The following is a 122,365-nucleotide window of genomic DNA, read 5'->3' on the forward strand; positions in this document are numbered from 1 at the left end:
AGTTTTATAAAAATTTAAAAATATGTTCCCTTCTACGACAACAATAGCAACGAAATGAAATGGTAGCATACATAAGAAAAAGGTTTGAACTTTAATCATCAAGATAAACAACATTTGAGATCGTATCAGTATTCTCTCCATTTCCATCAACGATTAGTATTTTCAAACCTTGTTTAGAAATGACTCTTTAATAATAAGAAGAAAAAAACCTCAAATGTAGAAAGGCTTAACAGTTAACACCGCTTCACTAAAAAAAATTAGGGGTACTGTACCCAAAAAAAAAATTAGGGGCACGGAGGGTGAGTGGGGGTACGGAAAGATTTTAAAATATAGGGGGATTCATCCTATATTTTAGTTTTTTCGATCCTTTTATTTATATATTCTATATATAAAGAGAATGTAAATTTTTTCACTTCCATTTATACTTTTAAATAAATTTGACTATAAAAATATGTTACTTTGTTGGTGTCATTTAAAAAGCTAAGAATTTATATTATATTTGTTAAATTTTATTGTTGTTATTTTTTTTTTTTGAAAGAAAAGATAGTATAGTCTTTTACAATATGAAAGTGCAAAATATATTTTATCCATACCTATAATTTTAATCAAACTCAAAATACTTTTAATCAAATTTTTATAAAAACTATTATTCGTAGTTTATACGCATTATCAAAATAAAAAGAGCATAACGCTAGTTATAATAATGTTCGTATTGATATAGATTTTGTGATTATCACATAATGTGATTGTTTCCATGTAGTTAGTTTAAATAATTTTTGTTTATATCAATAAATTATATTTTTTATGAACTAATTATTCAATTTAATTTAATAATACAACGTACACATCCATTGTATATTACATTCTTTTTTTTCTTTTCGTAAATCAAGAATCATCCGTGCACAATTGCGCGGATTAATCGTTCGAGCATTGTAGGATTCAAATGGATGATAAACTCTTTCTCTAAGAGTTTTAACATTGTTGCATGTTGTTATACCCTAATTTTGGACCTAAAAATACTTGATCAATTCTTCTTTTCTTGCATTATAAGTCATTTGATATGTCTCTGATCAATTGCATCCTTCTCTGCATTTTATTTCAATGTTATTTGCAAAATTCATGTAAAAGGGTATTTTAGTCATTTCTTGCATTCAACTCATCTTAATCCTTGAAAATTGTTTGAGTCTTTTAAATTGATTTGCATAAGTCCTTGTTTCAATCCCATGTCAAAATTCATTTCAAAAATATCAGTCGAGTCATTTTTTAGTCAGTTTAGCCTCTAGGGGGCATTTTAGTCATTTCCCATGTCAAAATCTCTTTCAATCTTTAAAAATTTGTTTGAGTCCTTTCAAATAGTGTGAATAAGTCTTCATTTCAATTCTATGTCAAAATCCATTTTTAAATTGCATTTGAAGTCATTTTGAGTCAGTTTTGCCCCTAGGGGCATTTTAGTCTTTTCATGTGTCAAAGCCATGTTTAAATTCTAAAAATTGTCTCTGAGTCTTTTAATCTTGCTTGTATGAAGCTCTTGCTTTGATTCCTTGTAAAAATCGTTAAAATTGCATTTGAGTCGTTTCGAGTCGTTTTAAGCCTACAGGGGCGTTTTGGTCATTTCACATAAAAACTCTTGTCTGCTTCGTTGTTTTTAATCGTCTCGCTTTACGTTAATTTTCAATTTACCTTTCTCAATTCAATTTTAGTTTTAATTTCCATGTTAGTCCGCGTACTTTTGTTATTAACATTTTAATCCTTTTTAGTTTGTTAGAGTCCAAGTGCCACGTGTCCAAATGCTATTGGTCCTTAAGAGTTTGTTACAAGTCTAGTGCCACATGTCTCTATCCTATTGGTCCAAGGTCAATGACTTAGCCTATATAAGTCAAACCATGGTCAATTTTTGAAACTAATCATTTTTCACAAAAACTCCACAAAAATCACAAAATTCATAATTTATTTTCTCTCAATTTTCCCTCTCTTCTAACAACCTTCCACCACCCTAACAAACTTTTTCCACCACCTCTAACCACCCTAACTACTTCCTCCACCACAACAAACTCTAACCACCACTCTAACCACCATCAAACTTCATCTTCAACCTCCATCACCACCACAAATCCTCCATAACCCAAACCTTCATCACTTTCAAGACAATTCGCATTCTCCCATCACCGAAACGAAACCTACACAAACTCATTACAATTGCAATTCTCATCTTCTTCCATTGCTGAGTTCATAACAACACAAACCTTCAAATCGATACAAAATTCGTCCAAATTCATTCCAACGCCGCCGCAATCATCATCCTCGAACGGTGATTCGTTTCAAGCCATAAACCACAACGCAACAAGCAGCAACAAACTGGAATCAAACTCGAAGCTATGAAGAACGAAATCGATCCAGGAAAAGAATTGGAACCGCAAACAGATTCGAGAAGAGGAACGAAGAGTCTGAATCGAAACGGCATTCGAATCTGAAGAAGCACTCAACATCAGCGGTCGAACCCTGCATCCATAGAACTGAATCGAATTCCTCTTGTGCCAATGCGAACAAGTCTGAATCCAGCATCAACGACAAATTCAATTTCCAGAAGGATTAAGAACAGAGGGGAAACGGAATCAGCAAAAGCTTCAAGAGAGCGAAGCATCGCGAGAAAGAAGATGAAGAAGAGAAGCATCACATTCGCAAGGGTTCCTTCCAATTCCATTACCGTTACCTTATTCTTATTAGCTCTCTTTCTTGTTCAAATTTCGCTTCCGGTTTCAGCTGAATCAATAGATCACTTCAACTCTCAGATCGACCAAATCAACCTCAAAATCGCTCACTTAGAATCGGTTCTTGAACAAACCAATCAAAAGCTAACTGAAAGGGATTTGTATCTAGAAGAGTGTGAAAAACGGGTGGATCACATGTCTGAGAAAATTCTTCATTTGCACTCTACTCCCTCTTCAATCAAGGATGATTCATTGCATGCTGAGACACGCATTAAAGCTCTGGAGGAAGAGGTACAACTTCTTTGGGCTTAAGCCTCTTTCTTGACAGATTTTGTTTTTACATGTTTTTTTGTTATTCACACGCTGATTATTGCTTTTCACCCCCTGTTGTGCTTGAAACTTTATGGAAAAAATCCAAAATAATTCGTACATGCTTCTTGTTAATTTTGTGGTGACTTTGTAACGTTTTTGTATATAAAATTGATAAAAAGGTGATAAGATGATTTTCTTGCCCATTTATGATGCTTAGTGTTAAAAACTATGGAAAATTGCATGATTTTGCCCCCAATTCTTGATACATGTTATTGATTGGTGATACGTGAACTTTTGTTGAGTTTGCATCCGTATTTGATGTGCCTTTACTGAATGTCGAGGTGTTGTGGTTAGTCGTTTGTTTTACAAGTCATAAAAAATGTTTGTTTGTGGAGATAAAGTGTTAAGGGTGTCTAGGACATATCGTAATCTTCAAGTTTGAGTACGAACTTATAATTCTCACATCGTGGCTGCAATGAAACCTATTTGAAAATTGCTATAATGTGAAAATTATAAGGCATGTGCACCTTGAAGTATTGTGGTTAATCTCTAGCACATTTTGCCACTTTATCTTTATTAACTTTGCTTTTTTTGTTTGGTATTTTCTTGTCTATTCTTTTCTATATGACATCTTGTTCTACTAACCATCCTTCTTCATGTTTCATAAGCATTTCATTTTACATCCTATACTACTAACTCTTTTGTTTCTTGTTCCATGTATCCCATAAGCTCATCTCATTTCATATTCTAGTTTAACTTTCTTGCAATTTATATTTCATACCAAATTTAGAATGTAAAGACTTAGGAATTTTGTAATATTTTACTTTCATGTCATTTTTTTTTCTTGGCAAAGAGGCCATAGAATGTATCTAGGGTATGATGTAAAGGACAATGGACTCTAATAATGTACACCGACACAAGCACCGACACATGCACACACATCACTATATAGCTAGAATATGCATGTTTAGATGTATGTTTAGGATTGTATGTTTAGATGAATGTTTAGGCTTTATACTTTGAAAAATCATTTTCCAAAAAAATGTGAACAACATCATTCAAACTCTTTTTCATAATAAACCTTGGGATCAAAATCCCATTGTAATTTTCCCTTTATTTTCTTAATCAAATTTCAATGAACTCTAATCATGTTTAGACCACATTTTGCAAATGACTAATTCAACCTCACAATTTTCCAATCTCATGCCCTTGAGGCCTCTTTCTATTCTTCAAACTCCATTTTCAAACTTAAAATCAACCAACAAAAACAAAAACCCTTTTGGAAGAGAACTACGGTGGATTTGATCCCTTAATCGGGTACGTAGGCAAGGAACAAAATTCCTTCAATTCAACTAAAATAAAAATTCAAAAACATTCTTCTCCCTCCAATTCTTCACTTAGAACATCCTTAGGTTAATAAACATTTTCAAAATAGCATTTAAAAGTAAAGCGCGCGCGTAGAAATTAAAGACGGTTCCTATAGGATACTATAGTCGTTATGGGTGCCTAACACCTTCCCGTAGCGAAAACAACTCCCGGACCTCGATTCTCAAGGGTTTTGCTTACTTTTTCCCTTCCCAAGAAAAAATAAGATATCACCGGTTAAAAAGGTTCAAACGTAATCAATGTTTGACACCCGAAAACCAAGATAAAACACATGTCCAAGATTGAATCAAACTCAGGACTTTGGTTAGAGAATCACGCAATCTCATCTAAACGCTCTTGTATTACATTCTTATATTTTAAAATTTTTAAAATTTATTTTAAACATAAATATTTAAGCTAATTAAATTTATTTACATAATAATTAAATATCATTTGAACTCTGCTAAGCCACCTGACGGTTGACAAAAATCACCGTACTTTTCCTTTTAAAAAAATCACCATACTCGTTTTACAAATATGAAATTGAACCGTCATAATATTCCTAAAGGCTTAAAAGCCCTACAGAAAAGCTCTAAGACCTCCAGAAAGGCTCTAAAGACCTCTAGAAGGGTTCGGGCGCCCTCCAGAAGGGCTCCCGAGCCTCTGGCGCGCTCGCCTTAAGGCACCGCCCTTCTAAGCTTCTAGAAACCTCTAGAAACCGCCTAAAATACCCAAATACCCTTGTTGCTTGGAAACCAAGCAACCAAAACCCAAGCCCATAGCAGGCTATAAATACTACTCTTGAGAGCATTCTCAAGGCATCAAATCATCAGTCTAAACCCTAGTATACGATTCTTAACCCTAGAATCCCTTACCGTACTTTTGCAAGTACAGAAATACATTAAATTATTCTATAACTATAATTTCGAGGATCAATATAATCATCTGTTTGATTAAAAACTGATTTGTTTTGGTCAATTTTACAGCAACAATGAATGTTTCCTAAGATGTCATGAGTGCAATGAAAATGGACTTGTCAAATGCACCATTTGCTGCTAGAAATTGATTGATCATACTAAAAGGTCCAACTTTTTCCACTCCTGATCAACTCTGAACTTTACATTTGAAAAAGACGTAAATTTTTATGTCATTTAGAAGTACTCCTTCCATCCTAAAATGTAAAGAAAAATAGGTCAATATGTTGATGTATCTGATACAAATTTTGAACTAAATACATTAACTTTTATATATTGACCAATTTTTTCTTATATTTTGGGACGGAGGGAGTATACTTTCAAACAAAAAAATATAATTTTTCCTCGTATGAAAGTACTCTTCCCAAATCATGTAAAATATCACTAAAATCTAGGATGTGTTTGATTTTGATATCTTGTTGTAATATACTATATTTAATTTTCCTTAGACATGGTTCTTATGTTAACATGATATAGTGCCTTATCTATCTGATATTGCCCTTTAAATGGACATTGTATGAAACCCGTTTATAGATATAAAACATGCTGATGTTGTGTAGGGACTAATTAATTAAAAATTAGTACTTGGTTATTATTGGTTTGTAAAGCGATTCTCCTTTGGTCGATAGTTCTGCATTGATTGAATGGAAAACATTGAATCCAAACATCTTATTTCGTCTTTAAATATATAAAAATAACAACGAGTACACCCTCCGGTCACTATTATAAGCAAAAATATATTTTTTAGGTTCATTCAATAAATGATGTATATGGTCCATTAAATAGATTACATACATCATTTATTGAATGAATCTAAAAAATAAAATTTTGCTTATAATAGTAACCGGAGGGTGTACATAGTTCCTAAAGTATATAAAAAAATTCAAGTTAGTCTTTATTGTTATGTATTGACAAAATACTAGGGACTGATGAAATAAATTTTAATATACATTAGTATATTAAAATAATTTAAGTAATACATAAAAGAGATAGCGATATTTAAAAGATTAAATTGATAATATGGTAAAGAGTTTCAAACAAACTACTACAAAGACCAACATTATTCAAAAAAAAAAAAAATCCTACTACAAAGACCAACATAATGCCCCGTAGTAAATCAGCTTATTGTATAATTCACTGCATTTATAATTGCATCATATGACCAATTTCCAGGGCCGGCCTCGAGGGAGCGCAAACAGCTCTACCGAGCCGAGCCTCCAAAATTTGGGGGCCAATTATTATTTTTTTTTAAATATAATACATGTAATTATTTAATATATATCAATGGCGTGATAAATAAATCAGTGAAACTGAAGAGGCCTAGCGGTAGCAGCGCGAGCTTGTAGCATCAAAGTCATTGGTTCGACTCCTTGAACATAGGTTTTTTTTTTCCTGGTTCGACTCCTTGAACATAGGTTTTTTTTTTTTAAAATTGGTACTTTTTTTCCTTTTGGTACTTTTTTTTCCTTTTTTACTCTTTAATTAAACCAGGAAGGATCCGTTTTTCTATAATTATTTTTTCTTTTTTAATTAATTATTCCTTTTTGGTCTGGACATAATTTATTGTGGATTTGAGGCTCCTAAATCTTCTCTCCAATTCAACCAAATTCTCCTTAACATATTGGATTATATATTTAAAAATAAAAGCACAATATCATTGTTTTCTTCTTATTTTTGTTAGAGCACTTCTTATAATTTTTGTCTCATACTTATTGTGTAAAATTATAAAGCACTAACAACAAATATTATAATTTTTCATTTGAAAGAAAAAACATTATAATTATTCTCTAAAAAAAAATTATAAATCTTTTATTTTTTTCTTTTGTACAAATTAAGGAAAATAACACCCTAGAAAATTGATAATGATTGATAATGATATTCGTTTGAAGTTGTATTTTTATATTATTGATTAGAATATCAATTTTTTTGTGTTAGTTACAATAATGACTTTTTTTATATTTACGGATCTTATTTTCAATTTAAATTGATAATTGCTCTTTCAAAAAAAAAATTAATGTTTTTATTTTATTAGGGGCCTATTTTTATATGAGAGCCGAGCCTCCAATTACTCAGGGACGGCCCTGCCAATTTCTACGAACTCACAACTATTATTAGTTCATCAAATTAGAGTAAGATTTTACCTATTTGCGTCTCTAAAGTTTTATCCTATTTTAACTTTTCTTAGTACTGATTTATAGTCTTCTTCTTTTTTTTGTTTTTTTGTTGAGAGGGATTTATAGTTTTCTTATTTGTGCAAAATAAGAAAGTGAGATAGTCGCCTTCAAAATAAAAAAAATAAAAAAGTGAGATGGTTATTAAACGATTTTAAATCTATGCCAAAAAAATCAATGTTTACAAAAACGGTAGTAATTTTTAATATGCCATATAATAAATGTTAATAAACAAAGATCATCAAATATTGCAATAACTCCCTAAAAAACATCAAATAGTGCAATAATAATAACTAGACTCTTGACCCGTGTTACCGCACGGGTCCTACCGACAAGAAGTTAAACGAATAAGTCGCAGCAATGTAAATACATATAGTTAATAGAAGTTTTATAAAAATTTAATAATATGTTCCCTTCTACGACAACAATAGCAACAAAATGAAATGGTAGCATACATAAGAAAAAGGTTTGAACTTTAATTATCAAGATAAACAACATTTGAGGTCGTATCAGTATTCTCTCCATCTCCATCTCCATCATCTCTTTATTTTCAAACAAAAACGAAAATTTCTTGAAAAAAAAAAATAAAATTGGTTTTTGTTTGGCGTAAATCTAAACAATTTTTTTTACAGGGGGTAAATAAAAAAAATTACAGGGGGAAAACCATAAATGACCTATATTACAGGGGGTAAAGACCTATTAACCATTTTTTTAATTACAAAAAAAATTGTTTTTTATTACAAAAATAAAAAAATATTTATTTTTTTAATTACATAAAAAAAATATTAAAAAACAAAAATAATTAAAGCATTACACACTTGGCGTCCAACTCAGCGTTGACTGGGTCTAAATTGTCGTGGGGGACTAAAATTGCAACATAAAGTAAACATAGAGGGCCTGAAAAAAGTTGTGTTTTTAAGGGGCCAAAACAATTATTAAGCCCATTAAAAAACAATAATGATAGCAACATTCATTTTAACACACTTTTTTTAATATTCATTATCTTATTGATTGAAATACATGTAAATCCAACGATTTCGAAAATGAATTTCACATAAAGTGATTGGACATACATGTATATCATTTAATAAAAGAAAAGTGTTAAAATGAGTATCGCTGAAATTATTCTTAATAAAAATCCAATTTTTACAATGGATGATTTGAAAAATGTTTTGAAAATACTCCTTTTGCCACTAATCATTGGTCCTTTAATGTTTAGTCGTGTGTGTGTGTGTATATATATATATATATATATATATATATATATATATATATATATATATATATATATATATATATATATATAGGTTTTGCTAGAAGCCACCCATGAAGATGTCTTTTAGCAACCCACACCTCAAGGTGTGATTTTCACTTTTTAGTTAGAATTTTGCTAAAAAACACTTTCATAAAAATTAGTTGGTGTCTTTTAACAAATGCTCATAAAATAACTTGTTAAAAGACACCTTCATAAGAGGTGTCTTCTAGCAAAACCCGTGTGTGTGTATGCGCGCCCGCGTGTGTGTGTTTTGCTAACTTAAATCAACAAAAAACATGAAGGTCCAAGTTAGTAAAATTGCACCTTTTCATTTGGAAAAAAAAACTAATATCCACTAGTGTAAACCAATTTAAAGCAAAGGGATAGTTTAATAAATATTCATCAAACTATTTGTTATAAAATAAAAGTCTAAGTTAGCAAATTGGTGCAAGTTAGCAAATGTGTCTTAATGAAAATTACTAAAGTAACCCTCAAGTTATTTGTAATAAAATAAAAGTTGGTCTAATAAGTTAGCAAATTGGTGCAAGTTAACAAATACTCCCTCCGGTCCTATTTACAAGAGACAATTTACATTTTAGATACATTAAATAATTTATGTATTTGGTTTAGGTTCTTGACTAGATACATATATTATTCAATGTATCTAAAAAGTCAACTTTCTCTTGTAAATAGGACCGGAGGGAGTATGTTTTAATGAAAAATTACTAAAGTAACTTTCATGCTATTAGTTTTAAATAATAAAGATGAAGGATATTTTTGGTTCAACATTAGTCCTTTAATATTTAGGCTCATATATATATATATATATAAAGTCACCCAACGAGTTATTTTATCTTTAATTCATTTTTTTTTTGAAAAAGCGAAACTAGCCCACCTAAATTGACACTAAAGAGAATTGAATCTGAGACCTCAAGGAGGAACACATTCCCAGATCTCAAGCCAATACCACTAGGCCAACCCAAGTGGGTTTATCTTTAATTCATTTAATGCATGTTTATTATTTATGAAGGATACAAAAGGGAAAAATCATTAATTGTATCTTTGTTTGGTAAGAAAATGCTAAGTTTAAAGACAAGAATAAAATATTAAAGATAGATGCAAGAAATATATATATATATATATATATATATATATATATATATATATATATATCTTTCAGCTTTTTTGGGCTGACTTTTTCTTTCCAAAAATATCCTCAATTTTCAATACAAATAACACATGTAACAAATAGATAAGAATACATTTAAATATTAAAAAAATGTATCAAACATGATATTAATATATATATATATATATATATATATATATATATATATATATATATATATATATATATATGTTGCGGATTCGATGAGAAAACTCACACCAATAACAACTTGATGTGTGGAGCAAGGGATAATAAAGCAACCAAAATCAAAGTGTATGGAACAATTATAATCACAAGCCAAAAGTAGAAAACAACAGCGAGAGAAAAGGAAGAGAGAACACAAAGAATTTGTTGACCCAGTTCGGTCCAAATTGACCTAGTCTGGGGGAGAGAGCAGCCCTCCGTTCCACTATATGATGAGTAACGTTACAAAGAGATTTCAATGGGTTACAAGAATAAGTCTCCCGCCTAATTCTACCCAAAACCCAGCCTCTTCCCGTAACCAAGAGACTCAATCCTAATAGTGTTTCCCAAGGTGAATCAACCATCAAAACCTAGTGTTTGTTCCAAAGAGACAAACTCTACACAAACCCTAGTTTTGTTGTTGCCTTTCTAAACCCTTGTTTCAGCCCCCTCTATCTCAAAGTTTACACTGATACAATGCCTATATTTATAGTAAAAGAAACTCCCATAAAATTGTACCAAATCTGGCCCAAAAAATATGTTTCTGAAAAATAACAGCACGCAAAATCGGGCCCCGATTTTTACCATTCGGGCGCCGATTTTTCCAGTACCAAACTGCTCCCAAAGACAGCCAAAATCGGGCCCCGATTTTTGCCATTCGGGCCCCGATTTGTACTTTCAGCAAACATCAATTTTTGGCCTCCAAACTCCAATTTTGAGTCACTTTCACAACAATATATATATATATATATATATATATATATATATATATATTTATACCTACTTTTTCATTTATCTCAATTATACCCTTAAACTAGATGATTGTTGTTGGTGTCGTTAAAAAAAATTAAATTATATTTTTTTGTTATATTGTTAGTGTCATTGAAATAGATAATACTGGTTAGTTTGGTTTGTTATAACTTGAAAGCATAAACATTTAAATTTTTAGTTTTAATCAAAATCAAATGTTCATAAAAAAACATAGTTCATGATTTTCAAACGTTAGCGTAATAACAAGAGCGGAAAAGACAAGCACGTGAGTGCCCGTCTTTTTGCTAGTACTATATATAAAGAAAACAACCCCTTTCAGCAATTTTGGGCTTGCTTTTTTCTTCCAAAAATACCCTTAATTTTCAATACATATAATCCATGTAACAAAAAGATAAGAGTAAATTTAAATATTAAAAAATGTCACAAACACGATATGAACATATACATGTCTGATTTTTTTTATTTATCGTTTAAAAAGTTTAAGAAACTAGATAAGTATATTTATACTTACTTTTTATTATCCCAATTATACCCTTAAACAACTTTTTCTATAATAAAGATTATTGTTGGTGTCACAAAAAAAATTAGATTATATTTTTTTGTTATATTGTTGGTGTTATTGAAATAGATAATCATGTTTAATTTGGTTTGTCATAACTAGAAAGCAACAAACATTTATATTTTTATTTTTAGTCCTTACAAAATAAAATCGCACATTTTAGTTTCTGTATAATTTTCCATCAGTGTTTTTAGTCATTATAAAAAAAATTATGTCAATATTTTTGGTCTCTAAAATGCTAAAGCAAAATGTCATAGGAGCTGAAAGTGTGATTTTATTTAGCAGGGACTAAAGACAAAATTTTGAATATTTATCGGGACCATTTAATTAATTAACTAAACTTAAAATATTTAAAATAAAATAATTATTAATAATTACAAAAAAAGTGATTGACAATTAAGCGCAACTTTGCTGGTAAGATGTTTCACCTACACCCAAAAGGACAATTGGGTGAGTAAGGAACGGGCGAAATGGAGAAATCAATCTCTTTTTAAAAATACAAAAATATTAATATTAATTTAAATGTTTTAACATATTAAATATAATTTTTTCCTTTAAAAAAATATTAAATATAATTTTATTGAAAGGATAGTTTTGTCATTTACATATAATATATATAGATATCATTCATGTATTTATATAAAATAGAATTATTTAGTTACTTAAGATTTAAAAAAAATTATATTGTTTATTTTGTAATCACGTTGACTTTTTTAAGAATAATATGAAATTATTTAATTACTTATATAATTTTTTTAATTTATACAATTTTACAATATTACAAAATAATATGAAGAAATCTAATCATTTCAGAAGGCTAATTTTATCACTTAAATATAATATATATTATACTATTATGAGGTGCGTACCAAAATATGAATGATATGATAAATTTTTTTTAGAAAGAATGCATGATATGATAAAATAATTTCATCACATTTAGTATCATGTGCGTATCAGTCACATAATAGGGTAATTGTTTATCATGCGTGTATTCTATTATAGTATTGTTTTGTTTTATCACATGTCATGTGTATATCAACTCATGTGCATCAAATCGCCCCTAAAAGAATCAAAGATTAGGATTGGAGGCCAAAGTCAACAAATATAATGCATAATTTTTTTTACATTTAATATGATACATTATTAAAGTTAAAAGAAAATATATTTTATTCCACTCTTACTAAATATTTTATTTAACAATTTTAATGTTGAGTTAATATTTAATATAATAATAAAGAAAGTTATATTAAAATATGTCAAAATATTTGAAAAACTAATATTACTCTATTTTTATGTTTTTTTTATTATATATAAGTTGACCAAAGAAATTAATAATAGTTTACTTTTAATTTTTTATTCAATTTTTTTAATGTTTAATACAAAGCAAGCACAATTTGTATTAAATGCTCATAGAATGATCGAATCATTCCATTTAGAGACCATTAATTTCTTTTTTATAATATTTTTTCCTCAATTTATTTCATTTATTGTGGTTACAAATCCTATTTATATATACATGTCTTATTTTATGTTGAGAATATTGTGATATAGTGAGAGGGAGAAAGAAAGAAAAGAAAAAAAAAAGAGAAGAGAAAATACTCTCTTAAGAGAAGTCATGACTAGAATCAGAAAAAAGAAGATCACATCCAAATTGATTGAGAATAAAACTCGAAGAAAGGCGTGCTATAAGAGAAGATTGAAAGGGTTGTTCACCAAAATGGAGCATGTGACAATCTTATGTGGTATTGAGGCATGTGCGGTTGTGTTTGGGCCAGGTGATACAAAACCATCAATATGGCCATCTCCTGCAGTGGCTGAAGACCTAATAACCAAGTTTGAGTCAATGTCATTGGATGTGCAATCGAAAAATAAGACTGACCAATTGACTTTTTTGGAGGATAAGGGCAAAAAACTTGAAGCAAGCCTTAAAAAGATCAACAAAGAAAATGAAGAGACTTTAATGGGAGCTTATATGCATCAAATTGAAAACGAAGGTAAGTCTTTAGATGATTTTGCTCATGATGTTCTGAATCGCTTGATTGCTTTTACTCTTGAAAAAATTAAGATCACTAGAAAGATGTCTAGGCATTTAGAAAAGGGGATCTTGCCTCTTAATAATCCTCCTCCACCGTTGGCACCAATATCTTTTACTTTACACAACGGTGATGGGGTGCATAATGGGGTTAACATGTATGGACATTTTTTGAACCAACAACCCTTGTCAGATTTGGGCGAGAAAGTTGATCAAATGAGCAGTGGTTTCAATAACAACCTTGGAAGTAGCATGGGGATACCTCCACTTGCATATCTTAGTGGTGGTGGTTGTGATAACTTGGCTAATCAAGCTAATTTTGGTGGTTTTGATAATAGAATGGGGATACCATCACCTGAATATTCTAGTGGTGGTTTTGATACAGCGTTTTTTCAAGACAATTTGGAAAATTTTGATAGTATCATGGAGATACCATCACATGAAAATCATAGTGGTAGTGTTCATGATATGTTTCTTCCTCGAGGAAATCTGGGGCATTTTATTAACAATATGGGTAGCAACATTGGGATACAATCACATGAAAATCCTAGTGGTGGTGTAGGTGTGTTGCCTCCTCAAGGATATTTTGGAGGTCAAAGCAACTTTCAAGGTTTTGATGACATTACAGGTAGCAACACAGGGATACTACCACATGCAAATCTGAATGGGAATGTTGATTCGTTGCCTCCTCAAGAAAATTTTGAAGGTCAAGTAAACTTTGGATGTTTTGATGACAACACAGGTAGCGGCATGTGGATACCACATTCAAATTCGAGTGGTGGTGATACATTGCTTCCTCAAGAAAATTTTGGAGGCCAATTTAACTTTGAAGATTTTGATATCAACACAGGTAGCAACATGTTGATACCACCACATACAAATCTTGGTGTTGGTGATGTTGATGTGTTGTCTCATCAAGGAAATTTTGGAGTTGATAACAACACAGGTAGCAACATGTTGATACCACCTCATACAAATCCTGGTGTTGGTGATGTTGATGTGTTGTCTCATCAAGGAAATTTTGAAGTTCAAGACAACTTTAGAGGTTTTGATGATAATATATGTAGCAACATGTGGAAACCTCCACATGAAAATCCAAGCAATGGTGGTGTTGATATGATGACTTTTCATCAAAACAACTTTGGTGGCAATATTAATGGAGATGGGATGTGGAGTTTCAATGCAAACTTTGTTGACAATAATTACGGGAGCAACTTCAACCCTGGATTTCCTTCTGAATAAAATTTTATTGTCAATAGTATTAGGATTGAGGTTGTAGTGCCTTGTCATTTACTAGAAATCTTCCCATAGTTAGATATTTATGAATTATCTAAAGTATTGTTAACTTGATGTGGTTAAACAATTTTCATGAATTGCTTATTGTTTTTAAGAGTTAATTATCTCTTGTTTGTTAAAAATTTGTGATATATTTCATCTTTTTTTTTTCTCACAACGACTACATATTTCAACAATATATACAACTCATTTTTAGAAAAGGGACCATCTCTGATGCATGCATCAGTTTGATAAAAACAAATATTGATATAAAGATTATTTTTGTTTTGATATTTTGTTCTTTACCAAAGTAAAAATCCTTTAAGTAGGGACAAAAATATTTCAAACCGATAGATAAAAACATATGACCCAACCAACATCATACTTTATTTTAAATAGACAAAGTCAAGACTTTTTTTAAAGTTTATTTACCTAAAAAGACTAAATTGTAAGCCATCAAAAAATTGTTTAGAACTACATATCTACACACTTGAGTAAATATAAATTTATTTTTTATTAATTTTAAATTTTATTTTGTATTGATCGTTAAACAATATACTTTCTAAAAGCTCTATAATTTAAACATTTTGATATACATCAATAACTGATGTACTTAGATGTAATATTATAAATTATATTAAAAAAGTTTGTGAATTCGGCAACTCAAAATCACATCAATAAATTTAGATGTGTGGAGCAAGCATCAATGGCAACCAATAACTAATATGACCACAAGTAACAACAACAAATCTAGATCTAATCTAACAACTAATTGCAAAACACAAACCACAATCGAACCAAAGAACAAACAAGATAAAAAGAGTAGAGTATAGAGAACAACTCACCAAGAATTTGTTCATCTAGTTTGGCCCAACAATGACCAGCATATGGAGGAGAAAGATCTCTCCACTTCACTATCAATGAGTTATTTACAAATAGAGATACAAAAGAGTTACAATAAATTAGTTTCAACAAGCTCTCCAAGAACAAACATAATTTCTATCCTTTTCTTGAATCTCTTCCGGTGGCCAAGAGACTCAATGATGTATCCAGAACTCAGTGATTTCACTACCCTAGATACATCACTTTTTTAATGAATCTAAAAAAGTAAAAATTGCTTATAAATGTAACCAGAAGGAGTAGGTTAGATTTAAATATTGTAAAGTCCAACATATTCCCACTTTTTTTTTTGAGTGATCCAACATATTCCCACATGTAAGTGTATTATTTTTATCGTTAATGTTTCTTATGTAATTTTTTTTCTCGGTTATATTATATTGCTATAATCTTAGAGTGCAATGGATCCACACTACCGAGATATAAAACATGCTTTACACACATACCATATCACCACACAATATTTTGTCATGTCCTAATACAAAAGAAAAATTAAATAAATTTTTCATCTATGATAGGATATGATAGGTTATTGATCATTTCAACGTAACACATGAAGGAACCGTTATTGCACCATGGCAGAGAGAAAATTCCGTAGAATCCACACACAATGTGGAGGATAGATGCATATATAATATAAGTGTGATGGGGTGGGGATGAAGATGAGCAAATCATGCGAGGAAGAAGACAAACAAATTGTTAGTGATATTAAACAGTTATTTTATTATTTTAAATTAACTTAAATTGATTTAAAATGACATGGCGGAAACATGGTTTTTTATTTAATGATAGTGGGAAAATAATTTACATTGTTAGGCTGTGTTTGGTAACAAAAAAAAGCTAGCTTATAGCTTGTTGGACTAGCTTATAAGCTTGTTGGATCAAAATGTGTCGTGTTTGGTAACAAGCTTTTCTCGTGAGCTTATAGCTGTTTTTGAAAAGCTATTTCAAGTAGCTTTTTAGCTTATAGCTTATAGCTTCTTATAATTTCTTCCAATTTTGACCTTGTTTATTTCATTTTATTTTTTTAAAATAAAAAAAAACCACCCACACGTTCCACGTTTTATAACTTACGGCATCCCACCTCACAACTAGTTATATATTGGTAGTGTTTTATTGTTCACTATTTTTTAATGAGCTTGCATTCAATTCATATAATATTTAATTTTAAATAAAGCATGTAATAAATAAATAAATAGTGAATTAGTTAAATAAAATTCGTTAAAAAATGAAAATTCGTCGAATAAAAAATGTCAATTGAATTCATAAAACACATTTATCATTGTGAAGATGAAAATAATTTCAAATAAAATTAAATAAATAAAAACAAATACATTAAGTAAAAAAAATTACATATATATTTTATAAAAAAATAAATAAACAAACATATCCTTTTATGTCATTTTATATCTATCAGCTACTTCGACAACTACCTTTACCAAACACTTGAATTTTAATAAGCTAGTTTTTTCAGCTATAAGTTATCAGTTATCAGCCATCAGCTATAAGCTAGCTTTTCAGCTATCAGCTAGCTTATAGCTTATTTTTACCAAACACACCCTTAGTGTATATTCTTTATCATATTGGTGTTATCTCTGCATTCATGTTTTAAGAAAAGAGAGACATTGTTTTTTACTTTTTGACAAAAGAGAAGGTCGTGGTTGAGTAATTCATTTATCTAGGACAGAATAAGAGACAAATTCTACACTTTTAAGTCTCTAAATTTTCCTCACTAATATAACATCTTCACGTGATGCCTTTTTATTTTTATGAAACAAAATGTGTAACTGTTACTCCTTGTGGAATGGAAACAGGAGAAACACTTGTGTGGACCAGGACCAAGAATTTTGGTTTGGTCACACACAAAGAGAGAAGAGAGAAGAGAGAGAAGAGAGAAGAGAAGAGAGAGAAGACAAATTCTTGTGTGTGTGACCAAACCAAAATTCTTGGTCCTGGTCCACAGAAGATTTTCTCATGGAAACAGTACTACAAAGTTTTTGAATAGTCCCCAAAAGTCGCGTTTCCAAAAATATAACTAAATTTTTTTAATGTCACGTCAATGTTCATACATCAAGAAAAGAAGCCTAAGGAGGCATTGAAGTAGTTTTAACACCACAGTGCAACAAAATCAGTCCTAAAAAGATAATAATAATCTAGCATGAACATTAATGTTAAATAATAGTACTCTCGAGCATGACTTTCTGCTAATTTCATCCAACTTTCAATCTTCTTCTTTTTCCTCTTCATCCTCATCTTCCTTTTCCTCCTCCTCCTCTTCATCTTCTTCATCGTCTTCTTCTTCCGTTTCACTATCACAATCAAGAAACACATATTTTCCATTCTCGGCACACAAAAGTTCTCCACTCATGCAAAGCTTCTTAAGATGAATATGAAGAATAGATGCGTGATCAAATGGTAAATCATTATCATACTCCCTTCTAATGAACTCAGAGATATCTTCCTCAGTCGAGCCACTTTTCTCATTCAACTCCTTCACTGCTCTCATTATCATCTACATACAAGCCAAAAATTAAAATAATAAAAACTTGTTAGATTTTATTAATAGATTCAAATCAATTTACATAAACAAAAGAAAATAAAGAAAGAGTTAGTTTCTAACCGAGTCATAAGGAGGGTGAGTTGGGGATTTGAAAATTCTTCGAAGACAATGGTTAACGAGAGAGGAGAGGAGTGGACAATGGATCGTGTAGCAGGGTTCTAATGCTGCAATACGTAACAAGAGAGACTTCATCCTTTGATCTTGCATCATTGTGTGCCTCTTTGTGTTTTTTGATTACTCTACCGTGCAAATATTTTGTATCCACTCCCCTGTTTCTACACTATTTATAGGTGTTGAATTTTTTGTTGGATTGGGATTGATTGAAGTGGAAAGTTGTGCAATCTTTTCTTAATTTTTTTTTTGTTACAATCTTTTCTTAAATTTTGTTTGTTATATCCTCCAATTAATTTCGTTTAAAATTTAATCAGATCCAATTCAATACTTCAATTTAGGGCCTGTTTGTTTTTTTTAGGGAATTTAGGACATGTTTGTTATCTTTCATTCAATTTTTTTAAAATAATTTTGTTTCGTTGGAAATCGTTTGTATCCACTCCTCTGTTTCTACACTATTTATAGGTCTTGAGTTGACGTGGTTGCTGGATTGGATCTATTTAATTGGAAAATTATGCAATCTATTATAAGATCTTGTTCTTTTATATCTTCCAATCAATTTCGTTTAAATAAAATTTAATTAAATCCAATTCAAATATTTCAATTCACGGCAAGTTTGTTTTTTTTAGGGAATTTAGAGCATTTTTTTTTAACAAATCAAAATGGAATATTCAAAGGTGTTTCCCCTTGCACAAGGTGCGCAAAAAAGAAACCCAAAAACAGTGTTTACATAATTACAAAGTCACCAAACCCGAAGGTTCAACAAAGAAACAAAACGAAATTACAAAAACACACCCATACAGGATAGCGGGTGTCTCCACCAATCATGGTAGGAATAAGCAAAGGCCACCTGTTTAGACTTCAGCCATAAGAATGAATTCAGCTTGACTTTCTCAACGAGCATTGAAGGATCGGATATCGTATTTTGGAAGACATGATTATTCCTCTCCTTCCATATCACCCAAACAGTTGCAAACCAAATTACAGTTAAAAATAAATGTGTAGTTCTTGGCATTCCTGCCATCTTGGTAAATTGAATAAAATGATGTCGAAGCTCACATGACACTAGATGGCACTGAATAAATGCCTAACCAATTTCGCACATTAGACCACAATTGACTGTAAGTACTGCAATGCAAAAAAAGGTGTGAAGCTGATTCAATGATATCACAACCAGCCGCACACGCACCATCCGTTGGAAGAAGAATACCCCGCCTCACCAGATTGTCTTTAGTCGGAAGCCGGTTTCGAAAGAGCCGCCAAACTAACAAAGACACCTTGGAAGGAATATCTTTAAACCAAATATTATCAACCCAAAATTTGTCTGAAGTAGCGCCTATGGAGGTAATATAGTGATAGGCTGCTTTCATTGAATACCCATGCACGGGATCTAACATCCACCGCCAGTAGTCCTGGACATTTGTTATCTTTCAATCTTTTTTTTAAATGACTTAGTTTGTTTGGATAGAAACTATATAATAGAGATTTTTTTATTTTTTGGTTTTAGATGAAGTGGTAATCCATTGAAATTAAACTCACACACAACTGTGAGGTCCCAGGTTCGAACCCGGGTCACGACGTCCGGCCTTGTAATTTCGGCATTTGTCAGTTGAGTTAGGACTTCTAGACATAGAGATTTTATTTTTTTACAAAATTATTTTCACATTTTGACACTTATTTACTCTTTCATCTAAAAAATATACTTTTATAAGAAACTACTCTAACAACCAGTTTGTTATGGATTGCACTTAGGTGACATAGTTTTTTGTGACATTGATGATATTAATATATTTTATATAAGAGAGAATGATGGATGAATGATTAAAATAAATTATTTAGATGAGATAAATGATTGATTTAGAGAGAGATGAGAACAATATCATCAATCTCACTAAAAGCTAATGACACCCCAAGTGCAATCCATTTGGATTAGTTCTTTTTAAGAGGGAAAAAAAACAATTTTTAAATAAAAAAAACTACCTAAGAGTAATGCATGTGTTTGTTACTCCCGTTCCTTTTTAAGTGTTGTTTGAGTGTGGATTTAGTGTTCCTGTTTAACTGTTGTTTTGGTATTTTAAGGATACGCTTTGTCAATCATATCATTTGTCAATTACTCTTATCTTTTAAAATAAAACTAATTAATGTTTTTTTTACAAGAATAAAACTAATTAATGTTATATATTTGAAAAACTAATTTTTTTAAAACAAAGTTTGTTTGTTTGTTTTTTTAAACAAAGTTTGTTTCTTGTTATCTTAAAATTGACAATTCTTTGTTATGAAAGAGACAGATTGTGCAACAAAAAAAAAGGAATTTGGTGGAGAAAAATGTAGTAACTAACAATTGCTTGTTACGAGAGAGAAAAATAACATATTAAATTAATTGGAAAGAGAGTGTGTGCAAAATAAATATAAATATATTTGTGGATTAAAGTAAGGGTATAATAGTAAGTAAAGATGTAAAAATACACTTCGTTAATTTGGTGTTAATATTCCAAAACGGCGCTTAAAAAGAAATGGAGAGAGTACAACTTTTTAAAAGAAATATCATATTCTAAAAAAAAGATTAGAGCTTCAAATAAGAAGTTGTTAAGTGAAGCTTATAAAAAAAAAGTAGATTTTACATTCCTTTTTCAATGATTATTTTGGTTTTAACCATCCAATTATGAGACAAAGAAACCATGATAATACATAGTTCAACCAAAAAGTACGTAAAATCTGACCAAGATCATTTAATAAGGCCTTCAAAAAAATACATAGGTCATACTGAATCAAAATACTTAAAAGTTGTTATAAATATTATTTATACAAAAACAAAACGATATTCATTCAAGTTAATATCATACAACGGTAAAATAATATGATAAAATTAAAGTGACTAGAATACTCATGCCTCGAGATCTGCAACGTTGATGGTCAAATCATTGATTGAATAGCCGATCTTTCAATAGGAACCAAATGAACACTGCAACAAGACAGCAAAACAACACAACGCTGCACAAGACGACGAGCAACACAACACCGCACTCAGACAACGAAATCACGAAGAAAAAACCTAGATCTATGTGAAAATCACTTATTTAGATTAACATAATAATAGAGAGAGAACCAAAATAACGGGACAACCAAAATATATAAAAGAATGTAGGTCTTGACACAAAAACCAAAATAATAGAGAGATAAAATAAAAACATAATGTGAGTATAAAATAGCTAGTTGTTATAAAAGTTGTCGCAAAATGATTGTTCAAATATCATTTATCAACCATCAATGATGTATATAAACCATAATTCATCCCTTAAAAAAATAAACATCATGCAAATTTTCGGTGAACCTCTCCATTTCTCCCCGCTAATCCCCATAATAAATTCTCTCCAATTATCAAAAGTAGCTTCCCCTCTATCTTAAGTTTTTTCACTTAGTTAGTCCGCCTTAGAGCATCTACGATGCTGAAACAAAATTTATCTTCTTCAAGCATTTTGGTGGATCCATCATTGCCACATGGGGATTCAAGAACAACCAGGGTAGTACTTGGGTGACATGGAATTGGTGACATTGGTCAATCACAATATCACAATCCTTATGAGTGAGAGAGAGAGAGAGAGAGTCACTTGTGCCATTGTGGTTGGCTAATGTCACCAATGTCACCAATTTTATGTCACTCAAGTGCTATCCGAAGTTTTACTTCAATGCAAAAATACAATGTTTGTTCTTAATTTATTCTAAATGGGTCCCTCACATCAGAGTTCTCCAGTTTCTTCTTTTCCTTCTCCAACCCCACTTCACCTCTCTCCTGTTTTCTTCTTTGTCTGATAAGTTAATACAGAAAAGAGTGTTTTCCAATGTTCTCCGAGGAGAACCGTTCTCCAACATGGCATCCATGTCATTCCACTCCAATGGGATAGAACATAAAAACAAGTTCTTATGGCCTCAAGAACATAGCATAGAACATCATTGGAGTTGCTCTTGGAACGCGAGTAAAATCCAAACAATTTTTTTTTAAGGAATCCAAACAAAATTTGATGATTTGGATTGAATTTCAGATTGAATTTTAAAAGTTGACCTAATATAATTCATGTCGAACATACACAGACTGTACTTAATAAACACAAATCACAATTTTTGACCAAAAAAAGAAAAGAAAAGTAGTAATAGAACAACACAGTCTTTTTCACATACACTATTTTATTAGCTGAAATTTATATGGATGTCACTTATTTTGTGAGAGCTACATGATTTGACAAAAGTGCAATGCTAACACACTCCTAAAAAACTATTTGAATAAAGATAAATTTAAGTTTTGAAGAGAATAGAAAAAAAAGAAAAAGAAACGAGAATCAAAAGAGAGCCAAATCCATCATCTACTCTAGATACTAGCTAGTATATTCTTGTGACTTTGTGAACCATAGAAAATCAGAATCTCAAAATCAGAATAGATGCATGCGTAAAAAAGTTATAAGGCATTCACGAGTAGTAGAAACTTTATGTCATATGCCAAAAGTTTGCAGTACTTTGCATTCACTTGAAAAGGAAATTACAGAATCATTTACATGATGAACCCTTCCCAAGAATGATTAATATTATAAGGCAAAACAAAGTCTACAACTTCAGCTCACTATCAACACTTAAAAAGAGCTTCTATGTAGACTTAACTACCATAATATTAACTGCTTAAAATTGTAAAACTAACTACTTATCTACACTTTCTTTAATCTAAGTTAAATTCTAAACTACCATTATCATGTAGAAATCTCATTTATTGCAAGAGCTAGTGTGTCTGCTGCAGCCATGGTTGCTTCCACCGCAGGAGTTGTTGTTGATAAACAAGGCTGTAACAATTGAGTGTAATGAAACTCAATTTGTAGTCTTTGATGAGGTGAAAATGTGCTATTATTTTTCATTATATCAGCCTGCAACTCTCTGATGGGAATTGCGGCCAAGAAGCTTTTGATGTACTCTTTGCATGCTTCCTTCCCTCTGCAGACAACCTCCTCTTCTTGCTCTTCAATAGAATCACCTTCCTTACCGATAACTTCTTTAGGCGGCTTTTTATTGCGCTCTAATAGTTGCGCAACAGTTTTCCAGCCACCAGTTGCTTTTTTATCATTTGATGATTGAGGAACACTTTTTGTTTTGTGAATTACTGTGTTGCTGTCAAATTTTAGGATATATGCTTGATTGCATCCTTCATGAAGCCTCTCTCCCAATGTGTCAATGATGTAGTAACAGTCAGATTCAACTTTGAGAATGAAAAAATGGTCATTCCAACTAACAATGAAAACATGAGGTCCACCATTGGTGAGACACTCATGTTCAAAACCACTGATCTCGTCCCAAATGTTGTCGAAAGACATTGAGCCGCGAAGAAACTCAAATCTTTCCTCGTCCATTCCTTCTGGATGAAAGAAACCAATGAAGGATTTGCCAGGAACAACAGAGAGCGGACGTATTTTTGCTTCAAGGACTGTTTCTAGATCAAAATGCCCATCAGGGAACCGATTTCTACAGGTCTCATTGTCGCGTAGGTTTCTCCATTCTGAGGAGCCTTCTCGAATTAGACTGTCGAACTGGGACTTTAGGGGCATGAAATCATGATAGTTCTGGAACCAATCAGCAATTACGGCAACAAGAGCAGTACATGCACTCTCACCCGCCGCGCGTTCACTGCGTTGATCAATTGAGGCAAAGAAGACTTGTGTCTCAAGCTTCATGTGACCATCGCGGCTAGTGATCTCTTTCTGCTCCCAACTCCCAACAACAAACATATCATCTCCGAATTCAGAGATTGGCGTATCCCCAGTCTTGTGAAACTAGTGAACAATATAAAATAAACTAATTAATAACAGTGAGCAACATAAGTTTATTTTACTAACATAATTACTTTCAATAAAAGAGATTATAGACTACAGTTCTATTTCTATTAGTTTACAATCACAACTAGTCTAAAACTGTTATTATAAAAGTAAAGCTACTGCAAAAGAGTATCAAGCAAGAAATAGTTCTTACCTTTGAAGAGATGGATTCATCAGATTCAGAGCTAAGCTGTCGGCGATCAAAATCTATGTCGTCCCCACCGTCTTCAGCATAGGCCTTTTTTAACAATGGCTCTCCCCTAAACTTCCTCTTCCTCCATGGAAGTATGCTGCGCTTTGCACTTTGTGATAAATAAGGCTCAGAAGAAGACGTGGTAGATTCATCCATATGCGAACGCCCAGCATCAGGCATGCAATAGTTGTGGTAAACCCAAATGTCTTTGTCATCACAATTCATTCTCGTGTTGGAATAATAAGAATGTGATCCTCCAGCATTTGCAGAGGCCAAAGTTCCATAATGGAATGAATTCCCAACACTTGAATCCTCATTCCCCCGGTCTGAATCTTCTAAATCGTCGAGTGAGTCAAAATCTAGAGAGTAGTTATGAGTATTATCTCCACTCCTAGAATACTTGCTACCACTACTTCCTTCTTCTCCACGGCCCGCCTTTTCTGATTTCCTAGAAGATACAAATTCTGTGAAAAACCTTACTTTCCTAAGGCCGGCTTTTATTGCAGAAAGATCACCTTTCTCTGTCATTGTAATTTCTTCTGATTGAGCCGATGGTGATGACACAGGAACTATTGATCTATGAACTGTTGCTCTCTCCACCAAGCTAATTGATATCTGCATTTAATTGAATTGAGATATATTGTGAAAACAATAGCAAAGACAAAAAATTCAAGCCATAATGTTGATAGTTTATTATTATTATGACAATAAATTACAAGAGAGGATTAACTGAATGGACTTACACAGAGTAAAGGAGATTGCTGTGCAGAATCTCCAGGATTTGTGAGTGGAATGTTCAAACCAAAACTGGTCTGATCAATTGAATTTGCAAATTCAGCAATATTCAACAAAGCTGTTCCAACAACAGTACCCTTTTTTCTTGGGCTTCCATTGAATCCCTACAATTACATTTAAAAAAACGATCACAAATTCTGTTTAGAACAAAAAAAAAAAGAATTAGAATGAAGTATGAACACACAATACACACTTGCAATACAAATGAACAAATACCTCAAACTAACCGATTAAATAACAATAAATAAAAAATTATATTAGAAAAATCATAATGGTCTCATAAAAAAATCACAACAGCCAAATAAGTCAACTACTACCGCATAAAACTGAAAGGGAAAGTTCCAATATTTTATTTAAAAAATCCTACTTCGTTTTTTTTGTCAAAAAATACAATAAGTCAAAAGCTACGTTATCTGTAACATTAAAACAGTCACAAAAACCAATCTCCACCTCTTCAATTAATGACCTTAACTTCATTGTTGAAGAGAAAGTTGATTAGGTGTGACACAACAAATTTCCAGGACCAAATATTAGGAAACATAAAAACAAAAACAGATCAAATAAAAGGACGGTGACAACCCAACACACAGAATCATCCAAATTTTCATCCATCCTACAAACCCAACAAAAGAAAAACAATAAAAAAAAAAAACAAGAATTTCAGAAATTAATCCAACAGTGATTCCCTAAAATCAACAAAAAAAGATTAAGAACTTTTACGATGACCCAATTAAAAAAAAAAATGAATCTTTATATTAATTATATTATTAAATTGTGAAAAGAAAAAGAAAGAAAAGATGGAAAAAGTAAGAGAAAGAGACACATACATGAAAAAGATTGAAAGCGATTTCCCACGGATGAAACGAGACATTGTCTTTGTTGTAACCATTGAGATTACAAAGATGATGAAATTCTTCATCAAAATTTACGACGAAACCAGCAGAAACGTGGTCGTATTCCATGACAGCCTCTCTTGTGAAATTTCTTGCGACGGAGCCTCGTCGCAAGGAAGAAAGTGTTGACTTAGGACCTTTCCATTTAATCTGAAGCGCTAATTTTGAAGAAGATTGACGTATAGGATTGCATCCAATGAGTTTCTTTACATTAAGCCTGACGTGATACTTTTTGGTGACGAGTGGCGGCCATGGACGCCACCTCATCATCTTCACCACCATTATTATTATTCTTTCCTTTTCTTTTGTTGATAGTATGTATAACAGTGTCACGCACGCTCTAAGAATAACAAAGAAAGAGTGTGAGATGAATAGAATAGAATGATATGAAAAGAAGAAAAGAATATAAGGGTTGTTGGTTATGTTATCTGAATTTGAGAAGATAAGGGAGAGGAAAACGGAGAAAGAAGTTATATAAGAGAGATTGTTTCGGAGAGAAAGAAAAGAAAAAATATGCACCGCTGGTATAGAATGAATATGCCGTTGTTATTTCTGGTTATTATTTATACTATAGTTTTGTAGTATAAAGAAAGAGAGAGGGACAAAACATAAACATAAACATAAACATAGGACAGACGGTTGAGTTTGAGTTGGCTTAGGTTGATGGACTTGCCTCCCTTCTTATAACAAGTTAATAAGTTTAACTCTAGTTAGAATCCGCGTACGTGTTTTGGTTTTGGATTACTTCGTGAACATGGTTTGGTTTGGTTGAATTAAAGTTAGGGAGGAGGACTCAAAGCGTTGCATCTAGATGTTGAGAGTCCGATTAATTAATTAAGATTAGATGATTTATATTGTAAAATAGTAAAACTTTAAGAAAATACAAACCATTAATTCTAATATATTGTAAAATAAAATTTTTAGATTTAGATTAATTGTATGCAATCAAAAGAGATTTGACCATCCGATCAAAATTAAATGATCCAAAATTAAACGGTTTAAATAATAAGAATGAATCTAGTTTAAATGTGAATTGTTTGATCTTGATCGAATGATCAAATACAATTTGATTAATTCTAAAAGTGCATGTAGTTTTGACTAATCTGAATTTTTTAGTGCATGCAACCTTGATCCAGGTTATTTTTACCTGCTAGCGTGTGATACACTACCAAATTGGGGGAGTACTGGAGTAGTACTACCTTTATTTTTCTTTGTTTCTTAGATTTTTTTATTTCTTTACTTTTGTTTTTTTGACCGATATGAACATATGATGCTAGGGGTGGCACTTTGGTGACATAATGTCACCGTGACATTAAATCTGGGTCACACAAATGTTTGTGTTGTGTGGCTCAGATATGTTGTATGGGTGACATTAAATCTGGACTACATAAAGGTAACGAATTTATTATTTTCCGTATTATATGCAAAGGATGACATCGGTTTTTGTTATTTTCTTCCATACTATCCGTTCTATCGATTCACAAGAGGATTCAAAAAGAGAAATGCATTTAATTATGCCATTTTTATAGGAAACCTTATCCTGCATTTTTACTTGGAATATTTTGTTTAGTCAAAAATTAAAGTTCCATGTAATAGAAAAAATAAAGTTCCATTATCTTAATTATCTTAAACTACATTTGCATCTTGTAACCAAAAAAAAAAAAAAAAACTACATTTGCATCTTGCATTCATAGTTAATGGAAAGCATCTTTCCGGTTGAAAATGGAAAATATCATCTTCTCTAATCTCTATTGGTAAAACTTGCAAGTACCTTTGGTTTTTTTAGGAAGAAAATGTCTTTGATTTGAATTACTATATATAGTAGTGTTTTTATATTATAGCAAGGAACATAATAGTCCATAATGACTTACATCAAGAGTTTGGCTTAGTAGTCAAAAAGAAAAGACAGATCTTAACATATAATAGAATCTCTTACTTGCATATATGGAATAAATGGAGTAAATGTAAACAGGGTATTAAGGTATTTACATTTACTTCCTTAAAAAAAACGGTATTTACATTTACTTGCATATAATAGAATTTCTTAGACTCTTTGGAAGATTATAATTTCTTACACTCTTTCCATAATAATTACTAGATCTACCTCTACACTATCCGAATATACATAATTAGTAGTTGGTATTTTGATAATTATGTCCCCGTTACATCTTAATGGTTTGGTTATGAGGATATTTTTAATTGTGGTGATATTTTATGTCAAATTTATGGTTTGAATTTGGATTACTGCATTTTTTCTTCATCGTGTGTCTATTTGAGTATGTGTTAGCCATTGGTAAATAACAAAATACAAAAGAGATTGTTAATTATATGTCGATTACAACATGATTCAACTCAGGGTTTCCTTGACGAGTACTCCTCTCACTCATATACGTGTATGTTGATGTTTTTCAACCTTTCAGTTATGTTCATGTTTGAATTGATTATGGAAAGAGTCTAAGAAATTATATAATAGCTTATCTCGAGTAATACTATAACAATTATGGCTTGAGGCATGCACACATGAGAATCAATGTATGTCTCGATGTTCAAAATAATGCCGAGAAGTTAAAGGGAATGGATCACGATGCAAGCAAGCTTTATCTATGGATTATTAGGCCACCCTTATTAGGTTTCTGAGTAGCTATTTATGATTGAAGAGATTACAAGTGAGCACAGATGGAGTGTCTTGAGAGCTGAACATTAGCGATATGGTGGGGAAACCACTAACAAATGGCTAAGGTAGGTTATCGATACTAAGAGAGCTTTATCTATGGACCCAAAATCAATTTATGTCTCGATGTTCAAAACCCTCGAAGAAGGGTTATAATGCCGAGAAGTTAAAGGGAATGGATCACGATGCAAGCTTTATCTATGGACTATTAGGCCACCCTTATTAGGTTTCTGAGTAGCTATTTATGATTGAAGAGATTACAAGTGAGCACGGATGGAGTGTCTTGAAAGCTGAACATTAGCGATATGGTGGGGAAACCACTAACAAATGGCTAAGGTAGGTTATCAATACTAAGAGAGCTTTCAGGTTGGATAATGGTAATCTATCATTCATTAATAAGTAATAAAAAAAAATCAAATAGCACTGACATTCATATTGTGATGTCAAAACTTGAAGTGGAGCCAAATGAGAAAACTTTTTGATTTCATGTTTGTCGTGTATTGCGTGAAACATCACACGCTGGTTTAAATTCAGGTGAAACTCCATGTTGTTTTAGATCACCAACGTTGATTTTGGGTCAACACTGATGACGACACCATTAATTTTGTGCCAATCATTGAATGGCTTTCCAACTTCGCATCAATAATGATGTGAGGCAAGCATAATAACATTCAAGTTGTGATTTTAAGCGACATGACCAACATGAGTGTAAATTAAGATATGACCGAAAAGGGGGACAAGGAATAAGAGGGGATATTGGCGGTTAGTTCAATATCTATGTTGGACAAGATAAGTCAAGATCGTCAGTTTATGAATGTGTACAAGATGAGATTGTGACTACAAATGTTCATCCGATAAGCCAACAAGCATAATAAATATAACCAACTACATAATACTTTCTCTTTTTTTTATATGAAAAATTGCATAATAGTTTTGTGAAATTTGACAAATCTAACTCTAAAATAACTTAAATGTCAAATAAACTATATGTTAACTAACAACAAACAATAAATATTTATCTACTATGAAGGTGACATGTTGATCACTATCTAATCAACTTTGTTATCCACTTCGAGTGATGTCATCTCTTCATCTAAACATGTGAGATAACAATCACATGTTGTACACATGTATCTAGACTATTAAATACATGTATCAACAAGCAACATAATAACATATATCATCAAACAATGATCATATTATCAATAATCATCAATATCATGCAGGGAAGTCACTTATGCAACTTAATTTTCAACTATTGTAAGACATGAATCTAACTGCCTTTACGTTGATACAGATTGAAGCGATACCTCCTACCTAGCAAACAAAAGTGTATAGTCACGGTGATCTAATATTCAATGAGAATGTCCCAATGATGCCCTATATTCTTAGGGTATGTGTATAGTTAGGGTGATATAGTATTCAATGTGAATGTTCGAACGATGCCCGTATTCTTAAGACATTCCTAGTGACGATGCCCCAGGGTCTCCTTGACTGTCGTGCTACAATTCATATCCGACAGAACCTTGATAAATGGCAAAATTACGTTGTGTTTACCTATATATTAGACACTTATTATTTTATTTTGCAAGAAATCTTATGAAAAAATCCTTCTCATGTAAATATTAGAAAGTTATGTCAATTCTAAATTTTTAAGTGTCGTTACCTTTTCAAACGTTTTTTGTGGGGTTTTTAACGAAATCAAGAAAAGTGAGAAAAAGTTTAAATCATGTGCAATTGTCGGAAAGAAATGCAATGACAAGCATTGTGAATAAGATCGCATCTGACCATTCAGGGACGGATCTAGGAATACATTTCAAGTGTGACTAAGTAAGTAGCAACTGAAATAATGTTCGATTTTTAATATTTTATACTTTAGCGATTGAATTTTCGGTCACTATTTCTATCGCTAAAAGAATTTGAGACCGATTTTTACCTTAGCGACTGAATTTTGTCACTATTCCTGTCGCTAAAGTTATTAGCGATCGATTTTCATTCCTTGCGACTGAAAATTCAGTCGCTAATTTTATTTTTTATTTCTTTAAAAAAAATCTTATGTAGCTATAGTCACACATGGACATGATGTAGATCCACCCCTGCGACCATTGGTATTTATTTTTCGCCATATCATTAAGAAGTAAGAAGATATCTTCCACACTTTTATTCATCAAGGCACCTCCAACGGTTGTGTCTACCATCACCTTAGTTTTGTAAATAAGCCCAACATAAAAAGTTTCAATAATATACTATTTTTAAATCCATGTGGTAGGCATAACCTAGACATGTCTTTGAAACAATTACAAGTATCATATAATGACTTACCCTCTCTTTGGGAAAAACTAATTATTACTCGTGTCAAATACATAAATTTAGACATGGGGAAATACTTTGAGAGGAAGGCTTGTTTCAATTCCTCTCTAAGTCTTTATCGATCATGCACACATAAAATGCAGCCAATCTCTAACTCTAACACTTAGCGAGAAAGGGACGAGCCTGAGACTTATGACATCATTTGAAACTCCTTTTATTTTAAAAAGGTCACAATCATTAAGAAAATCATATAGATGGTGGTACAAATCATCCTTTGGCAAACCAGAAAATTGATGTTCTTATATAAAGACAAAAATTCAATGGAAAATTGATGTTCTTATATAAAACAAAAATTCCGAGTTTATTTCAAAATCGTTAGCTTCCACTTTCAGACGCACAATATTATAATGTGTTTTTTTTTTTTTGCAATGGGAATAACATAGCATAGCATTCTTCAAAATCGTTATCTTTAAAAAAATAGCAATCTTCGTTCCCTATTTTTAGACATGTGAGATTTTCTCGATAGGTTTGCAACATTTTATAAACTTAAAGGGCTAAAATTTGATATTTTCTGTTGGGAGGTCAAAATCGCAACTTTTGCAAAACACATTACCTTACTTAGTTGAAATGAATTCGAACTGGCTGCAATTTAATACAACAATGGAATATCTATTTGTTTAAGATAATGACGAAGTTACACCATATGATTTAAAAGGCCAATTAGACCAACCAAATGGTCTTCGCAACTACCCAGACATGAAAAAGATGGCAGTGTTGAATATCATCATCCGTCAATCGACACAATTGAACACGTTCTACCCATACTTTCGATCCATTGTATTTTCCTATAGATACAACTCACATGATACTAACTGATACTAACACTACAAGAAATCAGCCTTTTAGAGACCGAATATTCAGTCGCTACATCAGCAAAATCGGTCTCTGGTTGACTTAGTGACTGTAATAGCGACCAAAAATAAGAGTGGCTAAAACGCTGGTCGCTGATCCTTTGTGACTGGTCTAGCGACTGATATTTCGCGACTGATTTTGTGACCACTCATAGAGACTCATTTTGTCACTGAATTCTGAGTGGAATTAGAGACTGATATAGAGACGTTCTTGGCGACCGATCCAGAGACGGAATCTAGACACGGATTTAGACACTCTTTCCTTGGCTGAAATCAACTAATTTAGTGACTTATTTGTGACTGGGATTGACACTTAATTAGCCACCGAATTTAGAGATCGAATTTGTGACTAAAATTATTTTATCGTATTATTAATTCTGGTTGCTATTTCGGTCTCTATCTGGATTTTTTTTTTTAATTGTTTGTTAAACACTATACTGGTCACTGTTTTGTGACTGAAAGAATTACAATATTTTTTTTAATACTGTAATTTTTTAACTCACATTTTTATCAAATTCCATACAAAAGATCAAAATGATTTAATGTAACCTGATGAAAGAAATAACATTAACCATTCAATGCTACATACATAAACTAGCCAAAATATATTACTAATGAACTAAGGAGATTTGTAAATTCACAAAAGCCTATGCACTAGGTAGTCTTAACAAAATACATAATACTAACCAAAAGAAAGTTGCAAGTGGTAGGCTTAACAAAATACTAATCCAAAAAGATTTGTGAATTAACAAAACACATCAAATTATCTATTCAGGAACATTTTGTGCTTCCAACTCTAACTCGTCATCAACCCCATCATCATCAACCTCATTATCATTAGCTTGTTCGTCCTCATTGGCTTGGTCCATAGAATGGTGGGTGGGATGGAAGTTCATGGTTTCCATCATTTGTTTTATCAATTGAAACTGGTGTTCAACATCCTCATTTGTTTTTGCCAATTCTTTCCGAAGTTGGTCTCTTTCATTTCTCATTTCTTCAAGCTCATGCCTTTGCACCTACTCAGTTGAAGAAGAACCAGAGCCACGATAATGCGGACATCCTGCTAGTACAGAAGATTCCATTCCAAGACCATATATGTGTCCTTTCTTTACTCCTGCAACATCAGTCCACACCTCTAGCTCATTTGGTGGAGGCATTCCTTGCGAAGATGCTTCTTGTGTCAAAGCATCCCACTTGCGTGTAAATTCTCCCTGTTAACCAAAAGATAAGATCAATTGATATGTCAAACTAACTAGAAACATAATAAAACCAACATAATAAACACTACAGAAACTAAGGTTGAGAGTTTACACCCACATGTTTAGATCTTTTATCAACACACGTCTTATCTTTTTTATGCTGGTGTGTGCATCGAAACAATGCCACATTAGAAGGTGGGATGCCGCTGCTTTTTGTCTACGGAAAAAATAATAGACATTAAAAGCATTAGCACTGCACTATGCAAAAACGAAATCATCTATTCCGTGAAAATAAACGATAACAGTCAAATACAACAACAATGGACATCAGCTACTGCATTAAAAAAGGACATTAAAACCAACAACAGATCCCCTCACACCATAACAGACCCCTCACACCATAACAATCAAATACAATAGCAAAGGACATTAAAAAAGGACATTAAAAACAGTAATAGACCCCTCATAACATAAGAGTCATACACACACTCGTCACAACATAACAGTCATAATTAAACCCCTCACAATATTACGGTCAGATAAAACAATAAACGAGATCGCTACTCCATGAGAAAAGACCATAATGCAGTTATTGAAGTGTTACAATATAATATTCATGTTGGAATAAAGTAAAAGAAAGGTTACTACCATATTATCTTTATGTTGAGAAGCGGTGATAGAGCCGCAAGTCTGAAGGGACCCTCTCAACCCTCCACAATCGGATGCTCGATTGGTTTTGGCTTGTATCCTCTTTTTTATATATCCTTGACTTGCCAAATGTTTACATAAGTTAGGCCAAATATCCTCATTAATCCAACTCGGCCTATTCATTACCGTGCGAGCCTTGTTTAAATTATTTTTCATAACTGCTGCACCTCTCATTTCAAAGTTCTTTCTTGCCCATCTATCATCGGGTAGACAAATTGAAAACTTTTTCTGTACGAAAAAACATAAACAAAAATGAGTAGGGAGAAAATAGGTGTATGTGAGGTTTAAGCGGATAAAATCTGAACGGAAAAGGAATAAAACATACCTTAAATTCTCCAAACCACATGTCTCTTGTCGCACTAGGTACCTTGTTATAACTTTTTTTAAGAAAAAAATCATTTTTTTATTAAAAATAATTACTTTTAAAAGTATTGCATGCGTTTCCCTAAAAAAAAGAGTATTGCATGCGTTTGTTACAAATTTTAAAAAAATCAGAATCTAAAAATAATTTGAAAACAAGTTCAAACGAGAAGCTGTTAAGAGTAGTTTTTCAAAAAATAAATTTTAGTAAAGGATAGAGAGAAAATAAAATGTTAAAAAATTGGTCCTCGCAAGTTTAACTCAGTTGATAAAAATAATATATGCAAAGGTCTGAGGTTCAAACCCCGACCACAAAAAAAAAACGTTAAAAAGTTGAACTAGATTTGTAACAAAAAAAAAAATCCCTTTTATATAACTTTAACAAAAAAATGATTTTCACTGGGATAAACAAACACACAATCGATTGTGATTTTTATAAAAAATAATCTTTAAATTTGTTATAAAACTAAGTAAATAGAAACAATAATAGAGAGAAGGAGAAGAAGATAGAATAGAGAGAAATATTATTATTCTCTGGTGTAGTTGAGAATGTTACAAATGAGCTCTATTTATAGGGAAATAGAATAGCTTATGGACTAAGCCCAATGATCTAGTAGTATAGCTCATTAACCCATTTGCTATTTGGACATCCACTATTAATATTTATAACAATCCCCCTTGGATGTCCATCGAGGATATGCCTCATTAAAACCTTACTAAAATAAAACTCAGTGGGAAAAAATTATAGTGAAGGAAAAAGAGTACAATATCCTTTTTAGTGCGAACTGCCTCGTTAAAAACCTTACCAGGAAAACCCAATGGGACAAAACCTTGGTGAAGGAAAAAAAGAGTGCAGAACACATTTATTTCTCCCCCTCATGAAGACAAATATACGGAGAAGACCAATTTTTAATACAAGTTTCTCAAAAACTTTACTTGGGAGTGACTTTGTAAAATCATATGCAAGATTATGACACGAACAAACTTGTTGAATGCATATCACCATTCTTCTGAAGATCATGGGTGAAAAAGAATTTGGGAGAAATATGTTTTGTTTGGTCTCCTTTAATGTATCCTTCTTTCAACTGAGCAATACATGATGTATTATCTTCATAAATGATTGTTGCATTTATTCTTCCAGAAGATAAACCACAATTATTTTGTATATGTTGAATCAATGACCTTAATCAAACACATTCTCTACTTGCCTCCTGAAATGCTAAAAGTTCTGCATGATTTGATGATGTTGCTGTTATGGTCTACTTTACAGATCTCCGTGAAATGGTTGTATCTCCACTTCTAAACAAGTAATTTGTTTATGATCTACCATGATGAGGATCTGACAAATAACATGCATCTGCATAACCAATTAATTCTAATTTGAGTACTTTGGGATAAAACAATCCCATATCCATTGTACCTCGAAGGTAACGAAGTACATGCTTGACCCCGTTCCAATGTCTTCATGTGGGTGAAGAACTATATCTTGAACATAGATTGACAAAAATGATATATCAGGACGTGTATTATCAGCAAGATACATCAATGCTCCTATTGCACTGAGATATGGTACTCCAGGACCAAGTAGTTCTTCACCTTCTTCTCGAGGTCTGAAAGGATCATCTCCACATCCAAGGATCTAACAACCTTGGAGTAGACAATGGATGAGATTTGTCCATGTAGAAACGCTTTAAAACTTTTGCTATGTAAGCTTCTTGATGCACAAGAATCCCACCTTTTACGTGCTCAATTTGTAATCCAAGACAAAACTTTGTCTTTCCTAAGTCTTTCATCTCGAACTCTTTCTTTAAGCAATCTATGGCTTATGGAAGCTCTTCAGGAGTTTCGATAATGTTTATGTCATCAACATAGACAGCAATTATAGCAAATTCTTTTACAGATCTTTTCATAACAGTACATGGACAAATGAAGTCATTTTTATATCCTTCCCTTAGCAAATATTCACTGAGGCGATTGTACCACATGCGTCCTGATTGTTTTAGTCCATATAGAGACTTATTTAATTTTATGGAGTAGTCTTCCTGAGTTCCTGAACTATTTGCTTCAGGCAAATTAAATCCTTCAGGGAGTTTCATGTAAATGTCACTATCAAGTGAGCCATACAAGTAGGCTGTAACAACATCCAACATGTGCAAATTGAGCCCTTCATGAGCTATAAGGCTAATTAGGTATCTAAAAGTAGTTGCATCAACTTACATCAGCTACAGGTGAGTATGTCTCATCAAAATCAATTTCGAGTCTTTGGGAAAACCCTTGAGCAACAAGCCTTGCTTTGTATCTTGCAACTTCACCATTCTCATTGCGTTTTCGCACAAACACCCATTTGTATCCAACTGGCTTCAGGCCTTTAGGTGTTCGGACAACAGGTCCAATACCTTTCTCTTATTAAAAGAGTTTAATTCTGCTTCAATTGCATCTTTCCATTTTGGCCAATTTTCGCTTTGTCTACATTCTTTAATAAACCTTGGTTCTTGATCCTCGTTATCATTTATCACATTCAGCGCTATGTTGTTTGCAAAAATATCATAAACGTTGATTTCATGTCGGTTCCATTGGATTTCAATAGTGACATAATTTATTGAGATCTCTTTATTTTCGGGAATTTCAGGTACCTGATCAGTTTCTTCTGGAACTAAAATATCAATTATGTCAGAACACTCTTTTAGAGTTTCTATATCCTCGTTTGAGTTATCTTTCCTTTAAGCTCCTTTTCTTATTCGAGGTTTTTTTTTTCTATATATTTTGAACTGATTGGTCTACCATGCTTCAGGCACAGTTGAGACTCATTTGCAATATTAGAATATCCTACAGGGATATCTATTTCGTTTGAAGCATTAGCAGCTGATATTCAATTTGTTTAACTTTGCAAATGAGTTATATCTTGAGGATCATGATGAGACAATAATATTTCCTTTCAAATAATTATTTGAACTTCAAGTTCACATTTTTTAACTGCTTATCATCTCCCCCTAATATTGGGAAAACTAATCCATCAATCGATAATCAACCTACTGGGTTGTAAACAAGTTGACTTAATAAAACTTATGATAGATGGAGATTCATATCAAAAATGTTTTCCCAATATTCTTTCAAGATTTATCCTAGTGTATTATATTGGAGCAATTGTGATATACACAACCCATCCAAAAATTTACTAAGATGAGAAATATTATTATTCTCTGGTGTAGTTGAGAATGTTACAAATGAACTCTATTTATAGGGAAATAGAATAGTTTATGGACTAAGCCCAATAATCTAGTAGTATAGCCCATTAACCCATTTGCTATTTGACATCCACTATTAATATTTATAACAAAATTATTAATATCAAAATCCTTTTTTTTTAATCTATAACAAACTTGCCTAAAAAAAACAAACTTGCCTAAAAAAACACAACTAACTCAATTAATAAATGACGAAAAAAAAGTCAAGAGGGAGCTTTTTAAAACGTAGTATATTTTGACCCAAATGGAATCGTTATGACCCGATTGACGGAGAAGCTCCGTTTGTCGTTCTACATACCGACCCGTTTTCTCTCTCTTCTTTCTCTCTCCTCTACTCTCAATCTCTGCAAGTCCATTGCTCGTTTTCTACACTCCCAAACCCTACTACCTTTCTTCTCTATGGACAATTATCTCTTCTCCGATAACGATTTCTTCTCCGATGACCTAGATTCATCCTCTTACTCCCTCCGTCTTAACCGTCGCTTACCCGACTCCGATCACCTCAATTTCGCACTCGATAGGGTTTACCTTCTCCCCTACAGGTACCTTTTAATCCTCATTCTCCGCTTCTAGGTTTTGTTTTTTATTTTTCCGATTTTTTAGGTTTTTTTTTGTGTGTGTGGTTTTCTTCAAAAAAACGTGGCGTGATTATGTTTTATTCAATTTTTGTTGTGTGTATTAAGTAATTGAAATTTTTTTTTGGCGTAATTAGGTTTTATTCAATTGAATTGAATGAATTTTTTGTTTGTTTGGTTTGTGAAGGTGGTGGATTGATGCAGAAGGTGAAGGTGATGATCGTGTGGAAGGTGTTTTGTATACAGTTTCTTCGAATGATGATTCTGAGTCTGAAATTTTGCTTCATCTGAAGAAGGAAGAGGATTCTGAGAAGATTAAGAGTTTGGAGGCAGGGTTTTCGGGGCGGCATTATGCTTTGGTTCCTGAAGGTGTTTGGTTACGTGCTCTCAAACGGTTAGTGACTATTTGTTTTTGTACCATTGTATTGAAATGGAACATATTTTGGGTGTGTGTGTGTGTGTGTGTGTGTGTGTGTATAGAAAATTGACATAGTAATAACAGGCATGCGCGCAGTATGCTGCCACTAGTCTTTTGGTAAAACCAATCCTATTAAAAACCATATTCATAGACCTAGGAGACACAACATTTACTATGTATGACCCTTTGAACCATCTGTAGAAGATCCACAACCTTTGCTGCTGGGAAGCGAAACATGTCAAACATAAATGGCATAAAAGCATGTTTATTGCTAGAACATGCTTTCTCATGGTTGGCCACTTTACTTGAAGTGGCTTTGTGGGCAATCTGTCCCATAGTTCAAGCCCCGATCCTCAATCCCACAAGTGGGGAAACCCCGTCAGGTTGACATATGCATGCTTCCCTTACCGTACACCAGAACATCTGCCGACCTAAATGTCGACCTGCCCTCCTGTGGGTCAGTCTAATAGTTTACAGGCGCCTCTTTCTTCACATATACTCCCGCGCCGTCCAAATATATGAGAAAGGACATCCTCAACAAATTCATACCTGTATTTGAGGCTTAGAAGCTCCCTACACTAAACTGCGTGCTCCCCCAAAGGTATCCAGACACGCCTTACGGCCAACAGGGCAAACCTGAAATAATGGAATCATGAGGCGATACTTGAGGATAGTACAATACTCTATTGGTGACATATGTTGACCTAAATCATCAATAGGGATAGCTAGAAGAAAATCCCTGAGCATGTGCTGCTTGCAAACACCTAAAAACCGCTTTTTGTTAGGTGTTCATGTCAAGCTTTACTTCCATGTCCCGAACACTTTCACTAAAAAGGGGCACTCGCCAAAACATGTTGGGATTTAGGGGCGGCAATGTCCTTGCTAGTAAAATTGCTCAAGTCAAAAGCTGGAATTGTACCACGAAGACGATCCAAAGCACTGTCAAAATCAGAGTTCATACCACATATATCGCCGTCTCTCAATATATGATATTGTAACACCCAAGGTTGGGCTTTGTAAGAGGCAACCTTTACTGCCGAGTACAAACCCAACCCAACCCCCCAGCCTATATTGAAATGAAGTAGAAATTTGAGGTATTCTTAGGAGTTTATGATGGATTGAGTTGTAAATTTTTTATTATGTTAATCTTTTTCATGTGTTGCAAGTATAGTTTTTATTTATTTTTTCTTTTTATTATGTTAATCTTTTTCATGTGTTGCACGTATAGTTTTTTTTTTTTTTTTTTTTTTTTTCGGGGAGCAATTGGAATTATGCTTTAGAACCAATGGAGTATTCTAAACGATTGTTTATCGATGTAGTAATAAGGAAGTCCATTGCATTGCATGTTGAGGTACCAGCCTCTGTGTGAATAGGGTGCCTTCTTTAAGCATTGTATTATGAATGAAATTTAATCAGACAATATCTGTATCATAACTATGATAATTACTTATTTACGATTCCATATTAAGTTGTTCTAGTTTTACATTGTTGCGCGTAGAAGGACGATCGCGTGTAGAATTAAATTTGAGATAATCATTTGAATTCCTTTATAAGCAAAATGTTGTTTTAGGAGATAGAAAAAGTCATGCCCTGTTGGTTAAGAGCAGGCTACTTGGTTATCGTGCCTTTATTTAACACCATTTTGTTTCGTGAATGATCAAAGAAGAGCTAGATTATAGCATTGACCTTGTCAGGTTCGAACTGCACCAGTTTGTCTTTTAACCGTTGTATTGTCAACGAATGCTGTGATCCTATTGCAATTGTGGCACTGGGAAACAGTCTTCCATCAACAAGGTCCAAATATGTCCCTAGGTTGTTTCTCAACCATTATGCTTTCACTAGGGATCCTCCAAACAACACCAGTGTATCCAACACTTCTAATAGGAGCCTCAATGATACTTTAGGAGTCGAACCATTTACCAGATAGTGCATGACCTTTTGTTCCACTTTTTTTTATATATATTTTTTATTTATTTATAGACTTGAGACAGTTTTTTTTACAAATTTGCTACCTATTGCTTTTCCTCTTTCACATTATTTCAGTGGTTACTGTTTTGATTCAGTTTACCGCATTTTTGTTACTAATAAGATTTATGTTTTTATTTCAAAACTGAAATGATCATAGCTATTTCTAATATTTGATATCAGATCCGTACATTATGTTTGTTTACTAGTTTTTTCATTTTGATTTTTTTTTTTTTTTTTTATAGTTTTAGACCATTGCTGATATTTAATGTGCTTGAAAATAAGTTTAGGTTATTGAAGAAAAAACAAGGTCAATTCCTCTTCTGAGTTTTATCGTATGAATTATCATGTAAAAACATAAATCTTCACTTTCAAAACTCAAATCTGGCACAAATTATGGGGCCTAACTCATCCTTACAAAACCGGCTTGTAAGGTGAGTAGTGCCTATCCTATCTATCCGATGTGGGACTAAATCCACCGAGTGTTGGCTGTTAACACACCCCCTTACGCTTCAGCCCAGCCCAATGGGCCTGAAGCGTGGACGATGCAGGAAGCCAACCTCAAGAATCATATCTATCCGATGTGGGACTAAATCCACCGAATGTTGGCTGTTAACACACCTCCTCACGCTTCAGCCCGGCCCAATGGGACGGAAGCGTGGACGATGCAGGAAGCCAACGATAGATCTCGATAGGCTCTGATACCATGTCACAAATTATGGGGCTTAACTCGTCCTTACAAAACTGGCTTGTAAGGTGTGGTGTGACTCCTCTTTATAAACTCTTCTCAAGAATCCTATCTATCCGACGTGGGACTAAATCCACTGAGTGTTGGCTGCTAACGAAATCATTAGGTTTTTTTTTATTGGCTACGGCTTAACTGGTGAAAGTAGTTTAAGTCTTCAAAATTTTATCGCATGAATTATTATGTAAGCGCAAATTTTATTCTGATTATATTTAGATATAAGAATAATATTAAAGATGTGATAAGTTGAATACATGTACATATTTTTTATTGATTCAAATCCAGCACATTTGAGTACCAAAACCCAACAGATTTAAAGGGTGCTGGTGTTGTCACCTTATAGAAATTTAGCATTACACAGATCTTATGCAGGATTCTGTTTAATTTGATGTTAGAAAATACATGATGGTTTTACAAGCCCATATAATTCATAGGAGTGAAAAAGTGATTCATCTTACTCTTCTTGTAGGTATAATGATTTTAATAATGCAGCGAAAGATTTTGGGAGACTCTTCTATGCAGAGGATTGTTTGCCAGATTTGTTCCCTTTGCAACTTAGGATATTTGTTTCATGGGAAACCAGTTCACTGGTAGCAAAGATAAGCGAAAAGGTCCATTTAGTGATTTATTTGTTTTCTTTTCTGGATAGTGTTTGGCTAGGGTTAATAATTTTTCTTTAAAAATGCTAGTAACCTACTTTCTGTTTTATTTAAAATATTAAAGCAGCTTTATCTTATGGTAATCAATACTAAATGGCATGATTACAGGAAAATGTGCCTGATTTCTACAAGAAAGCTTCTGACATTTTCAATTCTGCATATGACTCAGTGAGTTGACTAACTATTAAATGATCATAAATTGTCCATGTTCCATTGGCTATGTATGATTCTATGTTATGGATGATTGCAGTTGTATATTTGGGACTTCTCTGGGCAGACTACCCAGCTTTTACTAAATGACAAAGCTAGGGTGCCAAATGATTCTTCCGGTCAACCTGGAAAAGAGGTAGTTTCCGTTTCAACTTTCTCTTCTTTGTTTTCTTTTAATATAACTTTATTAAAGATGTTTCAAGTTTATGGTGCTCCACATGGAACATGGCTTGACAAGTGACAGTGGAATATTGAAATTAATCCATAAACCTTATAAGTTTAAATTTTAGAAATACGCTTTTAAGATCTATTCTTAGTTCTGAATTGAATGCTTGAAATCAGTTGTTTGGTCTTTTAATAACTTTTTGGGTGCTCCATCTCCACATCTATGCAGGTTCTTCTGGAGTTACAAGTTCATGGACTTGCAGATTCAATGAAGGGTAGTCAGAGCAATGGGATGATTACAGATAGGTCTGAGATGGAATGTACTTCTAACGGAGACCCTGTTACGATGAATGGAAGCACCGGCGATGTTATCCCCTATGTAACAGCAAACAACTATTTTCAAGGCAGTAGCTATAGAGCAGTTCGATCTTTAGGCTTGACAGGATTACATAATCTTGGTAATACCTGTTTTATGAATAGTGCCATTCAGTGTTTGGCTCACACCCCAAAACTTGTTGATTTTTTCCTTGGAGATTATCGTAGAGAGATAAATTATGAAAATCCCTTGGGAATGAATGTATGTGAACTTTTTCTTTTCTTTTCTTTTCTTTTCTTTTCATGTTATGTTGTCATTTCGAAGTTTTTTTTTTTTTAATATAATTAATTTCTTCTCTCACTCTCAAATTTATTTTTTCAGGGAGAACTTGCTTTATCTTTTGGAGATTTACTTAGACAGCTGTGGGTTCCTGGAGCATCACCTTTGGCACCAAAAATGTTCAAGATGAAACTGGCTAACTTTGCTCCTCAGTTCAGTGGTTATATGCAGCACGATTCTCAAGTAAATACCTTAAACTTGCCCACTTCTTTTGATTTTTCAAAACATATAACAATTGCTATTTCCTTTTCCATCTCTTTTCATAGATGAATTTTCCGTTATTGTGACATGAGATGAAATAGTCTTACAAAATCTTGAAGTTTTTGTTTTGCAGGAACTGCTTGCTTTTTTGTTGGATGGACTACATGAAGACCTTAATCGTGTAAAACGCAAGCCATATCATGAAGTTAAGGATGCAGATGGTCGTCCAGATGGAGAAGTGGCAGAAGAGTATTGGCGAAATCACCTTGCTCGCAATGACTCAATAGTAGTTGATTCGTTCCAAGTAAGGCATGCACGGCCTTTTTTTTATTATATAAGAATTCCGTACTCTGGGTTTTTAGCATATCATTTAGTGATGCACAGAAGATTTTGATGGAAATAATCAAATAGACATTCGGAAAAGAGATTTTTCTTCTTCTTTCTGTTATGCTAAATTACAATTAAAGAAAGTAATTTTTTTTTTTTTCATTCCGTTGTGTAGGGTCAGTTCCGGTCAACATTGATTTGCCCTTTTTGCAAGAAGGTTTCTATCACCTTTGACCCTTTTATGTACCTATCTCTGCCATTGCCTTCTACAACGACACGGACAATGACTGTAACTGTCATCAGCACTGATGGGGTCACATTGCCTTCTGCAATTACCGTAACAGTGCCAAAAAGTGGAACACTTAAGGATCTAATTGGGGCCTTAGCTGCTTCTTGTTCTCTGAGAGATGATGAAACCCTCTTGGTGGCTGAGGTATTTTGCCGCAGTTATGCTTTTTGTAGGATCATATTGCAAGTTATCCCTTATTAAGTGAATCATTATGTGAAATCTGATAACATCAATTCATTAGGCTAATGCAAACACTTTTCATGTGCTTAAGTCTGATTTTATGGAGTTATATACAGATTTACAAGAATAGGATTTTTCGGGGATTGGATGACAAACTTTTCATGTCCCCATCTGACTCATTAGCTGATATCAGAGATCAAGACAAACTTGTCGCTTACCGAGTGCAGAAGTATACTGAAGATAGCCCCGTGGTTGTTTTCATGCATGAACATGTGGTGGAAATGTAAGCTTTTCTCTGCCTTAATTATACTTCTAACGACCATAGTAATTTCAGTTTGTTCCTACAATACCTTTCTCAACATGTTTGTCGCTCATAATTATTGCATACCCCTTGACCTGAAGTACACACTCTCACTGCAGAAATTATGTTGGGATAACATCTTTTTTTTTTGCCACATGGTAGACCTCTATTGTTGGGAACACATACTCCTAGAGTATCTAGTGATATTACATCTTTCACTACCTCAACATCTAAACCGAAGTGCTTGTTTGGTAGTTGGGAGGGGAAAGGAGGGTCCGGCCGGGGGGAAAGAGTAAAGGAAAGGGTCGAAAAAGAAAGGATAGCACCTACCTTGCATGGGGTTTATTTGGGGGAACTAAAAAAAGAATCGGGGGAGGACTTTAAAATATTCTTTTTAATAATACTTGAAACAAAGAAAGTATTAGTCATAATCCTTCTCATATCCCCTCCAAAAACACTCTCCCAAACAAGGTAAGAGATTCTTCTGCTTTCCCCTACCCCGAAAGTCCTCCCTTCCCATTCTAACTTCCAAACAAAGCCTAAAGAAACGTTAGATTCTACTTATTCGTGTGGAATTTCACAAAATTTTGCTATTAATCTTTATTGCAGTGTAAGAGGGAAAATGAGAGGAAATGATATTATAATGTTTGTGATTGATTGAATGCTTAAAATGGTAAAAACAAAAATAGTATTTTAATGTGACGTGGCTATAGTGATGTGCTTGATTGACACATAGGATTAGTGGTTTAAAAATGGTGGAAAGCTTGTATATTATTAAGATTAAGATTAAGATTAAGATTTGGTAAATGAGCCTATTTTTGGAGTTCATCTGTTTGGTTGTTTCTTTATTTGCTGATCTTTATGTTCTTTGTTGGTGCACTAAATTTATTGTGTCATGTATTACAGTTACAAGGGGAGGTTTGAAGGTAGCATCTTCGGTTTTCCACTTGTAGCAAGGCTGTCCGGTATTTTTTGCAGAGATGATCTTCGTAGGGAGTTTCTAAATTTAATGAATCCATTTCTGATGCAAAACTCTGAAGAAACAATAGATGAATATGACAAGGATGAGGATGTTGATGGTGATGATACTAAAAAACTAAATGAAGTTGATGAATTAGGCGAAACCAATAACTTTGAAGCAATAGAAAGTGATGCAGTGTCGAATAGCGGTGCAGAGGATGACATACATTTGTGGACCGACTTCGAATTCTATTTATTACTTCCTGGGAGAGGTGAGACTTGTAAGATAACATCGAAAGAACCATTACCTGCCGCAATGTTGTCCGGAAATCTGGAGGTAGCTGTCGTATGGTCAGATAAGATGCTTAAAAAGTATGACACGAACCTGCGTGATTCATTGCCTCAGGTTTTCAGGCCCCAATTATTCACCAAGAGAACACAAGAATCAATATCTATTTACAAGTGCCTTGAAGCCTTCTTGAGAGAGGAACCTCTTGGGCCAGAAGACATGTGGTTAGTAGATATATAATGATATCAAGTCTTTTTTTATCTATGAATGTTTTCATGCTCTGAGAATATTGTATCTTATTATATAATTTTTCATCATGTTTTATATTTCGTGAACATCCTAGTGGAAAAGGCTCTGATTGTTGTTGCTTTATATGTTGATTAAGAGTACTGTCTCTTATGGTCTAAAAAGTCGGACATATATTAGTCTTTCTGATATTTGATATTGCAATTTGATGTTCATAAGGTACTGTCCTACCTGCAAAAAACATCAGCAAGCAACTAAAAAGTTGGACCTTTGGAGATTGCCTGAAATTCTTGTTGTTCATTTGAAGAGGTTCTCATACAACCGATTTTTCAAGAATAAGCTGGAAACTTTCGTTGACTTCCCAACTAATGATCTGGATTTGTCAACCTATGTCGCTCACCAGACTTGTTCATCTCCAAACTGTTATATGTTATATGCAATTATTTGTCACTACGGCGGGTTAGGAGGAGGTCACTATACAGCGTTTGTCCGTGTAAGTAACTCAACTTAATTATACAAATAGAAATAATTTTATGTCTTCATTTTTTGCTCAGGCACTTTATTGTGTACCTAAAAAGTATTTCATTATCTTATTTTATATATTTAGATATTAGGCTTAATTACTATTTTGGTCCCTTAAGTTATTTGTTGGTTACATTTTGGTCCCATAAGTTATTAACGTTACAATTTGGTCTCTTAAGTTATTTGTTGGTTACATTTTGGTCCCATAAGTTATTAACGTTACAATTTGGTCCCTTAACTTAATTTTTGGTTTCGTTTTGGTCCCTTAACTTATTTTTTGGTTTCGTTTTTGTACCTTAACTCTAATAACATAATGGACCAGAGTGGTTGACGGAGGAAGAGCTAAGGTACCAAAACGAAATCAAAAAATAAGTTAAGGAACCAAATTGTAACGTTAATAACTTATGGGACCAAGATGTAACCAACAAATAACTTAAGGGACCAAATTGTAACGTTAATAACTTATGGGACTAAAATGTAACCAACAAATAACTTAAGGGACCAAATCATTAATTAAGCCTAGATATTAATTTCTTTGGAGGAAGTAAGAGTTTAGGCAAACTGACCACCTGAGATACAGAGACATGTCTTCCTGTTTTTCCTTAGAAGATTGTTTCAGTGGCTGTTAGAGATGGACTTAGTACACAATGGATTTCCATATAATTTTATAATTACAATTTAGTTCTTATTATAATATATTGATGATTGTTAGTTACTCACGATAGTACAAAGCTTTTGTTTGACTTCCTTGATCACCCAGATGTATTTTTTAAAGAAAATCTGAAAAACATTGTCTTTTGCACTACTTGGTTCACTATTTTGTTTCGGTGATTAATTATTCTATGCATAATTTCACTCTAGTTATGCTTATCCAACTGTATTTATTTCCTTGCAGTATGGCCATGATAAATGGTATGAGTTTGATGATAGCAGGGTTGCCCCTGCTGATGAGGAGACAATAAAGACTCCTGCTGCTTATGTTCTTTTCTACAAGAAAGTTTAGATGAAGACAAAAACCTTAGGTTCAGTTGTGTAATTAGTCAAGCCAACATGTAAAGCTTGAGGTTTTTAGACAGTTTGCCGATACAGTTGCGCTTGACTTCCTCAAATAGTTGTTTAAGCGCATCCAGTTTGATTTTATCGGGATTAGTGAAGACAAAATAGAAGGATTTAATATTGTACAGCTTTTAGAAGCTAAGGGTAAGAGGGTAGATCTTACATTTTTTGAAGTCAGAGGACGGATATATACGCCTGTTGGGCAACTTGTATATATACAACCTGAAATTAACCAAATTTTTGGATCATATGGAATGGGTTTTTTCAAGCTATGGTTATATATGGAAAATTGCACATTTATTTTCTCATTTTTTTTCTCATCTTTCTTGCTCTGTGAAGCCAATTTTTTGCAGTGCTTTAAGTTGTGCTCGTATCCGACTCTTTCATATCTGTGCTATGCATTTTTTCCAATCGGTTAGGAATGTGTAAACCTTTTACCTTTCATTTTTGCAACAAAATGTAATTGTTTGCATTAATTCCAATCGTTATTGCAGATCTCAAGATTGTAAAGCAATTGATAATCGTGGCACTCGATCGAGCAAACAGATATACTATTTTTCATGGAGGGTTTTACGATGGCTGGGAATAGATATATGTTATAAAACTAGAAGTAGAAGTAATAATCAAAGCCTAAGCCAACTAAGAAACATCTTTTTACCAAAGGCTAGTTGACTGGCATCATGATTCTGTGCTGTTCATCAAACTGTACATAATCCTTTTACTAGAAATATATGGTTCAATGAATAGAGAACATATGCTATGAGAATCACATTTTTATATGAGAATAGTGAGAATGAATAAGAGCCATGAGATTAAAAAATATTGGTTGAGATTAAAACATTCCTAAATGAGTCTTTTGTCATTAACATCATGATATAATTGTGATTTTTATTGTATCAATAATATTCTTTTTTTAAAAAGGGTGTCATTATTGTTCATTTATTTCGGTCATCATCTCTCTCCATGGTCTTCATCTTCTCCATTGAAAAATTCCTAATTTCAAGATATCAATACTTCATTGGTTTCCTTTAGAATTCGGTTCTTATCACACCATAGAGATACACATTCATCCCTTTCTTTGATTTCAATTTTTTTTCCTTCTAAATTGTTGTCTTTTGTAACCATTTTTTTATTCTATTTTGTCGCGATCCAGTTTGATCCATGAGGAAGAAGCTTCATATTAATGTTCTATGAAGTTTGATTAACGAGGATTCAGAATTCTATGTTCGAAGAACCATTAATGAGGATTCAGAATTATTTTTAATCCAATAGTGAGGATTTTATGGTCAATTAGGAAAACTGTACTTTGATGAGTATAAATCAAAAAACTCAATTGTTCTCCACATGCAATTTACGATCTCCATCCATTGAAACAACAATAAAAAAAATTAGTATTCATGTTTTTCGATTTGTTTCCGATTGTTCAAATGGCAAAAGGAACATGGTGGATGAGAGAAGAAGAAGATGAAATGTTCACAATTGATTTTTTGGTTGGTTAAATGTTCACAATTGATTGGTAAGACACATGGTGGGGAGAAGAAGATGAAAAAGGAAATGAGTTCATGAGAATTGATGTAATAAGGTGAGGTATATATGTGACTTTTTAATCTCAACCATTTATTTTGGATCTAATGGTTGATAATCATTCTCATCATTCTCATATAAGATAGTCATTCTCATAGTATACATCCTCTCAATGAATATTGATTTATTTTGTAGTTTGTTTTTGTGATATTTATGAGTCTACATAATTTTATCAATAGACAATTTTAGAAAATGAAAAATGCTTAATTAATTACATTTTTTGCCCCTCAAGTTTCATAATTGTGATTTTTCTTCCCCAAGTTTAAAACGGGGGATTTTGACCCATTCATTTTACCCTCTTTTATGGTGGTGGCCGATGTTTGAATCCCGAACCTTGCATATATTATGCATTGTTCCTACCAACTAAGTTAAGCTCACGAGGACGTCCATTTTACCCTCTATTGCACTTACTAGGCCACATGCACATTTTAATTAATTTTGAGAAAAATAAAATTGTTGTTCAAACTAATTATGATGTGGCGTCTTTTGATTAATTTTGAGAAAAATAAAATTGTTGTTCAAACTAATTATGATGTGGCGTCTTCATGTTCACCAACTTGGAAACTAACATTTTTTTTAACAAAAAAAGAAAAGGAAAATTACACTAACGCAATCCCATAGTTTTTTCCCTTAAAAAACTAAGCCATAAACAAAACAAAAAAATTAACAAACTTCACCAATTTTTTTAAGTGAATTAGATTTTGGAGGCTCACCAAGGTTAGAGCCAGCTTAGGGAAAGATAGCCAAATAAATCACCAAAGATTTAAGCACATAATTTTATTTTATTGATTGTTTTAGGCCTTTGGATTAAAAATCATTATTTCCCTTGTTTTCACCAATTTTTGCTTAAAGTCATTCTATCCGATGACATTGAAATTTATCATTGCATTATGCGCAAATGTACTTTTTATTGTTAGATCAATAAGTATCATTGCATGTAATTTAAGGGACGGAACCAGAAATTTGGTTTAAGGAGGACCGAGTTTAAGAGTATAATTTAGTAAAGAAAAAACAAATTTTTATATGTAAAATATATTCAAAAAATTTAAGAAATCATATGATATATCAAAGTTAATATGTATCCAAAATATTAAAAAAAAATATCAAACATATAAGAAAGATAAGTTCCTTGATTAATTTTATTTAACTAAAATTGCTTTACTATTTATTGTAAATTAAAAAAAAAAAAAGTGAACAACAAATACATAAAAAGCGTGAGATGACACATAAACATATGTCCCCTCAAAAAAGTGAATGTCCGCTAAAAGAAATTGATAATTTGATATCAAACGTGGGCAACGTGGGTAGTTTTGTTTATTAAAAAATAATAAAATTAAATTAACAAGGATAAAATTGGAAGAAAGTATAAAAAGCTATAAACTATAAGCTCAAAAGCTACTTGAAATAGCTTTTCCAAAAATGCTATAAGCTAATGAGATTTTTTTTACCAAACACGTCTTATTCTATCAAAACAAGCTTATAAGCTAGTCCAAGAACCTATAAGCTAGCTTATCTGTGTTACCAAACACAACCTAAATAATTTTTTTGAATAGTGTAGAAAGAAAACATAAAACAATAAAATGCAAAGGTAAGAGGATGCATTTAAGATAAAATTACGAGCACTGAATCATTGATATGATAGTGCATAAATAACACTGCATGCAATTAAGCTTAGAAACTTGAGTGTTCAATGCTAAATAATTTGAGTCTAAAAAAAAGTTCATTATATAATATCATACAAGTTCATAGAAAATAATATAGTGACAAAAAAATATAATAGCATATTAATATGAAAAAAAATAAAAAAAATCTTGGGGGGGGGACCGTGGCCTCCGTTGGTCCCCTTCTAGCTTTTAATTTGATCCAATGATAAACTTTACTGAATCATTTGTAAAAATTAATTTTTACATGATGTAAGACTTACACCCTCCGGTCACTATTATAAGCAAAAAACAACATTTTAGATTCATTCATTTAATGATGTATTTGGTCTTTAGACCACATACATCATTAAATGAATGAATCCAAAATGTTGTTTTTTGCTTATAATAGTGACCGGAGGGTGTATCTTTGTAGAGTAGTGTTATATAGCACAACAATTTTGTCACGCCGTTGACCCCAATACCTTTAGCATTTGTATATTCACGCCTCATGTTGTTTAACAAATCACAAGTAAAATATAGATTTTTGACACAGGTAAAATAAAATATAAAAATTAACTTTTTTCTTCATTTTGTCTTTGTTACGGATTACTACAAAATATTCTGCACCCACCGCTTCCACCAATTCTCCATATAGTTTGCAACACAACATACTTTGAAAACAATGTAGGGGTGAATTCAACAAAGTCACACCATTAGAGTATTCACTAAGGCTTTGTTCGGAGGGAGAAAACTTGAAAAAAAAATGAATGAGCAAGTAGAAGAAATAGAGGAAAATGAGAGGGGAGGACTTTGGGGGTTAACTTTTTCTTCATAATACAAAACCCTCCTCATTTGAAGGAACTAAAAAATTGTATTGGAGGAGGGTTTTTGGGGGTTTTGGAGGGCTTATATGAATTTTTCAAATTTAATCTATGTTGTTATAATATTTTTAAAATTAAAAATATAGTAATCATTTTGTCAAAAAAAAAAATATAGTAATCATATGCATTAATTTATCATTCTATGCAAAACTACTCTTTTGAAAAATTTAAAAGATTTCTCCATTTTCTCTCATTTTTTCTCCTTTCCTTCTCCTCCCCTCCAAACTCCAAACAAAGCCTAACGTGTATCACATTGTAAATCCATTTTTCTGCTATCAAAGACAAGAACAGTAACCAAAGCTTAATGTTGAAGTGATAGTGACTAAATTAGTACTTAAATTAAATGGATAATAGAAAGAAAGAGATGGCTGCAATTGGATTTGAAGAAAGATAAAAATTGATCAAGAGTTCATGAATCGAGCAAATGGTGCAACAAAGTTGTCGTGCCATAAAGCATTTTTCCACTTGTGTATCATAAAATTAGCCTAGAAGAATTAGATCAATAAAATATATGTATTTGGTCTCAGTTGAACCAAATAATCGACTTTTGTTGATCTGACTCAATGACATTACCCACATATATTATACTCAAAAAAGTATTGAGTGTTTCAATTTGATAATATTTATATTACATAAATATAGTTGAATTTAGACGGTTGAATTTAGTTGAAAAATAGTTGAATTTAATAAAAAAAGATGGTTGAATTTGAAAAAGAACTGTAGTGATAACAACAAATTAATAATAGAAAAACGTCCTATTTAAATTGGTAGTTAGTTTATGTGTTTCCTATCATCAGAGTGTAGATTTAAATTTGAAAAATAATGAAGTTTTTAATGGTAAATTTGTCTTCCTTCAAACAAAAAAAAATGGAAAATTTGTCAAGCAAAAGAGTAGTTAATTGTCCTTAGGTTTGAAGTTCCCTTTAGCACAGGTTGAAAAAGACATTACTAGTCTATTTAGTACAAAATATATTATGAATATATTTGACTCTGAAGTATTGTCCATCTCAACTTTAGCAAATAACTAATATTGACTAATTTTATTTTCTTTATTGCTTCTTTAATTTATATTTTATATTAGTAAAATTTATTGTGCTTATTGAGTTTAAAGTTAAATATAAGTTAAATATAATTTTGATTCCTGCAAGATTTATGATTTCATGTTTAGGGTCCGTTTGAATTGAGTTCATACAAAACAACTTATGTAAATAAATAAACTTATATTTATTATTCATAAGCTTGTTAAGGTAGTTTATAAAAAAATAATTTATGAAAATATAAATTTCGTTTATGAAAACTTATAAATTAATATAAAAACCTATTTATTTCCGTAACTAACACATAATCTATCTACAGTTTGAGAGAGATGGAGAAAGTCACGTGATAAATGAGATATTTGTTGATGTATATCTCTGCGTCACGACTCTTGTGGGTTGTTCCTTTGTGATAAATGGGTTTTTGTTCGAGCCAGGTGATTGTATGACAACCGATTTCCCCTTCTTTGTATTTTTTCTCCACCCAAGCTTATTAGTGCGTCTTGCACAAGCTTGTTGGTTAATAAAATTTTGCCAATTCAAAAAAAAAAGATATTTGTTGATGTAATAGAAAGATAAAGAAAAATAAAAAGTAAAAGAGTTGTAAACGATGATTTGAGGACAAAATAATACTAGTCTTGATGTTGTTTTATAACGAGAATCCCTGTTTTCCAACCAAACAAATCATGTTCTCCATCAAACTCAAACAGGTTAGTGACTTCACTGAGTTGATCAAACTTTTTTAGTACTATGTCTGTCACACAAATAAACTTTTTCATTTCTCTTTGTAGTTAATTCCTTGAGCTCACCCCTTGAATTTTGTTTTCCATAATGGGTGTGTTAGTTTTATGTTTCCCAAATTTGATTATATATTTAGTAACAAATTTTATTTTTCTGCACTAACTGAATTTTAATCATGATGTTTGATAATTACTGTGAGTTAATTTAATTAACAGATAATTGATTGTAGCAAAAAAATGGAAGGGTTTGATGCGTTAATAGGAGGAGACAAACTGATAATGAGGGGACTGATATTCCATGCTTTTCACGGAGTAGTAGCCGAAGAAAGGATTCTAGGGCAGGATCTCAAACCAGCTGGAATCTCTGATAACTTGTCTCATACTTTTAATTACATTGAAATATATCGGTTAGTCACCAACAAATTCACCACTTTAATTTATCGAATATGCATAAGCTAGTAAAATAATCTTGCACTTACACTATGTAAAAATGTATTTTTCATCATTAGAATTAGATTAAGTCTCATTTTATCTAACGATGAAATTTATTAATTAAATGATGGAAGTTAACATTTGCATGATTCCCCTCGTAAAAAAACGTTTGCATGATTCCCCTCATAAAAAAACATTTGCATGATGTTTTTCTCAACCAAATAAACATTTGCATAATGTACGATTTATCTCATTTGTACACCATAAAACTAGTCTAATATCTTGACGGAAAAATCTAATCTATTACACTATTATTTGACATACACTTTCTTTTTATTTTTATAAATTATAATATAGTGATACAAACACTTGTGAAACTATTTATGAGAACTTAGCATATGACTTATATTAGTTTTTTACAAGTTTAAGGTACGCGACCCTTATGGGTCTTGCATGGTACGCGACATGCTTTTACAAGTTTTTTTTTTTTTTAATGTTGGTCTTATAACTTACATGTGTAGGTCAACACAATATTAGTTACTTGGTGTTGCAGGTAATCAGTATTATATTAATGACATATACAAATTGACTACACAAAATCGATCTGGGAATTAGATTTCAAAATCGATTTTTTGGTTGAATCCGTTTCAGGGTGCGTTTGTTTCAGCTTTTAAAAAAATAGATTTTGGGTTAAAAGAATCTAGAGAATTTTTTTTAGAGATTTTTAAAAAAATCTAAAGCTATTTTCGTTTGCCTACTACCCATAAAAATCTATTTTTTTTATAAAAAAAAAAGTATTAACATGTACATGTGTTACCTTCTTGTTGTTGAAAAAAATAGATTTTAAGAAAAGCTAATCCTAATAGCTTTTCATTTTAGGATCAAAATAGATTTTTTTGATAAAATGATTTTTCTAAAAATCCTAAACAAACACTTGAAAATGAAAAAAGTGATTTTTTTAAAGGAAAAAATAGATTTTTTTGAAAAAAAAAGCTTAAACAAACGGAGCCTCAATTCGTCCAGATTTTGGCATCACTTTACTTTGTTGAATGATAATCAGTGGTACGTTTGTATTATTTTAACCTTTACTCAGTTTTGAAAATAATCAATATTTGAATTTGATTTTTTGATAGAAACTGAATATATTTGAAGGTTAAAGCTTATATGTTAATATTGTTGTTGTCTCTTTTTTCTCCCTTGCTCTTTTCAAATCGAAGGCCCTGGTCACTAAATCTACCTCAAACAGTGACAGAGATGATTTATGGGTTTCAAAGAAAGAGATAATGATATTTGAAGCTTTACAATTTCGTACATGCAGGAGAATGATTGGAAAGAAAGAATTGTATCTTTTGAAGCTATTCATTTTCTTCAATCCCACTCTAATTTGAAGACCCAACAATGTTTAAATGCATATGTTTCTTAGTTTTGAAGAGGCATATAGGATGATTTTTATTTTAAAGGGTTGATGAATTATGAAGATGATGATGGTGTGTTGTGTTGTTGATGTTCTTTTCAATTTCCTATTTTCACTTTCTTTTATTTTCCAGATAATTTGGTTCTTTAACTTTTGATGATGAAGGTATGGGTTTGATTCCCTTCATCACGTGCCAATCATGTTCTTTCTTTTCCTTTTCAATTTTCTTTTTTTAATTCATGTTTTTACACTCGTGGCCTTTTTTTTTACTCCTTCCGTTTCAAAATGAGTGTCGCTTTAGCAAAAAAAATTGTTTCAAAATGAGTGTCGATTTCAGTTTCCAATGCAATAATAACTTTTTCTTTTCAATTGTACCCTTCAATTAATACTCTACACACTACTTCTAAAGTATTACTTTTAAAACTAACCAATAGTTAATAAGGATAATTTGGTAAAATAATCATTCTCTTTCTCTTAATCATTGCATTTCTTAATATGTGTGTAAACACCTAAAACGACACTCATTTTGAAACGGAGGGAGTAAAAAAAATGCTTATTTACACATGTGGCATGCCAAATAGCGTTCACTTTGTCAAAATTGACTAAAAGGATGAAAGTTGCAAAGGGGCTAAAACTTAACGGACCAAAATTGTAGTTTTTGTTCATAAGGAGTCGCAACTTTTTAAAACTTAAGGGGGAAAATGTTGTTTAGCCTAGATAATATCTTGTTATATTATTTACTAGATTTTTGACACGTGCTCCGCTCAGGTTTATTGTAAAGGGATTGACATACGAATAATAAAATGTAATATATAATAGGTAACGGTGAAAAATTAACACGTGATAATCCATAGTAGACAAAATAAAACACTTCATAAAATGTATGACATCTGAAAATATTATAAAAGAAAATTCGGTAATCCTATCAATAATTCAGGTATATTCAAAATGTGTGGTATATTCAAAATGTTTACATTCCTTCAACTTTTAGTCCCTATAAAATTTTCAATCACTACTTTTGGTCCCCATTTTTAAGTTAATTTTTGAATTTTTTTTTTAATGAAACTGTGTAGAATATTGTAAAAAAATTCCCCAAAAAATTTAGATTTTTTTAACAAAACATAAATTAAATATGAATTTTTAATCGTACAAAATATGAAAATTGATATTAAATTAATGTTTCTTCAAAGATTCCTATTGAATTGAAGTTAGCTTATTCAAAGATTCTTATAGAATGAAAGTTATTTTGAGAAAGATTCATACAGGATGGAAGTTAGTTTCTTCAAAGATTCCTATTGAATTGAAGTTAGTTTATTCAAAGATTTTTATATAATGAAAGTTATTTTGAGAGAGATTCATATAGGATGGAAGTTAGTTTCTTCAAAGATTCTGATTGAATTGAAGTTAGTTTATTCAAAAAATCTTATAGAATGACAATTATTTTGATAAAGATTCATATAGGATGGAAGTTAGTTTCTTCAAAGATTCCGATTGAATTGAAGTTAGTTTATTCAAAGAATCTTATAGAATGACAGTTTTTTTTGAGAAAGATTCGTATAGGATGGAAGTTAGTTTATGCAAAGATTCCTATTGGATTGAAGTTAGTTTATTCAAACATTCTCTTTTAATTGAATTTAGTTTATTCAAAGATTCTTATAAAATGAAAGTTAGTTTGAGAAAGATTCATATCCGATGGAATTTAGTTTCTTCAAAGATTCCTATTGAATTGAAGTTAGTTTATTCAAAGATTTTTATAGAATGATAGTTATTTTGAGAAAGATTCATATTGGTTGGAAGTTAGTTTCTTCAAAGATTCCTATTGAATTGAATTTAGCTCCTTCAAAGATCCTCTTTGAATTGAAGTTAGTTTATTTTAAGATTCGTATAGAACGAAAGTTACATTTTATTTTTTTGATTAATTGTATAAATGATGTATTTGGTCTATATTATAGGCAGGACAGAAGGACATTCCTCTTGCGACCAAAACAAACCCAACCGAGTAACATCATCAAATATAATCAATCTGACCGTTGAATATGACCTAATTCGATTAAGAACGAAGTCTGAACTGATATTTCCACGGTCAAAATATTCGACATAAGTCCATTCAACAAATTATCCCTTCAGAAACCTAGTTAGCATAAAAGACATTCCTTTGGCAACCAAAACAGACCTAATCGAGTAACGATGTCAAATTGTCGGATAATCTGTTGGATCCGTTTAGGTCGCCGGAGGAATGTCACCCCGTGTTGCTTGAGTATTTCTTTCTCCTTCTTAGTCTATTAAGGACATATTCAACGGTCTGATAGATTGTATTTATTTCCGTTCAAATTCTAGACATGTTTCAGTCGTCGGACAAGTGTAGTTCATAAGTTGACTAGGTTTCAAATGGGATGGTTTGTTAGATCGACTTACCTTCGGAAATCCAATATGAGAAATTCAAGTTTCTTTCTCCTTCTTACTCTATTAAGGTCATATTCAACGGTCTGATAGATTGTATTTGTTTATGTTCAAATTATAGACACGTTCAGTCGCCGGTCATGTGTAGTTCATAAGCTGACTAGATTTCTAAGGGGGGTAGTTTGTCAGATCGACTTATCTCCGAGAATTTGATATAAAAAATTCCTGTTCCTATCTCATTCTTAGTCTATTAAAGTCATATTCAACGGTCTAATAAATTGTATTTGTTGCTGTTCAAATTCTAGCCATGTTCAACTTTGACTAATTTATGTCCTTATATGTCCATTTGGTAAAAGCTTATCTCAATTCAGCCTTACCATTATTAGTCCCTTATTGGAAAACACATTATTAATTTCATATTGCTATACCTTGTTCACAAGCAACAAAATTAAAGATTCAATCTTCTTTGGTATGCCACATACTTTGAACACTTAATTGTTTATCTTTTTATTGGATTAATTATTATAAAAGAACGTATAGGTTTAAAATTAGTTGTCACTAATAAGAAATTTTAATCTAACACCGATAAACGTAATCTAGGTAATTACACTCTTCGGTCACTATTATAAGCAAAACTTTGCATTTTAGACTCATTCAATTAATGATGTATATAGTCTTTATTATAGAGCACATACATCATTTAATGAATGAATTTAAAATACAAATTTTTGTTTATAATAGTGACCGGAGGGTATAAGTAACATAGAAATAACCTACAACATGCTTAAAATTCAGTTTATTATACTACTGACATCAATTTAATTGTTGTGTGTATTAGAAACTTAGGGGGTGTACAAAGGAAGTTAGTTTCCCTAAAAATAATTTGAAGCATACATAGGCCCATTAAAACCGAAAGCCCATCCTTCAAATACAACACCAACCACCATTTATCATCGAATTCATCTCAATACGTTTTCAAATTTGACTTTTTCATATTCCAAGGTAAATAAACGTAAAAAAAGGTAAATTAGTAATATTAATTAGGGTTATGTTTGAAAAAATAATAATAAATGCATCTAGTATTAATCAGTAGTATTAATCAGGGTTATGTTTGGAGTATTTAGGAACAATTTTTTTTCTTAATGGGTGCTTAGAATTAGGGACGGAGGGAGTATTATGTTGTTAGCCGTAATCCTATTTAATTCAAATATTCGTATGTTTTCTATTATTATCTTTTGCGTTAAAAATTTAATTATAATACAAAATCATGCCCCAATTAGTCAAATTAACTAACCCTTTAATAAACATCCCCAACCAAAAATTCAATAGGCAAAAATATGAAATTAACTTTTTGCTTAAAGGGTTCGTGAAGCAAAGATTTTCCTGGGAACATACATATACACAAGAAAACCATATGCACAACAAAATCATTTACTTAAATTGACAATAACACCCTTTACGTAAATTGTTTGCAAAATCATTTAAGTTATTAAAGATCAACCAAAAAAACTTTAAAGATTAAAATATACTATCCTAGTGGGTCAACATGCCAAGGAATCTGTGTCATTCAAAGTGTTCTTTCTAAATCCAATGGCTGACAACCAATTTACAAACCAACAAAAAAAATAAATTGTAGTCTCTTATGGTAGGAGACCCATTAAGATCGCCTACCGTAGCCAGAGTCTATAACCTCTGTCAAGCTTACTTCCGTAAACTCTCAATGATAGCTTAGTTACAAAAAATATCTTATAACTTCGTCTAAAACTATCTGACAACAATTTATTTGTTGTTTAGAGATAGTGTGTACATATGCATTTATATAATAATAAACGTTATCATATAAATGCTTAGTTTAGCTGGTTATCCAATATAACCTTTGTTCCCAAAAGAAGAGTAATTATTTTGAGGCCTAACATATGTTTGTGGAGCTTTTCAATGTTAGACTGAACACACTTGGTTGATGCGGTACAGCCAAGGAAGTCATGGAAGGACCAACTCAAATTGTTCTGGAGTCAGTGGCCCAAAAAATTGCAATAATTCACAAAGAGATATCTGCTGTTCGTGTGAAAATCGGAGTGGCGGTTCAACATGGTCCAGTTGATTACTTAGGCGTTGAAATTCTGAGGCGCAGAAGCGATTTGAAAGACTAAAACTTTCATATTTACTATTGCAAGGTTTTAATGTCTTCCAAATATGTTTGATATATGCCCTAGTTGTTATAATCTATAGTGGTTTGTATGTGGAATCTCATGTTCGATTTTGGGTCACCACATTTTCTCTCTCATGTGTGTTTATTAGAGTATGTGTCGGCCACTATATTGCAAATTTCAAGATAAAAATTAATTATGTTTGATAGTATAAAGATTTGAATGTTATTTTTTCCGAATGATGATTTTTCTTTCATTTGCACAATTCAATGATCAAATCTATCCAATAACATTTTGATGAGAGTGAAAATACAACCATATTAAATGTAGGGTTAATTATGTTTCTAGTCCCTATAAAATAGCGACCTTGTAAGTTTAGTCCCTACTTAATTTTAATAGCATTTTTAGTCCCTAATTTTGTTTTTCTGCACCGAGTATTAGTCCCTACTCAATTCAAATTTGTTTAATTTATGCTTAAACTCTTAAATTTTTGAACAATTTTTTGCAGACATGTTTAGAACATTACTAAAAGTTCGTCCGCAAAAAATTATCGCAAAATTTGATTTCTACATCCAGATTTTATTACTTTTTATCTTTAACTTTTGTCGTTTTAAAAAATTCATATTTAATTCATTTCATGTCAGAAAATTCTAAATTTTAGTAAACGAACCTTTCATAGTGTTCTAATCTTGTCTCAAAAAAATCGTTCAAAAATTTAAGAGTTTAAGGATAATTAATCAATCTTTGTTTTAGCAGGGACTAAAATTATAAGTAAATTTTTTTTTATATGGACTAAAAATGCTATTAAAATTAAGTATGGACTAAACTTACAAGGTCGCTATTTTATAGGGATTAGAAACATAATTAACCCTTAAATGTATCGAGAAAATCCGATTCACACCAATAAATTGAATGATCAAAACTCTGGTGTGGCAAAAATATAATAACATTTATCTTAATTTTTTTAAAGATTACCGAAATTATATTATTCTACGTTTAAAAAATTTAAGATGTATGGCAACATTCATGACCAAACAATCATTAAACAATTCACCTTTTATACTATTTCAATTATTTTGGTTACGAGGGACGTCATCAAAACTGACTATATAACTAAATATACAATTGAATATGCAATATTCGTTAGTATAATTTTTATCAATATATTTTTAATAAAGCACTAATTTAGTGGGGGCATTACTTACTTTTTAATGGAGGCAAAACCAAAGTTATTAAAGTCTTGCTCATAGAAAAATTAAGTTAATGGGAGCAATTGCCTCCAATTACCAATACATGCATTTGTGTAGTGTAGGAATGACAATTAGACTTAGACTCAAAGGATACCCGTAAAAAATATCTGTAATGGGTAGGGTAAAACCCTGCTTTCATTGGTCCGGGTTTGCGTCTAGGTAATTACCCGCAATTTAAATGAGCATGGACAGGGTTAAGCGTATTATACTGCTCAGTCCTGCAACCCGCATATACATATTTATATAATATGATAAATAATTTATTTATTGTTGGTCCGTAATTAATTAATTTACTTAGTTATTTAAGCCTAAACTTAAACCTAAAAACTCCTTAATATAGTAACTGATTTCTCCTGCTGGTATATAATTTTTTATAGATATTTTGAATGTTTTTCATTTGGTTAAATAATACGATTCGTACTATTTTAGAAGTTGATTTGAATTTTTTTGGACAATAATTTTATTTTAATTGTTATATTTTTATTGTCTTTTCAAAATTAAAGTGCGGGTAATGAGTGTAGTTACCGACACTAAGGTGCACATATGGTATGGATAACAGCACTATAGTCTATAGGTACAGAGAAGAGCACATATGGTACAGATATTTTTTTAGAAGAGCAATGATATATGAACAACCATTAAAAGACAACTTTCATGACAACTTCATTTTCCTCTATTTCTATTGGTTGAAAATAAAAGAGAGAGAAAAAGTAAGAGAGAGAATAAAAACATACACCGCTCATATTGTGAGTATGAGAGAGAAAGTTGTCAAAAAGTTGTTGACACATTGTTGTCAAAATATCATTTTTCTTTTTAGAAATGCATGTATGAGAAAGGACATTGTAGTATGGTGTCTATAGGCATCCATCGCCATCCTGCCTGGGTTCGACATGATACCTAAAATTCTCACGTGTGGCTGTAACCATAGTCAAATAATTTAGACTCTACATTTCACGTGATCTGTCATTAAAAAAAATAAAATCACGTGATTTCTTTAAAATAAGAATTTAATCCACATGTGTAACAACAATTACTCCCTCCGTCCCGGAATAACTGACCCATTTTCTAAAAAAAAGTGTCCCAAAATAACTGACCCATTTCAATTTTCAATACAACTTTCATCATTCCCAATACAATATAACACTAAATAATACTCCTTTTATCATTCCCAATACAATATATTCCACTTTCCCCTTTATTTATACACTTTTCTTAATCTGTGTGAAAAACCAAAGTAGATCAATTATACCGGGACGGAGGTAGTAACAAAACAGAATCTTATCAACAAGCATTTTTCGAGTATCATACATATTACATACATACTAAAATTAAAGATCAAATCTTCTCCATTTGAAAATGGAAGGTTATGATGCAGTGATATCAGGAGACAAACTGATTGTGAAGGGATTGATTTTCTATGGTTTTCATGGAGCAAGACCCGAAGAAAGGACGCTGGGGCAGAAGTTCTTTGTAGATGTTGATGCTTGGATGGATCTCAAACCAGCTGGAAAATCTGATAACTTGTCTCATACTTTTGATTACACTCAAATATATCGGTCAGTCACCATCAAATTAAATTCACCACTTTATTATTATCATTATTTTTTCATTAATTATTATTCTCATTTCATTCTTTCATTACAAAGTGTCCATAGGAAATTGTTTAAATAATCAAAAGTGTTAATTTTTTGCATAGAAAATTGTCATTTATCACTTTTAGATGTGTTTGACTTGTATTTTCAGGATACTTAATATTATTGATTTTTTAAGGATTCTTTAAACAATTTCCTTAGGACAGTTGTCAATGTTCTTCACATGACACAAGAATGACATGTAGACGTCGATAGTAATTTAATACTAAATAAAAGTGATTGAATGCAACTACGTGTCGTGTGCTACCTGACACCGGGCACACTTTCGATGTGAAATGTAGCATTAAAGCGTCTTGATGTGAAACTGTGTCTAACATTGGTAAAACACTGTTATTTTGAATTGTATTACTGAATAATTCATGCATTGTTAACATACAAGCAGTCTAGTCTATTTCCTGAAGCCAGACATGTGTTTGCAGAGCTATAAACACTTGGTTACTGTAATTTAACTAAGTTCAATGATGCAGTATTGCTAAGGAAGTCATGGAAGGACCACCTCAAAACCTTCTGGAGTCGGTAGCCCAAAAAATTGCAATGGGTACTTTGACAATTTGCAAAGAGATATCTGCAGTTCGTGTGAAGGTTGGAAAGCCTCACGGGCCGATTCTTGGTCCGGTTGATTACTTAGGCGTTGAAATTCTAAGACGCAGAAGCGATTTGACAGACTAAAACTTTCGTATTTACTAATGCAAGTTTTTTACGTCTTCCAATTCTGTTTGATGTAATAACATTACTCTTCCCTGAGCACACCATCTTTATTTCCTCTTTTTCTCTTATCTGTTTGCTTATAAATTTAAAAGAAAAAGTAAGGCCTATAAGCAGATAAACTTGGACACCACAGAACAAAAAAACTCAGTGAGATACTGTTATTTTTGAACTGCCAAAGAGCAAAATATCCTAGTATTAGGTAAATTTTCCTGGTTCAAATTAGGAGTTGATTTTGATTGAACGAGAAGGTAGAGATTTATTTCAATGCTTTGTTTTTGGTTGAGAAGAGGCGAGCGGAGATAACCGTGATTAAAATTAGGGGTGTGGTTGCGTTGCGATCTTTGATATTGCAGACAAGTGCGTTGATGCAGTGTAGTTGTGGAGACCTTCAAAATCATTATGTTGCGGTCGTAATTGTAGTTGTTGACATCAAATTAGAATCTTGAAGACAATCCTCTTTTTGTTTGATTCACACGGGGGAGGAGCGATCTTTTAATGGATAAAAATGGTGAACTTACATTTAATAATTTTAAAATTCTTTTTGTTAGTACATTTGTAGTTAGGACTTTTAGCTTATGTTTCTACAATTGATTTTTAGTCTCGGATTAATGGTTCAACGATTTTCACATGAATAAATTGAAATATAATTCACTTTTTATTCAGAATTAGTTTTACAAAAAACAAACAAGGCACTAAACCATTAGCAAAGAAGGAGAAAGAGACCAACCCCTTAAATTGATCTTAGTTACTCTGAGGGAGGTAGTCTTTGCAGTTGCGAGCTGAAAATACTTAAATTTACCAAAAAAAGAAGGAGAGTGTGTATGCCTCCTCATGACATTAAATGAATATTCATGACAACCTTAGTTCAATCCTTATATCATGTTATATGTTATGTCCAGCCATGCTTTCTTAAATATGGTAATCCAGCTTGTTTGAAGCAAATTCTTAAATGAGACGTCCACGTTGTTACAAAGGAATGTTTAAAAAGGAAAAACTATATTAACCATTAGCAAGTAAATATTCAATCAATGATTTTGGTGTCGTCAACTTATAAACATATATAGTATGTCATTTTATGTTATTAATATGAATACTGCAAGTTCATTAATAAATTATTTTTAACAACTTTAAATATGTATTGTATCGATTACTCTATCAATTTAAATGAATATAATGCCTCAGCCGACAAAAAAACATTCCTTAAAAAAAAAGAGGCTGGACGGTAAGTGGGGCTTGAGTCAGCTAATTTATACGCCATAGAATATAGATTTTTGAATGAATAGGCAAAAACCCCCTGAAATTGTAACTTTCGTCAAAAACCCCCCTAATTTTTAAGAAACTTCAAAACCCCCCTGAAATTGTCAAACGTTAATCAATTACCCCCCTCCGTTTGTTTTGGCTGTTAAATGACTAATTTTTTTTTTTTTGCTTTCTTCATCTTCTTCCTTCACTTTTTTCATCATCTTCATCAATATTCATAAAAAAATCCAGAATTTTTTTTTAAGAAACATCAACCATTAACCATAAGATCCACAAATAATAGTAAAAGTCTAAAAACTAACCCCCATCTCATCTTTTCGCATTTCAAGCGAATGAGGAACCTGCATTTGCAGAGAAGAAGGGCTTCAGTCACACAATCCCTAGTCTCAAAATGTAATAAGCGAAAGCAGAGAAATTAACATATTGTTTACAATCATGTTTCATGCTTCATTAAACTAGTAAAAGCTAAAATCTGAATTTAGAAAGAGATATGGCCGAACAATTATAAAAAGTTCTCCAAAGACATTCTATTTAATGGGAAGATCCATAATCATGGTAAAAATCTAAAAACTAACCCCGATCTCATCCTTTCGCACCTCAATCGAATCAGGATCCTACATTAGCAGAGAAGAAAGGCTTCAGCAGCAGAATCACTAGTCTCACAGTGCAATTAAATTCCAGAATTTTTAATGTTGTTGTTAATGGTTGTTAGTTGTTTCTTAAATTTTTTTCTGGATTTTTTTATGAATATTGATGAAGATGATGAAAAAAATGGAAGGAAGAAGATGAAGAAAGCAAAAAAAAAAAAAATTTAAAAAATAGTCATTTAACAGCCAAAACAAACGGAGGGGGGTAATTGACTAATGTTTGACAATTTCAAAGGGGTTTTTGAAGTTTCTTAAAAATCAGGAGGGTTTTTGACGAAAGTTACAATTTCAGGGGGGGTTTTTGCCTATTCACTCGTAGATTTTTTCTTTTCCTTTTGAATAAATAACTAGCATGATTGATTTCTTAAATAAAGATTGAATAATTAGCATTTAGCATGACCGGTGGGTGACATGTTATTATAAAAAAGAGAAATGATATTTTGACAACCACATTTTGACAACTTTTGGACAACTTTCTCTCATACTCACATGATGTTGTTATCCTCTCTCTTCATTTTTCTCTCTCCATTGTTTTTGACCAATAAGAAATGAGAAAAACAAGGTTGTCAACAAAGTTGTCATCAAATGGATTATGTCAAAAAAAATGATATGATTGTTATATTCCTTTTATAAGAGGATGATGATTTGAGGACAAAATACCTTCAAAAAAAAAAGAAAAAGATTTGAGGACAAAATAGTAGATTTGATGTTGTTTTAAAATGAGAATCCCCGTCTCTCCAATCAAATAACTGAGGTTCAACAGTGAGTGAGTGAGTGACTGGCACGCTACCAATCGTCATATCTCTCTGCGGTTAGTTCCTCCCCCCCTCATTGTTTGCCATTACATGCACACCCTCACACTCGTTATCTCTCTCTCTCTCTCTCTACTACTTTAGGTTTAATTCAGAGTTTATTTATTTATTTAATTGCAGGAGCAAAAAAATGGATGCGTTAATAGGTGGAGACAAACTGATTCTGAGGGGATTGACATTCTTTGGTTTTCATGGAGCAATAAAGGAAGAAAAAACCCTTGGACAGAAGTTCGTTGTAGATATAGATGCTTGGATGGATCTTAAACCAGCTGGAATTTCTGATCATTTGTCTGATACTTTTAGCTACGCTGAAATATATCGGTCAGTGACAGTCACCACTTTATCATTATTCTTATGAAATTTATTCATCAAATAGTGAACAATGACTTGCCTAAACTTAATGCTCAGAGTGAGTGTTGAATATTTTTGGTCAATTATGAGTGAGTATTGAAAATGGAATGTTAAAAATGATTGTTGTTACCACTACTATTTAATTTAATTTAATTTTCTTGTTTCAAATTTATAATAGAAAAATTTCCAATTCAAATTATACTGTAGATTTAAATCTCTGAAAAATAAATAACGGAGTTGTTAATGGTAAATTTGTCCAGGGTTGATGATATTAAATTTTGAAGTTTTCTTTATATACTGCTATAAATTATAATGGTATAGACCACGTACCGAGTCTAACATTGGTACTGCCCTGTTATTTTGAATTGTATTTCTGAATAGTTTGTGCTTAATTTGGTTTAACATTCTGAACATACTTTGGGTTTGTTTGGATTCATTTATTTGATTTTATATACTGACACAAGCATTGTGAAACTATTTAGGAGAGCTTATGACACATCTATAAGCTGATCCAAGCTTATTTCCCATAAACTCTCAACGATAGCTTATGAAGTCAACTTATACCTTATTTTAAACAGTTTGACCGTATTTTATCTTCTGTTTTAGAATGATAAACACTTAATTTTATCTTCAATAACCTTTGTTCCCAAAAGAAGAGTAATTTTTGAGGCCAAACATATGTTTGTGGAGCTTTTCAATGTTAAACTAAACATACACACTTGGTTGATGCAGTATAGCTAAGGAAGTTGTTGAAGGACCAGCTCAAAACCTTCTGGAATCAGTGGCCCAAAAAATTGCAATCTCCACTTTGACAATTCACAAAGAGATATCTGCTGTTCGTGTGAAGATCGGAAAGCCTCATGTGGCTATTCAGGGTCCGGTTGATTACTTAGGCGTTGAGATTCTGAGACGCAGAAGCGATTTGACAGACTAGAAGTTTCATATTTACTACTGCTGGTTTTTTATGTATTCCAATTCTGTTTGATACAATAATAACATTACTCAGTCTTTTCTCTTTATCTCTTACAAGTCTTGCTAATAAAATTAAAAGATGAAACTATAAGCAGATAATTTGGAGACAACAAAAAACAATACAGTGAGATACTGTTACTTTTGAATTGCCAAAGTGTATCTGAATTAAGCTTATAACTTATATGATAATAATTGTTTAATAAATTGTTCATCTGTAATTCATTCTTTCATCATCCTTCAGTGTCTGAAAGTCTTTAATGAAAAGCTCTTTCCCATTTCGCCTCTGCGTATTGGCTTGCAAAAACCTTCAAAAATAGCATCTGTCATGTCATTAAGTTACAGTTACAACCACCATATTGGAGTAGACACCCACCATGCCAAATTTCTCGACATCCCAACTGCGGAGAATAATTGTCCTCCTTGGCTTCCACCCTGAACACAATAAAATATTGTCGAGCATGGTCAAGTAGGACAGCTGTCCTACTGCTGGGATCAACAGCACAAGTTCATGCATTTCTATGGCTCCCAAACAGAACTTGGCAAACAGGTTCTTCTGATCCTTTTATCACAAAAGAACCATTTTGAATGATGGTCACCTCTTTTCACCTTGTAAACAGAAAAAATACATTTTGACAAGCTTCAGCTTAACTGTTCTTGTCCTGTTTTTTAACAGCACGATTCATTTCTCTTAACTTATATTACGAAAGCAGTGGATCACAATAGAATGGAAAAGAAAACAACTTAATAAGTATGTAGTTAAGCACTTAAGCTCAAATCATAGATACGTAGTTTTGGGTAAGTCCATACCGTATTTAAACACTTCAATTATCAAAGGAATACCGTCTACCAACAACCACATCCCAGCCATTTTCTCACTAGATTGGTAAAATTTGAATAGGCTTTTGGCTCAACCAAAGAAACAAAAACAAGAACGCATTGGAGAGTAGAATGAAGTCGGATCAAATAGAGTTTAAAATTTCCATTTCATCATTTTTTATAACTTCTATGATAGAATATTGATCTCCTTCATATTGCCCACACAAGCTGTCGCTTTGATCATGTTGAAAAGTTCAATTGTCAAAACAAGTTACTCCCTCCGTTTCAAAATATAAGCAAAATTCACTTTTTAGGTTCATTCTTTTAATGATGTATGTGGTTCATAATATAAACCACATACATCATGAAATGAATGAACCTAAAAAGTGAATTTTGCATATATTTTGAAACGGAGGGAGTATGTCATTCTTTAGATGAAGTTAAACAGAACTGATGAAACCCCACTGATCAGATCAACGAGCCACTGATGCTCATCAACCATGTTGAACAAAGATTACTCAATGAACATTTCTATTTTCTAATTCTTTCTTAGGTTAACATCCAACATAAGAAACATTCTTGCTCTACTATTATCATTCAAAAAGCCACATGCAATCAATATTATTATTATATCTTCATCCATGTCTATCGTATAGCCTGAAGCAAAAATCTTTGCTTTTCTTGTTTAGTGATTTCATCTCTTTGGAAGAGATTGTTTGCACTCCGAAACAGTACCAAAATTGTGTCTCGCAGTGCAATTTTTCAAAAACTCTACACCCCTTGCTTTTAGTAGCATCTTCCATGTTTCTTAGACCAACTAAGTTAGGTTTCTGGTGGATGGGGCCGATGCATTCTCTTGTTGACCAGGAACCTTGTTTTCACCACATAAACTTTAACCAATGCATGAATAAATCAAGAAAACCATGCTGGAGTCGGTGGCCCGAGTCATTTGAAGAAAGCAAGAAAGCCATTTCTGTCATAGCACTTCTTCTATCCTCTGTGCTACTGATAATAAGAGAATGGTTGAGGTTGATATTGTCGTATAGCTAAGGTCAATTGTAGCCGATGCAGTTACAATGCAGTTGCCGAGAACCTCAAAACCATTATGTTGTTTTTGTAAACTCACAATTGTAGTTGTTAGCCTGAATTTAGAACCATGGAGATAACCCTCTTTTTGTTTGGTTCACAAAGACTGGGAAGATATATTTATTAATGGAAGGAAAGAGCAAATCTACATTTTGTCTCTATGGTGTTTAAGTTACATGTTAAGGATTTTGTTTTATGCATTTACAATTTTACAAACTCATATTCTATTCCCTTCGACTCTCCAAGCAAAATTTGAATTAGGAAGGATTTCTTTTCCTCCGTTCGAAAAATTGAATCAAGCATGTAAGACTTTAATCTCTTCCTCCCTTCTATTTACCTACAACCAAAAACTGTGTTAACCACCTATACAATGCTCTTATCTTATGCCTGCAATTGGGGTGGCTTAGAAACAAAGGTGTAGTTCTTGCCACCAGAAACTCCTTTTTCTAACAACAAAGTTTTGCAAAACTCACTGCCCAACCGTTTCGACCACTCAGATGTACATCTGGGTTTTGGCCGTGATTTCCACAAGCTACAAAGTGCATAACATTACATATAGTACTATTAGTTAATAATTTGATGGCTGTAGATCATTGTGTCTTGGAAAAAGAAAATGACCAAGAACACTACATAACATTATGTCATTTTTTAGTACCAAATTTCAGGAGAAGGGAATAGTATACCAATGGAAGGCAGAGAAAAATATTTGGACTCAGAATACTTAGAAGACTTTACCTCACCCTAAAGTGTAGGCAGGGGCTCAAAGCTATGACTTGTAGGGTGTGAAATCTTGATTTAATCTACATTACCAAACTTTTAGGCTTATCATGAAACTTTTTTTCTTCTTCTAGACCATAACTAGTTTACTACCAAGAATGAGAAAAAACAGTTATGCCTCCTCATGACATTAAATGAATATTAAAGATGACCTTAGTTTAATGGTTACACTTGTTATGTCTGGCCATGCTGTCTTATAAATGTTGTCATATCTAGTTTGTTTGAAGCAAATTCTTAAATGAGAAATATCCACGTTGTTTAAGAATTTCCGGAAAGAAATTGAACTGGAAAATCTTTTCAACCACACAATAACCAATTTTGTTAGATTCGAACGTGATTTGCTATGTGGAGAATACTTGTAGATTTCATCTAAACGTAGTTATTGTTTTCAACCGTATAATCAATGATTCTACATTTTTTTTCCTACCCTCACGTTCATATTAAACACCGAAACTGCATGGCCACACTTTGTTTAATTACTGGGACGACTCTAATTATGTAGGCTAGCATGAGCTAAATGCCTAAATGTTCACTATAACTTTTTTTCTAAGTAATAAATGTTCACTATAACTTCTAAAAAGTAGCTGATAGCTAATAACATATGATTTGTATAAAAAAAATTATAGGAGTAAAGTATAAATTTATAGCTGATAAGTCAGTAAATTAAATTTGTAGTGTTTAGTATGTTATGAGGTTGAACTAACTAATAAGAATAAGATTGATAGAGAAAATGAAAGCAATCGACAGAAACGTTAGTTGAAGTAATTATCAAAAAACACTAAGCTAGTAAAATCCCATAAATTCTTTAATTTTTTTTTTATCAAATAGGTCTATTTTAGTAGTATGAACAAGTTATAAGCTTGAAAATTAATATTGCCAAACAGAGCCTAAACGTTTCCTAGAATTTTAGAAATCTAAAAATTGAGCGTTCAAAACATTTTTTTTTATAAAGGACCGCAATATGACGAATTTTTTTTGAGAGGTTTATTACGAAGGATGTTCGTTGATTTATAAGAAGTAAGTAAATTAATAAATTACAAGTATGATAATCCTTCTGTGTTTAATCATTATTCTACGGAAAAAAATTATTCTAAAATTTTGATTGTTTTAACAAAATAAGATTCAATTAAGCATACTTTTCTATTTGTATTACAAAAATCAAAACAATGTAGTATATTTTATTTATTTTTACTAAATGAATTAAGAGCAATAAATCTATAATCATCTAAATTTATTTTGGGGCAACCGTTTCGGTACACCTTAAATCCCATATTGCTTGAGAATCGAGCAAATGATAGTTTATATGCAACACTCATACTCTTCAATCCAATGAGACGTCTTTTATAAATGACAAAAATCATGATAACTCATTCAACAATCTAAAGTGAACAATACCTTGTCTAAAAATAAAAAAAAAGTGAACAATACCTCAAAACTTATTATGACATACTTAAGAGTGATCATGTAAGATCAAATCTTTGAATCATGTAGTAGTGTAAACTCGAGAAGATTATCTTCTATTCTGCGGTAAAAAATCTGAGGCATTCTGCATTTAGTATATATTATCAAGTTGTTGAATTTGACATCAAACGGTTCATATTTTAAATTTGATATTTTCTATTTTAATTCAAATATAATATTAGCAGCATGGGGAATATTAACTAAAGGACACCGACCAAAGTTAAGATCATTTCATGACAACATTGCAATGGAGGCAAGAGCAAGAGTTTATTCATGATTATACATCATACATGCAATTGTTTCTGGACTTTTTCTAAACTAAGAAAGAAACAGAGACACACCCTCAACTCTAGTAGTAGTTAGTACCCACCATTGCCAAATTAACCTCATTCTTTTGATCTATTCTCAGTTTCATACAATACCTACTACCACATCTTTTTTCTTTTTGTAACTAACTACCAACCAAAACTTTCCCTATATTATCATGCATATCATATGATATAATTAAATATGAACGTACATATCATCATTCATATATAGCTGTATTATTGTGTGATCGGGTATGCATCATGGATGGTCCCACTAAATTAAAATCTTTGACTCCTTTGCAGTTTTCCCGGTATAATTGACCTACTTTGGTTTTTCACACAGATTAAGAAAAGTGTATAAATAAAGGGAAAAGTGGAATATATTGTATTGGGAATGATAAAAGTACTATTATTTAGTAGTACTAACGGTTCTGTCAAATTCTGCCACATGTCATTAGTAAATACTTTTGTCTAAGATAGATATATAATATAGTATCATAGTTTATTTTAAAACTATATGAATATGAATTTTATTTCATCTTGAGTTTGGTTTTGATCATGTGGTTTCATTAAATAATATGTCATCTAATTAGGTGTCCTTTCTCTGTCCAAATTCAGTTAACTAGTGGCTGAAAATTTTCAAATTTATGGTGTGAACAGAAACCTTTTAGGACAATTAAGTAGCTGACAAGTACTTTTTTTCTTATATGATTTTGAAGAATAATCATATCATAATAATATCATATAAATAGTTGTTTATGGCATAACTTTGACTTTCTGATGGAAGGCTCTTCTTCCTTCTTTTTTTAGATACATAAAGATGGACAAAAGGAAAAATATTGTGCAATATAGGGAGAGGTTGGATAACACTCTTACCTCATTTGATCTTACAAATTATGAGAAACTCAAAACTCTTGTCAAAAGTCAACTCCATCATTCTTCACAATCAGAGATGGAATTGGAAGGTATATATGATTTGAGCTTGTTCTGGAAGAAATATATGTTACCACTAGTATCATGAGTTTATCTATTTCTTTTTTTGTTGCAGGATATGAGGAGAAACTAGAAAATAAGACTGCTGAGTTATCAAACTTTCTTGATATGATGAGAAGTGCTTCTGCAGATGAAAGTGGAGGATTTAGCACATCAAGGACTGATTGGAAAGTAGGCTATCTACTCTATAATTTTGACCAAGTTTTGTTTTATTTTTATCCAATTGATAACTTCATTTCAGAAGGGGAAAAAATTCAATGAACTAATGCAATCTTGTGTAACAACTAACAATTATGTTCTGAAGTCTAATTTTGCTTTCATCATTAGATACATGAATTTTTCAATTAAATTCTCAAGGCAATTTTGATCGTTTTTCTTCTTTCGACAGTTAAAACAGGATAACGAGGAATTCCGTGTTATGTATCGTGAAGGACCAGAGGGAACTCCCTATAATACATTGCTTATTGAAGGCTATGTAGATGGACCTGTTGATGTTGGTCAGTCACATTAAATCAGTCAATTTTTTTTAGCATCACCCTTTTTAAGTTTAACAACGAAGACCATATTATATATTTTGATATGTGAAATTTTAATGAATTATTTTGTTGATGACAGCTTTATGCGTCTCATGGGAATCATCCCTTTATAAGAAATGGTGAGAATCATCATGATCATTAAGATGATGTACATTCAGTTTTCTTCGTATTTGTCTCATAATGACATGACATTGAAAACTAATGTAATTTATTTTTTCACTCATGAATATCTATGTAAGGGTGGTAATTAGAACAATTAATGAAAATTATGGCTACCAGACACCAACTGATATTATTAAGCATACAAATTAATTTGAATCTAAGTGAGATACTTGATAAAATAACCTTTATCACAATTTTCATTTCTCAGGTGGCCACAGTTTACTGTTCCTACTTTCAAAGTTACTGCATCTGATTGTTTGCAGAAGGTCCAGACTGGAGAACAAATAGCACTAATAAGGTTTGTATTGCAAGCAACAATTGAAAAAAGTATCCCATTTTAATCTCACTCGCCATATTAAACGCCTTCACTTTTGAATGCTTGTATTGTTCCATATTTTGTAAGAAAGGATGAAGCCTCCATGGCCACTGTCTACAAGGGAGGCTGTAGCGCATTATTATCTGTTTGAGTACATTCAAGATGACTTGATAGTAGTTCTTTTGAAAACGGTACTCACCTCGATCTTTTTTTCTGTTTCTTTTTTCTTTTCTTTTCTTTCTGTAGAAAGTTAACTATGAAGTATTATCTTTATGTTTTAAGAAATTTATGCTTAATTTTATCTCAGGTCACTGAGTCAGAGAAAATTAATGAGACTATTGATGGCTTCAGCAATGATGTGATTCCTGAAGCAAAGGGTGTTGTGAGAATTGATTTGTTGGGAGGTTATGTTATACAAAAGGTGACATCTGAAAGAAGTTATTTCCGGTGAGTTTTTTTAAGTGAGTACTCAAACATTAGTAGTAGCTTGGAAGGATTTTATATCATTTGTTGATTGGAAAATGTTAGTATAGAAGTTATGTTAGAAATTTCTCTTTCATTGGGTTTGAACCTTGGTTATTTAACTTCTTCGGATAGATAATTTTTATCATTGATTTTGCAAATAGCTGCTTTTTGCCAATAAGTAATATTTTGTTTCATGGAAAATTATGATCGAGTATTGTAATGTATTTTAATTATTTTTTGTCAAATTTTGTAGGGCAATAGGGAATTTGGATATCAAGCTGGATTTTATGCCTCCATCCCTTATAAATTTCATTTCAAGGCAACTTATTGGCAGTGGTTTCAGACTTTATCAGAAGGTTGTACATTCTTTTCAGATATGTTTCTTTTAAAAACTATATTTGTAAGTTCTTTTTTATCATCTTCTGACACTAACCAGCCCTTGGTGTTGTTATAGGCTGTAGCTTCTAAGATGAACGGCGACAAAGAATTCGGCAAGGCCTTGACTGACTTGTTGTATGTTAGAATTCGTGAAGCTCTATACAATACCGATGAATCAAATGCTATGGATGAGGACGAGCTTAAGCAAGTTGCAAGCATTTTTCCTGCTGAAGAGCTTAGTCAAAGTAAGCAAGATTGGGTGAAAAATATGTCTCGGGAGGATAGAAGCAACCAAAATGCAAATAATTACAATGGTGAGATTTTAGATACAGGTAGTGAAGAGATTGTACAAAGTGAGAAGGATTTCAAGAAAGTGCATGACATTTCAACTGAGGAAGGTGATACATCTTTTGTACTACATGGCAGTAGGAATTGTGAGATTGTCAACGCAGACAGTGAAGAGATTGTAGAAGAAAATATTGAAGAGATTGTACAAATTGAGAAGGATGTCAAGAAAGTACACGACATTCCATTTGAGGAAAGCAATACATCTTTTGTACTAAAAGGAAATAGTAACTGTGAGATTGTAGATGCAGATAGAGAAGAGATTGCAGAAGCAGATATTGGAGAGATTGTACAAATTGAAAAGAATGTAAAGAAAGTAAATGACATTTCAGTCGGGGAAGTTGATACATCTATTGTGCTAAAGGGCCAAAAGAATTGTGAGATTGTCGACGCAGATAGTGAAGCGACCATAGAAGCAAATATTGAAGATATTGTACAAATTGAAAAGGATGTGAATAAAGAACATGACGTTTCAATTGAATATGATAATATACGAGGTGTATTGAAGAGAAAGAGTAATGTATATATCAGCTCAAATGTAAAACAGGCTTTAGAAACATTAGAAAGGGCTATTTCATCAGTTCAGAAATACGGATTTCGTTCACGCAGGTTCTCTTTTAGCTTTGTTAATGATGAGACAAGCTGCAAAGAAAAAGATGACAAAGAGTATCCGTATTCTGCAAAACTTGTTCAGCCATCTGTTGAAAATGATGTCAGTGCAAAAGGACCAAGCAGCAACATACTACGGGAAAGTTTAGATGATCTCGAAATCCAAAACTTCAGGTAAGTCTAACTCCACCTCACAAAACTGCTTTGTAAGGTGAGGATTGTTTCCCATTTATAATCAGTGCTTAGACTATATTGCTATACAATGTGAGATTCTTGAATGGTTATTTAGACGAATAATTACAAAAATTACGTGGTTATTTAGACGAACAATCACGAAAATTATGTTTATATATATTGTTACATATGATTGTTTGGAAATATTAGGCAAGTATCAGAAAATGTAGTTTACAATATATTTGATTGACACTTTTATTTCCTTTCGGTTCATTCAGGCACACAGGAGCAGATCTTAGCATGAAGGAAGTAAATTACAACAAAATAGCACCGGATTTCTCAAATCAGAATCACTTGAGACCAATTGAAGCAAGCCAGATTGATTCATATTCATTGAAAAATGAAACAACGCTGAACCAGACAATATCTGATAACAAGCAATATACAAGACCAGACATGTCTTCAGATGTACCAAAACAGTTAAACAAGAGGAAAAATTATAGATACTGTTGTTTTATGCATTAGCAGAAGAAAATAGGGTACTTACAAGTATTTTGCTAACTTGCAACACAAGAAAGCCTTGACAATTTACTACAGGATTGATATATGTTGGACCAGTGTTGTTCCTTGTTTGGGGTTTTCCGAACTTTCCATGCATTTATGTGAAGTGAGTGAGACTGAGATTAGAGTCTTTACAGAGAAAAGAAAACTTTCCCTTGAATCATAGACCAATATTGATGAACAAATAATTTATGAATACTTTAAATTCATGTTATTGTCATTTAAAGAAAAAAGGGGACTTTTTTTTGTACAATATTATTTATAGATGAGTCTTAGGAGTGTCAAAGGTATGTTGAAGCAATAAAAAGAAATTTTTGTTTTTACTAATACTTTCATGAGTAACCTCACACGTGTTCTAAGAGTGTCGTACGGGTATCAAACACCGCCGCATATCCGATACTGAGACACACCTAATTTGAAGAGTGTCCATACTTCATAGTCCATCTCTCTATTGGAGCTCCACCTTACTTCAGCACGACTTTCCTCTGGTTGCTGCTGTCATAGCCTTACCCGCCGCTACTATGGTACATGGGATTTTCATCCCTTTTAATTTCCTTCATTTTCTCATGCGTCGTTCTTTTTATTGGTTTGAAAGAGCTTAATAGCAAACTCAGACACAATAAATGTTTTTTTTTTTTTTGAAGAATCAGACACAATAAATGTTGTAAAACGGAGAATTGCGGATTCAAACCGCAGTCCACATATTAAATGTCTCTAAAAAATACTAGTAGTTACAATAAAACAAAGTATTTCCCTAAAAAAAACAATAAAACGAAGTATTTTTTTTAAGACAAAATAGAGTCCGGCAGTGAGGGAAAAAAGACTAGTTTTTTTTTTATAACAAGATTGGTAACCACATTTTCCATATCTTATTTATAAAAGGTCTTAAGTTGTCTTAAACAACTTTTTGGAGCCAAAATTTGAGGTTAATTTTGTCATTTTAATATTGACATCTCATTATTATTATTATTATTTAATATATATTTAAGCCATTGAACAAACTTTTGCTAAATTTGTGCCATAAACTACGAAATACGTTTTTTTTTCTTCCATAATCTTAGTTTGTTTTTTTTTTCTTTTCGTTTTTTTCTTTCATAATTTTATTTTGTTTTTCTTTCACATTATTATTTAATAATATATATTTAAGCAATTGAACAAACTTTTGTTAAATTTGTGCCATAAACTACTAAATACATTTTTTTCTTCCATAATCTTTGTTTTTTTTTTGTTTTTTTTCTTTCATCTTATTTTGTTTTTTGTTTGATGGACATCATAGTTTGTTTTCTATTTTCTCTATTTTTTTGGTAGTGCTATTTTCTCTATTTATTTGGCAATATAAACACCGATCCCCATATGTTTTTTTTTTGTTTTTGTTAACTATGTTTTTCTAAACAAACTTTTGCTAAAAAAATTTCTCATTAAATTTATGGCACCAAAGAAAGAAAAAAAACCTCATCTAACGTTTGTCTTTGGTAACTAACTCTGTCTACATCTGTGTCACTTTATGCCAAACTAATCATTCCTCAACTCTCTATATAAGTAACATCAAATAGTATTTATAAGTCATACTTCATCCTTCATCCTTCGATTAAATCATCTTCCTTCAAATTAATCGTACGTCATATTTTTTTGCTTTGAATATCTTTTTTTATTTCTAACTTCTTTTTTATATCAACGATTAAAGTATCTCCCTATTAATATTTTTAACTTTGTCTACCTTTCTATGATTTATTTCTTTTCAATTCTATGTAGGATGAATAATGGCTTCTCATATTACTGCTACTGATGACATTGTTGCTGGAAAAATGATTGGAAGATACGTGTTCGTATAGTTAATCTTTGGAAAATTCCTGATTTCAACAAACCAAAAGAGGCATCCAGTATTGAATTACTTTTGCTAGATGAAAAGGCATGGGTCATGTATATGGTTCAGTTGTACCTATAAATTTTGTTGTTAAATATCTCTGATTTATACTACAACATGTTTGTGTTATGTGTGATGAAACAGCATGCCTCTATATACTTTTATATGGTTCTATTATACCTATCCATTTTTGTTATTAAAGATCTTTGATTTATTCATGTATTTCACAAGTTGTACCTTCTGTTTTTCATCACAAGTAAATTTAGCCTGTTAAATTAAAAGAACCATATATGAACGTGTTAGTAAAACAATTAGCCAATTAAATTTAAAGGTGGGGATTTATTTGTTTTGGTTGTTGCTGTGCAGTTTTTGGATGCGCGGGGTTCCTCTTCCTCCACTATAATCTTCTTTGTTATTTTGAGTTCACTTCACTTTATTTTTGGGTGGCTCTGTTTTAATATAATATGCCGTTAAAAAAAAATTAAACAGCAAAACTGCACAGCCGCATCTAACAGGAGCAGCAAAACTGCTGAACTGAATTTAGCATGACACGGCATAGGAGAGGTTAACATACCTCAGCCAGCTGCCTGCCCAAAACACACCCGAAAAACAACCTAAACTATTATAAATTGATACTAAAAGAAGTTTTTTAATTTGATTCATGTATGTCCATACATGGACATGTTGATATGATTATATCATTTTTTTTTGTTTCACCTTTATTTTTTTTGAAAGAATTTGTTTCAGGTTTATAATTCTCATTATCTTTTTATTCACATAAATTCACATAATATTTTATTTATTTCAGTTGTCAAAGATACAAGCTTCTATTAAAAGCAAGGATTTCAAACAACTTGGAGATTCTATTGAAGAGGGTGCTTCATATACTATAGAAAAGTTCTTGGTCCAATTGGTCCAATTTAATAAAGGAAATTTTAAGCCAGCAAATCACAAATACAAGCTAACTTTGATAGGAAGCACTATTATAACCAAAACATCTTATGATAAAATTCCTGCAAATTAAATTTGTTTAACTTGACAAAATTTCAGGACATTATTGGTGGTACTGATAACGGTGTTTTAATGGGTTAGTAATTTATACTAAACTTACAAATTAAATATTAACTTATTTTAATATTTTTATGATTTCTTTTTTATGATTCTACAACCATGTTTATTTGTAGATGTCATTGGCCATGTAGTTGGAACGACTGACATTAAGGATATTCAAGTAAAAGGAAAAATGACTAAAATCTTGGACTTGATTCTTGAAGACCTTGAGTTAGTGGAGTTTTTTTTTTTTTTTTTATCTTTGTTTTAACTACATATATAGATGTTTTTTTAATTATTATTCGTAGTCTAATAAAAATTATTTTGTAAATTTCAGGAACAATACAATTATTTGTACTTTATAGGGTCATTTTGCTGAACAAATGAATAGCTATATGAGCACAAATGGAAATACTTTTTCTATTGTAGTTGTTATGCATCTATGTCGACTTAAATTTTTTGGTGGTAATTAGATTATCTTTTTAAATGTAATTATTTTTTATTTCTTTGTATTGTTAATGATATATATCACTTAATACCTTTTGGTGTATCGTTTTAATAGGTATGTATGGGATTGCCAATGCATTCAATGAAACCAAGTTGCTTATAAATCCCAACATTGAAGAATGTTGCACCTACAAGAAATTACACATATATTATATATTGATAATTATTGAAAGTTTTTTTTGTTTTGTTTTTGTTAAGTATGATTTTCTTATATTTTACGATAGAATAGAAACTGGCAATGCATCTTTGACCCAAGGGGTCACCCAGATGACAGCACAATCTTCACTTTCTTTGTCTAATGATCTACTCCAAACAGAAAACATGACAATTTCAGATATTACACAAGTTAAACAGGTCTACAACTTTATGCTGATTTGCTTTGACTTATACTATTATACTATGTTGTTAAATAATTCTTAATCCATATCTTTGTGTTTTAATTTTCTAATTATTATTCTTTAAATAAATTTAATAACTATGCAGGTGGGTGCATGTGTTGTCTTGGCTAAAATTATTGACATAGACACCAATAAGAAGTGGTTCTACGTTTCATGTGATACGTGCTTCAAGGAGGTTGAACCTGTTTGTACAAAATACTTTTGTGAAAAATGTGATACATAGTCGATGCTACAAAAAGGTGACGTTTTCCATATTAATTTTTCTTATGTTTCACTCATGTTTTTTAAGCTAAACTCAATTATTCTTTCTATTCGGTTACTTATATAATTAGCAAATCTAATTTCAATTTTTTTTCTTTCTAATAACTTACTATGTACATGATTATATAAACGACAAGTTTATATAAACGACAAGTTGCATCATCACCACTTTTATTCTTTTGGTCACTGATTTTTTTGGTTAGTGTTCCTTATAAGGTTATTGAATCTTTCATGTATATTCACTTTTCATTTTAGGTTTATGGTGCACATTCATGTTATGGATGATAGTGGGTCAACTACCTTTGTGTTGTTTGATGGAGTTATTTCACAGCACTTTGGAAAGACTGCAAAAGAACAAATGGTATTGATAATGAACTCAAGTATATTGTTTTTTGTATTTTTTATGTCATATTATTAAAACAATAAACATTGGTTTTAATTGTTTACTAATCCAAATCAAAAACAGGGAAAGACCACAAATGATTATCCAACCGAGTTTGAAACCTTACGTGATAAGGAAATGCTTTTCAAATTGGAGATCAATCAAAAAAATGTTGAACAGAGGTTTTATACCTATGCAGTCGAAAAGATGTCCGATGACAATGAAATCATTGATGAGTTTAAGAAAAAGTATTATATTGAGTGTCATGATGCTCCACCGAATGGTGAGGAAGATGATGATGTTGATATCATAGGTCCTATTACTCCCCAAACTGATGATAACATTAAGGTAGTTAAATATTCTTTATATCTACTTTAAAAGTATTCATAAAACTTATTAAATTAACCATTGCTATGAATGTTTATTATTCATGTAGCTTCTTGGTGATGAAGCTAATTCTATTCCTAAAGATACTCATCCATCCAAGTCTTTGAGAAAGAGAAACGCCGACTCAGATGCAACACATATTGTCCTTGATTGTCAAACTCGGTCGTCCACCACTAAATTGCAGAAAGTTGTCAAAATTAAGCAAGAACCTCAAGATTGATATTTTAGCTCTTCTTAGTCTACACTACTTAGATTTATTTTGTTTCATTTTTCTTTTTTACTCAATAAGTACCTTCTTAATTGTTAATTGTTTTGGAATTTATCTCCTTCATATTTGCTAATTTGGTTGTTATAACATTTGGTACTTTGGTGCATATGTCATACATCCAAAAATAACATGTTTACGTTCTTTTTTGTCCACATCAATATCACTCTATCTATATAATTTTTTTTTTATCTCTATCGAATGATGTGGTGGTAACCAAAAATCACTTATGTTGGTGACCAAAATAAATCACCTTACTTTTTTTTATTGTGTTTCGTAGCATTATCAATATCCTCTCTATATGGTTGCCTTTTTGTAAACCTTGAAAATTTATCAATATCCTCTCTTATTTACCTTTAATAGCAAGAAGGGGTGAATAAGATTTATAAATTTTTAAAGTGCTAATATCAGAACTTTGAAAATTTTCAAGGTTGCTTATTTACCAACATCTTCACTCCAAAGTTCTGATATTAGCACTTTAAAAGTCCTAAAACATGGACCATAGAGAAGGGGTTGAAGATGTTGGTAGATAACTACATTGGTTTACAAGCTGATCAAACAAAGCAAGAATTGTTAGATGATAAAAGCCAAAGAGAGGAATTGTGTTAAGATGACGAGAATTTTAAATTAATTCAGGTTTTCATTGTTATTGTTTTGGAAGCATTAATTCATTTACAATTAGCTTATTTATTAATCAATGCCATATCTAATTCCCGTGCATCGCACGGGTCTAAATACTAGTTTTAAAATAAACCACTTCATTTGCTCAAACGTCCCCGTAAAAATCCAAAAAAGCTCCTCTCAGGTTGTAATTCCTGACCGCACTCATTTGGGAGCAACTCCCGTTCGCACTCATTCGGGGAGTTACAACTCGATCCATCTTTCCCCCCTTCATTTTAGCAAGGATCGGGACTTACAAACCAATTTGTCCGGGGTTTTGGACCCAAACTGTTCTTACATCGGGCTGAAACATAATTAGCAGGACCACCAATCATAATTCAACAACAAAAACCAACAATTATAATTTAACAACCATTCATGATTCAATTCAACAACAATAACCAACACTCATAATTCAACAACAATAACCAACATTGTTAAAAAAAAAAGGGTAAATTACATTGACCTCCTTTGAGGTTTTCTTAAGAGCAATGCTATGCAGTACGGGACATGTGGTCACGGGATTTGACGAAACAACAAACAACACTTACCATTCAAGGGTAAGGTGGAAATAAAGAAATGGTATGGGGGTAAAACTGTAATAGCAAATTCATAGTAAAGTCATTCGTTGTTTTTCGTTTAGATTCTTCCGTACTATGTAGCATTTTCCTTTTCTTAAACAACACAAACACCCCCCTAAATTTAACACTGTTAAACTTCCGTTAGATTAAACACGAGTCCCTCTCTTGCTTCCTATTTCCAAGCTCTGAACCCAAAGGGAGAAGAAATCTTATCTAGCTGCTATTTATTTGTGTTGGCAATAAGTTCAGGGAATCATAAGAGGAGGGAAACTCTTTTCCTGGAAATCTCACCATAAAAAAATTCTCTAATAACCTTATAAAAATGTCAAAAAGACACCGAATTAAATTCTTTCTTTCATTAGTTTCACCCTTGTTTTCCCTTCTCCTTATGTCATTCTTCTTCTAGATCTTCTTCCTCTTTTCTCCTTTATCACATCACAACCACTTTGACTAGGTTGATTATTTTTTAACCCATTATTTCAAACAATCTTTTCTGATTTTTTGTTGGCATTCACGATTGGTAAAATTGCAATCTATAATGTTTGTTTGATGTGTTTAAGGTTTAAAGGGTTGTGCCATTTTGTTCAAATGTGTAACCTTTAAGCTATTTCTGAACATGGGTTGCTCTATAATGTGGGTTTAGGACTGATTTTGTTTTTTCGGATTATAAATATTCTTTGAGTCAGATGAGTAGTTGTTAAGGATTGAACATCAACGGAATAAAATGCTTTTTGTAGATGGTTTGGTTTGGGTCCGACGCAAAAACGAGTCGTGGTGGATGAGTCTGAAATGAGCCTTCATGAATTGTCTGGTGATTGTTGTTTAGTTTCTGACCAGTTATGTTGTAAGGTCGTGACAATATTAGAGTGTCAGTGAAAGTGAAGAATTAACGGATAGTAAATGGTGTTAATATGAGAGGGAGGTCTTTGTCAATTTAATAACAAACTAAGGGAGCTTTATGTTTGGTTAAAAACTAAAGGGGGTGTTTGTGTTATTTAACAATACATCAGGGGAGGTTAGTGTAATTTACCCTAAAAAAAACAACAATAACCAACATTCATTATTCAATCCAATAAACAATAACCACAACTCATAATTCAACAACAATTACCACCACTCTTAATCAACAACAATCATAATTCAACAAAAATCAACAACATAAATCGACAAAACTCATAATTTAACAACGACTCGTAAATCATAATTTAACAACATAAATCGACAACACTCAACACAATTTAACCAAAATCTACCGACACTTTTTACACATGCAATTTGAACGAACACAGTGATGTAACACCCCCTCTTCACATAGCATCCACGAAAACATGGATTGTCCGTCACTATCGGCGCACAAATAAAAAACGAATAAAATTGTATACTTTTTGGAACAGTATAGCACAACAAACATTCATTTACACACAAAAATTAAAAAATATATTTATATAAGCGTTAGTGAAATATTGACCACAAAAAATGGGCCGGTAAAATATGGACAGCAAAAAAGTGTTTTTTTTTTGTTACAAGGAAAGTTTAGGTGGATTCAGCTCTGGTCACCACCAGGGTCAGGGCAGGCCTCTGGGCCCAAAGGGCACTTACAGAGGTACTTACAGATTACCCACCAACACCGTCCTCACATCGGCAGCGGGAATCGAACACACAACTGAGGGGAAGTGGCCCGTTCCTTACCAACTGAGCCAACATGTGTTGGTTACAGCAAAAAAGTGTTGATGCACTATAAAATTATATCATTTTTTTGAAGAAGCTAAATTTTTTTTGGTAGTGGCCGGGGTTTGAACTCCGAACCTTGCATATTTTATGCATTGTCTCAACCAATTGAACTAAGCTCACGAGGACAGAAGAAGCTAAAATTAATCCACTTAAATTAACACTGGAGAGAATCGAACTGAGACCTCGAAGGAGCACATTCCCAGGTCCCAAACCAATATCACCAAAACAACCCAAGTGAGTTTCACTATAAAATTATATCATATACAAGTCATATCCTATTTGGTAAAACTACTTCTTCATTCTCACTATCTACAGGAATGTAACTTTCCTCATTTTCTTTTTTGGGTGGTTGGCCACCTCTTTCGATTATCACCAATTCTTCTAACAAAAACCGTCCCACCACAAAATGATATGGGATTAATCCAATGCACAATACATTCAAGCCTAACTTTGGAGAAGTTTGGCCCCATTTGTTTAAGATTTTTTTTCAAAAAAAATCTATTTTTTTTTTTCTTAAAAAAATCACTTTTTTCATTTTTAAGTGTTTGTTTAAGATTTTTAGAAAAATTATTTTATCAAAAAATTCTATTTTGATCCTAAAATGAAAAGCTATTAGGATTGTGTTTTCTCAAAATCTAATTTTTTTTCAACAACAAGGAGGTAACACATGCACAAGTTAAAACTCTTTTTCTTTAAATGGATTTTTATGGGTAGTACGCAAATAAAAATAACTTCAGATTTTTTTTAAAATCTCTAAAAAAAATCTTTAGATTCTTTTAACATAAAATCTAATTTTATTTTGAGGGGCTTATTGAGCAATTTTCAAAGCATTTTATTAAAAAAATAGTTGAACAGGCCCATTTAAGCCCAACAATAAAAAAAACCGGTACCCGTATAACTAAATAGGTTTACCAGCACAAAGCACACTCCTTCTGTTTGTTCCAAAATCGCAGCTTCACCACCACCGTAGTTGCTGCAAAATGCCTCGCGCTACCACTGTAGAGTGCCCTGGTTGTCCTCCACTTAGAGCTTTAACCTTCGACACACTTGGTCTTATCAAAGGTATCATCTTTTTCTTACTTTCAATTCACTTGTATTTTTTCCTTACTCTTTCTTCTTTCTCTTCTTAGTTATCGAATCCCGTGAAAAACAAGGAGGTCCCAAGGTAGTAGATAGGTGGGGTGAACCCGATTCAACTAAGTCCGTTAACGCTGTTTCACTCATTGATCGCAAATCCAACCCGGTACGTTTTCTTCTTTCTCTGCAATCATTTTTGGTGTAATTCACTTCTGAGGGACGTGCACTGTCGGTGTAAATCTATTTTACACGGGAAAATTACTTTATTACTTTACTCTATCAAATACAAAATGTTAGTACTACTTATAAGAGTGGGATAACGGGGCGAAACAGTTGAACGTCGGTGATAAACTAATTTACACATACAGTGCATGTCCTTTAAAGCTGGAAGTAGCAATTAAAAAGTTAATGATTCCCCGGCACTAGTTTTTAGTTTAGAGATTCCTTTTCAATTTCATGAACGTAAATTCTTATTATTTCCCTATGTTTTTCTGGTATTGCAGTTATTAGCTGTGGCAAGAAAAAATGGACAGGTAAGCTACTTGGCGGTTTTATACTTGGCTCTGGAACATGTTTTGTTTTCAATATTTGTTATTAAAAGGTATGCATTTCACTCAATAGACATAAATAAATACTGCAGATTGAGGTTTTGAGCCCTGTCACTGGAGTTTCTCTAGCTACAATATCAAATGCCAATGATTTAGATCTTCAGTCTGAAGAGAATAATGTTATTGGTTTGCATCTATTTGCAAACCAGAATCTTGAGTTTGAATCCAGGTATATAAAACCTTGTTTTTTTGATAATTTATGATTGTTTTTCATTCTTATTGTTGTGTGAATGCCATAGGATATACGTCAAAGTTTTGTGCTATTTTTAGGTTGCTTTGTAGTTAAGTCTCACGTCTAATCCTTCTAGATAGTTGTGAGACTACTTGGGTTATATGGCCCTATTTCTTTGGACAAGTTCTATTAATATTAGTACTTTGCCATATTATTAGTTTACAAAATTGTAATTGGTTTGGTTTTTTTTTTTTGGTTTACATCTTCCAATCATATATTTAGTGTTACCAATTACCATCGACCATATTCTTGACTTAAATGTTATTATTTAAACAAAAGTTGATAGTTGTAACTACAATCTTGTTTAAGTTTTTTTTGAAGAAAACAATCTTGTTTAAGTACTTTGCGTAGGCAAAGGATTTGAGAGGAGAGAATTGGGTAGGAAGGAGTAGTGTCAAGTCAAAACATAGATGTTCATTTCACTGTTCTGTAATCTTTTTTCCTTTCTCTTTTTAAAAGTGAATCTCAGTTAATTCTTTTAAAAAAATATTTTTCTATTTATTTATTTTATTCCTTTTATTTGTTTAATTTTCTAAATTAGTTTTTACTATGTTAAAGAGTTTTGGAAATATTATCATTTAAATTATAATTATAATCTCTTGAGAGTTTTGTTGTCCATTGTGGTTTGATTAATCTCTACAATTGCGCTTAGGAAATACCAGTTTACAACAAAAAAGTATTGTTATAACTTCCAATTACAACCTTCATCATGGTTCCTCCGCCAAATGCAAACACAATCCATCTCATATGTCCATAAACACAAGATTAAAAGTTGTGATTGAACAAGAGTAAGAGTTTTGCAAAGTAAAAAAAAAAACCCTTAATGAGGAAATTGGGAAGATGGGCTGCAGAAAATCGTAACCCAGTTAAAGCTACCCGTGAATGGTTGGAAACTTTCAATACAACAGAAGAGGCTTCAAAAGCTTATGAAGATAAAAAAAAAGCTTGAATTTGAAGTCGTGAACAATATTGTTGTTTCTATGAAGACTATAGTTGCTTGTTTGAATGACCCAGAGTGATACGCTAAATATATCTTCAAATTTAATCAACCGTTTCTGGAAAAGATGAAGATATATTTGACGTATCACTCTTTGAGCCATTCAAGCAAGCAACTATAGTGTTAATAGAAACAACAATATTGTTCACAACTTCAAATTCAAGTTTTATAACCTTATAAGCTTTTGAAGCCTCTTTACAGGTACCTCTAATCGGGTTACGATTTTCTGCAGCCCATCTCCACGATTCCTCATTAAGGGTGTTTGTGTCTTCGCAAAACTCTTATTCTTGTTCAATCCATTGACAACTTTCAATCTTGTGCTTTTGGATACATGAGATGGATTGTGTTTGCGACATGGTGGAGGAACCATGATGAAAGTTGTAAATGGAAGTTATAATAATAATTTTTGTTGTGACATTTCCTACGTGCAATTGCGGAGCTTAAAAGATACTGAAGTAGAGAGGCCAATAGAGTCTTGAAACACGGCATAATGGGAACAATTTTTCCTGCTTGAAATAGGGCAATGTAAATTTTTTTCTATTTTGTAACAAGTTCAGTTACATCCATTAAAAAGAATGCAATATGAACCCTGCTTAAACTCATTCATATTCAGTCCCTCGTAATGGACCTGATCCCTAGTTAAAGCAATTTGAACCTAGAGAAATCATAAATGGATAATAATTGCTGACACAGTGAGCCATATCATTATAATTTGCTCGCTTTGACCTACACCACTGTTAATTCTCCATGTGCCCCCTGTCATATGCACCATTTTTAATGTGTTCCCATTTGCATTTCTGAAAATTTTCTGCAAAAGTTTCTTGGACAATGGAACTGTCTTTATGATCTGTAAGTTATTAAGTGGGTTCTCATTTTTTAAATATGTTAATGTTGCATGTATGCGTGTACATGCACTTGAGCTCTCATGCTTGAGATGCATTAATCACTTGCATTATACGCTTGTGTGTTTGCACTTATGTATGTATTGGTGCCAGCTATTATGTATTTGTAATTCTATATTTGTGGGTACTTCCAGCATCATTCAAATGTTTCATTGTTATTTAGGGCTTATAATTTACTTACATGTACGGGCAAAGGGAATGCAAGCATAAGGTCCCTTGAAGTTCCTGATTCAGCGACAGGATCTTCCAGCATCGATTCTTCAAAAACCTGGAATGTTTGTAATAGTGGTAACGTCTTGTGTTGCAAGGTGGACAAAAATGAGAAGTTTGCTTTATTTGGAGGGTGAGTTTTTATGATTTGCATGATGTAGGAACTTTTAAATTATGCTGAATGCACATGACTATTGAACGGTTTAAATAGTTTTGCATTTTATGGTAAAAAGGAAAGAAAGAGTGAAGGATATTCAACTACTAGAGGGTTCTGATTTGATGATCAGGTCAGATGTAGTCCCTAAAAAATAATGATTAACGAAGAATTATCATTTTAAAAGAACCGTTATTTTCTACGACAGAAGCAGGGGACAAACTTTTTTTATAATTCTCCCATTGAGCTTTAGCCGTATAGCTTATGCTGCCATATTTCCAGACTCCTATAGTACTGCAGATATTCTTACTGATTTTGTGGTAAACCTTATAGATATAAAAAAAGATCCAAGTATACCCTTTGTGACAGATAACACTTCACCAAAATGATTCTATTATCGAAGATTCATAAAGAGAAAAAACATCATTAAATTCTAGACTTTCCTTACTGCTGAAACATGAATTAGCTAGATTATGCATCTATCTCAAGCATATTACAAGTTACAACTGATATATCGCAAACATATTACAAGTTACAACTTTTATAAACATCATACATATATTCACCCTTTACCATAACCTTCAAGAATCTAAACAAAACGTCTTATAGCTATTATCTATAAACGTGTTTACCTGACACATGAGAAATAACAAATAAGTACTTTATTTGTAGGAAAGGCGTTGAAGTTAATATTTGGGATCTTGATAACTGCACGAAGATCTGGAATGCCAAATCTGTGAGCCATGAACCCTCTTCATTTCAAATTTTTTAGTAACTATTAATTTTTCTTCTCCACTTTATCTTATGCTAAAACGCATTTTGTTTTTTGTTTTACCAAGCTTGGTTTTACTAATTTTTTTTAACCTATGCAGCCTCCTAAAAATAGCCTTGATATATTCACACCTACCTGGTTCACATCTGTTTCATATCTAAGTAAAGATGACCATCGAAAATTTGTTGCTGGCACCAATAACCATCAGGTACTTTTAATCAGTGAATTCTTCTTAAATTCCAAACTAAATGAAGAAAAAGATCTTTGGTGTCAGATAACGCAAAATACTCCTCTTTGATGCTGATATACTTCAACTAGGTGTATTAGAGGGTGTACTAGAGACGTTTGAGAAGGATTAATAACTGCTCTCAATCTAGACTTACAGAAAAATTCAAATTATATTTTATCAAGAGGGAGTGGAAACATATTTGTGTACTAGAGATGTTTGAGAAGGATTAATAACCACTCTCAATCTGGACTTGCAGAGAAATACAAATTATATTTTATCAAGAGGGAGTGGAAGCATATTTCCACAAAGTATATTTATGCATGAATACTTTATTGTCATGGACTATAGCCAATCTTTCATGCAAAGGATTGTAATCTAGTTAATGTGTTTGACTTTTTTTCTTAATGTGATAAGATCTGACCTTTGATATTTCTGTTGTTTAATATTCAATTGAACAAGAAGCTAGTTTTATTTCTCATTTTTGCCCAAAGAGTCCCCAAAATATTCTTTTCAAATCAATTGTTTGTTTCTCAAATTTATAATACGTGAAGGTTCAATTATTTTTAAAATTAAATGCAATCAATTTAAATTTTTATCTTGTTAGAACCCATTGTTTCTCTCTACCATATATTGTGCATATATTTCTTCAAGTTTTCCTTTTTAAAGCCGTGTCTACATATATATGTGTGCCAATTTTCAGTTTGAATACAAAAGGAAGCATATATTGCATATTTTAACATTATTTGATTCCATGAAGTAAATATGATAGTTTATCACCTGAATGCTGCATGCTATATCTCCAATTCTCCTTTTTATTAACAAAGATGAGGAGAATGAGAATAATATGGTTTCAAATTCAAACTGTGAATGTGCTGTTTACTTTACTTTTTAATTCAGAAACACTTATATCTTGTGTTCTCTACTTATACATTTTCTAATTACTCTTCCATTTTTAACGCTGGTCCTTTGAACAGGTTCGCCTTTATGACATATCTGCTCAGAGGAGACCTGTTCTCTCTATTGATTTTCGTGAGACACCAATTAAAGCACTGGCCGAGGATATAGATGGCAACACAATCTATCTAGGGAATGGGTCTGGTGACATGGCTTCTGTTGATATACGTACAGGTACCCCCCAAAAGTTATGGAAATGTTTCATAAATTTAAGAAGTGGTTACAGCATTGTTTAACATCTATATTATTCAGTATACTGTAGTATTACTGCTATTCTTCATTGACGTTCCTCATTTTTCCATCTGTAACTGAACATTTTGGACTATCTTATTTGATATATTAATTCTATAAAATAATTTTCTTTTAGACAATGTTATAAATTAGCTATTATCTGGCGAGGGTAGTTTGGATCTGGCATATTAACAAATAACAACTACAACAACAACAACAACCAAGCCTTATCCCACTAAGTGGGGCCGGGTCGGCATCTGGCATATTTACAGTCCCTCAAAATACTAATATTAATGTAATTAAGATGAGCCTTTGTGGCTTTTTCTTTGATGTTTAGAGACAATTGATTGTCAACTGGTGCAATTGTGTTATGTTAAAACTTCTAATTATTGTGAACTTTATTCATTTCATTTGTCTTCTAGTTGGCCTTTTTGAATGACTTTGTTTTGCTATTATTTTATTAAATACAGGTAAAATGCTAGGATGTTTTACGGGAAAATGCTCTGGAAGCATCAGATCCATTGTCAGGCACCCTGAGCTACCTGTGGTAGCTTCATGTGGTGAGCATTAGTCTGTCTTTTCCCTTATGTGTTGCATGTTCTTTCAAATTTTAAGCTGTTTCATTGATGAAGTCTTGAATTGGTCACAATTTTTGAATAGTTATCTCTACAATTGTTTTTTTGTTTACCTGGAGCCAAATTATAATCTTATTTATTTACCATATCGACCTTGAGCATGATTTCTTCTGAATCTCATACAGTAGTACAGAGCATGTAGTTACTGGTTCACTTTATTTTTTTCTACATAAAGTGATGCCCTTTCTTAGTCTGATAAAAATATATCAAGCTTCTGTTATCAACCGAGTTTTGCCATGTCCACCACTATTACTCATATAATCGCTATTTTTCTAGGACTGGATGGCTATTTACGACTTTGGGATACAAAGACAAGGCAGCTTCTTTCATCTGTAGGTTTCATATCCTTTTTCTTTGTCCTTTTCAGAATTGCTATTGCTATAGAGTTCATCTTGTTGCGATCTGTATGTCACCTTAATCTAAAAGAAATTAATGATATCTGGCCATTCTAAACTATATTGCTTATTTGAATATCGGATAAATAAACCTATGAGCTAAAGTCTATTAGTATTAACTTGTATTGATTAAATCCATGTTTGGAGAAAGATATTGTTATGTACTGTTTGACATGTTCTGACATTGAAAATAGTTGTTATTTGTGAGGTTAGTAAAAAGAGGGTACATTTGTAAGATGGTTGCTTTTCTGACATCAAATATTTCCTAGAAACACATGTAAATGACTAAAAAACCCAGCGGTAGTTAACTACAACTGGTTTTCTAGTTATAAGCCAGCGGTAGTTAACTACTGCTGGGGGCTTTTTAGTATTTTGCTTGTGTTTTTAGGAAGTTTTTGATGTTAGAAAAGCAATTTTCCATTTGTAAACATGAGCCTGGGTCTCCAATGACTGTCATAGTTGTTTTCTGCCTTTAATAATGTGCATCTGTTAAGTTAGTCATTTTGTTAAAAAAATATGGCTAAAATATGGTATTGGTCCCAACAAAATAAGTCAGTTTTGGTCTTAGTCCCTGCAAATTTTTTTTTATAGTTTTTGGTCCCTGCAAAAATAGGTCAGTTTTGGTTTTAGTCCCTGCAAATTTTTTTTTTATAGTTTTTGGTCCCTGCAAAATTTTTGTTTTTGGAAATAGTCCCTGACCCCAATTATGTGATGATTTGTCACTTTTGTGCATATGTGGCATATATGCTTACTTAATAAAAAGAATATTATTTTTTATAATTTATATAGCAATAATTATTTTTTTATTAAAAAATAATAATAAAACAGATACAATAATTATTTTTTAATTTATAAAAGTGACAAATCATCACATAACTGGGGTCAGGGGCTATTTCCAAAAACAAAATTTTTTGCAGGGACCAAAAACTATAAAAAAAAATTGCAGGGACTAAAACCAAAACTGGCCTATTTTTGCTGGGACCAAAAACTATAAAAAAATTTTGCAGGGACTAAAACCAAAACTGGCCTATTTTGCAGGGACCAATACCATATTTTAGCCAAAAAATATTTGTGTTCTTGTATCATAGTCAGTCATAATCATATTTTGATTGGTTGCAGGTTTTCCTTAAGCAGCCTATTCTGCATGTTCTTTTTGATTCCAATTTCATTGTTGAAGGTTAGTCTTTTTGATCATCAATTTCATTGTTTCTCAATGTTGTATTTTTTGTGAGGTTATTTGTGATGTCAGGAGTAGTCAGTTTTATTCAAAATTATCAATTAATTAAAAGGGGCACTTGTAGAATCAAAATTATCAATTAATTAAAAGAGACACTTGTAGAATTTAGTTAGAGGGGCTGCAATAGATCCATTGGGAATGGGAAACTCTTGGTGGCAATTCTGTTCCCCGTTTTCTCTTCAGATTTCCCTAATACAATTCTGATCTTTTGGCTTGTAACATTCTTTGATTTCTTTTGTTTGTTTTTCTTTCTGCCTTAAATGCATGGCCTAGCTGTTTCTTCATATTGTATGTTCTTATATTGTTTCCAGATATCTTTGGTTAATTAAGTTCAGTACGGTTGCTTATTCTGCACCACTAATTTTATTTACTCAGATACACCCAAAGGAGCGGATTCGCTACCAAGCAAGGAAGAAACTATGAAAGAGATCACGGATGGGGAAGAAATTGAAGCAACACCTTTGAAAAGAAAAAAGTCATCTAGAAATAAAGAAAATATGATAGATGGTAGTAAAAAAAAGAAAAGAGCCAAGGAGAGTGAAGAACACACAAAATCCAAAGGAAATGATGAACATGAGAAGACGGCGTCAAGAGACAAAGGAAGCAAGTCAACATCAAAGAAAAAAAACAAGAGCTCAAAATATGAAATTCCAGATGAAGGGTTGTGATTTAGCTGGATTTTATACTATAGGATATATACACCAAGGATTCCAAACTAACATTGGGATGTATGTATGGTGATTGGTGATGAAGGTGGTAAAAGTTCGAGCAGGAGTTTGTGTTACTTTATGGTGAAGTTACTAGGATGGTTAGTTTGTGGAATTTTTATGCACTTGTGATAAGTGTATTTTAAGTTATCCAACAATAGTTAACCTCCAACATGGAGGAGGTAGGATTTGGGCATCTGTTGGCTTGTGGACAGTCAATCCTATTTTCTTAGGCGTGAAAATGATTTGCAAATCATTTTCTTTATTCAATCAAATTTTGTTGAGTTGATGTTTCATATAATTAGGAGATTACTTTGATTTGTATTAAAATTAATAGAATTACTTTGATTTGTGAATGCAAAACATTGTTGAGAGAGGAGATCCCACTAAAGATGATCAATTATACCTTTTCAACGAGATCAACCATAGACTAATATGATTGATCTTTCGCACTAACAGTGGGATATATCTCCTTTCTAAGGAGGACAATACTCCCTTTCAAAAAGTCATCTTTTCCTGAATTGATTGTTTTTTTTTGACACAAGCAAACTCAAGGCATTTCATTTGTAAGAATAGTATCAATACAACCAGGAATTACCTCAAATATAGTGCGAGAAGCATGGGATAAAGCTGCTCTTGCAAGTACATGATTGCTACCGTTTGCTTGACGCCTAGCAAAAACAACTAAGTAATTGTTATAAGAATTAAGTAAGGTTCTGCACTGTTGTATAATTGAACCATACTCAGAATGGTTGGCTTTGTTGTGCTGCACATCATCCACAACCATTTTACAATCCATTTCAAATAATACTTTGTGATAACCCAATGAAACAATCCACTGAATACCTTGGTACAAGCCCCAAGCTTCACCTTCCGGTGGTGTCATTACGGCATTATAATAAGATGACATAGCTGATATAAAATTACCTGTCTCGTCACGAACACAGGCTCCCATGCTTACCATTTTATCCGATGCAAAAATTGCCGCATCAATATTGCACTTGACAAAACCTGTAGGAGGAGGCTGCCAAGTTATGGGTTGAACCTGATGTTGCTGATGTACTTGTTCACGAGAATTCTTGCGAGCATGCTGCCAAGCGTGGAGCAGTCCTTGAGCACAGCCAATAACAACTTCAATTGACTCTCTCTTGTCCTCCCAAAGCTGTAAGTTTCTCTTTCTCCAAAGACTCCACGTCGTCATCGCAAAAGTAGTAATTTGGGAGATATTATATTGCTGCCAAATGCGGTTAAAGACATCTTGGAAGCCTTCCGCGTCAATCATTAACCTCTCCAAAGCTGTCCACATATTCAATTTCTTCCAACACGCTATACTATCAGCACAATCAAGAAACAAATGCCAATTATGTTCAAGGTACCTGTGACAAACAACACAATTTGGTTGACAATCAATTCCTTTACTCACCAACCTTTGTCTATTTGGTAAACAGTCCCTCCCAAGCCTCCACATAAAATGCTTAACCTTGGGAGGGATAGGTAGTGCCCATAAACGGTTCCAATCTCCTGCAGCCTTCCAAGCATCTCTATTAATCAACACATCCACACAAACTCGGTATGCACTTTTAACCGAATATAAGCCTTTTTTATCATATCGCCAAATAATCTCATCTTTTTTACCAAGACTTACAAGTGGAATTTGTAATATTTCATTTGCATCTCTATCACAAAATATCTGCTGCACCTGTCTAATATTCCAACAACCCAAATCATGATCAATTAAAGAACTAACTTTAAGAGACTCACATGAACTAGTAGCAGGAGTAACTATGCATGGATTATTATCATTGCGGAGCCAAGGAGTACTCCAAATTGGTATGGAGGAGCCATTTCCAATTTTCCACCGGTAACCTTCCTTCAACAATATTCGTGATGACCAGATGCTACGCCAAACATAACTCGGATTGTGCCCCAAGGACGCACCCAAAAAATCCCCTTTCGGAAAGTATTTAGCTTTGAAGATTCTAGATACCATAGCATCAAGGTTGGTTAGAAAATTCCAACCTTGCTTCCCTAACATTGCCAAATTGAAACCATATATACTCCGAAAACCCATACCACCCCATTCTTTTCTCATTGTTAGCTTCTCCCAACTCATCCATCGAATACAACTTCTATTCTCACCCTTCGCACCCCACCAAAACGAATTCAACATTTTCTCTATCTCCTCACCAATGGAAAGTGGAAGAAGGAAAACACTCATACAATATGATGGAATAGCTTGGGCCACTGACTTGATTATGTTAGAAATATGTTATGTTAAATTATAATTAAATTTGAATAATTTTTTCTATATAAATATGTATCTTATTTTTGCTCTCGATTTCAAAACCTTAACAAATCTCAGAATATCCCCTATTTCAAAAACAAATTTTAAGGGTCTTGGACCTCTTAAACAAGTTATTAGAGGTTCCATTTTTATTTTTATGGATAGTTAAACAAAGCTAGACATTTTATATCAATAGTGTGGTAACCTAAAAAAAATTGAATTCCACTTACAAAATCATTTCATTTATATATATTTTTGTCGAATTTTAACTAAATTTATATTATAAGGTTTAGTAATCATGGTAAAAGTCTAATCCTACATAATTCTAAATTTGCTTAATTTTTTTTTCCAAGTTGTCTAGTGGTTAAAAATTCTCTTTTAAGGTGAATATAAGTTAGGTGTTTGAACTTGAAGTTTGAACCCTGACATCCCTACCTCTTTTAAGGTGAATATAAGTTAGGTGTTTGAACTTGAAGTTTGAACCCTGACATCCCTACCAATTGAGTTTTTCTTAGGATCGAACCCCAAGACCTTGCATATTTTATGTATTGTCCATACCAACTGAGCTATACTCACGATGACTTTTATTAATTAAACTAGAAGATTATTGCTATTAATATCAAATTTAAAAAAAAAGTTAAAATAAAAATTATCTTCCTGTCCAAGTTATTGAAACCACCCTTTTTTAAGCTTCATAACCGACCTAGTGAGGAGGAACACAAACAATACGATAGAATCGAACAAAACACACAAAATTTGGAAGCTAAGAAAATGGGTTGGGTTTGGAGCGACGACGATAACAACAACTCTTCTTCAGGTTCCGATGAACGATGCTCCACCAGGAAAGTCGTGAAATCTCAGTGCAAAACCGAAGAAGTTGAACCTGGAAAATTCATTCGGAAATGCGAGAAAACTGAAGAGCTTCTCAAAACTTGCGCTGGAAAGTCAGTATTAATACTCCTTCTTCTTCTTCTTTATTATTATTTATAACCCTATTCTATTCCCAATTTGCTTCATACTATTTTATTTATTAGGTATTAGGATTAGGATGATGGGATTTTTAATCAATTTTTTGGAATATTTGAAATTCAATTTTTCGAATATCACAAGTTTGTTTAAAATCTGTTTTTTGAATCTCCTGTGTAGCTTTTGCAAAATCACTTATTTTATTCTGCCAAACCGATGGCTAATCCAAACGTGTGCTCAAATTTGTAGATAATCCATTATAACATCCTATACTATACTTTATGAAGTCTCTGAGGTGTTGTATGTGAATCTTGTTTACATCTATTGTTTTTTAACAAGAATAAAATATGCTAAAACCACCAAAGGTTTCATTTGGAGCGATTATTTGTTTTAGCCTTTTTACGATTTAATTTGAATGATCATTTGGATCAATTGGAAATGGAAGTTACAAGAAAAATACTGTTTTTGCTTAAGTCAACCGACTTTCTGATCCTTAATGCTCTATGCCAAGACAAAATTGACAATGTTTTTTTGACTTATAATCACACATAGAGAGACATAGAAAATGCAATTGATTTTCAACATTCTATTACTTTACCTGAAAAGAACATTGGTACAATGTTGTCGTTTGCAACATAGCAGGAAGAGAATGGCTCCTGTCACTTGTGCATGTACATGTGTGGACGTCTTGCAAATGAGCTATACTGAACATTTGATACCCAAGAAACCTGATTTTCGAAAGCTTTAGTGACTTGTTTTGTATAGGGTTGTTTTACAGGCTTTGAAGGTTGATAATTTGATTCCCAACATGCAGCGACACTCACTGAAATTATAGACATTCCATTCAAATATAAAGTATCATAATATGACATGTGGACACTGTTCTATTTGTGTAGTGTGTGGGTGTTTTCCTGCCAATACTGCAATTGATTTCAATTTTTTGTATTAGAGTTGTGCACAAGTAGCACCACTTTTTGGAAGTGCTCCATCAAAGTATCTTGATGTTGATACAAATGGTTCAATTGATTTCAATTTTTAGGTATTAGGGTTATGCACAGGCAGCACTACTTTTTAGAATTGCACCATCAAATTATCTTGATATTCAAATATTTTTTTAAAAAGTTTTTGTGCTTTATTGGTTGATTATATTTTTTGGTCATTATGTTCTTCGGGATAAGAGCTGCAGTACTCAATTTTCCTTTTTGTGTACCTGTTTCATCACCCACCCTCTCTGCAAATGCGACTGAAACTCTAATTTCATCTTTACCTTTGGACTAATTCTCAGGCCTGTTGAAGTGCTGCAATCAAACAAAGAGTACACAGAAGAAGATATCACCAGTGAGGTACTTAGAGGAGGGTCTGCCACATTTGGCTCAGCAAATAGCTCATCAGACCATGGAATGTTCAACTTCCCTGGGCTACGAAGTGATATTGAAGTCATGGAGCGCAACCTCTTCGGTGGTCTCGGTCGCTTCTTTGAAGCAGCTGAAGAAATGAAAAATGGCCTTTTTGATGTTATTGCAAACTCTCCCTCTATATTTGATGCAGAGATGCCCCGTATGAGGCGAGGGATACCTATTGAAGATAATGGCCGGCAAGAAACTCATCCTAAATCCAAGGATACGGAATCAGCTGATACTGATTTCTCTGCATTGGCTAAAGATGTTTAAACTAAATTGTTCTGCAAACATACTATATTTTTACTAGTTGTGTTAGATCACAAACATCTGGACTACAAGTATGCCCTTTAATAAGGTGTTTCTCAGTATCTTTATGCCAGTTGCTTAGGTTTGTTTTCTTTCAAAAATTAAAAACTCTAGCTGATATGGCATGTATCGAGGGTTTTATCTTTTACCTACACTTGGTTACAGGTTATGTAATATGAAATTTTCAAGCAAACTTTAATTTTTAGCTAGTTTCTCTGTCGATGGATAAATAATATTTGGTGTTTCTTTTCATTTTGCACCAGTATTAAGTAATATCGCTACAAATTCCAGATGTTGAGGGAAATTCCTGGATTGAACCAGTAGAAAGTGAGACTGTTTTGTATGCATTTATCTATGTGTGGAGAAAACAAATTATTGGTGGGTTATTACTTATTAGCGATTTTTTATCAACATCACAGTTCATGTAACTACAAAATGACTCTGACTAAAATATTCACCAACTACGTCCTTCCAACCAGGCGGAGGATGGTTAAAATAATGCAACCTGTGAGAAATGGAAACCTGCAATTCCTCAGGAAACAATAGACGACCAAGGAAGACTGCCTTTCACAACCAGCGCCACTGCAGAATTAGATTACAATTAATTTATACCTTTTATCCCAAGCTAATTGGGGCACAAACAAAATTCCTCGAGGGTGTGTTTGGATGGAGGGTTTGGGAGGGGAAGGGAGGAGAGAGCTTACTTTTCGTTTTTAAATTATGCATACTATGAAATATATTTCTAAAAATTAAAATAATAACATGATAAATGATCATATAATACTTCAATCACACTAAATTTATTTTAGAAAAACATGTTATATAATCCATAATTTAAAAAAGAAAAGTAAACCCTCCCCTCCCCTCCTAAACCTTCAATCCAAACACACCCCAAGAGTTCTGCCATCTACACCGCACAAGATCCCAAGTTACACGCAAAACATCCACGCCAAGTGCCTGACACATCCCTGAAAACACCACCACATGCCTATCTCCGATCAGAGGTGATCAGCGCCCCATCAGTATTGCATTTCACGTGAGGGCACACCTGCCCCACCATATGCAAATCTGCAATAAGTCCCTGAATTTGATGTATAACTGTTTGCATATCAAAGTTCCTACCAGAAAACACATGTTGATTCCTGTTTAGCCATATATACACCAAACAATCACCCCAAAGAAGTCTTTTCTTCGTTTACTTTCTGTTGACCCCCAAATAAAGTTACGCATAGGCTTCTCTATTCGGTCACAAATTCCTTTCGGTAACAGAGTTGTTTGCATAATGTATGTAGGCAGGGTAGGAAGAACAGACTGGGTTCATGTGTTTTCAAATTAACTCTTACGTGGTATTGGCTTTCAGATCACTGATGGCAATTTGCTGCATTGTGGACTTGAAGTCATCTGCTGAGCATGTGACATTGTGATTCAATTACTCTGTTCTCCTAAAAGTGTTCAAATTTTGTCTCCCACGTTGAGCTAAAAAAGAGTGGTCCAGTATTCAGTGATTAGAACTCATGTATGAAATTGCTTACTCTAAAATTCATACCAAATATCAACATAAATTTGCATCTATCTAATTATTAAAAATATGGCTGAACCAACATCTTTGTCGTCCTAAAGTAGTAAAGTCAACTCCAAAGTGAAACATATATATAAGATGTGGGGGCATTTTTAGAGTAATTTAATATTACATTTTCTTTTCATAAATGAAAGATGATTTAATATCACATTTATTTATTTTAGTCTTTATGATATACAACCATTCTATCTTTTTTAAAATAAACCAAGAGCATGCAAAGCATAGAAATGACGATTTGGTAAATAATAATTTAATCCACACCTAAAGAGTGCACAAATAAATTATCAAATGCGCTGCAGTATCCGTAATATAGTAAGTTTGCTTCTAACTTTAGTTCAAATCGTGTATCTAATATATTTTTTTTTTGGTACAAAAGAGAGCATCGTGTATGTAATATAAATTGTACATAACTTAAAAGATACATAAACAAATATAAAACCTACGAGAATTATAATTACAATCCAAAACACCAAGCATATGATTGTTCTAGCATCCAATCCCACACTTCTCAGCTTTAGGACCAATGACTCTTGTGGTAAACGGATCAAGACGAACCCATAACAGAGATAAAATAGTTGCAAGGATGATCGACCAGAACACAACAATGGTTGGTATTCGATTCTTGCGTCCCATAAGACCTTTAAGGAAAGGGAAGAGATGAATTATAACCCAAAACGCAAAGAAAAGTTTACCAAATATTGGACCAGATGATCGGTAACCAGTATTGACAGCATATGATATACCAGCAACAACTCCTATCAAGTTAAATATGAAAAGTGTCGTTGGAGGAACCAGAAGAAATGTCCATTTGATCTTGTAGAGTTCTGCTGAGTCTCCGTTTTCATCCGATGCTTTTGAGGTCACTGTGAAGTTTGTGTCGACTCTGAACACTACTTTTACTAGACCTTGCAACACAGCCAACAAATGCGCGGACACACCACCGATCACCCAAAATTGTTCATTTCTCCACCACTCATCAATTCCAACACCACTCCATCGAATCTCCAGGATTCCAGTTGCCATGATTGAAATAAAGAGAAGGATAAACCATAGAATTGCTATGTTATTAATCTGCAAGCAAAATAAAATTAGGTTTGATTGTTAATGCATGCTTTATTTGGAGGCAGTCATGGCAAGTCTACAAAGCACTGACACAGACTAGAATATCATACCACCACTGATACAACATATGCATAATGCACCCATAATAATTTAGAAGTGATTGGATGTGTTCGCATGTGTCAGTGTCGTGATGGTGCTACATAGATCTGAGTCCATAAAAAGACAGTTTCAATTCACAAAGTCATGTTGATTATGAAAATATTTTCTTGGAACCAACAAAAGAATGATTAACTATGGTAACATTAACAATGTATGAAGAAATAAATAACAAACCTTTGGAATGATGAACTTGTTAATAAGAAGACAGACGGCTGGCAAGGAACAATACATGATAAGGGGAATGGCAGTGAGTGGATATATTGTGGTGTTAATGTATGCAACCCTTTGGAGCCACTTAAGTCTTCCACCATAACCATACCAGATCGGACAATGTCGGCTGAAAAGAATTTCAACAGAACCTAAAGCCCACCGAAGCACTTGGTTTAGCCGATCTGAAAGATTGATAGGTGCAGAACCTTTAAATGCCGGCCGCTTTGGCATGCAGTATATAGACCGCCAACCACGGGCATGCATCTTGAATCCAGTAAGAATATCTTCTGTGACGGAACCGTAAATCCATCCTATCTGTAGAACAGAAAACAAATAGTGATTTACCTTCTGCAATCGTTGTTAGTTTATAGTCTAGTTTATTGGATTAGTAATCATTATGAACTATATGTTAGCAGTAATCTGCTCAGATGATAGTATTAGAATGTGACTAGTTTTTCTTTTATTCACTCACGTAGACACCGATAATAATTTAAGAAAATGAAAGTGATTGAATGTAATCGCATTGTCTGTTACATAAACTATTGTTTAACATAAGACAACACACACCTCTGTTCCCCATTCTGATTTATCCTCATAACCACAGCTGATAACTTGAATAGCCTCCTTCAGAAGCGTTTCTGGAGTAACATTCGGAGGAACACCACCATCCTTCATCTGCGTAGAATCAAGAAAAACATCCGACAGGCCGAATCTTTTCCCAAGGATCTCCTTTGACAGTAGTGGTTTCTTATCATCAACTGAAAAAATATCCATAACAATTGCTAAATTAAAATACCTAAATCAGTTTCTAGGAAAACTGGACATGTATATGATTAGGTAAACACAATTTTCACACAAGATTCAACGCTCCAATGAAGCAACGAATGCAAGCCTACCTTCTACTCCTCCTTCAATATCCTCCAGATTGAAGACGGGCACAGTTGGGTTGACATACTTGTTAGGCATTTTCTTTTCTGATCCTTCCTTACTAGATTTTGAGTTCTTCTTTCTACTTCCACCACAGAGTGATGATAGAAACCCAGGCTTCTTTTTTTTCAGTTTAAGAGGAGGTTCAACACCGTATAAAGCCGTCCTATTGAAGACACATCCAGTGCCGACATAAACAGGACCTTGAATGCCATCCAAACCTCTGAGATTTATCTGTTCAAGTGTCAAGTTTGAAGAAAATAAGTTATCAGAAAGAATAAAAATAATAAAAATGGTTCAGAAACATCAAGAATAAAAGAGTCAAAGAAACCACACAACATCAACAGAATCATAGCAACATGGTCAAGATACTTACGTCAAAGAAAACAGTGTTACGATTGGCATATCGATCGTTCCTATCAATACCATCAAACCTCTGTGGAAACTGGACATAGCAAACATGTTTACCAAGGTTAGGATCCATCATAAAGCACATAGCTTCCCTCAAGGCCTTGCTGTTGTTTATGTAGTGATCACAATCAAGATTCAATAAGAAAGGTCCATTAGTAAGAACACCAGATACTCGAACCTGCACAGTTTATATTAAACTCAACAAGTGAGATAACTATGTCCAGATACTGAATCCATGTTGTCTATTGAAAATGATACTCACAAGTGCGTTCATGGCACCAGCTTTCTTGTGATGTAGGAAACCTGGACGCTTTTCACGAGAAACATATACTAAACATGGAAGTTCATTGCCATCAGTGTCAAGTCCTCCACTTTGGCCTAAGAAAATCTGCAGAAGATATCGAATGTAAGCTTAGTAAATGACATGTTTGCACTTATGTTTACTCATACGCAATCCAGTGCAATTTAGAAATTTTCACAATTAGAGTCCAAAAGGTTAAGGGTAATATTTAGAAACATTTTACCACACTCATCAAAAAAACTCAACCAACCTGAATCATTCCCGGATGGTCTTTGACGTTATTTCCAGGCCACGGCGTACCATCTTGCATTTCCCGCTCTTCTTCCGGATCTTCCGTTGCCTTCTCAACAAGTTCATTAATACGAATTTTAAAGTCTTCGTATTCTCTCTGTGAAAAGCAAAAGGTAAGTAAAATTTGAAGATACACTTATAGAATATAATACTTAAGCAAGTGGCATAAACGAATGTGGAGCCAGAAGAACAATCCATTTGTACCTTCATTGCTATACGATCCTTCACAAATGATGTCTGAACTATATCCTTGAAGAAGTCAATCTTCTGCACAAAGAATGACTCGGGTGCACGGGGTTCAATATTATACTTCTTGCAGAAAGGAACCCATTTTCTAGCAAACTCTGATGTCTGAGCAAGAGTTTCCAATGTCAACATAGCAGCGCCGTCATCAGATACGTAGCAGGAAACCTTATCAACAGGATAATCAACTGCAAGAATTGAAAGTACGGTATTGGCAGTCACAAGCGGGGGCTCCTTTAACGGGTCAACAGTGCTGACAAAAATGTCAACAGCTGCTAGTTGGGACGGTTCTCCTTCCTGATCATATCTATACACCAGACACATATTTGGAATGAAAAAAACATCAGATTGAAAAATAAAAAATATAAGTCACGATGAAGTTTAAAAGGTCTTACCTCAGTGCAAGTCTGTCGAGATATGTTTCGCGGTTGATAGGAAGCCACTTAGGGAATTGATCCAATATCCAGGATATAGCAAAGCAAATCTCGCACATAACTGATATCAACCATAATGCATATGCACTGCGCACTGGATTGGTTATTCGATAATGCAAGAAAATGCAAAGGATAACCAGTCGCATAACAATGACAAAGCGATATGGATTTATCCTAGATGATCGAATAGAAACCTTCCTAGAAAGAGGCTGCCGAGCTTCATCGTTCCTGCATAAACAAAGAAAACTAAGCTCGTGCAAGAAAGTTTAGTTGAATTTTTTTGGTTAAACAATAGTAATTGAAAGTTTAATAGTGTCGATTACCAAAGCCTCCTGGTATGTGTCATGAATATGATATAATATTGTCTCAGTCACACATGCTGTTAAAATAGGCACTTGATGCCAATAGGGCAAAGAGGCATGAGGAGACTGCCAATCGTAATAAACCGTCATAGTTTTTTACGAATAAATACTACCTCTGCCCCTAAATATAAGCACTTTTTGGAAAAATGTGTCCCTTGGTATAAGTTCTACTTCAAATTACTAGATACACTTATTATTTTTCAGAAATACCCCTACTTAATACTAATAACTTGGGAGACAAGAAGTCATAGTTGAACACAACATCTATATACGACGGGGTATTTTATGAGCATCTATATATCAAATGAACATATTAAATACATTATCTATTTTTCTTAATATGCGTGAAAATCGCAAAAGGGGCTTATAATAAATGACAGAGGTAATAAAGGAAATACTAACAATAACGAATCGTCAACAGGTACATCAGATCTGGAATCAACATCTCCATCCCCTCTTTCAGAAGAAGCTTGGCTTGTGCTTGTTGGAACAGCATTCTTTTCCTTCTTCATCTTCCACGCGTCAACTCTTTCTTTCCACGCTATATTTCCCAGTCCTGCATCCGCAACCCTGGTATTTGCTGCAGAAGAATATAACCAAGTATCTCAAATCACAATCATACAACTAAAGAAAGAAAAAATGCTACATAAGAAATGAAAATAAGGGGTCGAAAGATACGAAATTGATTAACATCAGACGAATTTGGAAGAATCTTGACGTGCTTCCCCCCACCAACTACGGGTGATGACGTTGATAGCCTCTCATGGGAGGGTGCAGAAAACTCTCCAGACACCTGAAATGGAAAACAGGCCAAATTTCATTCAAAGGCCAGAAGTTGAAGGAGAAAGACTTTCATTTAGGCAACTAATTGAATAACCTCCTGTCCACTTGTCGGTCGTAGAACGTGATTGTGAGAAACTTCCTTATCATAATTTGGAGCGCCAAGCTCTCCTGATCGCCCGGGTGTCAACCACGATCCCAACACGCGCTCTGAATTCTTCAGCTTTTGGTTTTCCAAATCATGATCAAAGTCAAGAGAAACATCATCACTATCTCCCTCCTCTTCACCATCTCCATCAACTGCAGGACTTCCTGGAATCAATAAGTGGTTTAATTAACAACCGAAATATCACGCCAGTATAAATGACATCTTCTACAAACCATCAAGTAACTAGTGTGTTCTACTCCCAAACAAAAGACAATGTAAGCTTAACACCTGATTTGAAACCACATGCTACACAATTCATTAATATTGAACCATTATTGTTTCATTTTGCTCTAATAGTGACGAGTATTGAATGAAACAATTGTTAATATTTAAGGTTATGCTCTGGAGGGGATAGTTTTGAAGAGCTTAGTCTATAATTTTTGTTATATATTTAAGATTTTTTTTAGAATAATAACATGACTGATGTAACACTCAAATTAAGCGTTAAGGGGAATAAAATTGTTTTGAAAAGCTTTGCTAGTAGTATTGTTAGTCGTAATCATGGTTCTAGTTTCATTCACCAATCAATTGTTTCAGAAAGAACAAGAAATTTCCCTACTGTTTGATAACAAATGCTAACGTGTCTACCAAGAAATTACCAACTCAATATGTAGCATTAAGAAATAAAAAAATAAAATAAAAATCTAAAAAAATGATACTTTAAAAACTTAAACCGAGGGAGTGTTATCAATTGCCATCAACTTTGGCACCAATAATGTAAATTAAATTTATGAACCGTAGTAGATGATCAATTTTGGAATCCCAAGTCCCAACCCAGCCATATATATTTTTTGGCGGGAACAATAACTAGTATGTTTTTTTTGTTAAACTAATGTGTTTTTGTGCCCCTGGTGGAAACTAATCTCACCAAGATAACTTATATATATATATATATATATATATATATATATATACACACACACACACACACACACACACACACATTCTATACGAAATGATCAACCATCAAACTTTGATCAAATAGTTAAGACACATGAGTATCCACCACTTGTATCACATTACTTGATTTAGCTAATCTTGGGCTACCTATGAAAAGACCTTCCTAGCCTATATATAATTCGCATACAATGCCAATGTAAAGATTTTTTACACTATCGATTTATTGCGGATCTTGCCTTAAATATTGGAGGAAGAGGGAAAAATTAACTAAAATATTATAATTGAAATTCATAAATCATATACAATTTCATTCAAAAAAATATCACCGCAACAATTCCAACACAAAATTAAAACTCCAAATATACTATCTACCAACTAGATAGCCTATCATAGCCCTAAAGAATCAAAATATGCCTACTAAAATGCTTGCATGTGTGAATGGAGGGGTTACTCGAGAGAGACTGTGTGTGTAAAATACAATTATATGAAGAGTATTTTACTAATTTTCTATATATAAAAAAAACAATCGGGGAGTACGTGACACTTATGGGTCTCTCAAGAGATCTGCCACTGCTATCGATCAATCATATTTGTTAGAACATCTAAAATCATAAATATTTGTAAAACTTTTTAAAACGACATACTCTTTTTAAATCGACATATTGCGGTATATATCAAAAATAAACTGATACATCTTAGGTTTTTGTTCTATAAAGCACAAACACCTCTAGAATTAAGATGTGTCGCGGTGTCTGACACTCGCATTACACGTGTCGGACCAACTCGGACTATTGTCCCAAAAATTTATAGTAGATGGATAAAAAATGGTTAAATACACCAATCTTGTTTTAGAACTTTGTGGAGAAAGAAATTGCTCAATTTAGATGCATATTTATATATTATGATTAAATAATACTAATATTTGATTTATATATATATATATAGCGGTGTCGGTGTTGTTTTTTACATTAACGGTGTCGATGTATCATGTCAGGTGTCCGTGTCGGAGTCCAAACTCTATAAGTTTTGTTTACCTTTATGCCTCTTGTATCGGGTATTACACTGAGGACAAGACTGTTTCCCATCTTCCCTTTCATCCTCATAGCAAAGTCTACAAACAGGATAAACACAAACATCGCATGCAATGAACGGTTCACCATCAACAGTCTTGCCAACATCTTTATAACAAATCTGGCAAAGTGGAGCACTCAATGCTGCCATTGGTTTTCCCTGAGACATAATTAGAAATGACATTATAAAAAATGGCAATAATAGATCAAATAGTACAATCCAAGTAATTCATCAACAATAGCATAGCATCATAAAACATTTGAAGAAATCATCAAATCAAATTTAAAAAACTTGTCTTACTCACCCTAGCTTCTCCTTGACTCTTTCTTAGATATCAAATCAAAAGTAAAATTAGAATATTTGATTAGAAATAAGACAGTTACTTGCTTGCTTATAAAAACAAGACAGACTCTAAAATTGGTAACACTATTATTGCTCATTAATTTTCCCTCCTATTTCTCCAAGGTGAAATCAAATAATTCCTATCCTACTACCTTATTTCATTCCCTCATAAAATTCTCCGATTCTTCATATCTTAACATATTTTTAGTTTCCATATTTATTCACACGAGTTGTCACAAAATAGCAACATTTTCCCCTTCTTTTTTTTTTTTTGACGTTAAAGACGATTTCAATAACGAAAGTCTGGCAATAAATCAAATGTCAAGACTGCAGAAATACAAGGCGGAGTAAAATTGTTTTTCCCCTTCTTCTAAAGCGTGATAAAATTGTTTTCCTCATAGAATTGATTTAAAAAAATAATTGAAAATATTTTTGTGAAGAACAATTGAAAAATAATTAATAAATGTCAGATTTATTTTTCTACATGTAAAGCGTTACAAAAAAAAAAAAAACTTAGTATTGGAATAAATTACTATTAAAATAGGGTGTCATGTATTTTTTTTATACGAGATTATTATGTAAAAGCCTGAAAGAAGAATGGCATAGTAGAACATACACACACAAATATATTTAAAGAGGTGCTGATTTTTGTTTTTTTTTATGATAAAAAATGCTGAATTTAATGCGGAGAGATGTGTAGAAATTTGATTTCAAAGTATATTTTTCTAAACAAATTAGAAGTTACATTCATTACTTGATTGTCATTTTTTTTTTACTTGATTGTCATTAATTCTATAGGTTTGGTTTTTTTTGGGAGTGGCCGGGGTTGGCCGGGGTTTGAACCCCGGACCTTGCATATTTTTATGCATTGTCACGAGGACATTCTATAGATTTGGTTAACTAGTGCTCCCAAGGCACTCCTTAAAGATTCCAAAAGAAAAATTATTCTATAAATAAGTCAAATATTTCCTTTTTCGATATATTGATTACATAAATTTTTAAAAAAATTATAATTTAAATGTCTTAAAAGTGTCCGGGATATTCGATAACATTTCACTAATTTTATTATTAAAAAAGGAAAATCATTTAAAAAAAATAGATTTATGCCGTTCTTTAGGGAATGTGGATGAATTATTTTGGTGATTTATCTTTCTCTATTTGATTTTTGTATTACAAATTTTAATTTAAAATAAAATTTAAAATATAAATACTATTTTTGATAAAAGGAAAAAAATGGATGGAGTCAAAGGAAAAATAAAATAATAATTTGATATAAGAAGACACGTAATTTTATCAAACACCAATACAATAATGGGGATTAGTAAAAAAAAAAAATTTAAATAAATACAATAGTGAGAATTGATGATGATTTAAAAGAAGCACAATATTTTTTTTTTTATAAGCCAAGAGCAAAATGACATCCAAAAGAATAGTGTTCAACTAAGTTGAGACCCTACTCTAATATATTGTCAATTGCTCATATATATTATTAAAAAAAGGAAAAATTACATAAAAACTGGGGGGACATAAAACCTAACCCAGTCAACAACCCTAACAGGCAAAACAAAAATACAAAAGATCCACAAAGTAGATCCAACCCTAAACAAATCTAACAATTAAGCGCGGACCTAAAGTTTGGCGAATGAATCGATCGTCAACACGAAATCGAATCACGTACCATCAACTCCCTACAATAACAACAACAAGCAATAACGACTCTTTCGAGTCCACACAGTCCCATGTTAATCAAATAGATGCATAGGATACGAAACCACGAACAAATTTTTAAAGAGTGTGGAATGGATCCGACCGCCAGCACGATAACTAACGAATCCACACACACCAACCATTTGCTGCGCCAAACCATAACAAATTAATAGTCATTTCTGGCCCAACATTCCGAAATCAATCATTACTGAGTTGAGGATGATAGCAAGCACCAAAACAACCGCGTTGTGTGGTGACAAACCATACCTAAAGAGAACTGCATATCTCAACAGATATGGATGAATCAGAAATCAAGAGGTGATACGTCAACACAACAACGACGAGTTCACGGCGGCATAACACTCAGAACCTCAAATCACAGTAACAGAAATGTAACCAGACGCCGGCAAAACCGTTGTACGCACCACAACACAAAACAGAATGTGGCGGAGGCAACCTGAACGGAATGAACATAGCAGTCCGCAACCAGGACGGCGACAACTTCTCAACCCATATCCGACGGCGGCGGAGAACAACCATGTCCTTTTAGTACTAAACAAAGGACCACAAACTAGAGCCACAAACGGCTGTGAAGGCCACCGGATAGAACTCTAGCGATGTGACACGTACAAAGTGTAGAGGTGGTGCGACAGTGACGCGAGCACACCACCCACACGAGCCGCTACATTTTGGTGGAGATCTGTTTGGATGTTTAAGGAGAAGGAGAAAAGTGGTTGTTTGTTGGTGTTGTACAGCGGGGATTAGAAGGTGAAAGTGATGTGGTAGGCGGCGGCCTTAGATTAGGTTAGAGAGATGAGAGAGGAAAGAGCCTCTTCAATTCTAAAAGATCAAGCACAATATCATTTCTTTATTTATTTTCATTTGATTTCAACTTGTTTTTCATAGATAGGTTTGGAAATGAATTGAATCTACTAGACCTCGGTGGTTAAAATCGTCTAAAGTTTACGAGTAACTCGATTCGATTTATTAGGTTCAACTCGATTCGAAGCACAGTATCATTTATATCTCTGTTTTTTTTATAAGTTCTGGACTTATTTTCATTTTATTTTATAATGTTAAATTTATTTAAATAACTTTTAAATTTTTAATTAAATTTGTATTAGTTTTTCCTTTAAAAACAATATACATAAATATTTGAGGAAGTCTTGTTCTACTTCCAAGACTAGTGCAACAAATTTTAAATTTAGTTAATTATGTTATATATATATATATATATATATATATATATATATATATATAACATAAATTCATTTTTACACTTTTGATATAGATCGAGTTCAGCTCACTAGGTTAACAAACTTAATTTTTAACTCATTTGATTGATGGACCAAGTTCAACGAATAAATTATCGAATCAAGTCTCAAACTTTGTTCGAGTTGGTTCAGTTCATTGTCACTCCTATTTATAGATAAAGATATTGAAGTCACCGTGGAACGCTCAATCTGATACATATTCCAAAAAAGATTTATGGTTTTTTTTTTTCTTTCTTTAGAATACAAGATTTCTAGTGTTTTACTTTTGGATGATCAATATTTACTTTTGTAATAATTTCTTTAATTTACAACCAAATTTGTATATATATATATATATATATATATATATATATATATAAATCTCATTCCACTGTCTATTTTTTTAGGGGTTATTCAACTATCCATAAATTTATTGAAATTACAAACATATATCTCTCTCTATGTATCTTTTGTTAATAATTTCATGAATAATTTGCTTAACCAAAGTCACATTCAAAACCAAACTTTCAAAAGATGCATTCGATAACTAAACTCTCTAACAAAAGACATATTCGACAATTAAACTAACTAATAAAAGGTACATAAGAAAAAGAATTTTATAATTTTAATATCAATTGCTTGATTCACAAAGTGACAAAACAGTTAGTACTAGATAAAATAGTACAGGATATGAGATAATAGTATTAGACAAAGGCAAATTCTATGGTACACCCAATATATTTGAATGTACCGGTACACTCACTCTTTAAATCAATGGTTAAATGAGTTGTTTTTTGAAGAAAAATATTATTTTCTATCATTTATATTTATAATAACTAAATCTTATTCATCAAAAGTGTTATCGAAATAAAATTAATTTTTTTTGAATTTTTAGCACTCATAATTGAGAATATTGATTATATTTTACGATAATATGTAAAAAAAATACTATGATTCTTATAAATAATGAACTGATGTTTTTTCTTATGAAACGATGTTCTATAAAATATAAATATCGATAAATAGTTATTTATTTCATAAAAAATGATCGTTAATTTATTTATTTTTTTGGTAGTATGACAAGACATAATTTTATCTGTACAAATAAATAACCGACAAAGCTGGCGGACGAATTCCTGTTAGTAAATTAACAAAATCTTAACGTCCTCGTACGCGTTTCTTAATATGTTTTTCACACACATTGACACCTTCAAAATCAAAATTAAAATCAAACCATTTATCGTAGTTTCCATAATGGGTTTCTTTCTCTCCCAAAATTTGGCATTTCATATCTCGACAAATTCTTACTTTCCATGTTTACTCACACTCTATCATACACAGTTTCATGATCTTAAATAGAAACCCTTTTCCTTATTCTTTTTTCATTTTAAACCGTGTTTTAGGATGCAAATCGAGAATTTTTCTATTGGCATGAAAAATGATGGATTAAAACGATACAACTTTTTTTAACAAAAAAATAGCATATTTTAAGTTCTCTATAATGATAAAACCCAAAAATAGCATATTTTAAGTACATGACATTTTTTCTACCTCTTTCTTATCGATTGTAAGGAGAATGCAGACCAAATACAATTTAAAACATGATTTAATAATCAAAAATACCACGTAGAAGGATGAACTATTCGTATGATTTAATAATCAAAATACCACGTAGAAGGATCAACGATTCGTTGAAGTTGAGTGTTGTTTTCTTCTTCCAATCTTCTTCCCGCTTCTGTCACCCTTCTTTCTACAGTAACTTACTCTATTAATAGTAATAATATTTCATGCATAAGAAGATGTGATTGCAGTAGCGAATCTTATCTCGGGCACAATAATAAACTTACGTGTTTTTCCACGGCAAATTCATCACCATTAATCATTGTTGGTTTCCTCCTTTTTTTGGTCTCTTCATGGTGTTTTCTTGGAAGCTATTGGTTCTTTTATCCTTATTTTGATGCACAAGATACTTAATAGACACTTCTTTATTGATTTTATCCTTATCGTTATTTGTTATATGTGTTATTTATATTGAAAGTTGAGGATAGTTTTGAAAGAGAAAAAATTAACCCAAAAAAACCAAAATATGTTATTTTCTTCGTATATACTAGCGAAAAGACGGACACTCACGTACCCATCTTTCCGCTTTTTTTATTGCGCTTTTGAAAATTATTAACGGTGTTTTTTCTATGAAATTTTGATTTGGATTAAAAATAAAAGTAGAAATGTTTGTTGCTTTCAAGTTATAACAAACTAAACTAGTCGTGATTATTTATTTCAATGACAGCAACAATATAACAAAAAAAAAATCTATTTTTTTTAATGACACCAACAACATTTTTATTATATATAGAAAAAAGTTGTTTAAGGGTATAATTGGGATAATGAAAAAGTGGCAAAGTGGAGCACTCAATGTTTCCATTAGTTTTCCCGAGACATAATTGGAAATGACAATAAGAGATCAAATAGTACAATCCTAGTAATTCATCAACAATAGCATAGCATCATAAAACATTTGAAGAAATCATCAAATCAAATTTAAACAACCTTGTTTTACACACCCTATCTTCTCCTTGTGACTCCATAGTACTACACTCTACTATACTTTTTTCAGATATCAATAAATGATCAAAGAGTAAAATTAGAATATTTGATTAGAAAAAAAAATGTTACTCGCTTGCTTATAAAGAAAAAGACGGACTCTTATTTATCTTTCTACATTAAAGTGAAATCAAATAATTCCTATCCTACTACCTTGGGTTTCAATCCCTTGGAAAATTCTCCTACTCTTCATATCTTAACATATTTTTAGTTTCCATGTTTCCTCACACTCCATAATGTTATGAGTTGTCACAAAATAGTAACCTTCTTCTAAGGTGTGATAAAATTGTTTTTCTCATAGAATTGATTTCAAAAAATAATTGAAAATAGTTTTGTGAAGAGGGACGACTATTTTTGGCTGTGGGTTGATTACCGATTTTATGGGAAGATGGTTCTTTGGTTTCAATGGAAGTAGTGTTCTTTTTCGTTGGGATTAGGAACATAGAGTTAGACTTTAATATTATTGACTTTCCCCTGCTTTTGTTTGCTGCATTTGATTTTAAGAATCTCATCAATGGTGGTGGAAACTTTTCCATTCTACCTGGACTAGAAATGGGTTTCGTAGTAGATAGTTTCATGATGATGATGATACCTTAGTTTGTTTGTAGGGTAACCGTTGGTGGAGAAAGGAAAGAGAAGATGTGATACTATCTCCTCACTCACTCTCTATCTCTATCTCTATGATATATCTAAATTTGGTGCACTTGACTTTTTTTGCTATGACCATGCTATTTAGTGATATATGATGGGGTAAATTGTCCTTTACTTGAGAAAAATAAGTATTTTTTTTAATATTTAAATTTATTCTTATCTATTTGTTACATATATTATTTGTATTCAAAATCGATGACATTTTTGGAAAGAGAAAAAACCAACTTAAAAGAGTTGAAAGGAGTTGTTTTCTTATATATATATATATATATATATATATATATATATATATATATATATATATATATATATATAGGGTTATGATAGAAGACACATTTTATGAAGGTGTCTTTTATCAAGTTACTCTATGAGCATTTGTGAAAAGACACCAACTTACTTTTATAAAGGTGTCTTTTAGCAAAGTTATAACTAAAAAGTGAAAATCACACCTTAAGGTGTGACTTGTTAAAAGACACCACCAAAGGGTGGCTTGTAACAAAACCCATATATATATATATATATATATATATATATATATATATAGAGAGAGAGAGAGAGAGAGAGAGAGGGTGTATCAAGTGAGAGCACTAATTATAATGAGAGATGAGAGGAGTGAATATTGACCATTGGATTTAATTGCACGGTTCAGATTCAAAAGCTCAACTTAAAAGTAATTGCACATGATTATCTTTGCTACATCATTCTCCTTCCCATCTCTCTCTCTCTCTCTCTCTCTCTCTCTCTCTGAACGTAGGGAAGCCTTGAACCATCCCCTTTAATGATTTTTTTTCCTGCTTTCTTTCTCGTTCTCTCTAACAGGAATCAACAAAAAATACTTATATGTTATAAATTATTGTTATGGTTTTCATTATATCCATTAAAATCCCCTTATTTTTCAACTTCAGATCTGGCACAAAAACAACCCAAGAATTAGAAAGCTTCCTTAAAAAAACGATGAAGTCATGGATTTCTTTAATCAATTAGAAACAACGATGGATTTTCACCATTTTCCCTAAACTTAACCTCATTCAATTCTTTGTCAATTTAATATGCACCTGATGTACAGTCAGAAACAAATAACCTCTCTAACTACTATTTTATATCAATTTGGTGTCTCCTTACTCTTTTAAGTGGGTTTTGTGATCTGGACCTACACTTTCAATTAACTTGCGACTGGGTAGATAAATGAGTATAGTATGAGTTTGAGAAAGAAAAAGAATATGAGATAAAAGGAATTGGGTTTGAGACGAGAGAAGAGAAAGAAAATGGCCAAGAGGATCTGAAACTAAGAAATCTATGTCATGCAAATTGTAGGCAACTAAAATGCAAATCATGGTTGAACTTGATGAGATCTGAAACAAGAGAAGAGACAGGAAAAGGCCAAGAGCCGCGTGGGACTGTGAGATGTGTAAATTCAGTGATGCATGAAGATTAATGACCACTTAAATTTGAACCGTTCAATTAAATCCAATGGTCAATATTCACTCATCTCATCTCTCATTATAACTAGTGCTCTCACTTGATACACCCTATATATATATATATATATATATATATATATATATATATATATATATATATATATATATATATATATATATATATATATATATATATATATATATATATGGTTTTGTTACAAGACACCCTTTGGTGGTGTCTTTTATCAAGCAACACCTTAAGGTGTGATTTTCACTTTTTAGTTATAACTTTGCTAAAAGACACCTTCATAAAAGTAAGTTGGTGTCTTTTCGCAAAAGCTCATAGAGTAACTTGATAAAGGACACCTTCACAAAAGGTGTCTTCTATCATAACCCATATATATATATATATATATATATATATATATATATATATATATATATATATATATATATATATATATATATATATATATATATATGGCATATCAAATGAGAGGACATGTTATTGTGAGAGGATCAAATATTGGCCATTAGATCAAAATCAAGGGTAATGATTAAAATTCTTATTGTAGTGACTTGTGTGCCTTAGTTTTGCTCAATTTTTCCATCTTCATTCTCGTCATTCTGTTTACAGCTTTCTTCTCTCTTCCTGTATTCAATCTCCACTTGGTTCATTCCTAATACAAATCTTTTTATATTTCTAGTTTCTCTCTTATTATAACCACAAATTACCATGAAAAATCTAACTTAAAAAGTTAAATGAAAATATTCAAGAACATCAAAACTCAGATCTAAAATCAAGTAAAGCCATGAAATCAGTTTTTCCCAGATGACGAACGCCGACGAACAGGAACGCCGACGACAAATGTAACACCCCGTTCTCCCAACAACGTAATATTAATTATTATAATCAGAGTAATCACACAACGGAGTGTCACACTACTTTTCAAAAATTCATAAATAGAAAATATCTATTTATTTAAGACCAACATAAAGAATCTTAATAAACCGCAGCGGAATAATTCTTTAAAAATATAATTTCAACCAAAATTCAACATCAATGAAAATCTTGGCACATAGGCCCCAACATAAATCAACTTTATTTTCAACAACGATAAACTCTAATAGCAAGTCTTTTCCAAAATATGTGATACATAAAAGAAATGAGAAGACATTCGCGACGATCCCCATCCTAATATGTATCAGAGCCCTAGACACATTGAGCCAATCAACCTACAAGCCATCATTACCTGCACATTACCCACGGTCGAGGCAACATATACGCAGAAGGGGTGAGAAACTTATCCAATAATAATAATATATAATTCATCAAATTAATGAAAACAACAAAGCATATCACAACAGGCATCATTAATAATGTATTTAAATAAACACATAGGCAACGACATAATTATTTTCAGCAACAAGGTACAGCAACAACAACAACAACAAAGTTATCCACAACGACACCGACAACTCGACAATGCGACAACGACAACAACTCAACAATGCTACAACGACAACAACAACCCAACAATGCTACGACAACAACAACTAATGCATCATGCAGGTGGTACCAATCTACGCGCGTTGAATGCTAAGCATTCCAGGGCATAAGCCCCCAACAATTTGGATGGTTAAAGCATCCCAGGGCATAAGCCCCCAACAGGTGAATGATAAACATTCCAGGGCATAAGCCCCCAACAATTTGAATGATAAACATTCCAGGGCATAAGCCCCCAACAGAACATGAGTATGCATATGGACTCGACTTGTGTATATCAACATACAACTTCAACAACGACTACAACAACAACATATGTGCCTACAACAATTATGACACACTCCCCAACTTCGACATCAGATGATACAACGACATCAACAACGGAAATCAAACAACATAGCATATATATAAATCAATTACATTCATCTCTAAGTCCAAAACATCCTTCAAAAGCAATTAAGTTTTGATCAATAGGACATAAGCCAAATACCCATAAAACACCTCAACTAAAGCCCTAACACTTAAGTTTGAAGTTGGGAAACCAACCATAAGTTTTTAGACTAACTTGGGATTAGTTTTGCTAAGTTTTCTTAAAGTTTTCTAAAGACCCACTTTGACTATTTTTATCATAACTCAAAATCTACAAATCTTTTCCACTCCAAACCAAGGCCATTGGAAAGCTAACTCAATTATCTACAACTTCTATGTTTACACCGAAAGCTAATTCAAAACAGAAACGGGTGAAAAAGACGCAAGAACACGAAACAGGGGAATGCTGTCACTATTACATCGTACTACGATGGAATGCATCGTACTACGATGGGATATACTGAAAAATTTGTTTTTGCTGCTGGAAAAATCGTAGTACGATTTCCCAGCATCATACTACGATGGGACATGGACAGATTTACGAGAACAGACCAGTTTTCACTCCAAAACCCATTTTTTGATCCCCCAATCACCCAAAATGAATTAGAAACATGTTTACAGGTTTATTAGACAACATAGGGGATAAAACAACATATAATCATGCAATTCAACAACAAGTTTCATCATAATTCATCATCTAACATAACTTCTCAAACCCTAAAAACCAAGAACAACAAATTCATCAATTTTCAAATTATATATTATGATTATTGAAAGGAATCCCACCCTTACCTTAGTTTAGATGAATCAAAAGCTTACAGAATTGTTCCTCCTCTTCTCTTTGCCTCTTCTAGGTTTTCTCTTCTTCTCCCAAAACTTATGTTTTTCTTTTGTACGTGAAAAATGTTTCTGACTCCTCTCTATTCTATTTCCCAATAAACATAACCTCTCCTTTATTTTTCTTAACTCCCTTAAACTCACATAATTACTAATTAACTCCCATTAACCAAAATATTAATATTTTACTCCTATTTTTATTTCTCCTAATGTTTCCACAAATAATAAAGCCATACTCATTTAAATAATATACAACTCCCTAAATCATATAATAAAATAGCATCACACCATATATCACATAAAATCACCAAAAACACATATTTCACATAAAATCATATATTTAACAGATAAAGTCATATAAAAATATTCACACATCTATTAAAAGTAATAGAATAAAAATGGGGCGTTACAACAAACACCGGCGAATAGGGTTACAGACGATGAACTCCGGCGAATAGAAACACTGGTGACGAACACTGCAGATGTCGTCAGATCTACATCTACTAATCTTCTCCAATCCTTGTGAAAATCCTTTTGTTTCATCAGCTCCATTGTTTTTTGTTTACGGATTCATTATTTTTTCTTATTCTGCTATTCTTTTAACCACATTCATTGAAAAATCAAAGGAGCCCCTTTTAAAATTTTCCAGAACCTTTTGGGTTCTGTTTTCTTCGATTTGCCATAAACATCTCATTACTATTAAAAGAGAGTAACTGTAATGGACAAAAAGAAACTTAAAAACCAATTTGAGAAGATCTCAGAACAAAACGCAAAAAGAAGATTAAACGGTGAATGAAAAAGGAAAATATGCGCGTGTGCATATTTAGCCAAAATTAGATCACACCCGTTGATTTTGATCCTATGGCCAATATTTGATCCTCTCATCCTCTCACAATAGCATGTCCTCTCATTTGTGAGCATAGCTCTCTTTTTGGAATATTGCATCATATATGTAGCGGTTGATGTTCGAACTTAGTAATCCCCATTTATTCACCCTAAGAGGTGAATTTAATGCCATTGCGCTACTAGACCCAAACAAAAATGACGAAGGAAAATGAAAGACCAAAAAAATAATTATTTTTGTTGTTTTTTTTGTCTAATTTTAAAGTGGTAACTAATATAATTTATTAATAAAATAATATAATGTTACAAAATTTTATATGGTTATTTAAATAGTTTCATTTAAAGGATGGTTATTTAAATAGTTATTTGATAGATAATAGATACATAATAGGTAAATGTAATGGAGGTTAACATTTGTAATCGCTTTGTATTTCTAACATATATAATATTCATCTCACATGATATGCATAAACAAAAAAGTCATATTTAATATATGAAAAATGAGAAATATATGTATCCTTTGCAAGATTTATTACTGTTTCATGAAAATAGTTGGTTGTGTTGTTTGTTATTAAAATACGCATGACTTCATTCGTCGTGCCTACTTCATGATAGTGAGATAAAATTGGGTTTAGGTGTAGGAAGTTGGCTTGATGATAATTTGGTGAGTGTGGTGGGTGATTGAAATACTCTAGATGGGATGCCATTCAAAAAGTTAAATATTGCTAACGGTGGCGCTCTTATGAGAACATTTACAGAATAGTAGGTTAAACAAGCTATTTGGTAACAACTTTAAAAGTCTTGGACCAGATAATGTTAAATTTGGATTCATCAAAGATTTCTAGGGGATTCTGAAAAATGATTTCTCGTAGTTTGTTAATGAGTTTCATAGAAACGGTAAATTGGTAAAGAGGGTGAATTCCACTTTCATTGTTTTAATCCCAAAGGTTGAGAGTCCTCAAAATATGTCATTAGCTCGGTTATATTAGAGTCTTATCCTCTTTAGGTAAAGGTAAGCAAATTTCGGATGATATTCTGGTTGCGAATGAAGTGGTTGATGATGCGTAAGTTAAAAAAACAGTTAATATTGTTTAAAGTTGATTTTGAAAAAACATATTACAACAAGAGATCAAATAGTACAATTCAAGTAATTCATCAACAATAGCATAGCATCATAAAACATTTGAAAATCATCAAATCAAATTTAAAAAACTTGTTTTACTCACCCTAGCTTCTCCTTGTGACTCCATAGTACACTCTACTAGACTTTCTCAGGTAACAATAAAAGATCAAATAGTAAAATTAGAATATATGATTAGAAATAAAAGATACTCGTTTGCTTATAAAGAAAAAGATAGACTTTAAAATTGTTAGCTATATTATTGCTCATTAATTTTCCCTCCTATTTCTCGTAAGGTGGAGTCAAATAATTTCTATCCTACTACCTTGGTTTCATTCCTTCAGAAATTTCCCTCCACTTGATATCTTAAACAGATGTGTAGTTTCCATGTCTATTCACACTCCATAATGTTATGAGATTAAATAATAACCTTTTTCTAAGGCGTGTGATAAGTGCCAGAAAGTAGTTAATTCCATGTTACATTTAAGGCACTTATGTTACTTGTCTTACAAGTTATTTAGGGAAAATCCGAGAAAAGATGAACAATTGCCCTATTAAGCTTTTTATATCTTACTCTATCCATTTGTGCAGGAATTTAATGTCAAGACACTAAGAAAGAATGAAAAACAAGAATTTGTGCAAAGGTCAACTTGCCATGGCGAGCAAGAAGACAAGTTCAAGGCGAGTACAGGCTGAGAGTACCAGGGTCAACTTGCCATGGCAAGCAAGAAGACAAGTTCATGGCGAGCAAATTACTCGCGAGGCGAGTTAAGGCGGCCTAATCTCTGAAAGCTGGCGTGGCAGAAACCCACTGGGGAAGAAAGCTCGACTCGCCATGGCGATCAAATTACTTGCCATGGCGAGTTCATAAAATTATGCATAAGTATAAAAGCTTTTTCCTCATTTCAGAAACACATTATCATATCTTATGGCACTCTAGGAAGAGAGAAAACAGGGGAAACACAGAGAGACCCTTAAGGAGCAAGGAGCACAAGGATTGAAGGGATTCACAAGATCATTGAGACATCATGGCTTGCTTCCATTCCATCTCTTCTTTTCTCCTTGTAAGGTTACCATGACAATGAGTAGCTAGACTCTTTTTGTTGGGATTAAATGTAATCAACTCTATTAGTATGCATTCCCTTTGATTATGATGTTGTTTGATTTTAATTATCTTGCGATGTTGAGGTTATTCTTGTTTTCCATTACAATCTTATGGGTTTTAATTGTTATTGAAAGATACCTTTTGAATCTAGGTTAGAATAATCCTCTACCAAAGCTTTTGTTCTAGACATGGAATTTAGGTTTTGATAATCACTTTGAATATTGGAACCCAGAGCTTTTGTATCGTTTAATAGTTTGGGAAATCAGCTATACAACGATACAATCGACTATTGGATCGTTTAGTAGTTTGGGAAATCGACGATTGAACGACTCAATAGAACTGACGATATCATTTGGACACGAATGATGTTGCTGAACAATATGTGATAATATCGATTGATAATTAGAATCTGCAACACTAATCCGAGAATACGTATAAGTAGGTTGATGAAGTGTAATCCCAGCATAATCATTTCCATGTTAACTCTCAAACCTTTTATAATTTCGTAGTTTTATAGCTTATGAAACAAAACATTGTGAAACCTTAGCTTAGAACGACATCGATTGTTGAACGGCTTAGAATATCGCACCAGTCCATGTGGAGATGATAAACAAAAATACTTACTTTTGATACTACATCAGCGTGATAAAATTGTTTTTCTTAGACTTAATTTCAGAAAATAATAATTGAAAAAAACAATTTTGAACATCTCATATCTCCTATCTCCTATCACTTAATAGAAAAAAAAAGTATTTTTTTTCAATAAAGAAAATTGAATGAAAGAAGCTTATAGTAAAAATTGTTGAAACTAATTTCAAAATTACATGCACGGGGTTTTTCGCCGGGGTAACTCTTCAAACATGATGTTGAAACTACAGTGGAAACGCTTTAAATTAATACTCGGTAAATTAATAAACTCTCTAAAATAATAAATTTGTCTGGTCCCGACTTGGGCCAATATAAAAAATTGAAAAACTCGATAAAATAATAAGATAATAATTTTTCGAGAGATTCCTTTATAATTTTCGATCCCAAGAAAATCATAAATTAATAATTCATAGAAACTGAAGAAAAAATATATATTACACTCTATTGAAATATGATTCAATAGTTGTCTGTTTTCCTTTAAGTTCA

At 32.4% G+C, this 122,365-nt stretch overlaps 12 protein-coding genes and 3 long non-coding RNA genes across 15 annotated transcripts; 10 read left to right on the top strand and 5 right to left on the bottom strand.

Moving 5' to 3' along the window:
• Positions 1-13,035: 13,035 nt before the first annotated feature.
• Positions 13,036-14,919, top strand: LOC146910883 (uncharacterized). The gene is made up of 2 exons (XM_085725039.1): positions 13,036-13,463; positions 13,695-14,919. Exons 1-2 carry the CDS (start codon positions 13,085-13,087, stop codon positions 14,741-14,743), a joined length of 1,428 nt encoding a protein of 475 aa, XP_085581165.1. The 5' UTR covers positions 13,036-13,084; the 3' UTR covers positions 14,744-14,919.
• A 2,946-nt stretch (positions 14,920-17,865) lies between these two features.
• On the bottom strand, positions 17,866-18,467 carry LOC146910884 (uncharacterized). The gene is made up of 2 exons (XM_085727994.1): positions 18,294-18,467; positions 17,866-18,185 (listed from the first exon to the last, which is right to left on the bottom strand). The coding sequence occupies exons 1-2, from the start codon at positions 18,441-18,443 to the stop codon at positions 17,895-17,897; spliced, it is 441 nt and encodes a 146-aa protein (XP_085584120.1). The 5' UTR covers positions 18,444-18,467; the 3' UTR covers positions 17,866-17,894.
• Positions 18,468-22,812: 4,345 nt separating this feature from the next.
• On the bottom strand, positions 22,813-26,731 carry LOC146910885 (uncharacterized). Its single transcript, XM_085724853.1, has 4 exons — positions 26,009-26,731; positions 25,130-25,285; positions 24,348-25,001; positions 22,813-24,151 (listed from the first exon to the last, which is right to left on the bottom strand). The coding sequence occupies exons 1-4, from the start codon at positions 26,354-26,356 to the stop codon at positions 23,081-23,083; spliced, it is 2,229 nt and encodes a 742-aa protein (XP_085580979.1). The 5' UTR covers positions 26,357-26,731; the 3' UTR covers positions 22,813-23,080.
• Positions 26,732-32,504: 5,773 nt separating this feature from the next.
• Positions 32,505-33,599, bottom strand: LOC146910886 (uncharacterized). Its single transcript, XR_015019642.1, has 2 exons — positions 33,284-33,599; positions 32,505-33,177 (listed from the first exon to the last, which is right to left on the bottom strand). It is a non-coding gene; the product is annotated as an uncharacterized LOC146910886 (long non-coding RNA).
• A 4,131-nt stretch (positions 33,600-37,730) lies between these two features.
• Positions 37,731-47,549, top strand: LOC146910887 (ubiquitin carboxyl-terminal hydrolase 8-like). Its single transcript, XM_085731094.1, has 13 exons — positions 37,731-38,020; positions 38,241-38,447; positions 41,651-41,792; positions 41,949-42,008; positions 42,091-42,186; positions 42,445-42,792; positions 42,913-43,053; positions 43,205-43,375; positions 43,574-43,831; positions 43,984-44,150; positions 45,075-45,641; positions 45,883-46,156; positions 47,081-47,549. The coding sequence occupies exons 1-13, from the start codon at positions 37,734-37,736 to the stop codon at positions 47,186-47,188; spliced, it is 2,826 nt and encodes a 941-aa protein (XP_085587220.1). The 5' UTR covers positions 37,731-37,733; the 3' UTR covers positions 47,189-47,549.
• Positions 47,550-53,304: 5,755 nt separating this feature from the next.
• Positions 53,305-59,651, top strand: LOC146910888 (dihydroneopterin aldolase 1-like). The gene is made up of 3 exons (XM_085725011.1): positions 53,305-53,534; position 54,207; positions 59,341-59,651. The coding sequence occupies exons 1-3, from the start codon at positions 53,361-53,363 to the stop codon at positions 59,517-59,519; spliced, it is 354 nt and encodes a 117-aa protein (XP_085581137.1). The 5' UTR covers positions 53,305-53,360; the 3' UTR covers positions 59,520-59,651.
• LOC146910889 (uncharacterized) lies at positions 54,566-55,219 on the top strand. The gene is made up of 2 exons (XR_015018286.1): positions 54,566-54,617; positions 54,874-55,219. It is a non-coding gene; the product is annotated as an uncharacterized LOC146910889 (long non-coding RNA).
• A 2,368-nt stretch (positions 59,652-62,019) lies between the features above and the next one.
• LOC146910890 (dihydroneopterin aldolase 2-like) lies at positions 62,020-63,186 on the top strand. Its single transcript, XM_085725099.1, has 2 exons — positions 62,020-62,322; positions 62,886-63,186. Exons 1-2 carry the CDS (start codon positions 62,123-62,125, stop codon positions 63,085-63,087), a joined length of 402 nt encoding a protein of 133 aa, XP_085581225.1. The 5' UTR covers positions 62,020-62,122; the 3' UTR covers positions 63,088-63,186.
• A 1,477-nt stretch (positions 63,187-64,663) lies between these two features.
• Positions 64,664-65,260, bottom strand: LOC146910891 (uncharacterized). The gene is made up of 2 exons (XR_015020545.1): positions 64,962-65,260; positions 64,664-64,727 (listed from the first exon to the last, which is right to left on the bottom strand). It is a non-coding gene; the product is annotated as an uncharacterized LOC146910891 (long non-coding RNA).
• Positions 65,261-65,691: 431 nt separating this feature from the next.
• Positions 65,692-67,372, top strand: LOC146910892 (dihydroneopterin aldolase 2-like). The gene is made up of 3 exons (XM_085725100.1): positions 65,692-65,844; positions 65,966-66,166; positions 66,929-67,372. Exons 2-3 carry the CDS (start codon positions 65,976-65,978, stop codon positions 67,128-67,130), a joined length of 393 nt encoding a protein of 130 aa, XP_085581226.1. The 5' UTR covers positions 65,692-65,844; positions 65,966-65,975; the 3' UTR covers positions 67,131-67,372.
• Positions 67,373-72,393: 5,021 nt separating this feature from the next.
• LOC146910893 (uncharacterized) lies at positions 72,394-76,211 on the top strand. The gene is made up of 10 exons (XM_085729546.1): positions 72,394-72,581; positions 72,665-72,780; positions 72,998-73,106; positions 73,225-73,264; positions 73,516-73,605; positions 73,715-73,814; positions 73,931-74,070; positions 74,342-74,444; positions 74,543-75,594; positions 75,873-76,211. The coding sequence occupies exons 1-10, from the start codon at positions 72,437-72,439 to the stop codon at positions 76,117-76,119; spliced, it is 2,142 nt and encodes a 713-aa protein (XP_085585672.1). The 5' UTR covers positions 72,394-72,436; the 3' UTR covers positions 76,120-76,211.
• Positions 76,212-80,057: 3,846 nt separating this feature from the next.
• LOC146910894 (uncharacterized) lies at positions 80,058-81,460 on the top strand. Its single transcript, XM_085724718.1, has 4 exons — positions 80,058-80,213; positions 80,491-80,596; positions 80,702-80,965; positions 81,054-81,460. Exons 2-4 carry the CDS (start codon positions 80,495-80,497, stop codon positions 81,222-81,224), a joined length of 537 nt encoding a protein of 178 aa, XP_085580844.1. The 5' UTR covers positions 80,058-80,213; positions 80,491-80,494; the 3' UTR covers positions 81,225-81,460.
• A 3,704-nt stretch (positions 81,461-85,164) lies between these two features.
• On the top strand, positions 85,165-93,972 carry LOC146910895 (Transducin/WD40 repeat-like superfamily protein). The gene is made up of 12 exons (XM_085729547.1): positions 85,165-85,303; positions 85,372-85,484; positions 85,822-85,851; positions 85,959-86,095; positions 88,221-88,400; positions 89,094-89,157; positions 89,294-89,401; positions 90,397-90,550; positions 91,078-91,167; positions 91,519-91,574; positions 92,757-92,814; positions 93,250-93,972. Exons 1-12 carry the CDS (start codon positions 85,222-85,224, stop codon positions 93,540-93,542), a joined length of 1,365 nt encoding a protein of 454 aa, XP_085585673.1. The 5' UTR covers positions 85,165-85,221; the 3' UTR covers positions 93,543-93,972.
• Positions 93,973-96,583: 2,611 nt separating this feature from the next.
• LOC146910896 (Mal d 1-associated protein) lies at positions 96,584-98,789 on the top strand. The gene is made up of 2 exons (XM_085723367.1): positions 96,584-96,809; positions 98,117-98,789. Exons 1-2 carry the CDS (start codon positions 96,637-96,639, stop codon positions 98,499-98,501), a joined length of 558 nt encoding a protein of 185 aa, XP_085579493.1. The 5' UTR covers positions 96,584-96,636; the 3' UTR covers positions 98,502-98,789.
• A 1,571-nt stretch (positions 98,790-100,360) lies between these two features.
• LOC146910897 (cellulose synthase A catalytic subunit 3 [UDP-forming]-like) lies at positions 100,361-110,064 on the bottom strand. Its single transcript, XM_085729479.1, has 15 exons — positions 109,950-110,064; positions 109,734-109,801; positions 107,439-107,634; positions 105,394-105,608; positions 105,195-105,309; positions 104,919-105,096; positions 104,116-104,382; positions 103,682-104,027; positions 103,437-103,574; positions 103,148-103,273; positions 102,851-103,063; positions 102,444-102,708; positions 102,115-102,305; positions 101,512-101,862; positions 100,361-101,187 (listed from the first exon to the last, which is right to left on the bottom strand). The coding sequence occupies exons 1-15, from the start codon at positions 110,062-110,064 to the stop codon at positions 100,603-100,605; spliced, it is 3,369 nt and encodes a 1,122-aa protein (XP_085585605.1). The 3' UTR covers positions 100,361-100,602.
• Positions 110,065-122,365: the final 12,301 nt, after the last annotated feature.

The sequence above is a fragment of the Medicago sativa genome, chromosome 7 (genome assembly GCF_051527215.1).
Source record: "Medicago sativa cultivar Bolivia chromosome 7, Bolivia_mono, whole genome shotgun sequence".
NCBI lineage: Eukaryota > Viridiplantae > Streptophyta > Magnoliopsida > Fabales > Fabaceae > Medicago > Medicago sativa.

Coding starts and splice junctions, on each gene's coding strand:
- LOC146910883 (XM_085725039.1), top strand. CDS start 13,085: ATGACTAGAATCAGAAAAAAGAAGATCACATCCAAATTGATTGAGAAT. Junction 13,464..13,694: donor GCATCAAATTGAAAACGAAG/GTAAGTCTTTAG, acceptor AACCCTTGTCAG/ATTTGGGCGAGAAAGTTGAT.
- LOC146910884 (XM_085727994.1), bottom strand. CDS start 18,443: ATGATGCAAGATCAAAGGATGAAGTCTCTCTTGTTACGTATTGCAGCA. Junction 18,186..18,293: donor CTCACCCTCCTTATGACTCG/GTTAGAAACTAA, acceptor GCTTGTATGTAG/ATGATAATGAGAGCAGTGAA.
- LOC146910885 (XM_085724853.1), bottom strand. CDS start 26,356: ATGGTGGTGAAGATGATGAGGTGGCGTCCATGGCCGCCACTCGTCACC. Junction 25,002..25,129: donor AGCAATCTCCTTTACTCTGT/GTAAGTCCATTC, acceptor AATTAAATGCAG/ATATCAATTAGCTTGGTGGA. Junction 24,152..24,347: donor ATGAATCCATCTCTTCAAAG/GTAAGAACTATT, acceptor ATTGTTCACTAG/TTTCACAAGACTGGGGATAC.
- LOC146910887 (XM_085731094.1), top strand. CDS start 37,734: ATGACCCGATTGACGGAGAAGCTCCGTTTGTCGTTCTACATACCGACC. Junction 42,009..42,090: donor TCAATTCTGCATATGACTCA/GTGAGTTGACTA, acceptor GGATGATTGCAG/TTGTATATTTGGGACTTCTC. Junction 43,054..43,204: donor ATATGCAGCACGATTCTCAA/GTAAATACCTTA, acceptor TTTGTTTTGCAG/GAACTGCTTGCTTTTTTGTT.
- LOC146910888 (XM_085725011.1), top strand. CDS start 53,361: ATGGAAGGGTTTGATGCGTTAATAGGAGGAGACAAACTGATAATGAGG.
- LOC146910890 (XM_085725099.1), top strand. CDS start 62,123: ATGGAAGGTTATGATGCAGTGATATCAGGAGACAAACTGATTGTGAAG. Junction 62,323..62,885: donor GATTACACTCAAATATATCG/GTCAGTCACCAT, acceptor TCAATGATGCAG/TATTGCTAAGGAAGTCATGG.
- LOC146910892 (XM_085725100.1), top strand. CDS start 65,976: ATGGATGCGTTAATAGGTGGAGACAAACTGATTCTGAGGGGATTGACA. Junction 66,167..66,928: donor AGCTACGCTGAAATATATCG/GTCAGTGACAGT, acceptor TGGTTGATGCAG/TATAGCTAAGGAAGTTGTTG.
- LOC146910893 (XM_085729546.1), top strand. CDS start 72,437: ATGGACAAAAGGAAAAATATTGTGCAATATAGGGAGAGGTTGGATAAC. Junction 72,582..72,664: donor ATCAGAGATGGAATTGGAAG/GTATATATGATT, acceptor TTTTTGTTGCAG/GATATGAGGAGAAACTAGAA. Junction 72,781..72,997: donor CATCAAGGACTGATTGGAAA/GTAGGCTATCTA, acceptor TTCTTTCGACAG/TTAAAACAGGATAACGAGGA.
- LOC146910894 (XM_085724718.1), top strand. CDS start 80,495: ATGGTGCACATTCATGTTATGGATGATAGTGGGTCAACTACCTTTGTG. Junction 80,597..80,701: donor AGACTGCAAAAGAACAAATG/GTATTGATAATG, acceptor AATCAAAAACAG/GGAAAGACCACAAATGATTA. Junction 80,966..81,053: donor AAACTGATGATAACATTAAG/GTAGTTAAATAT, acceptor TTATTCATGTAG/CTTCTTGGTGATGAAGCTAA.
- LOC146910895 (XM_085729547.1), top strand. CDS start 85,222: ATGCCTCGCGCTACCACTGTAGAGTGCCCTGGTTGTCCTCCACTTAGA. Junction 89,402..90,396: donor CTGGCACCAATAACCATCAG/GTACTTTTAATC, acceptor TCCTTTGAACAG/GTTCGCCTTTATGACATATC. Junction 91,168..91,518: donor ACCTGTGGTAGCTTCATGTG/GTGAGCATTAGT, acceptor CTATTTTTCTAG/GACTGGATGGCTATTTACGA.
- LOC146910896 (XM_085723367.1), top strand. CDS start 96,637: ATGGGTTGGGTTTGGAGCGACGACGATAACAACAACTCTTCTTCAGGT. Junction 96,810..98,116: donor CTCAAAACTTGCGCTGGAAA/GTCAGTATTAAT, acceptor ACTAATTCTCAG/GCCTGTTGAAGTGCTGCAAT.
- LOC146910897 (XM_085729479.1), bottom strand. CDS start 110,064: ATGGTTGTTCTCCGCCGCCGTCGGATATGGGTTGAGAAGTTGTCGCCG. Junction 104,383..104,918: donor CCTGTTGACGATTCGTTATT/GTTAGTATTTCC, acceptor TTGTTTATGCAG/GAACGATGAAGCTCGGCAGC. Junction 102,306..102,443: donor TATTGAAGGAGGAGTAGAAG/GTAGGCTTGCAT, acceptor ATATTTTTTCAG/TTGATGATAAGAAACCACTA.